The sequence below is a fragment of the Rhamphochromis longiceps genome, linkage group LG7, assembly GCF_057381845.1.
Source record: "Rhamphochromis longiceps isolate RC_006_pf linkage group LG7, R_longiceps_female_GT1.1, whole genome shotgun sequence".
Lineage (NCBI taxonomy): Eukaryota > Metazoa > Chordata > Actinopteri > Cichliformes > Cichlidae > Rhamphochromis > Rhamphochromis longiceps.
The window spans coordinates 56,786,142-56,911,698 of record NC_140563.1 but is presented as its reverse complement, the minus strand read 5'-3'; the positions used below and the strand labels follow the sequence as shown (position 1 = coordinate 56,911,698).

Below are 125,557 nucleotides of genomic sequence, written 5' to 3'. Positions count from 1 at the left end.
TTAAACTTAAATGTGTAAAGTCTCGGCAGGGAGATTTAGCCCTAAATAATTAACAATGCCGTATTATATTGCTATAAGAATAATTCTGCCTCAAAAATGCTGCATGTGTTTTATAACATTCATGCATCTTAAAAATAATTGAAGGGCCTGTGCGCTACTTAATATTTCATCCCCCTCTGCCTTTTTCCAAATTTTCACAGGCTGAACGATGGCTTTTGCACCCCCAAAAAAGGATATGAATTTTTCAGGCTTTTTAAATAATTAAGCTCAAAGTGTTTGGGGGGGCAGCAAAGCCCTGATAAACTAATCTGAGATGGAGGAGCAGGAATAAGGTCTGAGAGGGACATTAGAAATTTATTATTTTATCAGCAGCTATTTATTATTAACATAGAGAGATCCCATTAGCATTCATAGACAAAGGGACTCCTGGGAGGATGCCCTGTGGATTTCAAGGTGATACATTAAAAGAGAAAAGTTTAAGGAGGGGAAAGTGTCTGCTCCAGCCCCTGATCTGCATATTAGCCAACATCTTTCAGTCAGTGAAGTCAGCAGGATTTCTCTTGGTGGATTTTGTGAGTGGATGGCAGATTTAAGATGTGGAAATGAATCGTTCTGACTTCACAAAGTCAGCTACTGAATACCAGAGGTGTGGACTCGAGTCACATGACTTGGACTCGAGTCAGACTCGAGTCATCAATTTTATGACTTTAGACTTGACTTGAAAAAATGTTGTAAGACTTGTGACTTGACTTGGACTTTTACACCAATGACTTGGGACTTGAATTGGACTTGAACCGGTTTACTTGAAAAGACTTGATATTTTACCCCAAATATAAAATTTAACATGCATATTATATAGAGATTGAAAATGTGACGTCATTCACGGGTAGAACCGCAAAGGATTCTGGGAACTCGTGGCAAGAGGTACTAGCGCATGCAGGCTTTCAATTGAAATCAGTCACACAGCGATAAAAAGAAACACAAAAATGGCAAGAAGCTGTTGTATTATTAACTGCAATAGCCGGTCGCATGACAGCCACGGGAAGCCGACGGGTAAAGAGATCGGTTGTTATCGGATTACGTCGTTGAAGAGAAATTGTTCGAGCCATGTTTCCAAAGTAACAAAGACGCGATGGATGGTCTGGATTGCAGCCATCCAAAGATCAAATATAACGTCCCAGAACACTCCAGCTCACAGGTTAGTCTGCTCCAAGCATTTACACGAAGGTCAGTGTTTTTTAGTAGTTAATACGTCATTTTTCTTAACATAATTGGTGATATAGGTTACAAGCAAGTCTGGCGCTGAACAGAAATTGTCGCGCTATGCTCCTTTATTTATTGTGCATAAATAGTGAATTGTCCTGACACAATATTGCGTTTCGCTTCTGTTATTATGGTACATTGACAAAAACATATACTTTTATTCACAGGATAAAACAGGTTTTTTGTATCACTAATTGCCCAGTACGATTACAGCATACAATATTATTGTCACTGCTACATTTCTGTGATGCTACCAGAAATTATTTCCACTACTAATTAATTACCGTTGAGCTCAAAGGTCCTATTAATAAACGGTTAACGAATATGTATTTATGACGACAATTTGTGAGACTGGTAAACTTATGATACGTACGATGGTCTTTCGTTCTACACGGTGCATTTCAAGGTCCTGCACCCATCTGTCGGTAAACTGTACCTGGGCTTGTTGCAGTGACCTGAAGTTACTAAACTTCATGAGTGTATGCACTCACTCCAAGAACCGTATGATTATAAATATGCATATAAATATGCTAAGATGAGATAGCTGACTTCATCTAACTAGCAAATGTTTTCCAGGCTACGTTGGTGATTCAGTTTTTTTTAATGTGTATGATATTTTTGTCATGCGATTTTAAAGCCGGTCCTACAACCGCATCCAAGAATAACATGCAGCTTATCTCAGAACTGTCGGTGAAAATTATTCTTGGAGCTAGGTTTAATTGAGCTGCATTTTAAAGAGGTGCAATTTCACAATTTGTGTATATTTTCTAAGTTCACTATTTTGTCATGTGTTGAGAAAAACACAGATTTTAAAATTACATGGTCTAATATTTACATTTAGCATAACTGCAACATTATTTTTTCGTTGTTTTTTTTTAAAGACTCGAAAGGACTTGAAATTCAAAGTTTCAGACTTGTGACTTGACTCGGACTTTTACACCAGTGACTTGAGACTCGACTCTGACTTGCCTGACATTACTTGAGACTTGACTTGAGACTTGAGGATAAAGACTTGAGACTTACTTGAGACTTGCAAAACAATGACTTGGTCCCACCTCTGCTGAATACTTGATGGTAGAAACTCAGAAGAAGTAAAGAAACAGGGCACAGAGCCCTTTCAGATCACTGCCATCACAGTGTGTACAGATGTTTTTGTTACTATGATGATAAACCTTAAAGACTGTAGTGAATTTACACCACCACTACCAACAGGTCTCCATTTTTCTTGTTAACATTTTAGCATGTATGTATGCTAACGTTCAGAGTAGATCTAGAAGACACATTTCACCTTCTCTTAATCCTGTTACACCCAACATTGATTGCAGTTCAACTGGGGTTGCAATACAGGCCCTCAAGGTATGAATGGAGTCAAATGACTAAAATTATTATTTACACCTGCATCTTTCTTTGTCTTTTGCACATATATTATTAATAATATATGCAAATTTCTGATAAAATAACAATTATGTCCTTCAGTTTTTTTCTTACAGGGAAACTGATTTTGCGCATTGCATTAAGCATTTAAGACAGAACACACTAACATGATGGTTCAGATACAATAACTAGATGTTGGAAGCCTGATTGTTTATAATGTTTTGTACAGTCACTATGCATTGTACTTGTATGACTACGCATCTGACAAAAAAAGAACCTTGGATCTGATTAAATCAAAATACTCATTTTATTGAATACACCTGTTCAACTCCTGGTTAACACAAATATCTGTCAGCCAATCAATCAGCCAGGAAAGGTGATTTAAGTGACTTTGAATATGACGTGGTTGTTGGTGCAAGATGAGCTGGTTTGAGTGTGGGCCATTGTGGCTCAAGAGTTGGCAGTTCGCCTTGTAACCAGAAAGTTGCTGGTTCAAGCCCCGGCTCTGACAGTCTCGGTCGTTGTGTCTTTGGGCACTTCACCCGTTGCCTACTGGTGGTGGTCAGAGGGCCCGGTGGCGCTGGTGTCCAGCAGCCTTGCTTCTGTCAGTGCACCCCAGGGTAGCTGTGGCTGCAATGCTTGCCATCACCAGTGTGTGTGGATGACTGAATGTAAAATGTTTTGGGGCTATATAAATACAGGCCATTTACCATTGAAGAAACTACTACTACTGATCTAGGATCAAACCTTTAGGAAGGGCTCAGCCTTTAATCATAATATGCATATATTGTCTTGCTATTAATATTAATGGAATATGCTGCTTGCAAACACATTCAGTCCCTTTCACCTTTGCAAACCTAAATTCAACTGGGTACACATTAAAATGTTGCAAATATTCAAAAGCAATCTAATTAGTTGACCTACAGTAGTGTATAAGAATGTTTCAGAATAAATAATGACAGTTTTCAATATAGCATTAATTTATTAATTTAATTAAAAAATACACACACATACATTGCCACTCCATCTGGACAAAATGCAAACTAGTAATAGAATTTCTTTCACATTAAAGTTTTCTAACACACCTTTAATGTACAGAATTAACTCGGCATATCAGATATGCAGATATGGGGTGAAGAATAGATTTGTGGTCTGTCACTTCAACATAATGGAAACTATCCTGTTCAAGTCAATGTATAATGAAATGGATCCTGTTAAATGGTACCGTTCATATCAATTCATATGTTTGGTTTAGAGTGTGAAAATATTACATCTTTATAATTTTGTTGACTTTTATTCCACTCGTACCTGTTTCTTTTTGCTCTCTCTCCTTTTGCTGTCATCCAGCTCTCTTCTAACCTTTTCGATCCTCCTCTTTCAAGCTTTGTGCTGAAACCAAAAAGTAAATGTAACAGTGAAACAAAATTTACCACCCAATAAAAGGCTCATTTATAATCACTTCACTAAAAATATTCTTACTGAACTAGACTGCTGCTGGCCACTGACAGGTAACATCACTCTGACTTAATCTCTAGAGCTCTGCTGTAATATAAACAAAAACTGAAGCTCAATTCGAGCAGAACAGGAAGCTAACAAAGTACACCTGCTCCTTGGTTTGCAACTAGTGATATACCAACAGACTTATAACTTAGAAAGCTTAATTAGCTAATAATCTCTAACAATCTGGCCTACATTACATTTTTGGTGCTATTTATAGAATAAATATATATAACCAAGACTGGACTTATTTTCATTGTAACCTGTTTCCAGTGGACAAGTTGGGAAAAGATAATATTAGAAGACAATGTTATTTTTCAGGATGCTATATATCTAATTTTGGGATGATTGAGCACTCACCAATGTCCACTGGGATTTTTCCATACAGCCACCTCTATGGTTGACAGACAATGTTTGGTAAAAGAGGAAATATCCAGTAAGTTCTCTGGGATCTTGTTGATACCAGTCATTACAACCAAAGTATCCAGAACAGTATCTGTGAATGCACTACACATCAAAGCTTGACGCAGCAGAAGACTAAATCATCCGTTCTTAAACTTAGAATTTACAAAACGGATTCAATATGACTTGAGATGAGTGGCAGAGCTCATAAACTCAACAGGAAAATCTTTACAGGAGAGAGGTGAAGAAGAAAGCGCAGGAAGAGCGGAGTGGGTGGTGACGAGCGTCAGGGGTGACTTGTGAGATAAGGATAGCAGCAAGTGTGAAAGGGAAGGTTTACAAGATGGTAGTCAGACCTGTTATGATGTATGGTTCAGAGATGGTGGCAGTGACAAAAAGACAGGAGGTGGAGCTGAAGATGCTAAGATTTTTGTTTGTACTAATCAGAATGAACATGATTAGAGAGGAGTATATTAGTGGTACCGCTCAGTTCAAGCTGAAGAAGAAGGTGATAATATTGGCAGCGATGGCAAAAAGTACAATCTTCACTTACACAGAAATATATATACTGTGTGAAAAATACTCAAGTACTTATTCAGTGAATCAATTTCCTATTCCCGACATTCTAGTTGAATGGCTTTGCCTCCCTAAACATACAAATGAGCACAGTTAGGTGTTAAAATTGGATTTGTCAGATGGAATCCAAAGTTTAGCTGCAGTGGGTCAGGCAGGTAAAAAAAAACAAATAGAAATAACTCACAATCATTTCTATTTTGAGCTCCAGCAGCGTTTCTTTGTGTGCAGGTTGTCATCAGCTGACGTGTGCTGCTACCATTCTGAGATTTACTGCTCTTTTGTGGATTTAGCCAACTGAATTTAACAATCTATAAGCTGGCAATACATGAGCTATATCATGACTGCTTTCCAAACCCTAGTATAAAGCTAGTGCAAAGGTGGAATTCAGTGAGTGACTCTAACCAACATCATCAGCTTACATTCAAATTATATGTCTGCTACTCCTAATGTAAGCTAACATTGATTATGAATACCACATCTTCTCTGTACTAGACCAGCATAATGCAACCAAAGTACAAAGTACAATGCAGTCCAAACCAACCTGTTTGGCCTGCACTAAACTGCCTAGTATATTCATGCAACCTATGAATAACACAGAGTCCAAATACTTCGATTTGTTTTGCAAAACATTTCACAATATGAAAAAAAAAACCCCTTCAGCAACACATCATGTGTAGATATACGTTCAAAAACCTTTAAAATCAATTAGGACATGTAAGCTTTAAATTCCTAGTTTATCAAATGTTACTGAAGGGTGTTTACCTTTAAAAATAATTTCCTCTTTTCTTCTCCTCTTCTGTCTTTCTTTATATTTAGAAACCTCGGATTCTTTTTTCTCCCTGGGAAACAACAGCAGCCATAACTTTAGCTAGCAGACATGATGTGTGACAAACTGCACACATTGTGTTTGTGTAGTGTGTTTGCCGAAATTTGCTGATCAATTAGACATTTTGCATTTGAAATTACCTTTCAACTTTAAAAATGTTACTCCCTGTATGCTTGCACTTCTTCTGTAGTGCTATTTAAGTGCTTCTCTGACTATTAGACATAAACTACTGCAAGTATAAAAATACAATTATTTGCTAAGATGTCTACCTTAATAAAGTGGTATTAACAATTATCTCTTAATCAATGTTATGTTTACAGGGTTTTTCTGTTGTATTTTGTTTGTTTGGGGGGGGGGGGGGGGGGGTGATATTTGGCTGGCTTTGCAATAAATTTGCCACAATGTTAACTTTTAAACTTATATTTTCATTTTGTGAGCTACTGTGGTGGTATTTGGATACTGGAACTCATGGCTTCCTGGCTTCTATAGAATCCTACTAGAGCCCTGTGTGGTCAATTAAGCAAATTCACACTCGTAGAAAAGCCTCTGGCGTCTTGTCACAATGTGCAAAGACCAAGTAAAGTCAAGTATAACCAGACAGAGGGGTCTTTAAAAAAAATATACAAAATCTGTGTGTCTGCTTAATGTGTGTGAGAGAGAGATGGATGGAGAAGTCTTCCCATCCTTTTGAAAATCCTATAAGAGACCAGCTGAGAAAGAAATCCAGCTCAGCTTAAACCGGTCCACATATGCCAACACACACACACACACACACACACACACACACACACACACACACACACACACACACACACACACACACACGCACACACGCACCATACATATGGATGGCCTCTATGAAAATGTCCTACAGTCAATCAGGATCTGCAAATTTCATGAGCTGTAGCGGTCCTTCTCCTGAATATCTTAGCAGGTTGTCAAAACAATCAAAGAGCTCTGAGCTCTGAATCAGAAAATCAGCTATTCCAGACTGAAACCGTCTCGTCTCTTCTATCACCAAGCCAATCTGTTCTTATCTCACACCCTCACAGCTGCTGTCCTTATACTGTAACCTTGCTGTGTGCCCAGTCCGAAAAATCTCATTACACTTGAAATTTGAGGGGAAAATGTAGCACCATAGGATTACCTCTTATCATCTGCTACTTGGAGGGAAATCGAAAAAGAAGGGAAGAGAGAGAGAGAGAGTCTACAGCCATGCTAAGTTTTCTGCAAAACTCAAAACATACCTCTGTGCTGAATGCAAATGTTAGTATTAGTGGGGCTGGAATTAAAAATTACTACTATTATGAATTCAGTAACGCAAAACCGAATGCTGAAAAGCATTTAACTTTTGTTATAACCACTAAGCGAGACTCAGCTTATTCAAGGGGAAACTGCAAAGCTGAAAGATTAAACCAAGGCAGAAGTACTGTGAAAAGCTGCAGTTCCTCTGGGTGCCACTTGAGGCTGCTTCAAAAGTCAGTCAAACCCAGTAGAGCGTCATATTAAAATGCAGTCTATAGTTCAAAAACGGAAGCTCAAAATCCTGTGCGGGATGCTATAACGGCTATGTCTGTTTTTAGATAAAACACGGTGAGGAGGTCCAGCTCCTGGTCATTATTGACCAATTTAAAGAACACAAAGTGACTATCTGGAGAAACCACAGCCAGGCCTCAAACCACTGCCTATGCAACAGAGACACAAATTTTGTTATTTAAAAAAAAAAATAATAATAATAGCAGGTCATCTTGTAGATGCTGAGCAATCATTGAGCATGAGCTTAAAGGAAATGGTAACTATGACAACATATATGTCCTTCATTGGAGGAAAATATCCAGAACATTTTATAAAAATAAATAAATAATGAATTCTAATTCTGAGAAGATATCGAGAAACACTGAATGATTTTCTTAAGCTCTTCTGGGCCTGTTCCCAGAAAGACTTAATTTTCTGAATAATTATTTTCAAGGAAAAACAATCTGCAGATAGTAGCAGTGTTGAGTGACCTGGACCTGAAGGCAAGGAGAACTTAGCCTTCGGGGTTTTAAAAAATATTTTATATTTCAGTTTAGTTAGGGTTAGAAAATGACAACAGCTCAGGTTAAAAAAACAACAACTTTTTAACATAATTAATCACGTCTTACAGAACCTGTCTGATAGAAAGAATTTAAGGCAAACTTCTCCCATGTGCTGCCTGGAGTGGTGTAGCTCCTCTGTGACCAAATACTCATCTCCTCTTTCACCCCGAAAGAACCCATTAATATTCCAAATTAATGCAAATAACCTTAAATGATGAATAATTGCCCCCATATCAAAATTCAATTACTGTTAAACACTGACGAACTGCTGATTGAAAACTATGAATAATTTCTTTGACAGAGTAAGTCTCACACAAATGTGTCTCTCTTGTTAAGAAGGACGGAGTGGTAAAATGTGATAACGAAGGTGAGATTTCATAATAAAAGCACAGTGTAGGTCTTTCTTTTTAAAATACATTATCTTCAGCTGCTGCAAAAATGAAATGCGTTTGTTCCATTTCATTTGTTCATGCGTTTGAGAAATGCCTGGAAAATATGTGAAGTGTGTGGAAGCTGATTTATACAGAAAGCAGTCTGAAATTACAACTTAAAGGATGTTCATAGAATCAGTGGCATTAATAAGTGTTGACATGATCTTGATTAGAAATGTAAGCTCTTTGTATACTCACTATATAAGGTATACTTGTTCAGCTCCTTGTTAATGCAAATATTAATGACTCAATCATATGAAAGCAACACATTCAGGTATGCAACCATGGTCAAGTTCTAATCAAACAGCAGAATGAGGAAGAATGGTGATTTAAGTGACTCTGAACACAGCATGGCTGATCCACTGGCACAATCTGCAGCAAATGAGTGATGTTATCATGTCAACATGGACCAACATCAGATGGCCACCTCTAAAAATAAAAAGCGTATTAGAGTAAAAGAGTATTAGCAAGATGTGCCAAATAAAGTGTCAGTAATATTCAAGTGCTGTGGATACAAATTAGATGTTATTGCTATGAAATTAAATGAAAAATGCTATAAGGTGTTATAGGTGCATAAAGGCTAAAGTCGGTCGTTTTAACACCTCTGAAATATATCAAAGGGAAATCACAAGAATTCTTTTGCACATGTGAGTGTAACCTTTACCAATATAGTACTTCCACTATTAAGGTTTAGACTAAAAACCATTTACAGTATAATACAAAATACAATAAATGTTTTTTATATACTGAATAGGATTTTTGTTAGTGATTTAACAGAAATAAAATGATTTAAGCATATACCACTGAACTAAACTCAATAGTAAAAAATCTTGTGACAAAATAATACCACAAATGCTAAATACAGTCATATTACCAATACCTGTTAGTTTAATGTTTCAACACAGCTAAAAACTGAGTGCAAAAGATTAATTATAAATTTTTAGTATAAAAAGAAAAGTTAAACACTGTATTTAGAGTGTGTTATGCAAAATTCTCATGTTGCAATGAGGTAGAATCAGCTGTTTACACAATGCATAAAACCTGGCTTATTGCAACTGTTATTGTTTTTATGTCCTTCTGTCTAACAAAAAACTACTAAATAAATAAATCCAATATATGTAAATCTAGATTTCAGCAAATTAATTTAGCTCCATGATTATAAATATTGTATAATTTTGTATTGACGATATAAAGATAAAGATGTCCTTTTCAGATAAATTGTTTTACAAGAGGACATATTTCTGTGATTTTTAAGCTAACATTTACAGAATATTAAGATTGTGATTTATGTTCCTTTAAATATGATAGTCTAATTGTTTTAAAAGGTTTAATATAACGAGTTACCCAGTATCCTCCTGTTCTCTCCATTAGCATGGATGACACATTAGATAAACAAGGCTGTACTTGAGGACAGAGTGGCTGCTTCATGCCTCTGCACACCTCGCTGGACTGATTTCCTTTCACATACTTTTTGGCACAGTGATCATAAAAAACACAAGTTTCAGCTTTTACACTTCCCAACCATTAAATTCACCCAGTTTGCTGCAAACTGGCTGTTCTTTAGCTGCATGGTAAAATGTAGGGCGTTTTGCATGAACTTAAAAGTCAGTATCACTAAATGAATGTATTTCTCTTTTCCCCACATTTCCAACTCACTCCCCCTCTGGACTGAAATCTGACAACATGGTGGTATTATTCATCTCTCTGTGCGCTGCACTTTCATGGAAACACCCGATGTAAGTGTTCACTCTGTGGGTGTATGTCATGTTTTTGCATCAACAAGAAGAATGTCCTCTGGGGGACATTACTCACCAAGCAGAGTGGCTACAAGGCCAAAGGGTCAATCCACCACACACATGATGCAACAGCGCCATCTCCAGGCATGGCATCTGCAGAACATCACTATCAGTCCATTCGTGGAATTTAGCAACGGGTATAATAAACGTCTCCTTGCCAGTGTACTGTTTGTTCTCACCATGCATCTCAAAACGATTGTTTGACTGTTCATAACCAGGACAGCTCGGCAGTTGGTACTGTGGACTAAGTAAGAAGTAAGAAGGTTCTGGTTTGACTCCAGGAGCCAGCTGGGGCCTTCCTGTGTAGAGTTTGCATGTTCACCCTCTTCCCTGCATGCTTTCTCGAGCTTCCTCTTACAGTCCAAAGACGTGCACATAGGTGTTAATGGGACTGTGAATGGCTGTCTCCCTATGTCGGGGATAAGTTCACCTGGAGTTGGGTAAGTGGAAAAAGTAGATGGATGTTCATGTCCACTTGGTAGAGCCAAAGCAATATTTTTTTAGAGTGAATATGTAGACTGGTTAGTATCTGTATATATTTGTGGGTGGTTACATGATACAGATCATACTTTATTGGTCACTCCATCTTTGAAGTATTTCAAATTAGTGTATTAGTGTTACATGATATTATAATAAAAGTCTGTTTTTATTGCAGCCTTTTAATCAATAAATGTATAGTACAGATATAGATTCTGAATTTTGACAGTGTGTATAAAAGTGACACTTATCTTCAGATGTTTTACAGTAACCATCATACAACAATACATCAATGTGTTGCTTTTTTCTAATTAAAAAAATAGTAATTAATCTTTGTTATAAAAGGTGGTGGCCACGGCTTTTGCAGTTTGAAGCCAGAAATGAGGAGACACTTAAACAGAGAGAAGACATTTAAACAGGTGAATTTAGACATTATTGATTATGTGACACTAAGCGGACTTTACTAGGACACAACTAGAAAACACTCAACACTAAACTCAAAACACCAGAGTCTTCGGCTTTTCCCAAGGGAACTCCTTCCTGCCAAAATGACCGTAGCAGGCAGTGGCCTGGTAAATTGGCTTCTTCAGTCCCAGCTCTCTGTAAAAGCGAAGTGCTACACTGTTAATAAAAGAATCTCTTATCTTTATCAGTTGCAACTAGGACAAACTGCACATACTTCACAATCACTCCAGGCCTCAGATCAAAGTTCTTCTGTACGATCTGCAGCAGCTCGTCTTCGTCTCTGTTAGATGTGCCGTAGTGAAACACTGAGATGGAGAGTGGATGGCTCACACCAATAGCATAGGAGATCTTAAGAGCATGGCAGAGTGGACACCAATTATCACACGTTAGACACAAAAACAGTGATGCGAATAAAGAGTGAAATACTTTCTTTACACGTTGATCCCCTTAATGCCATTCGATTGTCACCTGAACGAGAGCTCGCCTGCATAGTCCAGCCTTGACAAGTGACTTGGCTACCCAACGTGCTGCATAAGCTCCAGACCGATCTACTTTGGAATAGTCCTTTCCAGAGAAAGCCCCTCCTCCGTGCCCACCCCATCCTCCGTAGGTATCCACTATGATTTTACGTCCTGTGAGTCCCGCATCTCCCTGTTGATGTATAAAAAATGTCAAAGGCATATCATTCATGCCCTCACATCGGATGAAAATCACAATTTACTACAGGCTTTAGTCATTCCTAACCTGTGGACCCCCAAAAAGGAATTTCCCACTCGGCAGCAGATGGTAGATGGTGTTATCATCCAGGTACTTGGCAGGAATGACAGCCTTCACCACCTTCTCCATTAGGTTGCATCTGATCTCCTCCAGGGTGATGTCAGGACTGTGCTGTACTGAGATCACCACAGTGTGGACACGCAGGGGCTCCATGGCTCCCATGTTGTCTCGATACTCCACGGTGACCTACAGAAGAGAAACCAAAAAGCAGAGAGGGTATAGTTTCATCCATAATATTAAAGGAAAAACACAAAAAAGATGAAGTGTGCAAGATTTTCCTTGTGAAAAAGCTTACCTGTGATTTGGAGTCTGGCTGTATCCAAGGACACTCTCCATTCCGCGACAGCTCCTTCATCCTGTAGTTTAGTTTATGAGCCAGAAGCAGGGTCAACGGCATGCACTCCTCAGTCTCATCCGTGGCATAGCCAAACATCAAGCCCTTAAGGGTGAAAGGCCAGTTACATAACGGTTTGTATTTAAATCTTTAATTGCAAATATTTACAAATTATGTCTCTGAAAAATATGAGGTGTTTTGCAAATAAGTTGTTGCTTGGTTTGCCACTTGAATATCTCAACAAATAAGCTTACACAGTCATTCCAAGTAAATGAAACCCTGTAGTGAAGGTAATGCCTTGACCCCCTTTTCCCATATTTTTTATTTAGTGCTAAAAATCAAGTTTTTCAAACAGTCCTTCGGTGAATACACCATTTAAAAATTCTAAAGGGAGGCGAGGGAGTAGCGCCAATCATCAGTTTATTCACGATTTCTGAAAAACTGGAAATTCCTTGTGGTTACATGATATACACACACACACACACACACACACACACACACACACACACACACACACACACACATTAATCTTTTATGAATATTATAGCAAAAAAATTTAAATAATAATTTACTTGGGAAGAAATAGTTCTACTTCATTAAAGAGATCAGAGACAGTAAGAGTTACACAAAAATATGTATGAAAGTTGTGACGTCGTTTCTTATGGGTAGTTTTCAGTATTTGAATGTCAAAAGAGTTACAATCAGAATTATGATTTTTTTCAATATTTTCATCTTTAAATTACAAAATTGTTGATTTATGAATTTCCTATGCCTTTGCTGCTGAACCAAAAACATAAAAAAAAGGATTAATGTGTTTATTATTGGCCTCCTAATCCTAGCCCCAACTCCAAAATACTTATTCAAACATGGTGGCTGAAAATCAAATACTGAACCTGGTCTCCTGCACCGATATCCTCCTGATCCCTGCCTTCGAACACACAGTCTGAGATCTCCGCACACTGCGGCTCCAGAGCCACTAGTACATTGCAGGTCTTGTAGTCAAAGCCTGCACATCACAGTTGAAAAAATATCAGCAACACTCTTTGACTCTGACTTTCTGTAAAACCACGTAATCAAAAGAATACCAATTTCATCCATAGTTTACCTTTTGAGGAGTCATCATAGCCAATCTTCTTAACGGTGTTTCGCACGACTGTCTGGAGGTCTACCGTGGCTTTGGATGTTACTTCTCCAACTAGTAAAATCATGCCAGTCTTTGCCACACATTCTGTAAAAAATTGAAACGAATACTGTGAGCGAGTCTCAGGAAGAGAGGAAGAAGATGGTTTGTTATCTGAAACTGCATTTATTTCGTCATCCAAGAGGAACCCAGAAGAAAAATGCTGACCTGAACTTTGATCTAAAAGGCAAACACTGTTTAATTATTAGTTACCAAATTAGCCTACCTTTGCAGCTACATTCAAAACTAATTGAACTTTATTCACTCTAAAGATCTGTTAGTACTATTAGTTCTGACACACCACGATCCATGCTCCATACTCCACCAACAACTCTCATCGTTCACATAACAATAACAGATGATTTGGAATTTCTGTGTTGAATTCCTGACGGAAATCTTACTAAGTAGTGAAAACGTTATCACGCCAATCTAATAAAGCTGGAAACTTACCACAGGCCACTTTAGAGTCAGGGTCTTGACTTAGGTACGCATCGAGCACAGCATCACTAATCTGATCACACATTTTATCTGTGAACACAAAATCAGTATGTAAAAAATTCTAATTGGGCAACAATAAAGTAAAGTGAAATAAAATAAATACATTCTGCAGATTTGTATTCAATTTGAATCCTGATATGTTGTAGAAGGATAATAATATATAAAATATGATAACAATGTTTATTTTTACTTTTTTTTTTATTTTTTTTATTTCGCCTGTCCCATTTGGTTCTTTAGCCATCAGAATTGTTGTCTGAAGACCAACAAGGATACCCAATGGATTTACTTTGCCAAATGGATCATCGTGGCATTGCCGTATTGGTCCATTTGGTCGATCTTTGTTTTTATTATTTATTATATTTTATTTTCAGATGTTACAGACGGGACAGACATGAGTGAGAGATAGGAAAGGGAGAAAGAAAGAGGAAGGAAAGGAAAAACAGAAGGGGAGAGGGACAGTGAGAAAGGGGGGGAGAAAAAAAATAAAAATCTCCTGGATCACCTGTTGAGAGAAGAATAGAAAACAAGCAAAAAAAGACAAAAAAAAAAAACCCAAAACAAAGCAACATACTAAACACAACACCATCACATTAATCTAGCTAAGTGTAAACAGCAGTAAATACTAAATATTCAATGTTGTTGTGCAGCACGCAGGACAGATGTGCTTCGAAGTAGCAGCCAAGAAAGGTGTAATTTGGGTCTACGAGCAGTGAACACCCGTGTGCATACAATGTTTATTTTTACTAAGCGATGTAATAAAGAAGTGTGGGTCAAAATTCCTCCACAATGATGAAAAATTAAGTCATAGATTATTTCAAGTCACTACTAATAAAGGCGATTCTACAAGCTACTTAGTTTGCATCATAATTGTATACTTAATCATACCAAGAAAACCACTTAACATATTTTCTAAAATGCTGAACTTTTCCAATAAATATTTTTCTCCTCCCACCTTTTGAGATTATCATGCTTTCTTTTCAAAGATGTTTAAAGTATGTTTAGTATTGAAGCTTCAATCTTGTTTAAATATTAAAACTACTTTAAATAAATTTTTATGTCACATTTTTGGCAATTTGCATATTTAATTTCAATTTTGGTTTAAATTATATTTCACGCTCTAGTGTTAGTTATAAAAAACATCTTAATTATTTAAGGTTCTCATTTTATTTATATTTAAAAAAAATTGAATTTAGGATATAACATTTAATTATTCTGCCGCAAAAATAAATTTTTGAATATTTTAACATTCATATTCTCATTTAACGGAAATAACTGAAGTGTTAATTGACCATCATTATTTGCCCCCAATATCAGTTTTGAGTAAAATGATCTTCCATACACTTGTGTAGTTTGCTAACATCACGGCTGTGGTGAGTTACAAGGACAGACAATGTATGTGTGCATGTCCAGACATGTCCAAGTGTCTCTGATACATCCATGTGTGAATGTCTAGCTGGACATTGTTCGTTACACTGTGAGACATGAGTACAGCACTAGCCTACCGGAGTGTCCTTCTCCAACAGACTCCGACGTGAACAGGAAAGTCTTCCCGCTGCGGGTTCCGCTACCTTGGTTCATCTTCTGCTCGTCGACAGTCGCTGCAGAAAAGTTGAATTCAGCGGGTCAAAATGAAGCAAAGGGCAATCGTACCGATGTAGGTTTGCTTTATAAAGTGAAAGCTGCCTGTGATGTTCGCCGGCGCCGATTATATAAAGCAATGATTAACTCTGAAGGTTGAAGATAACTGTGATTTAGAAACTCCAGAAAGCAACTGATGAAACCTTTCATCAGTAGTCGTGCAGGAAAACACGATACATCAGCACACCGTAGAAGTAATTTCCGTTTCAGGATCTGCAAACAGCTGTAATGGCTGAAGAAGGAATGTTTGCAAGCTCGGGCAGCCTCAAGATGGCACTGTTGGGATGCATTTTCTTTTTTATATTGAACTTGTCACTCCCACTCCATGTACAGTGGGGCAAAAAAGTATTTAGTCAGCCACCGATTGTGCAAGTTCCCCCACCTAAAATGATGACAGAGGTCAGTAATTTGCACCAGAGGTACACTTCAACTGTGAGAGACAGAATGTGAAAAAAAAAATCCATGAATCCACATGGTAGGATTTGTAAAGAATTTATTCGTAAATCAGGGTGGAAAATAAGTATTTGGTCAATAACAAAAATACAACTCAATACTTTGTAACATAACCTTTGTTGGCAATAACAGAGGTCAAACGTTTACTATAGGTCTTTACCAGGTTTGCACACACAGTAGCTGGTATTTTGGCCCATTCCTCCATGCAGATCTTCTCGAGAGCAGTGATGTTTTGGGGCTGTCGCCGAGCAACACGGACTTTCAACTCCCGCCACAGATTTTCTATGGGGTTAAGGTCTGGAGACTGGCTAGGCCACTCCAGGACTTTCAAATGCTTCTTACGGAGCCACTCCTTTGTTGCCCGGGCGGTGTGTTTTGGATCATTGTCATGTTGGAAGACCCAGCCTCGTTTCATCTTCAAAGTTCTCACTGATGGAAGGAGGTTTTGGCTCAAAATCTCACGATACATGGCCCCATTCATTCTGTCCTTAACACGGATCAGTCGTCCTGTCCCCTTGGCAGAAAAACAGCCCCATAGCATGATGTTTCCACCCCCATGCTTCACAGTAGGTATGGTGTTCTTGGGATGCAACTCAGTATTCTTCTTCCTCCAAACACGACGAGTTGAGTTTATACCAAAAAGTTCTACTTTGGTTTCATCTGACCACATGACATTCTCCCAATCCTCTGCTGTATCATCCATGTGCTCTCTGGCAAACTTCAGACGGGCCTGGACATGCACTGGCTTCAGCAGCGGAACACGTCTGGCACTGCGGGATTTGATTCCCTGCCGTTGTAGTGTGTTACTGATGGTGACCTTTGTTACTTTGGTCCCAGCTCTCTGCAGGTCATTCACCAGGTCCCCCCGTGTGGTTCTGGGATCTTTGCTCACCGTTCTCATGATCATTTTGACCCCACGGGATGAGATCTTGCGTGGAGCCCCAGATCGAGGGAGATTATCAGTGGTCTTGTATGTCTTCCATTTTCTGATGATTGCTCCCACAGTTGATTTTTTCACACCAAGCTGCTTGCCTGTTGTAGATTCACTCTTCCCAGTCTGGTGCAGGTCTACAATACTTTTCCTGGTGTCCTTCCAAAGCTCTTTGGTCTTGGCCATGGCGGAGTTTGGAGTCTGACTGTTTGAGGCTGTGGACAGGTGTCTTTTATACAGATGATGAGTTCAAACAGGTGCCATTCATACAGGTAACGAGTGGGGGACAGAAAAGCTTCTTACAGAAGACGTTACAGGTCTGTGAGAGCCAGAGATTTTCCTTGTTTGAGGTGACCAAATACTTATTTTCCACCCTGATTTACGAATAAATTCTTTACAAATCCTACCATGTGAATTCATGGATTTTTTTTTCACATTCTGTCTCTCACAGTTGAAGTGTACCTCTGGTGCAAATTACTGACCTCTGTCATCATTTTAAGTGGGGGAACTTGCACAATCGGTGGCTGACTAAATACTTTTTTGCCCCACTGTATCTCACAGCTTTGGGCTAACAAATGAAGACTTTTCTAGAAAACACATTCCCAGCTTCTAAAATTATATGGAATATATTTAGACTGAGCCACTTAACAGGGCAGGGGCGGATCTACAGGTGCCCACCAGCTGAACCCACCCCCCACTTACAGTTTTATGTCCTTAAAAGTTACTTTAAAAAACTAACTGTTTTAACTTACCTACCTAAAAAATCGGGTTTGTTTTCTTAGAAGAGATTATATTAGAATAAATCGTTTTAAAGTGTTTTTGTGGATATTTTGTTGACTCCACTTGCATAAAGGGGATTTTTACTACTTCACTGAAGAGACATGTGCGACACTGCCTAGACCTCTTTGCCCCCAATGTAAAGTTTTCTAGAGCCACGTTTTCTAGATTAATTGTTCATCATGTAATAATAAAACTACAGACAAAACACTGGTTCTATAAAAGCATGCGCTCCAAAGAGAAATACACAGAGGCAATTTACTCAAATCTCTTACTGTGTGTAACTCAACTAATTATGAATACTTGCTTGCATTGTGATTGTAGCTGGATAAGCCTATTTAAGACCATGGATACAACTTTTTTTAATGCTTCATATTAAAGAAAAGAAACATAATGTTTAGTGATGCAAAGACTTGTAATATTAGTTTCTTCTGTGATTTAGCTGTTCAGTATTCACTCTTTTAGCTTCTCCATCTGTCCACCAGATGCCATCAGACTTTGCTCCTCACCCAGTCACCTGATTCACTTATCTGCACTAACCCATGATCTGTAGCCACACCCATTCACACACCTGCTTCCCTTTACCCCTCAGTTTGCAGTCCTACCCATTACTTCATCTGGCAAGTAACCAACCTGTATCTGTCCTCTCCCTTTCAGCCTAAGGCTACCTTTTTTGTACCAGTGACTTCAAGCAAGCCAGCATTGATGCACACTTAAAGATTTGTCTTTATTATTTCCACTTCAGTAATCCACAGCTACTGTTAGTATTTGGCAAGCATTCTCCCTCTCAATGATCAGTTCCCACAACTCACACCCAGATCCTCTTTATTAGAGAAGTACATCCTGAGCTCAGTAAATAGAATTAATGGTTGAATGGCTTCAGTATTTATGTGTTACTAATGCTTTATTTTTCTTTGACTGCTACACAATCTTCAGTTATTCCTTGTCCTTTCAGCAGAAAAATGACACACAAATGAACACACATGCACACAAACACTACTGTGTTGCACTGTGGGGGAAGAAAGCTGAAACAGCAAAAAAAAAACAAACTGTAAATGAAGCACAATTTGGTGTGAAAACAAGACATACAAAACCTACACACATAACATATCCAGGCCCCGCAGGCTAACCCACTGTGTTAATCTAACGGTTATATTGTTAAAATAATATTCAACTTGTATCCCATATTGCAGCTTTATTTCTGAATCACCGAAGACGATTTAAAAAGGCAAAGGCCATGCAAAAATGACCAGAAATAGATATGATACATTGATGAGACAGCTTACAGACACTGGTAAATAGTGCGTCTTGTGACCTGTTTTATATAACATATTTTCAAAAGTTTTCTAGTAATTACATAAAAAGGGGCTAACCTGCACTAAACCGACGCTTGAATATGTTAGAATGAAGCATAATTTCACAACAGAACTTTGAAACTGTCATGTGTGGGCTGCTACACTGGTGAAATAACAAACTGCACAACACAGGATGAGGAAATGAAGTGGAGCAGCCGAGTGAATACACCCCTTTATTGCCTTGCAAATATCCCTCTGCCGCAAACACAGAGTACTTTGCCCAGACATATCAGTTCAACACTGGCCTGCATTTACCACTCTGACAGCTGATGGTATGTAAACCACACAGAACTAAAACCAGTAGACACTTATTTACCAGCTTAACTTCAATCTTCTTTGTCTGTAATAACTAAACAGGGTGGCTGTTTTTGCTCTTATGTAGTGATCATATAGCGGCCTAGTTCCTCAAAAGCAGGAAATGAAAGTACTGCATGTTCATGTTCGACTAAATTTAGTTCTCTCTGGTGATGGCGACTTGTTCTGGTAAAACAGTGAGACTTTGATTGCGGCAACTGTTAGTTAATAAGTAACTGTGAAGAGGTGCAACCTTCAGGAAACGTTTGTCCAGCTTTTGCTGTATGACCCGAAACACAGATCTCTATGTTTGTTTATTAAATTAGTTGGACTGAACTCGTCTGAAGATTTCCTTTTTTTGTTCGAAGCTGGATTTTGCTGTTTTGACCAGGAAACAGTGTTGCTATGGTAAGTCGATGTTATTTTTAGACTATTACTTCATTTTTGCCTAATATACTGCTCTTCTATTGATGACTGAGGGTGACTTGATGTCAATCTTGACATTATTGAACAATCCCGTATCAAAATTTTGAAAGTAAAATTTACTTTGTGACAATGGTGCTCATCTGGCAGTGACACAGGCCTTGGTAAACTTACTGACACTTGACAGCACTTTTTCCTGTTAGCACAGTTGCAGGAAGTAAGGTTTGGTTCTTAGAAATAACTTATACAGGGACTGTAGCACCGCCATTTGCCCGGCAGACCTGTAGTGGCATACACATGGTAGTAAATGTTTGGATAAGGGACCAACAGCACTAAAAGTGAATCAATTTCCACCATTTTTCACAGGCTGACCAACATTCTCAGCCAACTCCCGCTGTTCCGGCCTCTAAGCTTGACCAAGTGCAAGGTCAGGTAAATGAGGTTAAAGTTATTCTGACAGACAACATCAACAAAGTGCTGGAGAGAGGCGACAGATTAGATGATCTGATTGGGAAGACGGATGACCTGCAGGCGTCTGTAAGTATCCGATCGTGGGCCTTTTAGGAAGAAGCTTGAATCCATTTTATCTTTTATCATATATGAAGATATTATGTTTAGCTGTGCTACAAAGCATATTTATGCTTTTTGTTCATAAAGTAAAGCTTTCAGATACTTTGAGTGATTTCATGATTTCTGGGGATAGTATGGTATGTTTGTAACTAGACGGGTTGAGATTTAAAAAGAAAATCCTGCTCCTGATACATATAGTCATAATAAAATGCCTTATTTGACACTAAAGCAGTTTCCTAACCTTTACAGTTTGTTGTCTGATTAGGGAAACGTCCCTAGCAGTTTCCAGTTCCCCTATAAACCTTTGTTTTCTTTTGCTTTCATTTACAGACCAAATTTGTAAAATAACCCACACATTGCTACCTGTTTCAGCTATTCAACTACATTTCTTTTTTACCGCTCACCCACTTTTAAATGTTTTATTGTTACTTTTAGCTAGGATGTTTAAACAGTTATACACTACTGCGGTCACCCCTTTAGTTTAGTATCTATTTCATCTCAATTATTTATATATGTATGGTAACTTGTTCTCACTAGATACTTAATATTTCAGTATTTCATGCACATTTACATCTTTGCAATACATGTAACCATCCTTGGGAAACAAAAACTCAGTTTGTTCTTCTAGTATTTTAGGGTCCCTGTTTTAATTATCCATTCATCATTCTTCATCACTTTGTAATCACTCAATCAGAAACCTTCGTGTTCATCTCTAAAGCTTGCAAATGGTTGATGCTTTATAGGGCTTCTGGAGATTGCTTGTCTTTAAACGACGCATGTGCTTCCTCAAATATCAGGGTTTAATTTGGCAGTTTTTTTTCTTTTCAGGCTGACTCATTCCAGAGAACATCCACAAGGGTGGCCAGAAAATACTGGTGGAAAAATGTTAAAATGATGATCCTAATCGGTGTGATTGTGCTGATCATCATCATCCTCATCATCCTTGCTGCCACAAAAGTTATATAAATTCCACGTTTACCTACTCAAGGCTGAAAGCTACAAACATGGCGCTTACCGGCATTTGAATTACTCTTGCAAGTGATCACTTCAGCTTAAGCAAAGACATGTAAATTTAAAGGGCTAATGATTGTTGATTATGTTATTTTGTGACAACATAATGTGAAAAAGAAATTGAGAGCAGCAGAGATTGAAGTGATATGAAGTTAGCTGAAATACTTTAACACTCCAACAGTCTTACGTGTGTGACATAAAACCACTCTATTAATGGAACAGAAATTCAAATGTGTTTATTTTTATTTGTCGCATTTCTTCATGTCCAATACACTGTATATATATTGTATGTTTATGACTGTCAAACTCTGTAATAACATATTTAATATATGATTGATGAATATGATAAAGATAATGAATTGTAATAACACATTTTGTATCTTTGCTACCACATTACTGAATATGTGAGTGATTTGTTCCAACCAATGTTACATTTCAGTCATGGAATATATGAAGCAGTTCACAAGTTAGCATTTGGACATAAGTACAAAAAACGAAGGGATGAGGAAAGCAAACTGATCAAACATTGCAGCAATCCAAATAAATGCATAACAATGAAATACTCAGTAGGTATAGGAGAAAATGTACTGTAGGTCTCGGTGTTCTTCAATTACTGTCTTACAACTAGCTAAGTAATCTTTGCTGGATGCCATCATCTCTCTGGCCAACGCTCCAACAGCGCACGGTAGACTTTCATCACTCTGAAACCTATGAAAAACAAACAACAATAAATCAGCTATAGACAAACAAAGAGGGTAAGATTGCAAAACAATAGGAATCCCCTGTGTTTATAATGTCCAATGTAATAAAAAAAACTATAAGAAAAAAACCAAACTGATTATTTTAACATATTACATAAAAAGTTAGAAAGTTAAGCTAGAGATCTTGAAGTGCATTAAATTGAAGAAGTCAAAGCCAAAATACTAAATGGAAGAAATGTTCAGATTGGTCAAAAATACACATTAAAGAAAGCATTACATGCAAATTTTCTGGAGATGTAGTGACACTTTGATTCTTCTCATTTTACCAAAGGTTATAAGAGGAAAATTTGTTACAGGAAAATTAACAAAAGGAGGAGCCTTTTCCATCGCTGTGAGTAACACAAAACAGAACAATACATGTACACAAATTAAAGCACTTTATCCCCCAGCACAGTAGAGTCCAAATACGAACCAGGTTTTAGCTCATGGACTACTGGCTACAAGAGCTAAATAAAGAAACAAGCATTTTAATTAAGATTAGGGATGCATATATTAACATTAGGAACTGGAAAGTCCAGAGAAAGCTGTATGTATCCTTTAAAAAACAAAGTTATTTTTTCAGATTTATAATTATTACTTGTGGGGGAGTAAGGGCCTGTAAAAAATGACAATTACATATGTATATTTTACGTTTTACATTACAAACAATTGCAAAGAAATTAAAAAATTGAAAGAAAGATGACAAAGCTGGACGTGTCCCATATTGTTTAGTTTAGAAATGCTGATACAGGATGTTGGAAGACCATACCAAATGGCAGCATTCGAGAGCGTATGCTTCTCATACCCGGTCCGCATTGAGCGGGCCCTGAGAGTATCTGGGAGTCAGCTCATGGCCTGCAAGGAAGCTCCGCTGGCAGGTACAAACAAGGTATGTCAGAGTTAGGAGACAACATACTTCCTTCTGTTTCCTTGCACATCCTTAACTTTGGCATCCATTTACTGTAGTAGCAGTACATTACCTGTTAACTTTACAGTTTAAAAAAAAAAGAGAAGATGCAAAAGAGGCAGCAGAAGCCGGCTGTTAAAATAATCGCCACAAGAGCGTAGCCTCTATGTTACCACTACTGTAAAGCACTTCAGGGTGCTGAGAAAAAGAAATTTATGGAGGAAATTATGCATAATGTTACCAAACATCAAAGTAAATATAAAACTACTTTAAGTTTAAAAGCAAAAAAGTATATATGTACTATTACATACCTATTTCAAGAGGAGGGTTTCCCCTATTAATACGGCTTGTAACTGTTCGTGTGACCACCACGTCGTGGCGACTTGCCATAACCACCAGATTGATCTGCACATGTGAACAAAGTGGAAATTTCACACGTTTGTATTGTTTCAAAAGTAGAAAAAAAACTGGCCGTAAAACTATACTCACTGTTGTAGTCACCATAGCCATAATAGTTGTTGTAACCAGAGTAATCATAGCCACCATATCCTCCATAGCCTTGATTACCGTAACCATAGTTGCCATAATTTCCATAGCCTTGATTCCAGTAGTTGCCATAACCCTGGTTCCAATTTTGATTTGGGCCTGAAACAAAAAACAGACACCAAGTTGACATAAACTGACCTGTGTTTCAAACTAAAAATGAAACTGTCAAACCTCATCTTCTATTATTAAATCAGACTGTTAGATTGAGAGCAGACTTAACTGCTAATCTTGTGATTTACATCCCAGAAATGTAAAACAGTTAAGAATTTTGTATGTGTGTGTTTTTAGTTTGTTTGTTTTTTAATTACTGTTTTACCATCACATTTACATAACAAGCCTAGCAGAGGAGAAAGCTTTGTTATCTTTAAGAACAGAAAACACTTTTTTGCACAGTTTGTACAAGTAAGCTTTATAAATATCTTTACCTGCAAGAAGTTATGCAAAACAGTCTACACTCACCACCTCTTCCCCGAGACCTAGATGAATATCCTCCTCTGCCACCCCAATACTGCTGCTGTTGGTACTGCTCCTTAGACATCGCCACTTTTATTTCACACTATAAGAAATTACCAGATTAAGTCAAATTAAGGTCCCATAATTCACCACAAATTCACACAAGTCTTCCATGTTCGTACACATTTTATATGTATATATATATATATATATATATAAAAAAAAAAACACCCAGCACGCCCCTGCGGGCGGTTTATCCTTCAAGCTCGGGTCCTCTACCAGAGGCCTGGGAGCTTGAGGGTCCTGCGCAGTATCTTAGCTGTTCCCAGGACTGCGCTCTTCTGGACAGAGATCTCCGATGTTGTTCCTGGGATCTGCTGGAGCCACTCGCCTAGCTTGGGAGTCACCACACCTAGTGCTCCGAATGCCTTCTTGTTCCAGTAGCCCACTTTTCGTCAGGGTGCCCTGGTTCCTCAACACCTGACGCGGACCTTGTTGATCCGGGCGACGTCCGAGCCGGCATGCCTTCATATTTATCTGTCTCGCTCATGTCTGCGGTAGGCTTGCTTAGCATAGGGGGTCTAGCCTTAGGACCCTTACTGGATACAGACGCCCCAGGCAGGAATCGAACTTGCGATCCTCTGTTCCAAAGGCGTGTAGTCTAACCACTACGCTATCCAGCTCTATCTATCTATATATATATATATATATCTATATATATATATATATATATATATATATATATATATATATATATATATATATATATCTATCTATCTATCTCTCTTGCAGGTATGTATACACACACACACATTTCAATTTCAGTGTCTGTAGCTTTAAATTAAATTAGGATTGGTTGTGCATCCGCCCCTTTAAAGAAGGGTCTGTGAGTGACAGTTAGAAGCAGCCAATAGGAGCAGCCCAGCTCATTTACACTATACTGCTGTCAAACAGACCAGAATGAGACACACTGTAGCTTCCAACTTTCTCCCTGCACACCACTCTTACTTTAAAATACAGCCAAATTGTCTGCACGATCTTTGTTTTTTCACATATATAAATGCAAAGTTTGTCCAACAAAGTGCTGCAGTTACAAAAATCTAAATTTCATTGGTGGGGAGCTGCCTCTTGGTAAACAGCTTTCCGTTAGTAATGGACCACATTAAAGTCAATGTTTCAAAGCAGTTCTCTTGTCTTACAACAGAATCCAAAAAATATACCCATGAGTGCACAGTTATTGTAAATTTGAATGAGTACAGAGATTAGAAAAGAAGCAAACAGATGTAAATGCTAACAGAAAGCCAGATGAGTTTAAGTGCACTGAAGCATATAAAGTAACACCCACACAGTACTTTTTAAAAGGTTACTAATCTGTCTGTAATAATTCCACAAAGTCACTATCCTCAGCATTTCTTTTTCCCCAGAGCTTTGACACGCTTTGACTGTGTATACAGTCAAAGCTAACAATTATGTTAGCCACATTATCTACATTTGAAAAGAACAGGGCTGCTTTAGTTGCTGTCACGTCGCTGCTGTGTGGCTCTGGTGTTTAACACCTTAGTTTGATTCATAATTATCATGTTAAAACACCAAAGTCACATAAACGAACCTTTTGATGCAGCAGTAAAGCAACAGGTTGATCAGCTATAAAATTTATAAGTGGAGTCTGGCTGCTTTGATAAGACAATGAGAGTGGCCTCAGTTCAGGTAAACTAACGGGGTTTTTTAAAATTAATGTATTAATGTTTCATTTATTTATTTGTAATAGAGACAGAACGGTAGGGAGAGACTGAGTGAGAGAAGACATACAGCTTTTCAACATATGCATCGCAGACTTTTTTCTACATATAAAAAGGGGGGAAATTCTGAATAATAAAAACACATAATATAGGACCTAAAAGAAAAGGACTGTACCTTGCTTAATCCAATATTGTGGTACTTTTTTTCCATAATCTTCTTTACTGGCTCCTCCTCCTTGAATGTGATGAAACAGAAGCCTCTCCTTTTGTTTGTTTTGTTCTCCATGGGAAGCTCAACGGACTCCACCTGTTCACATTAAGACATAATTTAATGGGCAAATAGGAGCCCTGCAGAGCCACACAGAACAAGTGGGGAAAAAGATCAAACAAAATCTAATTTTCACAAGTCACTCACCTCTCCGAAGGCACCAAAATACTCTCTGACTTTCTCTTCAGGAGTGTCAGGAGAGAGACCACCAACAAAGATCTTCTTTACTGGCTCCTTGCTCTTCATGGCCTTGGCTTTTTTGGGGTCAATCACCTTCCCATTAAGTTTATGTTCTTTCTGTGAGGCAACCTGTAAAGCAATATAGACCATTGACAAAAATGTACATACGTGAATATTTCATCTTTCATTTTGATTTAGCGGAACGGATGTTTGATTGTTTGGGCATCATTGAGCTCAAACTTTATAGGTTGTATTCATAAACCGCGCAGTAGTATAGTTACATTCATTCTAATTTAAATCCAAATTGCCAAAAAAGGCCAAATATTAAAATTTTCTGCTAATCATTAAATAAAACTGAAAAAAAAAAAAAGCCACCCACACAGACATGAAACTGCACAATCACAGCAAGTTCATGTCTGTTAGAAAAGCAAATTTACTGGTAATTAAAAAAAAAAACCACACACATCCCCTTATGTGAACAGGATAATACCTTATCAACACTTTCAGGTTCTTTGAAGAGCACAAACCCAAAACCCCTTGACCGTCCAGTCATGGGGTCCAGCTTTAACGTGCAGTCTACCACTTCCCCAAACTTTGAAAAGTAATCTTTCAGGTCCTTCTTAGTCGTGTCCCAGCTGAGGCCTCCAACAAACATCTTCCTGTTGACAAATCACACAAAAATAAGCAGGTGGTGTCTATGTGTTGAGACTGCTTTATAAGATCTCTACAGTGGGGCAAAAAAGTATTTAGTCAGCCACCGATTGTGCAAGTTCCCCCACTTAAAATGATGACAGAGGTCAGTAATTTGCACCAGAGGTACACTTCAACTGTGAGAGACAGAATGTGAAAAAAAAAAAATCCATGAATCCACATGGTAGGATTTGTAAAGAATTTATTCGTAAATCAGGGTGGAAAATAAGTATTTGGTCAATAACAAAAATACAACTCAATACTTTGTAACATAACCTTTGTTGGCAATAACAGAGGTCAAACGTTTACTATAGGTCTTTACCAGGTTTGCACACACAGTAGCTGGTATTTTGGCCCATTCCTCCATGCAGATCTTCTCGAGAGCAGTGATGTTTTGGGGCTGTCGCCAAGCAACACAGACTTTCAACTCCCGCCACAGATTTTCTATGGGGTTGAGGTCTGGAGACTGGCTAGGCCACTCCAGGACTTTCAAATGCTTCTTACGGAGCCACTCCTTTGTTGCCCGGGCGGTGTGTTTTGGATCATTGTCATGTTGGAAGACCCAGCCTCATTTCATCTTCAAAGTTCTCACTGATGGAAGGAGGTTTTGGCTCAAAATCTCACGATACATGGCCCCATTCATTCTGTCCTTAACACGGATCAGTCGTCCTGTCCCCTTGGCAGAAAAACAGCCCCATAGCATGATGTTTCCACCCCCATGCTTCACAGTAGGTATGGTGTTCTTGGGATGCAACTCAGTATTCTTCTTCCTCCAAACACGACGAGTTGAGTTTATACCAAAAAGTTCTACTTTGGTTTCATCTGACCACATGACATTCTCCCAATCCTCTGCTGTATCATCCATGTGCTCTCTGGCAAACTTCAGACGGGCCTGGACATGCACTGGCTTCAGCAGCGGAACACGTCTGGCACTGCGGGATTTGATTCCCTGCCGTTGTAGTGTGTTACTGATGGTGACCTTTGTTACTTTGGTCCCAGCTCTCTGCAGGTCATTCACCAGGTCCCCCCGTGTGGTTCTGGGATCTTTGCTCACCGTTCTCATGATCATTTTGACCCCACGGGATGAGATCTTGCGTGGAGCCCCAGATCGAGGGAGATTATCAGTGGTCTTGTATGTCTTCCATTTTCTGATGATTGCTCCCACAGTTGATTTTTTCACACCAAGCTGCTTGCCTATTGTAGATTCACTCTTCCCAGTCTGGTGCAGGTCTACAATACTTTTCCTGGTGTCCTTCCAAAGCTCTTTGGTCTTGGCCATGGCGGAGTTTGGAGTCTGACTGTTTGAGGCTGTGGACAGGTGTCTTTTATACAGATGATGAGTTCAAACAGGTGCCATTCATACAGGTAACAAGTGGGGGACAGAAAAGCTTCTTACAGAAGACGTTACAGGTCTGTGAGAGCCAGAGATTTTCCTTGTTTGAGGTGACCAAATACTTATTTTCCACCCTAATTTACGAATAAATTCTTTACAAATCCTACCATGTGAATTCATGGATTTTTTTTCACATTCTGTCTCTCACAGTTGAAGTGTACCTCTGGTGCAAATTACTGACCTCTGTCATCATTTTAAGTGGGGGAACTTGCACAATCGGTGGCTGACTAAGTACTTTTTTGCCCCACTGTATGCAAGCTTCTTTAAACAGCTGGGCTGCTCAAAGGTCCCCTCATTTGCTACAAGTAATCTATGTAACTTGCTTAGTAAGTAATTTATCATCAATTTACATCCAGACAATACAATATCAAACACAGCAGATTCTCCATTCATTAGGTGACTAATGAGGACCTGATTTAATCTTTTATGTGCAATCAAAATGTGAACACATACAAGGGTTTTTCTTAGCTCAAAATGGGCCTTCACATATAAACATGTTTTGTCCATATTAAAATAGGGCAAAGAATCTGTTCCCTTTCTTAACAGAAGCCTGTTAACATCTTTCTGTTGTTTATGACCATTTGATAAAGAGAAATGTATTTATTCTTGAGTAAATTCAACTATAATCATGAAACGTGGGGTAATTGTTTTGTTATTTTAAAGTGATGGTGATTTTTAAATGGTGTAAGTCCAAAACCCCTTTCTATATCAGAATCAATCACTTTATTGCAAGGAAAACCATGCATATAAATCCACCAGTGAAGTACTGTAGACCTGCAACCAACCAGTGCAGTGTTATTATCAAGAAAGATGGTTTTGTTTACAACTGCAGTGATAAAATGTTAAGATATTCCCTAAATTGAACCTGTTCTAATTCTTTTTAATTAAGGGATTCAGTGACCAGGTTGATATAAAAGGACTGTGACTCACAGCTGATGGCGATATATATATTTTGTAAGTCTTGTGACTTTATTTTGGGTTTTATTTCCCACCTTTCCTAAAAAGGGAAACAAAAATCCTGCACTGTAATGTATGCTCTTCATACAATTTTGGAACCATTAGCTCCACTTTTGATTGATATTGCCAACACTTAAACATTTGCTAATTATTAGCCAATATCAATGATTGGTAATCTAATGCAATCTTCTTCTTTTTAGTGCTCCCATTGGACGTCGCTAAAACGGATAATTTGCCTATACTTCACCCTATTCTTTGCATCATTTTCTGTCACACCACAGGACAATAACAAACCAATACTCTGTATATGCATCCATACTTTGTGAAGGTTCTCAGTCATCCAGGTCATCGTAGTCAAAGGAGCTTGCAAAGAAAAGCGTCTGGACTTCTTTAAGTTACTTGAAGACGTTTCACCTCTCATCCGAGAAGCTTCTTCAGTTCTAAGGTCAAATGGTGGAGAGTCCCAGATATAAACCTAGTGGGAGTAACCCCCCACAGAGGGACAAAAGGACCCCCTGATGATCCTCTAATCGCCTGAGCCAAGGTGTGAAACTGGGTGTGGGTCCCAATCAGCCAGAGTTTCGGGTGAGTTCATTGTGAAACCTGGCCCCACCTTATGCGAGGTCTGGGCATTCCTCGCTGCACTGTACAGCGGTTGTTGTTGCGTCTGTCTGAACATTGTCATCCCCTATGTAGCCGGTGTATCAGAAAAACTCAGGAGAGTTTTCTCCAAGCATGACATCCCGGTGCATTTCAGACCCAGCAACACGCTCAGACAGAAACTGGTTCACCCGAAAGACAAAACGCCAAAACACAAACTTAACAATGTGGTGTATGCTGTACAGTGCAGCGAGGAATGCCCAGACCTCTACATTGGAGAGACCAAACAGCCACTTCACAAGCGCATGGCACAACACAGAAGAGCCACCTCCACAGGACAAGACTCAGCAGTCCATCTGCATCTTAAGGATAAAGGACATTCTTTCGAGGATGCCAATGTTCACATTTTGGACAGAGAGGACAGATGGTTTGAAAGAGGAGTGAAAGAAGCCATCTATGTCCACTGTGAGCGACCATCTTTGAACAGAGGCGGGGGTTTACGACACCAACTCTCTGCCATCTATAATCCAGTTTTGAGATCCCTTCCCAGACGCCTTAACGCCCACTCACATCCTGGGCCATCTGATCTCAGGAATTCGCATAAGGTGGGGCCAGGTTTCACAATGAACTCACCCGAAACTCTGGCTGATTGGGACCCACACCCAGTTTCACACCTTGGCTCAGGCGATTAGAGGATCATCAGGGGGTCCTTTTGTCCCTCTGTGGGGGGTTACTCCCACTAGATTTATATCTGGGACTCTCCACCATTTGACCTTAGAACTGAAGAAGCTTCACGGATGAGAGGTGAAACGTCTTCAAGCAACTTAAAGAAGTCAAGAAGCTTTTCTTTGCAAGCTCCTTTGACATCCATACTTTGATTTTCTGAACAACAGGCAAAGCTGTTTTTCTAAACAGAAAACTGAAAATAATAACAAACATTCAAAAGTAAATGATATTTGAAAATATCACTTACTTTAGTCTAACATTTCCTTTTAAAACCCAAACTTTTAAAATAGCAAACCGGTAACACTCAAACACCTCGGAAATCGTTCTAGTGTAATGTTTAGTTTATGAATGCTTGTTAAAATAATCACCCCTCCTAATGAATAAAGTAGTACCCGACAATAACAATGCCAGGTCCTGCAAAAATCCGGTCCTGCAGCTACAGCATCTTTTCGATTATCAACAGTGAACCTGAGTCTATCCACCCTTCACCATCACCATACCCTTCATCCTCCTCGTTTTTACTGGCGTCGATCCTTGATCCTTCGGCCTCGCCCCCCATAAGGCCACAGTCCCCCGCTGCTGACATCGGGTCGTCACTGTTCGCCTCTCCATCCTCCTCCATTCTCATCATGTTCGGGTCGTCGCTTAATTCATAATCATCCGACATGTTTCGGGTTTTTCTGGAACAAGACTTAAACTAAAGCTTCACCCCTAAAGGGCTCTGAACTCAAAGCTACGTCAGATATCTCTGCTGGAGCTAAGCTAACTGTCTGGCTTCTGTCAGCTAACTGATGACAGGCTAGTCGCTGGCTAATATTTTGATATCATATGCTGTTAAATAAAATGTCCGTCGCTAGTTAGAACAAGCTAACTGGTTGGGTTACATGAATCCAATGTGGGGTTAGTATGAATTTGGAGAAAACAACGCTCGGTATGAAAAAAAAATTAGGTTGAAGTTACGATAATATTGAGAGGTGACTTATGAGCGTCGCTTTGTTTTCGTCGCCGTCATCTTCTTCTTCGTCGGTTAAAAACGGCTGTCAAACCGACGTGAAAGCTAGACCGCGCCCCCTTCTTTATGTAACAAATAGTACATTTTGGGCTTAATTCCCTCTTTTTTTGTAGAGCCGTTTGCAAAAATACAGATGAAAAAAAGGAAATAATTGAGGCAAAAAGTAAGGAACAGAGCAAACCAAAAAGCAGAATTATGTAAAAGACATTTTTCAGTTAGTAATTTATACTCTGAACAAATTTTTGGTCAATAATACACCAAAGACAAAAAGTAGATTCATCATGATTGATGAATCAAATAACCAACCCACCCATCAGCATGTTAAAGAATATCATAAGATGCAGAATCTAACAGTCCTAAAATTGATTAATTAATTAATGTCATGACTGCAGTACTGTGCAAAAGTCTCACCCCTCATTTATTTATATTTTTCTTCCAAGGAGCCAGACTTTTGTCATTCTTTAAGTAATCTTGAGCAAAACTTGAAGGTTTTCTGAAGACGCATGTTTCTGCTGCTTGTTAAAATCACTTACCTATTGGGACAAACCAGTGTTATGTTGACACAAGCTACTTATCAAAGCACCAATTTTAAATTGCACCTTTAAGGGTTTTTTGTTTTCCTTTCTTTTTTGTGGTTTAGCCATTTGTAATCCTTACTGTTCAATTTGGAAGCACTTTTTAAAAACAGTTTGGACTGAAGAAGAAGTAGTCAGGCTTCTGGGGGAGACAAGGCATTTATTAGAAGTCCATTTCCTGAATAATACCAACAATGTTTCACACAAAGTCTGGCAATGTTTCAGTATTCTCACTTCCCAAGATCAACATTACAAATGAACAACAAGTATGGCACATTTAAATAGACACCATCACCTGTGAGGGGGATTAATTAAGACATTCAAACAAAGTTTCAAATGAAGACTCTCATTCTGCTGAGTGCATCTATACTGTAATTATACTTTCTAAAACGAGACAGTTCACTCACTGCACAGGACTTCATACGTCTGCGACATATTTGTTTGGGTAGAGAGGAAGGAAAATGGTACATGAACATTTACAAAATGGTTAAGAAATACAGTTCACGCATATACATTTGGAGAGTGGCAGTCAAATACAGTTCATCTAAAAGGTAAAAAGCTAGTCTCACATGTCATGTGCAGTTTCCTTCAGGCTTGTAAATGTAAAGCAACAGCTTCCCATTCAATCAAATGGTCCAATGACATTGAAGTCCCATTTGTGTTCCTATAATGCTTGGTGCATCCGTTTCTATTGATGAGAAAAGCATCCTGAAAGAACTGGATAGTGAGCCACCTTTAAAGACTGGAATTTCATAATCAGCCCCATTGATTGCCAGCAGTCCCAGCAGCATCGCCAGTCCCTCGTCACCCATCAATGTGGAAGAAAAACCCCCCCAAAACAATAAAACACTAGAATTGCAAAAAAGGTGGGGGCAAAATAAGAGGAGAGGTCATCACGAAGTCATCTGTCTACGCACTTTGTTAAGCATGTCCTGTAAGCTGAAGTTGGCTAAAGGAGGTAATGAGGTTATAATGGCCCCTCTCCTCATCTGTCAGCTCCATGTTTCCAGGCCTGACCACCACCACAACATTAATGCCGGCTTCTTCTGCAGCTTTGGCCTCTGCAATGACAAATGCAGTCACGTTAAAAAAAAAAGTACACAGTTTTTTGCCCTTAACAGAATATTATTATCAAGACGTGACAATAAACAGAAGTGGCCAATAGGAGTCTCTTTGAAGACGGGTGTCAGACGGATTCAAAACCTCAACACAAAACGACTACTTTGAACATTTCAGTGTTTCACAAAGCCTCACTTTGCCGATCACTGCCTTCGTCCCACCGATCTATTCATCCTGGTAGTCTTTATGTTATCTTACTAGCAGACAAACACCAGACCAAACGGAGAATATTATCATTGCTAACATACTTACCCCGGGTGACGTCTGTCAGGAATGTGATTTCCTCAGGCTGACAGCCAATCCTCTCTGCAATTCTCTCATAGCTCTTTGCGTCCACTTTAGCCCCTATACTGGTGTCAAAGTGACCGTCAAATAACTGAAAAGAAAAAAAAAATCAAACCATCAGATTAGACAATATCAATAACAAAAACAACAAGAGCTTACAATTTGTTTTAGCCATTAACAGCTCCTCCAATACAAAAATGTTACCTTCTTATAAAAAAATAATAAACAAAATTAAATAAAATAAAAATAGAAACTATGTGTAAGCAAAGGTTGTGTTTGCACTAAAGTAGGAAAGGGGAACAAACTTCTAGAAGATCTCCTTCAACAGAGTATCCAAATAGAAGTTTCTGTGCCTCCACGCTTCCAGAAGAGTAGATGTAGACTTTCAGGCCACGTGCTCTCCATGTTCTGATAGATGGAACTACATCCTGATAGACCCTGATTTTAAAAAGGGATGGGGGAAAAAAAAGCAGCTTATTATTATGTTTTTGTGGGGTGGCGGTGGCGGGTTATCTCTACTTCTGACAAACAAACCAAATTATGACCCAAACCCGAGTAAAAGCGTATATGAATTTCAAAAGTGAGGAAAATGATCAGTGTACTTACTCGCCTTTGATTCTCCCAGATGCATAAGCTGACCTCCACATGTGACCCTGAAACTGTTTGAGCGCTGTGGACTTCCTGTCTGCTGCCATCTGCCACAGAACATTTTCTACTACTTCCCTAATGGCCTTCTCCTCATCTGTGTGAACTGTCTGGTCCACAGTGTGCACAGGACACGCCCGGTTCTGTTTCATGTCCTCTTCAATCTGCCGTGACAGTCAGCCTTTTTGTTAAAAGAGCACTAAGGGATGTTCCCTGGTTTACTTGGTGGATTAAAACAGGTATGTCAATATTCATTAAAAAAAAAAAAAAAAAAAAAAAAAAGGCAAGCAATTCAGAAAATAAAGGATAGAAGCTGAATATGTAAGAATTCTTCAGTACCCAAATAAAGGTTTTCCCTCCTTTGTTCACTAGCTGCTGATAAATAACAAACTGCATTCCTGCCAGGCTGAGTAACAGCCTGGATTTCATTCTTCCAGTAGGGAATCACACTTAAAAACATGTTTGCTAGCTACCTGTTTCTTTAGTAGATGAACATCTTGTTTGCACTCGTCTTCTTCCCAGTGAGTGGACAGGTAATCCTCAAGATGCTCTTTGATGTACGGAAAAAGGATATCCTAGAAATGAAAATATGGACACGTGACAGCAAAAATAAATAAATAAAACATAAAACCCACACTAGAGCCTGAGTGATTTGTCAGCAGATCGAGATCACCTATCTGCCAATCCGTATTTATAGCAGCGAATAAATTTTAATTTTAATAACAGAAACTACAGAAGAGATGGGAGAAACATCCTTCAACCAGAGTTGATGTCCATAGTTTGTCCACCAGGGGGCCTTACAAAGACTTACAAACAAACAACAACCAGCTGATCCGAGCAGTCAGGCAGCATACATGAGTAAATAAATAACAACATACAACAAACGTTAGAGAAATGTGATTGTTTCCCGTGTTGGAAAGCCGATGAACTTGAAAATGGGATTGTTAAATCACCATGTTGTTCTTAGAGATCTTATGCTTAGGCTCTAATTCAGTCTCTCTAGTTGGAAAATACCAACAGAACAATGTTTATTGATTCCTGTTTTAAAAGCCTTTTCCTTCATTTATGGTACAGCTGTTGTGTCTGTTTGCACAGACATTTGCCTACCCAGAGAAGAGTTTTTTTTAACCTACGCAAATGTGGTTCAATGTAGCTCTTGAAAAACCCAACAGTGTGTAGCTCAATGTTGATGAGCATTGTGAATGGTGACTTCACATGTCCATTTCTAACGCACTTCCGTATTCTAAGACACAAAGCAAAGAGGCTTCCATGAAAGTAAAAACATTACATGAAACTGCTAATTACAACACTTCTTGTGTGACATGAACGCAGCGTTAGGTGTGTTCGTTGTCAAACGGTATTTCTGGTTATATAAAGCAAATATAGACATTTGTAGAAGCAAATCAATAAAATTGCATTATATTCAGGAGATAGAGAGACCCTGTGAAGTTTTGTTGGTTTAGATGTGTGCTACTGGTGACAGGCAGCTGTTAGCATAGCCGCACAACCGTGCAGACTTCGTTTGCATTTCACGCTGCTTACCTTCACAAATGTAATCGGTGTGGTGGTGCCTTCAATGTCGAGCAGCAGGGCACTACTGCAGGCAGGAATAGAAACAGTGGCCATTTTTACTGGGTGAGTCTGCAACGGCTCTTGTTAGCTGACGTTAGCTTACTAATTAGCAGCACCGCGGCGGAAGAACCAGGCTGGACCCGGTCCTCGCTGTTTTTACAAGACTAACAGATCAAGCAGACTACAGATTATGCACGCGCTAACAAATATATCTGGTGGTAAGCCACTAACTAGCAATCACTTCACAGCTAACAAACAGGGCAGTAATATGCACACATGGCCAGCTCCGTCAGTTTAGACTCCACGCCAGTAGGCGGCGGTACCTTAATAATGAACAACAAGTAAAACAACAATAAGAATTTGTTTATTTGTTTAAAACGTTATTTAAAATCGATATTCCAACACTCAGTTTACTTGTCTGTGCCATTTTATTAAATGAAAGCATGTTTTGCATTTGGTATTATTTATTGGTTAACATTTATGTCAGTATAAAGAAATGTGCGAAGACAACAGGGGACTATTTTATATGAAAGTGTTTTATTTGTCCTACAACAGCAATACTGAAACTATGCCAGAGCAACACTGTAATGCAGAGGTAGTAGTATAAGGTACACCTGTTAACTGATCATTAACACAAATATCTAATTAGCCAAGTAAGTAAACTAAAATTTTATTTGTATAGCCCCTTTCAAGATAAAAAATTACAGGGCTATAAAAGGGCTATCTTAAATAAACCAAACATGAGTGAACAAAGGTGAATAAGTCTGCACAGAGCTGATGAGCTGATTTTAAGTCTCTATGAAACTTTTCAACTCATATACACTTTCACCAGTCTTATAACTAAATACTGTGATGGTGGTCTTGAGTTTGACATGTAATGAATCAGCTATTATTGTAATGTTTTAATGTAGTTAGTACTGTAAAACTAAAATAGGACTTGTTGTACATTTTCTATTTTATAGCCACAAGTTTGGTTAATATGTTATTACAACACATCTCTTTTTTGAAAAGCATCTCCAAACTTAAAGGCTGGACAGGAACAATTCAATTTATTGGTGACACTTACATAGTGCAAGTAAAATTCCATCACCATTAAATGTTTAGAAGTATTCATCTTCAAGATCATGATGAAGGGTCAGAGTGTATCTTTACACTTTCTGTGAGGATATTTTAAGTAATAAGTAATATATGATGTAGTGTCTTTTTGTTTTGTTTCAATTTCACTAACATGAATGTGGAAGTGTAAAGAGTGTGACTAGAGATGGCACGATACCACTTTTTTATGTCCGATACCGATACCGATATCATAAATTTGGATATCTGCCGATACCGATATGAATCCGATATAGTGTTTTTTAATCAACAAAACTGTTTTTTAAATATCTTGCTGCATTTTGTATAAGTTCATACTCAAGTTTAAAACAACAACTACACTAAAGCTATTCTGTTATACCTGTATGCAAAAAAAAATATTTCATAGTTCAGCAATACTGATCAATCTAATAAACTTAAACCTACACCATCCTCCCTATTCTGGTATTTTAAAGAGTACTTAGCATATATATTAAGCAACCTAACTAATAGAGTTCCAACTCCCAGCAACAATAAAAATAAATAAATAAAAAATAGGGAACCACCCCTCACGCTCCACCTCATGATGCTTAATCGACGTAATCAACCTTAATTTGATGCAGTGTGAAAAAAAATGCACAGAAATCAATTATTTTTCAAGAAATATTAAATAGATTCAACATCTTTCTTCAACAAAATTGCAGACTGCACAGATGGTACCTTCCCAAAGGAAAAAGTACTATAGCTTACTAGGGTATATACACTCAACAAAAATATAAACGCAACACCTTTGTTACTGCTCCCATTCCCCATGGGATGGACGTAGAGACCTAAAATTCATTCCAGATACACAATATAACCATCCCTCCCAAACAGTGGTCACAAATCAGTCCAAATGTGTGGTAGTGGGCACATCTGCCATATTGAGATAATCCATCCCACCTCACAGGTGTGCCACATCAGGATGCTGATCTGACAGCATGAGTAGTGCACAGGTGTACCTCAGACTGCCCACAACAAAAGGCCACCCTGGAATGTGCAGTTTTGTCTCACAGCAAAATGCCACAGATGCCACAAGCAATGAGGCAGCGTGCAATTGGCATGCTGACAGCAGGAATGTCAACCAGATCTGTCGCCCGTGCATTGAATGTTCATTTCTCAACCATAAGCCGTCTCCACAGGCGTTTCAGAGAATATGGGAGCACATCCAACCGGCCTCACAACCGCAGACCTCGTGTAACCACACCAGCCCAGGACCTCCACATCCAGCAGGTTCACCTCCAAGATCGTCTGAGACCAGCCACCCAGACAGCTGCTGGAACAATTGGTTTGCACAACCAAACAATTTCTGCACAAACTGTCAGAAACCGTCTCAGGGACGCTCAACTGCATGCCCGTCGTCCTCATCGGGGTCTTGACCTGACTCCAGCTCGTCGCCGTAACAGACTTGTGTGGGCAAATGCTCACATTCGATGGCGTCTGGCACGTTGGAGAGGTGTGCGCTTCACGGATGAATCATGGTTCACATTGTTCAGGGCAGATGGCAGCTGAGAATGTCCCAGTTCTTGCATGGCCAGCATACTCACCGGACATGTCACCCATTGAGCATGTTCGGGATGTGCTTGACCGGCGTATACGACAGCGTGTACCAGTTCTCACGAATATCCAACAACCTCGCACAGCCATTGAAGTGGAGTGGACCAACATTCCACAGGCCACAATTGACAATCTGATAGACTCCATGCGACGATGTGTTGCACTGCATGAGGCAAATGGTGGTCACACCAGATACTGACCGGTTCTGGGTCCCCAGACCCCCAATAGCGCAAAAAACTGCACATTCCAGAGTGGCCTTTTGTTGTGGGCAGTCTGAGGTACACCTGTGCACTACTCATGATGTCAGATCAGCATCCTGATGTGGCACACCTGTGAGGTGGGATGGATTATCTCAATATGGCAGATGTGCCCACTACCACACATTTGGACTGATTTGTGACCACTGTTTGGGAGGGATGGTTATATTGTGTATCTGGACTGAATTTTAGGTCTCTACGTCCATCCCATGGGGAATGGGAGCAGTAACAAAGGTGTTACGTTTATATTTTTGTTGAGTGTATATTAGACTTAATAGTTACTATATACAGTAATTGACTTCTATTCATTTTACATCAAATTAAAACTTTGGGTGTCAGATAATTATTTATTAAAAGCTAGACATGTCTTTGTGCCCCCTTTTCCCTGTTCATGCCCTATCGGCCCCCCTGGCTAAACTTTGCTAGATCCGCCCCTGCACAGTTGCCAGCGTCAGCTACGTAGAAAAAGATCCTGGAGTAGAAAGTAATATTAAATACATTCTAACAATAGCTGATCAAGCTTAAACGTGCTGCTGTTGTTCAGCCGCTGGTTTCCTCTTTCTGGTGCAAAGTGGGCCAAAAGCAAACTAGAGTCACGGACTCGCGACAGAAAAGCCGATCAGCTGATCGTTAAGCAGTTTCATGATTGAAGTAGCAGCAAGAAGAGGCAGTCGTTTGTTAAGCTTAACGCAGGAATGCTTTACAAACATTCAGAGATGGACTTACACACTTGCTTTACTTCTCTCGGGATAACTTTATCGGAGATGAAATGCCGGGTTGCTAGCGAAGCTCCACATGCTATCCAGACCACCGACAGGTCCCGCATGCCACAGCCGCTCTATCACGTGATGCCTACTGCTCCAACGTGCTAACGTTCTGAGGTGAGTTACGGCGTGTTGCAAGTTTTGTGAGGTGCTTTCGTGATATTTAATGGATCGGATTACATTTTTTATTTTTCTCCGATATCCGATCCAGTAATTTAGGTCAGTATCGGACCGATACCGATACGTAATATCGGATCGGTCCATCTCTACAAGAGACTACAAGATCTCAGTTATTGAAGCACTGCAGGTTAAACCGCGGCCACTTTGGCCACAGACACCCTTATCCATGCACATGTTTAAACTTTCCATGCACCTTTAAAGCTTGAAATGCACTCCAAAGTTACCTATGTAGATCACATGTTGATCAGACATTGCAGAGATCAGTAGATTCCTGGCAGGGTGATTAAAGACAAGCTTTTCATTGCTGATTTCAAAAGAAGGTGGCCAGCTCTCTTTTCTGAGCGTGAGATATTGTTATCATTATATTGTCTTGATTACTCCATTAAAAAAATAAATAAATAAAAAATTGTAAAGTGTTCAAATTTTTCATGAATATTCACCCAGAGCTGGAAATTGCAATTTTCAAATTGGATCTGCAGTTAAGAAAGCGCACCACTCCCACTTCTGATTATTTCACATTGTTTTAACTAAAATGAATCAGAAAATAAAAATGCATTTCATGGATTTCATTGTTGTTATTATTTTCCTACATCATATTGTTGTGGTCCACCAAATACTTTTTTCACATTTTACTGTAATTCTTAAATGTTTGCAGGTGGAAGCAGAGTTTGCCTGCATCACCACTGTCCTACATCCAAATTCATGCAGCAGCTAGAATTCTGTGCGGGTTATTTTTGGGTGCTATAACTTTTGGTGTTTCTTCCTGTTATTCTTTTTATAATAACCTTTTCTCACAAGATTTTGTTTACAAAGTAAGTAGATTTGGAAAAATCTCCCTAAACCTAAGATTTAAACTGTTTAAAGTGATACTTTCAGCTGCAGAAACTATTAAAAGTTTTGGGTATTGTGGACTTTTCAGTGATTACTTTTTGTGTTTCTTACTGTAGTTGTTTTTTTTACTAGTGTTGTTTACTGCATAATACAACAATAATCTTACACATCGCCCTCTTCTTTGCGGCAGTAAGATGCCATTTAAACTAAAAGAGCTTGTGTACTGAAGGTGCTAATTGTTTATCTCAGTGACGACCCAGAAACCTTCATAAAGGAGAACATGATAAGTTTAGTGGCCTCTGCTTTCCACAAATTTGCTTTGTGGAAGCAAAGAGAATGTTTTTGCAGGTTTGTGTTCTGGCTAAAGATTAATTTCTTTTTATTTTGAGAACAACCATTAGGGAATGCACCAGGTCCAGAACCCACAGACAAACTTGAAAATGTTGGGCTAATCATTGAAAGTGTTGAAGTGCTCCATGACCTTGGTAACATTGCAATTCCAGTTGCCATTTTGTTTGGCCTCATTTACTCACTGGTCTTGAGCTACAGTTGAGCTACTTGAGTTCAGACAAGAAATTGCAAGAAAACAGAGGAGCACTGAAAGACTGTTAAGTGTAACTTTGAAATGGAACTGCAGAACACTTGGAACAAGGGTTTTTGTCCGCAACCATCAACAGAACTGGAATGTTTTTGATCCAGACATTGAGCTACTAATGGTCTTTGGAAACTATGTCTGAATATGTTTTAGCAGCTTTCAAATTGTTCATATGAGGTTTTTGTTTTATGTCAGTCAGGGAAGGGGGAAAAATAAAAATGGCGTCATGTCTGGGTGAGTTGCAGTGCTTCTCCAGCAGCTCTAGGTATCCTCCCCCATGTGGAGCCATATTAGCCCAACTATTCTCCACACCTGTTGGCAATTCAGCTGACGGTATTTAAGACCAGCGCTCTCAGTGAGTCTTCACCAGAATGTCTGCTAACATTAGCTAGTGCTGGGCCTTCAATTTGTGTACTTGTCGTTATTCATTCTTGTTGCGTTAACTTATCGTTTCTTGTGTCAAAGTACCTCTCAGACCATTCACTCATCTGTGCAGTTCCTCACCTACCTTTTCATTGCTGGTCACTCCGTCATTCAGATAACCTGCTCCACCTGCCTGCCCCCCCTGCTGTCACCTCTGGTCTTGGAACACTGTGGAACTCTGAACTCTCTGGATCACAGCCAAACGGACACTCACCCCGAACCCGCTGGCAGTTTCCCCCCCACGCTTCCTCCGACCTGCTCACAAGTAAGGCAGAAACTTGTTTCCACCTGTTTACTTGTCTTACCTCCTCCTAAATACAGTTAAATAACTTAATAGAACTAAATTCATGTTTTTATGCATTAATTAACACATTTAAGCATTTTTTTTTAGGAGGGGGTACTTTAATTAGGTCATTGCAGAGTGTACAGCCTGTAAGGGTTTTATAAAGAATGAGTTCTGCTGTGGGCCTCTCATTGCCTGTTTGTGGAAATAACAAATGATGAACTAAAGCCATGTCTTGACATTTTAAATTCTTAATTTATCTGATTATGTCATGATTAACATGGATGACATTTTTATTTCTCATAGCTGAGCTGGTGAGTCCAGTCAGTCTACGTCAGATGGTCGTCACAAATTTGAGGAACCAGCCTTTTGGAGAACTTATTTTCTCAAGACTCTTTAAGTTTTAAGACTTTGGCATTGATTCCATCAACTGCGTTGGACATATGGCAGGGCTGTGACTGGATGTTGAACCAGGGACATCTATTGTAGAGCCAACTGTAAATCGGTGCAAAATGAAGTAAGGATCCATAAAGACAGTGCCAAGTGGATCGGCAAGAATCAAGAAAGTGGTGAGGAATAAGTAATGTTTAATGTTGTCTCTAAAATGTCCCAAAATGTTAGAAAACATCTTTAAATTTTAACTTTTATTGTTGCTTTTCCGCTTTTTGCTTTTAAAAGTCAGAAGGGGAAAAAAGAGAAACCACACAAAAGAATTTCTCTCATTAAATTACACTGATTTTTTTTTTTATATTTTTTTTTTATTAAAGATGCCAGCTTTTCATTTTTCATTTCCGGTTCTGGTCTCTTCACTGTGCTGTGCTCCACCACTCCTGCAACCTAGAACTGGTCTAGTAACTTGTGTCTTACAGTAACATAAGTGCTACATAGGGGCTTTAGCTGTCTAGCTCAAATTTCTCTCTACGATGTAGGGTTTGGATTTTCTCTCCTAAACTGATCGTCTGGCAGTCTCCGCCGGTCGATCTGCCTGAGTGTATGTTTTTCTGTTTTGTTTTGGCTCCCCTGCCTTCTCCTGTATGTGTGTTTTCCAGTGTGCCAGTTTATGGGCGTCATCAGGCCAGAAGGTCTTTCCCACGCTGAAGCCAGCCACACCTGTCTTCCATCTAGATTCCAGGTGCTGCTGATCACTTTCGCAAAGTGGTTACTAAACTGTTTGACTGAGCTTGAGTCAACGCTGGATCGTTCAGTTATCGAGTTAGTTATTTGGGTCCTGTTCTCACCACGCACCTTGACATAAATAATAAACACTTTGGTTTAGAAACTGCATTTTGTGTTTAGTTGTGTTATCATTGTCTAATATTTAAATTTGTTCAATGATCTGAAACACTTTTTTACACCAATGTATGGACGTAGAAGTTCTGTTCAAAAACCATCAACAGAATCATTCCAACAATGTGAACCTGAAGCTGTCACTGCAACTCTACTAATGCCCAGTTTGTAACAACAGACATGATGCCTCATGCTACAAAACAGCCCTAAGAGATGCAGTTAAATGTGGCCTCAAAGTCCAAAAAACCGCACACATATCATACAGTTGGGCAAACTTGTCGACACTGTTCTTCAGAGGATAAAGTGCTGGTGCCGTGTTCCACCACCAGACTTCCAAACTATGTTGCAGAGATGTGCAAACCAGGAAAGCACAAGAGCCTTAAGGCCATTTTCAGAACTTTTTTTAAATTGTAATTCTAAGAATCGTTTGGCACATGGTGTTTTGGAAATGTAAATAATGATCAAATGATAACTACAACAGCGGCATTAATAATAATGTTACTAAGAGTTATAGACCTTCATTTCTTCTAAATCTGTGTGTAGAACACCAACAGATTCATTAAAATATACATGAATCACTGACTTGTGAGACTGTTTCAGTTTCTTTAGTTATATCTCCTCCTGTTTTCTTGCTTTAATGATGCAGGCTTACACTATCATCACTTTCTCCACTTCACCTTGAGGTAAACTTGCTTCTTTGCAAAGAGTAGTAGAAGCATGGCACTATATGGATGATTCAGAGTCTCTAACAAACACAGTGGCATGAACAAAATTTGCACAGGTTTTCTGTAATTCTGTGTGCGCTTGTGTTTTTTGCTCAGGATAACAACGTTTCCATACACATACTGAACGAGGCCCAATGTTTGTTTGGTTTTTTTGGGGGGGTTTTTGTGTTTTTTTCACAGAAAAACTGGATCTACGTAGTTCTGCCTGTATTTTCTTCACATGGCTACACTGCTACAATTACACAATTTTAATGGTTTAACCAGCTATAGTGGGAATAGTGCCATCCACCTTGGAAGATGATGGCCAATTCAAAGTTTTTATATTTTGTGTTTATTGGTTGTTGGAATGTTCAGAGAATCCCCTGACCACATTATTGAGGCTTACAGATACAGTGACATCTGTATGTACACAGCTGTGCTACAGTGCAGTTATGTGGAGCCTCAGCAAAGATGAATACTGTCAGAAACATCAGTTTTATTACTTCACTGAATTTTTTTATTTATGTATTTCATATAACTGAAAATGAATAGGAAACCTATAAAAGATGATAAAACACATTAACACACAGAGTGCATAATAACACAAATAATCATACTGGCAATGATTGCTAGTACCAAGTCAATTAAAATCCACCAAGAATGCAGTGTTTAAGGTTTTGTTTTGTTCATTACACTCTCAGGTGACGTGCTTTTCAAACATTACCTTTAAACTGTTTAATGTAGTGGCCATTCCATCCACTCACCTTTTATCTTCAATATTTTTGAGATGTTGGTGTTTGAGACATTGCAGATTTCTGGCATTTTGTGTAAATTTAAGCATTTCACAATTTGATTACAGTATTTCTAATAAACAAAAAGAGTGTGAAACTGAAGTTAGACTTGTGTGTGGAAATGAACCACCTCATGTTGCGTAGCTCTCTGGATTTTACACTTACTGGACTGCATACTTATTTAGTATATACAGTACAATAAATCAAAATTTGCATGTTTTTTACATAACTGAAACGTTTAATTTAAAGAAAATATGTATATTTATATGAAACGTGTGTACTTACTGCATTTGATGTATTACACCCATATATAATGCGTATTACAGAATGTAACGTGTAATTTTGCCACCCCATTTGATTTCACCCTCATGCCACCCTAAGAAAATTTCTCTAGATCCGCCCCTGAAAGAGAGCTGTAACTGAGTAATAAGTATGTACTTGTAAATGCAACATCAGACCTTATACATTAGCCTGTGTACAGCTCACTGAGCAGCTACATAGGCCCTTCAGAGGTTTCTGAGTGATGGAAGGGATACCCTGGTCTGTCTGTGCACAGAATACTGAAGCTGCTGTGACGAAACTCGATGGCAAAAGTGCTGATGAAGATGAGCAACATCATGACGAGTGCCCACTGGCATTGACTTGCATGCATATGAAGGCGTTGAGACATCAGGGAGAAGTCTGTGTCGATGGAGTTAAGGGTTCAGAGAGTGAAGGTGTGAGCACATGAAAAATGAACATCACATTATATTGTTACAGTTCTCTACCAGAATTATGTGCTATTCATCTGCTGAGCTGGGTAGAAAATAAACTCCATCCAAACTAAGAGCAGAGAGACGGTCTGAAAGTATTTTTATAGCTCCTTATTAGGTAGAGAATCAGATAAAGAGATCAGATAAAGAGATCAGTAATAGATCATAATCATAATCAGATCATAATCAGATCAATTTGATAAAAAAACATAAAAGGTTTAAAGACCAAAGCCAAGAGAAAATACAAAATCTATCAAATTAAAACATTAAATTTTAGAATATATGTAGCCTATATCAGGAAATTCTAAAGATGAAGCATTAACGATACAAACCCAAATAAACTGTCATTTCAAATAAACAGAGTGCCCCCCCTTCTTATTTTTTTGCATATGTGTCACACTTACATGTTTCCGGGCATCAAACAAATATCAGATAAAGTATGTATTATATATTATGGTGATATCACTTCTCTTTAGTCTGGAGAGCGCAGTGTCCATGAGACTCAAATTTCGATTCCCCTGACCACAGAACAGTGGACAGGGCCTCAGTCCATTTTAAAGTCTGCAGGGTTTCCGGATCATTCTCACTTATGGCTTCTTCTTTGCACGACAGAGCTTTTACCTGCATTTATGGATGGCATGGCTTTGTCCACAGACAATAACAAACTTCCTGAAAGTGTTTCTGAGGCCATGCATGCGATTATCAATGCAGAATCATGGCTGTTTTTTATGCAGTGCTGCTTAAAGGCATAAAGAGCATGGGTATCCAGTACTGAATTTCAGCCTTTCCTCTTATGCACAGACATTTCTCTATTTTCTTCAAATCTTTAAATAATACATATGTTGATGATGAGATCAAAGTCTTTGCAACTTTGTGTTTAGATATATTATTCTGAAAATACTCCACAACTTTAGACAGTTTTTTCCACAGACTGCTGAACCTCTGCCAGTTTTTACTTCCAAGAATCTCTGCCTCTTACAGTATACCCAGTCATGTTACTGACCTGTTGCCAGTTCACTGTATTAGTTGCAAAAGTTCCTGGAGCTGCTTCTTTTTAGTACCTCTTACTTTTCCAGCCTCTTGTTGCCCTTTTTTTGGGACCTGTCGCTGCCATTAAATGTCAAAATGAGCTTAAACACTTGTTATGTTTCTGTGTTCTTCTGTAAATAGAATATGGGTTTCTGAGATTTGCAAATCATTGCATACTGTTTTCATTTACCTTTTACACAAAAGGTGCAAAACTCTGTGGGACCTGGAGTTGTAATTCGTTCTTGAATGCCAGTAAGGGAGCGTTTTTGCTCTTTTGCATTTCATGTGAAAAATGGGCATCTCACTCAAATGAGTGTATTCTTCTCTTTATACCAAGTAAAAGGATACAAAGTATCATGCAAAGAGTGATGGATCCAGACAACAGGAATCGAGCGATGGCAGCCATCTTCCCCTCATTCTTCAGGTTAACTCTCAGGGTGATATAGGACTGCAGCCAGCAGAACAAGGTTCCAAGTCCAAACACCAATACGGTGCCAACATTGTGAATGTTTGTCTCAGTGAATACCTAACACAAAAACCAGTCAGTCAGTAAACCCAGACTTCAGTTATTAAGTTGGAAAATTAACCACCAGATGACGTGGTGTATGTATGAGCATGTGTATGTTTGTGTGTAACTACCTGAAAATTCCCTACAATGGTCATTCCAAAGGAGCTAATAGAAAAAACCACCAAACTAGAAATGTTCAGCCAAGGTTTGTCAATTTTGCCCTTCAGCTGCAGGTATCTGAAAACAGCAATAAAAAACCCTGAAAACAGGAGAAGAACCATTACGGATCTAAAAACAAACCTCTCAGCACACAGCGAGTAGTTTAAAAACAAGATTTATTTTTCTTTCTTTTTTTTTAAATGAGCTGAAAGATGTTCTGAATCAATGAAAACAGCAAACTAATGTACTGTCTATGTATCCAAAGCTTGATATACGTTTTTTCTTATGAGCTCCATCGCTGTCTTTTAATGAAAGCTCTAGAGCAATGTTTCCATTACCTACAAATGCTGCTATGTTCATGACTTCACTGAAGACACAGCTGGCTGGAGGAAAGTTGCCTGCAATACTGAGACAAGAAGCAGGAGAAAAATCATATTTGCTATTCTTAAATTAAACGTTTTTTATTGTTAATATGATATGAAACGGAGAGCACAGCACACACCTCATGTAGGGGGGATAAAGGGAGCCATTTCTTCTCCTAAAACAAATGAACAGCATGAATCCACAGATACATCAAAAGAAATACCTGCAGTATATAAAATATATGAATTCAAACCTGTATTGTGAACCCAGCGGCGTTATGTTCTTATTGTAAACAGCTATGAAGTACCTGTTTAAAGGCAGCAACACAGAAAGAAACATAATGAATAAAACATTCTGTAGCAAAAGTGGAAGCAATACTGAGGTGTGTGTGTTTGTTTGTTTTTTTAACTACTCTGGTTTGAAATATTTCGATCATGAACTGCTCGTCTACATACATACTTTCATGTAACGCCAGCGTTCATAGTCTCTTATCATCTGGTTTTCATCTTCATTTCCCATTTTTGTTCCCTTTCTTGTAGTCTTTCACTGGTAACCTACTGGTAAACATAACCCACCCTCCCTAGCAGGTTGGGTGTGCACACGTGTGTCATTCTGTCTGGGAACATGATCGCTCAAAACGTTTTGAATGAATCCTGATAAAACTTTGTAGGTGTAGGGTGGGGTGATGGTAACAATCCAATGAAATTTGACTTACATCCACCGAGAATTATTGGTTGGAAAGTGACAAAAAGCCTTATAACTTCAAAACTATGACTCTTATACGTGTGGTGTCTATTGTCAACATATAGAAAATTTGCCTTTCGTTCAAGTTGAAACCAAAATGCATTTTTATTGCACTACAAACTTCTTCAAGTCCATTTAAAAAGAACAAAGAAAACCAAAATACAAAGCGGTTCTGTTAAAAGTAAATACTCCTCAGAGAGTGAGCTGCCTTGGTGCAGGTTTGGGCTGTCGGAGTGCTTCTTGTTAGTTTCTGATTTGTGTGTCACATGTTTTTCTTATCATTTTTAATCTCTCTTTGGTTAATCTTATTCGTCCCTAATATTTGACTTCCTGTTGCTCATTTTACACATTTCTTTCTAGTCGTTATGTCTCTGTGTTGATATTGTGTTTTTTTTAGTTGCTTATCAGACATAGATATTTGTGTCAGTGCTGTTTTGTGTTGCAAGTGATCCTTTTTGGTGTCTTCATGGTTTTCTTTTATTGGGTATCTGTATAGTATAAGTGCCTTGAGGCGACTGTTGTTGTGATTTGGCGCTATATAAATAAAATTGAATTTCATTGAATTGAATAGTACAGAGTGTACACAGATAATAACCAGTTAATCTGGTTATCTTTGTTGCTTTTTTGGCTCTTTTTAACTGTTCATATACCTCTCTGAGTGTATATATGAGGTTAATGTGTTCCTAAAAAGAACAAAACTTACACCATCAACAGTCCAGCAGCAGTACAAACAGAGTAGATGGGAGGCAGAAGAGCCCACAGGCTGAAATTCACCATCTTGCCCTCTCTCAATCCACAGATGAAGATGCTGTGTTAGTCTGCATGATAACATGTATTTGTTTAATATATTTGAAGTGTAAAGGAGATGGAGATTAATAGACAAATCGTTCAGGGGGAGACAATAGCAGGGTCCAGAAGGGATACAGCAGAAAATACTTTCAAGAACTACTTCTGAGTTACCTCTTGCATTAATTTTGCGTTTTCTTACTTTAGCTTGTATTACCTGAAAGCGGAAGAAGCAGCTAAATTACAGATCCAGCCTGGCTACACAATGCTTTTGTATTAGATTTCCTGAAATGACTTTTTTTGCTAACTCCATTAAGAATCTACAGCTGGACCCATGTGACCTACCGACCGGAGGTATGTTTATTATTATGTTATGATGGGGTGACACAGGAGGGACAAGGAAAACCGTTAACAGGACGCGTGGGAAATCATGATATGCTGTCATAAATACATATAGCTGTTAAGCTTTTGTGCACTACAAATGCACCCTTTAAAGCGACATATTAGCAAATTTAGCTCCAAACAACATTTAAAAAAATGCGATGTTATATTTTTCACAGCATTTACAAATGTTTAACATCAAAATAAATCTTAAATTTACATAGTAGATCTAAACCTTAAATGTGTGTGACATGTGAGCGAGCGCTGGAAGGAGCACAGTTAGATTTCACGAATCCCTGACCCATCCACACACGACTGTTGGGGGGGGGTTAGGTCATCTTTTTTTGGAAAATCTTATGAGGACAATAACAAGTTATTTGGAATCAGACTTTCAGACACAGTACCGTAACTTAAGTCCGTAGGATCTCATTTTAATTTCCTTGTAGCAAATGTGCAACTTGTGACCAGGGTTGTTTGAGACATGTAAAGTATACTTTTATATTCACGAGGAAGGCGATGAAGAAGTCATTTTAACTATTTCTAAATTCTTAAATCTCCCTTTTCCTTGCGACGTGTCTCTCAGTGGGAAGACAGAAGAAGAAACACTGTATACGTATTTTAGGACCATCAGGAAGCGAGTTGTGTAGTACTGTCAGATAGAGTTAGGACATCTGCACACAAACATTACAAGCAGATAGCAGGCTGTTCTGATCGGTTAGCCCATATCAAACTGTGGAGCATACCTGTCTCTGTGGCGGATAATCCCCGAAACAGCGCACCGAGGAGCGGACTTGAAGGTCCCGCAGGTATATCGTGTTCACAGTCCGCTGGCAGTCCCGGGACTGTCCGCCCGCGGTGCTGTCTGTGTGCCCGCAGAGCGCCCTGCTGTCGCATGGGGGCAGTGTGCAAAGTATGTGGTACAACCGGTCTGTGGGCGTCTGTGCTGTCGTCAGTGAGCCACAAGAGCCGCGAAGAAGGGCGTTACCTAGGCAAGCACAGACTGGTTGTACCACATCCACCGCCCTCTGGTGGATAGGAGTGCACATCAGCTGCATCTTTCTGCCATTATTAGTTTGTTTCATCATGTTGATTTTGGTCCAAGCGCTCACTTTATTTATTTTTTTGATAAGTTTAAATTGAATTACTAACTTCATGCTGTTTGGCACGGACTCCCGAATACTCACCAACCTCGAGAGCTTTCTGTCTGTCTGCATCACGGTCCAGGTTAGTCTATTATTTGGCTTCCATCTGTAGACTAACAGGCAGACTAAATGAACTGGGCAATCAACCTCCTCTGTTCTCTCGAAGGTGAGAGTTCTGTCGCTGTCTATGCATCTGGAAGGCCCCTTGGACCACCCTCCTCAGGACAAAGGACCTTGCTGATGTTGAATTTTCCCAATTCTTTGAATCTTTGGGCTGAAGGAAGGACAATACTCGGTGTATAAATGCTCAATCAACAATCATTTATTTCCATACAATTCAACAATAAGAGCATTACAACGTCCGGACGGGAGAGATGCTACCAGAGGGTCAGGCACATGTCTCAAAATGGTGACGGGTTGCTCAGCTTTTTATAGTCTCTAGTGGCCCCCAGCTAGTCGTAAAAGCCAAAACATCACATTTTTCTCTGTTACAGCGCCTAAGTTATGACCTCGGCAGTTGTTTCTCTGCTTTCTGTAAGGTGGGGGTGTGGAATGTGGTCTGTCTATCTCCCCTGTCTTTAGACACAGAGTCTCCTGCTTACAACCTTCTCTTCATGATTCAACAATTAAGCATGTCAAGAAAACAGTGTAACACATTCCCAGCAGATCAAGGATACAGAGTGATGCACATTTATCTAATGAACTAATATGTGAATATGTTCTGTTAACTCAAAAGTATAATGAGAACTAAACTACATACAGCTCACACACTCTATATTAAAGGGTATAATGTGATCTACAGCAGTATTCTAATTCAACTACTTTGATTACATATATAAGGTAACATATAATAACAGAATAATCTAATAATTCCCCCTTTTGATCTCTGAAAGAGATCACTTACAACATGCACTCCAGGGTCGCAAGGTCCAGTTCTTCTTGGTCCTGAGGCCCTCTGTCCCCCTTTAACGGGTGGACCATATGTGGGATGACCTCTGTGTTCACGCAGTTCAGATGCAAGCAAAGTTAGATTTACAACCATAACAGCAGTTACAGATGACTCTCCCATCACTCCCCAATTCTCCCACAGCTTTATTTTGGTGCTCCAGTTTTCCACTCCCATTTTAATGCCCCCTTATACCTTTCAAATGTACTTAGACTAGAACCTCTGTCTAAGGAGCTTTTAACCTTTATTTTTATTGCTGCAGCTACCAGTGTCTTCCAGTTGGGTGATTCTCAGCTTCTTTCTTCGACCTCCGGGGTTAGACCACCCTTTAGTCATTGCACAGTTCTGGGGATTATTCTGCCCCGATTTCAAACAAAGATCTGTGTATTTTGGGGTCACCGGCGTGTCCCCCTTTTTGCCAAGAGCCTCTTGAACCTCGTTGGTCTGGTGTTCCTGGTTTTCGCCAACCCCTTCATGGTTATTGCTGTGTTTGTGGGATCCATCTTCTCCAGGAGCCCAAACGTCATGACACTTGACCCCAGTTGCTGTCTCGGCTGTCCCTACATCTGTCTCTGCTGTGAAGGGTCCCCACATCTCCGTGTCCCCGTCTGGTGTCTCTTCCTTTCTCTGCAAGAGACAGAAAACCAAAACACCTCTCTCCCTAGCCTTGATAATCTAATATTGTTATCCATTGTTGTTCTAATGATTCAAATTTGGTTTAAAATATTATGTTCAGGACCTATTCTAATCATAATCTATGTGTGTGTAAAAGAAATCAAAAATTAGTGAACCCTTTCTAAGTCTAACGCATTATAAGCTTAAGTTTTACCATAGCTAATTTATTAAACACAAAAATAAACTCATAGAAATTTTCATATCACCATTGTTTGATGTTCAAACTCAACTCAATATCTCAGAAAGTATCAGAAATTCTTCTCTCGAGTACCGTTGCTCCAGCCTTGTCATCCCTGAGGATCTTCGATCCCGAAAATGTCCCTTCTCCTCATGTAATAAAGTCTGTCATCCTTCCATGCCCAGGTAACTGGTCCATCCAGAGCTGTAACATTTTGAAATGTACATACAACAAGCCAAACCACACCTTGGTCACACCAACCCTTTTCTGCCCCGAAGATGTCCAATGCCATCCTAGTATGGACTGTCAAAAGTGGCTTTAACGCTGACTATCCTGACCATCCATTTTATAACGTTTCCTGGTCAGATTTGCCAATCTCTGCACCAGGGTTTTAAACTTTTCGCCATTTCCATTAGTTGTTATTTTTATTTAGTTTCGACTCCAGATTTTCAATTTTTACCAGTTGTAATCAGTTTTTACCAATTGTTTGCTAGTTTAGTGTAGTTTTTATTTTCTGAAAATCCTTAGTTTCAATTTAGTTTTATTTGTGTTTTGCAAGAATTAAGTGTAACAAAATCCCAGTTCCATCATATCAGTCATGCTCTTCTGGTTATCCTTGGGTGTTGAGACTAATAACTATTAACTCTTGCCGCACCGTGTGGTCCTAATTTTGGTTGAAGTGAATTGATAACCTTTTGAAGGCGATTGTTTCACACCTTTATTTAGATGTCCCAGTCCTGTTGTCTCGGGATACATCACGCTGCCTTATCTGGGGTTAGCTGTTTTCTGGGGATGCGGGTTGAGTGAGTGAGCTCTTCAAGGAGGGGGAGTGTGCTCCCCCTGATGAGGTCTTCTAGGTAAGCTAGGTTAACCTTCTTGTGTGGGCTTTTCAAGTGCACTTTAAGGTTAGTGGGACTTTTAGTTTTATAAATGTCCCTCATGACCCCCTGATGACCCAGTATTTCATTTTTGCACACTGTAGTACACATTTTAGTTTTTGCTTGTAGCTCGCATACTCTACTTGCCACTCCTCTAATTCCTGATGTTTCTTAGAGAGGGCAACAGTACCTTTAAAATTATATCACATGTGTGGGGGTGTGGCCTTGCCAATTGTTTTGCCCACCTTTTCAAAATGGCTGGCGTGCCCACAAGCACATTTCATGGAAAAAGAAAGGTAATCTTGATATTTACATTTAAAATGTTTTGTTAAACTCAGATTTTTATTTTATTCTTTTTGCAAGTACCCCTCCTCGGTGGCGAGAAACTGTTGGTGTGGTCAAGTGGGTGCTCTAGAAACAAACGCTCAGGACAGAACAGTTATCAGTCATGTACTTCCTACAAATTTTGCATATGTTTTATTTCATATTGATCCTCTGAGTGTAATGGTACATTTTAATTTGAATTTATCCAAACTAAACACAATATTTTCTTTATTTACTTTGCTCTTGTTCTTTTTCAGTACCACATCCTATCAAATGTCCCTGTCGATTATATTCTACATTTAATAACTTACTATTTCAAGTGAGAACCTAAATCACGTGGACCAATGTTTATTATTGCATATCTCTATTCTGAATGTGGCCAGTCATTCATAGGTATTGTTCAATTTTGGCGATTTTCCTCTATAAAATTTAATTGACTTTTTACAGTGGCCTGCTGTGGTTAATAGTAACATATTCCAGTCATGAGTGGTATCAAAAGTCTTCTCCACTGTAGCATTTGGCATTCCCAATAATATAACATGATACCTTAATCAAAACACAGTTAATATAGCACAGTTTTCTTGATGCAAACATCAGTAACTCAAAATCAGCAACCACAGTGTTAAGTCTGCAGTTCATACTTATGTGAAGCTAGAGTCTCCTCCTCCAGTCTCTCTTATCCTCCTGCTCCTGAAAAAACAAAACAAAGCGAAGCATCCACCCTTCTCTTGTCGGCTGGGTGAATTGTTTATGAATTGTTTATTGGCATTTACTAATCCTAAAGTGGGTGCAGTCATTGTCTCAGTATCAAGTCAGTCAAAACTTTTAGTCGTCAGTCCATCACAGTCCATTCACATGCATACCTCCATACACATTCATACCAGATGTTGCTGATAATGGAGTCTCCCGCGCAACCTATTCGAGCCTCCATCACCAGCAAGATGACGTCATCATTTTAAAGGAAAACAATTCCTTGTTGTTTTTTGGGCCGGATTGACTCGGTGCAATCCTTTTAGATCAGTGTTCCCTATAAGTGAATTTCTCCCAAGCCAATTACAATCATGGAGAAGCACACTTTGCAACTGTTTACAGTAATAATATTTTATAGCGCTTTAAATTTCAATCTTTCAGGCCTTGTTTAAAGAGCTGATTGTTAAATCATGAACTCACAAAATATCAACATATCACCACCGGTGGATCACACCTCTCAGATGTTTTTTCTCCAGTGCACTGTAACAAAAACGAAAACAGACATAACCAACAAAATACTACTAAAATAACACAAACTAGGGCCCGTTGCAGACATGTCCAAGCATAAAACTATCCCTCTCTCGCTTACGAGAAAGAACACAAGCCAAAGCTCACTGATAAAATCAAGCTAGCGCTAAACAAAACCAAACAATCAACCAGAAATTCACAGGAACATTTTGCTTCCTGCCGGGACAATATTGTGTGGGAATGAGAACCTCAGGTGCCGTAACACCTTTTGTTCCTCCTTGAATTAAAACTCAATCACAGAAAATGCCGTACTCCGACCTAAAACTTACACTATTAATTCATCATTTTTCACTCTGTGCCACTGTTCCTCATCAGGGCTGTGTGAAGCACAGCAAAGAATTCAGTCAAGGCCTTGAGCCATAAACAGACATCACGCACAGACATTGTTTTCATAACCAAACCATTTTAGAGCTTATTCCTAAAATCTACATAAATGCCTTCTAGGTGACATATAACACATTCTAAGTATTGAATGGTAATCAATGGCTCCTCATAAAAATTATGCATTGGGATGTTTGTGTGCAGCATTTTGCATATCAGCATAAGCAAAGCATTCTTCATTGCATCAGCGTGTATGTGTGTGTGCGTGTGGATCACTCTTCATTGCACAAGCGTGTGCATGTGTATGTGTGTGCATCACTTCTCAGTGAATCAACATTCCCGTGTGTGTGTGTGTGTGTGTGTGTGTGTGTGTGTCATTTCTCACTCACTCAACGAGTGCACGTGTTCATGTGTGTATTTCACTTCATTCTGAATCTGTGTGTTTGGAGACATGTGTGTGTGTGTGTGTGTGTGTGTGTGTGTGTGTGTGTGTGTGTGTGTGTGTGTGTGTGTGTGTGTGTGTGTTCATCACTTTCCTGTTCTGGTGTTCTGGGTAAACCACGGCCTGAAGCATGCCCTGGGGTCCTGCCCCCCCTCCTTTTCAGTTTGTTTGCGACCATTGCTGCTGCTGCTGCTCAAAATTCAGTCCGTCCTGGTTCTGACCCCAATTGGGGCAGTCCTTTCTCCAGTGTCGATGTTCACCGCAGGTGAAACCTGCATCTTCTTCTGTGTTTTTGTCCATTCTGAGGTGCCTTCTGACCTCAGTTACTCCTCTTGTCTCGGTCACGCCCTTTTTCGCCACCCGATCATCCGTGTTGGTCCATCACTGTCCTGCACAGTGTGAATGCAAAGTTATCAAGGTCAGCATTCTTTCGCTCGGCCTTACTTTTCATTCGGGCTTGGCGGGCGTCTCGTCACAGCTCTGTCAGCTGACGCAGTCTGGGAATTTTCCCCCGTGTAGTGAAACGGGCCTTAGGTTTAGTGCTCTCCGTCTCGGCTGCATGAGATCACATTCCTGCAGGTCTGTTGACATTCTCAGGTCGTTGTTGTGGGTCCAGCTGTTGCAGCATTTGGTCAGTGTCACGTATGGGGGAGAGCAGGAGTCCAGTCAGCCTCGGCTTTCAGGGCCGGCAAAGCAGCCTGTAATTAAATATGTATAGAAAAAACAAAAACAAAACAAAACAAAAAACAAAAACAAACGAACAGGAAAATGTTGTTGTGTTGGCTGTGTTATTCAGAGGGGAGACAACGGGGCCAGGCCCTGTGTCAGCCTTCTCTCCCCTTTTTTTTGTTTTTTGTCTCCCGATATAATCAACTCCTAACCCACCAAGTTGACAGGACAACACCGGTATATGTTAAAATTCTTAAGATCATGTTTAAAAGCCCAAAAAGGAACTTTCTTTCATTCAGTAATCACTTTTATTAATCAATCAACAGAAAACATGTCACAATTTGAATCTTTTAACCACTAAATTTGTTGTGTCTTGCCTGGTTGGTTAGACCAGTGTTCCTTTTTTTTTTTTTTTAGTTAAATTGTTGTCCTGCAACCCAGAGGGTTTCTTTGTCAGTAATGTATAGACTTCATCATTTAAGTATGTTAATTTTTCTTTAACCTTGCTGGAAAATCTTCACGTGTTCATGAGTGTAAGCTGTTTCTTCATTGCGTGTATGTGCATTTGTATAAAAGCAGGTTAATTTTATCTTTTCTCAAACTAGGCGTTACCTTAAAAGGAGCCTTTCTCTCAGATTTCTCTGCTTGTGTGTGTTTTTGTTTCACCTTTTTGTTGTGATGCTCCGGACGCCTTCCCAACCTCCACAAGTCCGTTGGCCCCAATTTTATGTGTTAAAACTTCTCTTAATTTCTCCTCTAATTCTCTCCTCGCTGCTGTCTTTTTCACAGCTGCTGATTCGTGCTGGGTGTGGTTCCCATTACCTATAATTTTGTTTCGGCCGCTGTGCTTGTGGGGGCAGTTGGTCCAGGTCCGCAGCTTCCTGTATTAACACACTAAGAGATTTATTTAATTTCATTTTCATCACTGTTAAACAGATAAGCAGGCAACACGCCTACCTTGACAGCGTAAACTGTACGCCAGTCTCCCAACACATTCCTCTCTGTACTCCTCCATAATTCTCCACTGCACACCTCTTACTATCTCTCCTTTTTATTTTTATTACACCACAGAGTAATACACCCAATTATGCCCGTCTATCTCTATGTGGCTCCAAATTCCCTCTTTATTTTAATTTCACACTCGTCAGGGGACAGGCACACAACAATTTCAACCACTGAAACGAGGAATTCAACCTTTTTATTTCTTTACTAATCTAGACTCAACGTTTGTTCGCAAAATGTGTCTTGTTCTAGTCCGGAAATAAATGTGAACCCGTGATTACACGGCCGTTCCAGTGTTATATCCGTAGCTATGCGGGGGCCCTCACCTCCCCAAGTCACCACCTCGGCACCCGGACGCCGCCGGTCCTGGCCACGCGTCCACGGACAGGAGGGTCGCCACTCCTAGGGCAAATGTTCCACAGGTACACTAGGCATCAACCTTTGATCCTAAAATGTGTATTTGCTCTAATGTCCTCCTAATCAAACACATCAACCGTCACTGTCACTGTGTTCACGCTTCACACTCCACACAGAAAACACACTCAGAGCGCGCCTCACTCACACTCTCACTCAGTGCGCGCTTTACCCACAAGACAGCACCCAGAGCGCGCCTCGCAGCTTCACACACACTCTCTCACCCAGAGCGCGCTTTCACACTCACCCACAACACTTTTCCTCAGCGGGAATTTTACACAGAAACCTCTGAGCTCAACTATTAGATTTTCTTAAAGCACACTGCACCATAGACCAAAATACCCCTTTCTCTGCGCTTATGACCGCCACAACGGGGCAAAGTCGCATCATAAAAGTGATGCTTGCATCCCCGAAGTTATACCCGACATCATAAACCAGGTTTTGCTCTATGTACTTCTTGGCAAGTAAAATTTTACTTTGTTTTATGACCGCAGCCCTTAAAAAAAAACTCGACTGACGCCACAAACCACCGTCAAACCTCTGTTCAATGTACTAAAATTAGCACCAACCACTACTGCACTTCACGGCCGCACCACCGGAACACGGCCATATCATAAACCAAACCTACGGACGTGTTTCGCTCTCGCGTTGCCAGCGTTCAACCGCACCGTGAAGCCAGCATCTGCTTTTCCTTAAATCAACTTCTATTTCATGGCCGGCAAGAGCCAGGACGTAACCGACACCATAAACAAACTTCAAACCTCGACTTCAATGTACTGAACTAATGGCCGCGTCTTCAGAAGAAATTCTAACGTATTATTGCTACAGAAGCCAGTATTAGACAAAATTAAATGTGGAAGGTAAAGTGGCTGCAACTAGCTCAACGTAGTATCTTATTAGTTTCTCGGTAGAAGCAGTTTACTGCAACTAGCTCAACGTAGTGTCTTATTAGTTTCTCGGTAGAAGCAGTTTATTTAACACACTGGAATTCAGCCTCAACTTATGTTGTTAGTATCTTGCGCCAAAAACCAGACACCGACAAATTTACTGTGAAAATACATGTGACTCAGTGAACAGATTAATTTGGAAAGCCCAATATGCACATTTGGTATTTATAATACAACAGGCTGTGCTTACCTTTTTATTTTTGGACCGGTCCTCTGTTCACCTCGCCTCACGATCTCACCAAAGGTCAAATCTGCACCTCCTCAGCACACCAAAGATCCAGGTCACGGCACCAAGTTGTTGAATTTTCCCAATTCTTTGAATCTTTGGGCTGAAGGAAGGACAATACTCGGTGTATAAATGCTCAATCAACAATCATTTATTTCCATACAATTCAACAATAAGAGCATTACAACGTCCGGACGGGAGAGATGCTACCAGAGGGTCAGGCACATGTCTCAAAATGGTGACGGGTTGCTCAGCTTTTTATAGTCTCTAGTGGCCCCCAGCTAGTCGTAAAAGCCAAAACATCACATTTTTCTCTGTTACAGCGCCTAAGTTATGACCTCGGCAGTTGTTTCTCTGCTTTCTGTAAGGTGGGGGTGTGGAATGTGGTCTGTCTATCTCCCCTGTCTTTAGACACAGAGTCTCCTGCTTACAACCTTCTCTTCATGATTCAACAATTAAGCATGTCAAGAAAACAGTGTAACACATTCCCAGCAGATCAAGGATACAGAGTGATGCACATTTATCTAATGAACTAATATGTGAATATGTTCTGTTAACTCAAAAGTATAATGAGAACTAAACTACATACAGCTCACACACTCTATATTAAAGGGTATAATGTGATCTACAGCAGTATTCTAATTCAACTACTTTGATTACATATATAAGGTAACATATAATAACAGAATAATCTAATACTGACCATCATCAGACTCTAGCTCCCAGCTTCTTGGTAAAAAAAAATGCTCCAGTTAAGAGGGGGATACTGTCGTGGTCCTGCAGTCTCTGTGCTGCTCACTCTGTCCCTGCCTCCTCTTCATTTTCCTTCCAGCTTCCCCTGTGTGTGTGTGTGTGTGTGTGGTTAACCACACTTTCTGTTGCAGAGGTGGGTCCTTGCTCCGTTTCCTGCTTCTGCTGTCAGCACACCTGGCGATGACAAACTTACCTGTTGGAAATGATCTGAGCTACTTGCTATTTAAGCTGATGGAATTCCCTCATTCAACGCCTAATCGTTTATCATTTAAGTATTGCATGCTCTGGCTTTAAATGAATGTAAACAGTGTGTGAACAATAACGTGTTCTTTAGTACCCTGTTGGAGAGACGAGAGTTTTCTTATTGATTGTAATTGTGTCAGTTTGTACAGCTAAAATTTCACTCAGCAGTGTTTTTTTTATTTTTTTTATTTGAGCTCTTATTGTTTTTTTTGGACTGGATAAGCCTTTGATGAATAAATAAATAAAGTTTGGTGTATTATCATGAAAGTCTTTTGTACATTGTATGGAGGACATTTAAGAATGACCTGTGTTCTGCAGCTTGTCTTAAACTGTTTGAGATGATTTGAGCTTTGTGACGTGGCACCGGCAGTATAATGTAAAGATCAGTACACTGTGGGCATAAAGAAATGAATATTGTTAGTAACAATACTCAGCTAGGCTGTGATGTTTAAAAGATAGTCAGTTGGTAATAAGGGGCCCGAAGTGTTCCAAAAAACAACTGCATTAACAATAAGTTGCATGTGTAACAGTGCATTATATTTTAAACTCTGATTGTGTTATAAACACAAACACATATAAATGACCAGAATTTCTGCAGCCGTTTCACTAATGATCTTTCATTTCACAAACAAAATAAAAAACAATGCAAACTGTAAATAAATACTATTTATTGAAAATATTGCATGTCGTCAATCAAAAACAAAGACTTGTTTTCGTTTTATCAACAACATAAACGTGAGCTTGACCACTCAGACTTCAGCCCTCGTCAAAATTGGAATGAAAATCAAGTACAAGTCTCCTTCCAGTTTCGTTTGAGGTCTGATTAATTAGCAGATAATTAATTCCAATGTCAGGGAAGGCGATTGCTAGCATTTGTTTACGCATGCATACTTAAAAACTCAATAAAAGCACAGCCTGTTTTTGAAAGGTCCATTGCACTCTGCTGAGCTTTATTATTACACTGAAAAACAAACAAACAAAAGAAGTAAAACATCAATGTCCTCAACACCTGGGATTACACTGCTCTGCACTGAAATATCCCACACACTTACTGTATCTTGGTCCAATGTGTTGTATGTAGTAACACTCGTGGTGAAAGTGAGTCAGTGAAAGCAGAAAAAAGGGTTTAAAGTTTAAACAAAAGTCATAGTAGATGCATTAAAAATAACTGGCATTTGATACATACTGATTTTACTCCAAATACATGTGGCACGTAGTATTGCTTTAACCCTAACTGTCACTATAATGCCATGTTTTTAACAAATTCATGTTCTATCTGGTAAAATGAGTGATTATATCTGCAATCTTATTTGCAGGTCAACTGCAAAATGCATGCAAGTAATGATGCATTTGTATGTACAACTAAAGTGTTACTTTGTAGTTTTGAGAAAAATTTAGATATATTTATGAATTAAAGGTATATATGCATTAGTGTAGTGCACAAAAGTTCAAAGACTTTAAAGATGAACAGGCCGATACAGCTGCATAAATTTTGAGCCAACAGCATGCATCAGGAGTCTGCCACGATTCGCTGATTATCAACAGACAGGAATGCCCTTAAAATTCATTATCTTTATTTTGCTTTATCCACTTTTTATTCCTGATTCATATCTTTCACATTTGTGTATTAATTGTTGACTGATTTAAAAATAAATGCTTAGTGTCTGCTTGTCAGCCAGTCGATAGGTAGCCCCTTAACTGGCTCAGAATTTACTTTCACCACTGAGTGCAACTGACAGCATGGCTTCTGTTTGAGAAACGTGAATGGCACAAAGAAGAATTTAACAGTATTTTCATACATAATTCTTCATTGCTTGCATTGAACAAGCTTCCCGTTAAACTATTTTTTTAATACTCAGATCGACCCATGTCCGGCCTCTCTCCACCTGTGGTCCAGCACTCAAATGAGCTGCTGGCACTTTCAGCCTCATCAGATACCGAGTTTGTTGGCTTGCGTCAGCACCACCTTGAGTACAGGCATGAACGCTGAAGTCTCGCTGAAGTTGCTGTTGCTCACTATGTGGGTGTGGATGTTGAGGCCCTCTGTGTAGGATCGGGACTCTATGCTCCTGGCTATGTTGTGCAGTCCTCCTACAATGGCAGGGGAGAGCTGCACAGAGGAACAGCAGAGTTACATCAGTAGAATGGCCAACTGTAGCAAATCAATGCAAAACACCAATTGGGAAACAGTCATTATAAGGCAGTTGATGGCATGAATTTTTGACTGAGACTACATTTTATAATATGTTTATTTCTTTATACATGAAACACCTCTTTTTAGAAGGAGCTTCTCATGTGAAAATCTGTTGAGTTGTTTAAACTCCGGAGGTCAAATTTCTTCATGTTTTGACTATTGGGCAAAACATCAGAATTTACTTTCACCACTAAGTGGTTCTCATTATCTTTCTAGTCTGCTTAGAGACAATGTGCACATTGTAAATTCACAGCATATCAAGGCACTTGCAGATGTGTGCATGGAGTATCACACTAACCTTATGATGACTAAATTTAAATACAGAAAATGATTTTAGGCTGTGAGAAATTTTTCACTATTTTCTTTACATTTTACAGATCAAACAACCATTTCACACTCTTGTTAAAGGCAAGATTCACTGTTGACCTCTGCAGTGGTGTGCTGGATACTCACTGTCTGCTCTCTGAGTTTGTCATAGAGTGCCTCCAAACGTTTGTTCGCGTCATCAAGCTTCCTCTTAGTTTGCTGTGAAAAGATCAAAGAACACTCAGTTACTCATCTAAGGGCTCACTTTGTTGAACTGCACTGTTAATTTCATTACATAGACTCACAGGGTCAGTAGCTACAGCCAAGCATTTCTGGATCAGCCCCTCGAATGTAGTCTTTAGGACGAGGTGCTCGTCAGGTATGGGTTTCTTCATGATCTTCTCAGCAGGGATGGACTGCAGAGGCTGAAGGGTAAAGTAAGAGGCGTGTCAACTAGTATTTACCAAAAATATAAAAATGTGAATCATTCATCATTAAAAGAATAAATTTCAAAAACTTATTCACAAAAATGATTTAATATGAAGGCAACAGGCAGAGTGTTACAGGCATCGCCCTAAAGAATGTAGCCTCATGGGCAGTGTAGTCCATGCTGCAGGGAGAATGGACTGCCATACCCGTTATGTGTCTGTGAGCGCGAGGAGGGAGAAAAAGAGTCGAAAAGTAAGAGATGTCACCCACCAGAAACGGGAGATAGAAGCATGTAAATATATAATATATGTATAGAAAGTTGACCCAGACAAGAAAGTAAAGCTAGTTTTCGGCTACGAGCCCGACACGGAGCCCGACGTATTAGCCAGAGGTCCCTTTACCTGTCTTATATACGCGCGGAAGATCGCTGAAAAAAGTGCAGCCTTACCTAATGTCCACCCTACTGTTACTCATTTTATATTAAGATTTAAAAATCTAGTTGCTATTGGTATGGCGAGTAACCTTCAGTAAAAGTAATAATTCACACAACAATAGTACATTCATGTAGTTGTAAAAAGCATGATAATATATTAAGTAATCCAAAGTATTCAGAATACGTTACTCTCATTGAGTAACGTAACGGAATACGTTACAAAATACATTTTGGGGCATGTATAATGTAATACAGTTGATTCTAAGGTATGTCTATTGGGGCAATGAAAATCTGGTAAGAAGCAGCAGTGCTAGACAATTAAAAACAAACACACAGATATATCATTTTCTCCAGACAACCATCTGCAGTATATCATATACAATCTATGGTTTAACATTTAGTTAAACCTGAGAGTTATTTACTTGGATCACATCTCCAGTGGGTGCTCCTGGTGCACCCTCCATGCTGGTCTTTGGCATTGCAGGGTTCATAGGTGGAGGGGAGAGCTGCTGCTGCTGCATGCCTGAGTAGGGGACCTGGACACCGGGTTGGCCCTGCATCATGGCCGAAGGAGCCCCAGAGGACATTGGCTGTGCCTGAGGGTCAGTGCCCAGCGGGGTCATTATGGGAGCAGTGATGGGGATAGGAGGGTTGTAGCTCTGTGGAACCTGCTGAATAGAAGTAAGCACAGTTTGTTTAAACTCTGTCATGGCTGTCTGTCTGTAACTTAAACACAGACATAGATGTAAACTTTACAGATGTGGAATTCCTTACTGTCCAGAAATCCATCTTCAATTCTCAAACTGTTCCAGTAGTTAGCTAGCCAAATGTTGTACCCACGCCATGTTTAAAGTATAATTATTTTGCAGTTGTTGCAGTTTTATAATTAGAACTGACAGCATCGGACATATTTTCATACTTTCACTGTTCTACTTGTGTAAATGCAAATACAGATCAGCACGTGTGAGCTTGTTCATCAGCAACTAATGCTGCCTAAATGATATAAAAACTCTGCCTGTCTTATTTTGTTTTGGACAAAGCAAATTCAGCACACCAAAACATCAGTTTGTACTATTATCCATAATGAACTCTAAAGAAGCTTGGCATAAGCCAGAAAAGAGGGAGTTCAAAGGAAAAGTTGCCTCTTTTGAAATGTGTTGGCTTCATTCAAATGATTTCTTTGACAAAGACTCCTTTTCTGTTACTGACTTTACTTCAGTACTGGGTCTGTTGTCATAACAATAATTCTCCGTACAAGGCCAGTCGTCATAGGTAAAATAAATAATGAATCTTATTATGTATTAACAGAAAATATAGAGCCAAACAATACAATGATAGCACATACTTCAAAATAGCTAATTGTCAAAGATCTTTTATGTGTTAAAACATATATACACACACACACACACACACACACACACACACACACACACACACACACACACACACACACACACACATATATATATATACATAACTTGAGTTACCTCAAAATGTTTCATATTACCATAAAAACTAAAACTGCCTCAGTTTTCAGCTTGCATTGCGTTTTTTCAATTTTCACTCTATATTTCAGATAATGGTACCTTTGTCCAGAGGAACAACGACAGGCAAAATGTTCACATTATTTAGGCAGAATCAGGTATAAACAGACCACAAAACGGCATTTCTCATCCAACAATTTCAATAACTACAAATAAATCAATTTACCTCCTCAAACTGCCTGTCGAACAGCAGCAACAGAGTAATATAAATGTGTCTTAATTCTAAAATGTGTCACTCAAACTCTGATTAATGAAACCTACCTTCTTTTTAGGGGCTCGGGTCAGGGCTGGAGGATCATTCCAGCCGTTCTGAGGCCCTATAATGGAAAACAAATCTGTCTCATGTTTTGAATTTTTATTACAAGTCCCCCTATTAGCATTTATAAGAAGTTTAAAAAATATAACCACATTAATTGGTTATTGATAACAGACTATGATATATCTCTAAGGAGCTATAAACATTTTTTTAGTTCTTTATTAATGCGCAGTATTTATCATTAATTCTTTTTTTCAGCAATGAAAACAATCACTTATCACTGCTTTACGGTGCCATTCCTTAAATGTTTAAACAGCTGCCACCTATTATGACATTGTTCAATAAAATTTAACTTTTATCATTTAAAAGTGACATTATTTTGTGTTACATACCATGAATTAAACTGCTTATAAATGCTAAACAGGTGCAAAAACACACTGTTAACCAAACTTTGATTTGTATAATCATTAGATTCTGTTATGTTTAAAAGAGTGAGTATTCACTGTGGTTTTCATTAATTATTGTGAATGTTAAAGATGATTGCATCGTATCAAAAAAAATGTTGTGCAAATTTCTTCCAGAATAGATGGATTTTATTACACGTGTGATTGTAAGCAGGTCACAATTATACCCGTGATTTTCTCATACTCTGTGGAGCCATGCAAACTGTAAAAAGTATGATTACCTGGCTGTGTCCATAACAACTCTGTCATCTGAGCATTTAGCATTTCTCTCAGCTTCAGTTGGAAATGTTTTCAGCCATAGGACAACACTGATTTTTACACAGTTTAAACTGTATGATTACTATTATCTATGGGGAAAAAAAGTAGTCTGGTTTGTTTACGTGTTCATAGTTGGTGAATTCTCCCAACAAATCAGAAAAGGACAGTCTCGATTATCACTGTCTTGTAGAAAAACCTGTGACATTGTTGCTTTTTGCAGTCTTTTAGAGCAGGACACTATTGATTCACACTTGAACTGCTGTCTGAATAAAATATCATCTGGTTGTGCTATGTCACCGGAATAAGTATAGGCGTAATATTAGCTTAATGCAGAAAGCATATTCAATTTCCATTGTAGTACTATTTAATTGATTTTTGTGCATACCTTCCTGCCATATATACTAAGATGACACAGGTAAATAGAAGCAAATTGAAAATCATTGCTAAATATGAAACCTACCCATAATTGTATGGGACATGTAAGTATTGTAAGATTTACATTTACAACATAAACATCTGCCATTTAGGGTTTAAAGTTACTGTCTATGTGGATAATACATTCTGAGTGCTTTTATTGTGAGAAATGACCTTCAGACACCCAATATGTTCCCTTTTTGTAAACAGTAACAGAAAACATATTTACTATTGTATAACCAGTGCACCATTTAAATGCAAATTGCTTTGATAATTAAGATTTAATTTAATAGTGACCAGAAAAAGTCTGTTATTATTCACATTATAGCAGGTAAGATGTAATAACCTGCACTGCAGGTTAACACTAATGAAATGAATTCATTTAGTAACTAGATATGATATTAACTGTTAGTGTAGGTAAACAAAGGAAACTGGAATCCTACTAGTTTTAAAGGCTGAGAGAATTTGTAAGGAGCACAGTGACAGTGAGGGTGATTAGAGGCATGCAGACCTGTTCTCTGAGAGGCGGGGATCAGCTTGTTGTCTATCTTTGTACCTGAGACTCCACTCGGTGGAGGAGGCATGTACGACACAGGAGATCCTGGCCCGCCATGCTGGAAAGAAACTCCAGAGGACGGAGGAGTGGAGTAGGAAGAAGAGCTAGGAAAGAAAAGAGGCTGGGAAGGAGGAGAGGAGGACAGGCACTGGTTGATGGGAGGCTGTCCAGGATAGACTGAAGATATTGGCTGAGACTGGACGGGCTGTGTGTACTCAGAAAGAAAGCCAGGGGGCTGAGGAGGGGAGGATGGCTCTACTGAAGGAGGTGGATGAGGAGGAACAGAGGAGTACTGAAGAGGCTGAAAGAGAGGCATGCCACCAGCTCCATGCTGGTACTGGTTGACCTGGGGGTAAGCTGGGAGTCACACAGAGGATGTTCTGTTAGTGAAAAAACTGTTGCATGTTAAACCAAGTGCACCATGCAACAGGATGGTTACAGTGCAGAGCATGCTGAAGTACTCAATGTTTTGACAAAGAGATATACAAACTGAACATTCTCACTTCCTGTTAGTAACTAAGATTAAGTATGACAGCACAGAAGAGATCCGACATTAGCGTTAAACAGCAAAATACTTGTTAGTGTTTCAAAGAATACACAAATAGATTAACTGGTGGAATCCTGTCTCCTTTATACAACATTTAGATACTGTTGATTCATTTCCCCATACATCACTGCAGCCTGAAGGAGGAGCGCATGCTCCACCTAACCTCGTTCACAAGTACAGTGCTTCAACACCAGTTTTTTTTTCTTGTAAGTGCAGCTTTAAAATATGCCAAAAATGATCAAACCTGCACAGCTCAAACTTGTGTGTTCATTATGTTGGTCTGATTTGGTTCAATGAAATTAGCTCAGTGTGCATCATCAATGAATAATAGCTTCTGTAGCCAGAAATCACAGAAAGGAGACAATAAAAGCAACTTTTATATAATCATCACGTTTTGAAGTTTTCCTCATGGTTTCAGTAACCCAGAGATAACTGTCTGTACACTGATGATTACACTGCAGGCCGGAACTGCAGATAGATGACTCGGGGCTTATAAAGATAAATAGTAATTAGATTTCTAGTATCTGTAGTTGAAAACGGGTATTACATTGAGCCCATTTGATGAACTTTTATCAACAAATATAATTTCGTAGCCCATGATCATCTAACTGGATCATATTGTAGGAATATTCCTGTTTGTTAGGTCAAAAAAAAAAAACTTGAATAAAACTGTATCAAATGTGTTTGAAATGTGCAAGCTGGTAAACTGTTTCTTACTGAAACCACCAAATGAAGCACAAACTGTGCATTGTATTGTCAAGGGTATGTGTGTGTATTAATGTAGTAATACAGAAAAAAATATATATATACATATTGATAAATTTGGGCCTAATGTGCAAGACAAGGTTGTTCTACTAAAATGAAATCTATTTTTTTCGTAAGCCAATGCCCCTCATGATAGACAGCTAAGTTCTGGAAGTGAAAACACTTACGCTGGTACTGATGAGAATACATGTAGGCAGGAGGGGAGGAGACTGGAGGAGCTGCAGCCGTGCCTGAGGCTGGAATCCCGTACATCGGGTTTGAAGGCTCCACCTGAAAAAGCAGGGACAACAAATCTGAACTCTTCCTCCTCTGTCCACTGAGAATCAACACTGTGCTCTACAAAAGCAAGTTATGTAGTGATTATAATAAAGCTTAGTTTTGCTAGAGGGCAGAATAGTCTTATGTTAAAAGAACTTTCACAGATAAAAGTGATGCAATAACCGCACTTCAGTGAAGCTTAATTTGTGCAGAAGGGCATGCATTTTGTTTTAAACCATGAAGAGTAAGCTATAAATCATGCAGTGATTCACATTAATTATGAGGCGGCAGCAGAAACAGATTGAATGAAGCTTTTGAATGCACTGTAGCCACGGAAGTACTAACATACTAACAGGAAGTTCAGTGATGGTAGCTGTAGCTAGCAATGAGGGTTGGAAGCCATGGGAAGGTTTGGGATGTGGACCTTTGGCCTGCTCAGTGAAGCTTTTTAAATTGCAAAAAGAAGTGTGTGTCAAGGTTGAATGGGCGGTAATGCTCAGTATACCTTCTGGTCAGAGGCGCTGCCTACTTGAAGAGGAGGAGGGACATTGGGGAGGGCTGTGGGAGTTTGGTTACTCCAGGAGGTGACAGTGGAGGCTGCCCTCATCTGAAGCACACAGAAACACACGGCACATACCAATGATGGCCGCAGCATGGGAGGGGAGCACACACCAAACAACGCCACAATGCACAAACATTGGACGGGTGGACATAAGAGAGGACTTTATACGAGCCAAGGTTCAAATTACAAGAACACAACATCCTGAAAGAAAGTTTAGACACAGTAACAAAATTGCCCAGATGCTGATAAAAGTACCCACAGCTTGTCATTTAAACCCTGGCAAGAATGGACTGGCAAATGATGAAATGACTACAACACATCAGGAAATTAAAATGAGCACTTTGTCAGGTAGTTAGTAAGTGTGGAGATGTCAAATTTAGAGGAAGAACAGGAAATAGACCAGTCTGCCCTCAGGTCTGATATAAACTTAAAGCAAGATTCAACATGAACACATCAAAGAACAGATTAATCCACACACATGAACTGGAATTGTAAATTAAGGCTAAGAGAGAGAGATCTTCTCATTTCCTAGATTTAAAGACAGACATTGTTGAATAAACAAAACTCCCAAGAAAAGAAACTATGTTAACTATATTCTATGAAATTGTATTATATTGTATGAAAATGGTTATACATCTGTTTTCATTAATGTGGGAAAATGTGGCGATCACTTACTTGCAGTATCTCTTTTTTAAATCCAATTTTTTATTACAGTGTAGTTAAGACTGTGTATGTTTATGCTGGATTTCAGAATCTTATTCTTGGGTAGTTTATACATTTGTATAAAAAATTTGTCAATAAAATCATAACAAATGCAAATCAGAGTAAATGATAGAGAGATAAGAACCAAGAAAATCAGATCTGTGTGTAAACACTGTTATGAGATGTAGTGGCAGCTCTGCGGAACATACTGGCTGGTAATACTGTGGCTGTGCTGGGGCGGAGGCGGATGTAGGCATGGGGACTGGTGCTGCTGGGGTGGGCTGAGGCACCATGGTGGGATGGACCTGGGTGTAAGGATGCCGAAGCTGAGCCCGAGGGGCAGGCAGCTGAGATGGAGCTCTCTGGGTTTGCACTGAAGCTCCAGGAGCCGACCCCTGCTGCCCAAGAGCCCGAGTGAGACGGTCACGAAGCTGCTGAATGGCAACCTGAATGGAGCAAAAGACCTGGTTAGAGCCTGTCATTCTTGATCAGGAAAGCTACATTGCATATTAAATGATAATAAATGATTTCAAAAAACACCAGTAACAGCAATACTTCTCAACTGATCACTTCATTTTTTTTTCCTTCTGTAGTTTCCAATAACTGAGCACAATAAAAAGTGTGCATGCCATCAAAAAAATACTGGAATAAAATGGTTTTTACTGTTTGTATGTTTGGTACCTCTGTTATTATTTAAGAAAAAAAAATAAGATGGCCTGTATGTATATAGCGCTTTACTAGTCCCTAAGGACCCCAAAGCGCTTTACATATCCAGTCATTCACCCATTCACACACTGGTGATGGCAAGCTACGTTGTAGCCACAGCCACCCTGGGCCCTCTGACCACCACCAGTAGGCAACAGGTGAAGTGTCTCATCCAAGGACACAACGACCGAGACTGTCCAAGCTGGGGCTCGAACCGGCAACCTTCCGATTACAAGGCGAACTCCCAACTCTTGAGCCACGATCGCCCCATGCGGTTAGATTAAGAATTATGAAACTAAACAGACTGAAAAACATTATACATTTTTATTGCTTTGCACACAGACAAATTAAATAACTCCATTTGTTATTTAAGTAAAAAAGAAATGAGCTTAGTAAGGTTTTTCGCTTAAGTCCCTCTATTTGACCATGTCTGTCTGGGGTCTGATGGTCCAAACCTGTGATGTCAAACTCATTTCACATTGTGGGTCTCATAGAGCCCCCTTTAACCTTAAATGAACCAAACCTGTCAATGTAAAGAGGTTTAACAACACATTGAATCCCTCAGATGTCTTAATATAAGAACTGACAAAAAAAATATATAAACTGACTATATAAAAATCTAAATTTCTATTGTTGAACGTGAAAAAGGTCATTTACTGTCATTTAAATGTCTGGATGTTTGCATGGAGAAGAACTTTATTAATGTAAAACTGTTAGAGTCCTGTTAACAGCAACACTAACAAGCTTGGTGAGCAAGCAGCATTTCAACCTGTACAGGTGCACTGCACAGACAGACATGTAATCCTAAGTAAGAACAGCACTAAAATGGTGGAGCAGTCCAGTTCAGTGATGCTTCGTTTAAACTGATGCTTTTAATTAATACCATAGACTCTGTTCATGGTCATGAAAACAAACTTATAACCAGTAACAATGAAAAACAGCAGGGATGATTAGGCCGAGTGTATTCATGGAAATTTATATCTCATTAAGGACAAATACTCCCAAATATTAAAATATTAAAAAAACACACACACACACTTTTCAGAGAGCAGGTGCAACAAACAGCAGCTGTGTACATACCTGGTTGCTGTTGTCAGGCAGATAGGTGATGGCAGTGGCCAAACTGCCCTGGGAGGCCAGCAGGTTGGCATACTGGCTCATCTTCTCAGCTAGCAGGATGCCGATAGCAGCGGGGCCAGAGCGCTGGGTCTGCTCTACTGCACGCCGCAGCACCACCACTTTCTCCACCAGGTCCTGAGGCACAGAGGCACAATATATGAGCACGACAACGTCATTAATTAAATATGTCAATGGTCACTTCGAGAAATATTGGCTTATTGCCAACTATAAACAGTTCATAATCCACAAGCTCCCTGTTTACTTAACCAGCAACTTTATCTACTTTAATTTGGCTTCATGTTTAGGACGTGCTTTCTATTTTTGTCTCCAGAAAACTGTCTCTTTAGCTGCTAAACACTTCACAGTCTTCACCAGCCAGTTGCTACTTGTGTCTGTGTGCTCTTTGGTGCTGGAATGGTAGCATATAGTTTTGTCCTGGAATGGAAATGCAGGGACACTGCAGGGTTAGGTGAAGATTTTCCTCAGAATTTCTTTGCAATGACTTATCACTTGAGCCATTACTAATACAAAAAATATTGGTTAACACAGATTTAAAGTAAAATTAATATTTTTGTTCATAATATAACGCAAAATGACGAAATGAAAGGTAGTGACTGTCCTAAGCTCAAAATAGGATTGTTTTGGTTCATTCCCACTGTAAAAGCTCTAATAAGCCACTGTTTAATTCCTGCTAATCAACAAAGAGTAGAAAGACACAGCTGGAGAGAGCTAGTGAACATAGAGGAGTGTTTAGCAGCTAAAAAGCCAGACATATTCCTGGAAGAAACAAAACTGAAAGATAAAAGACAAATTTGTTCAATCAAAGGAAAAGCATTAATAAGCTTGTTTCTGCCACCTACAAAGCAGCTAAACATGTGCCACTACACATTTAAAAAACAAAACATGAGCAGCAGAGCTTCTATACCTGCAGTGAGAGAGGAAAGTGTCCGTTCTGCACTCTGGTCCAGCAAGAGACAAGTTTCTCCACATTGCCAGCACAGATGTAGCACAAACAGGCTTGGGATTGTAGGTTAGCATCTTCTGATGCCTCCAGTCTGTCCCCGAGAAGGTCTTAAAAAATTGAAAATCAGGATGGACTGAATGTAAGTAAAGAAAATAGATTTATTTATATAGAATTTACAAAATGCCTGGATAGAGAAGAAAATCTAAATACTAAATTCAAACAGTAAGTCTTCACCTTAAAAAAGGTGATCGACCCCCTGATATCCAACAACAAAATACATGTGAACTAACCGCAGAGGGAAGAGAACTCCTCAGGCTGAGCGTAGGTCATGACGGCTGCCAGAGCCTCCTTCCAGTTCTGAAGGTCACACGTCTTCAGGATGTCGTGCCAGTCTTTCATTACCACTGCATTGATCAGCTGCAGGACAAATACACAATTACAACACCAGTAACACGTTCTTAATCAAAAAACACTCAAGGAAGTTTCCCCCAGTTGTCACCTTGGTTATCTTGCTGTGTGATTTTGTAAAATACTTCTTCTGGGTTTTTTCTAAAAGTTCTGGCCCTCCAGCAATGGCCAATATGATGCTGTCCGCCAATCGGTTGTCATGGAGACAAAGCTCCACAGCTCCCTCAAAGTCTCCAGTCAGCAGAGCTTGTGTGATGAGCCCATCCACATCTGGCAAGAAATAAAAAACCCCATTATGTTTAGGAAAAAACCCAGTGGCAGGTGTGAGCTTCATAAGTGTGACATCTTCATGTCCAACAAACAAAGCCCTCCTCGAATGGCTTCTGTCTTTACTGGTGTGAGACCTTCAACCAATTTATAATCATATAACAGCTGTCTGCTTTAAAAGTATGTCTGAGCTTTTCTTTTATAAAGAGCTGCTTTTTCTTCCTCTACTGAAAGAAAAGTAAATCCTCAAAAGCAGCAGACTTAGCTGTTAAAAGTTCAGACATCTCTAACTAGATTCATTTAATACTGAAGAAAATACTAGCAATAATGAGTCAGAAGAGTATAAGTTTCCACTTAAATCCACCTCCTAGTGGATTTCTTTTTCAACTCTCTGGTGCCTTGCTGCCTGCCACATATCCATACCCGTTACAATTTGATGATGGTTAAAATCCCAGGGCAAACAACAAATTACTGAGTTAATGTGTTGAAACACTGATAGTGCTGTTACCTTGACTAATGCTGAGATTGACCCCTCCTGCTGGTGTTGGAGCTGGAGCTCGGACCTCAATAGGGGCTAATGTCTCAGCAGGAATGGGCTCCTCATCAACTGATGCTGTCATCTCCTGTAACAACAGAAACATGTAATGATGCTTCAATCTTTTCTCCAGCCTTCAAGTGTTCCAGGATACTAAAGATTTTCTAACATAATGAAAGGCCCTGAGGCTAAACTTAGTAACAGTACAGTTTCATAATCATAATTTAGCAGGTTACCATGCCAACACTTGCTCACTAGCATTATAAAGTGCAGCTGAGACTCACTGAAATGTCCTTAGTTTTGTAAATTTCAGAAATGTAAGATTATGCAAAGTCATGGGATCAACAACTTCATGACAGGCCACCCCAAAGATGCTGAGATATTTCATTTAAAACAACAACTGCCAGTCTCATGATAACTTTAGTGAGCCCTCCACCTTCCTGGCACAGTGGATACCTGTGCCAAATTTTTGCTATTTCAATCAAGTAAATGTTGCCATAGCAACAAGGGTATACGTACCAAACTTTATAACAATTCATAGTTTTTTCTGAGATATTTCAGTTTGGACTAACCCCTTGAGCATGCCTAAAACCAACCCAGAATCCATCTATTCCTGCATGAAGAGTCAAACAGTGTTAGTAATCAGATTACATGGTTCATTAATTATAAAAAAAATATACACACCCAGACAGGTGTTTTCAGCTTTCCGTAGTGTTCAATCAGTTTCCAATAGGTTGTTTTAATATTTGGTGACAGCTCCACATTACAGCCAAAATGATTTTGGAGTATTTTTTGTTCATTGAGTTTTCTCTATTATAAATTTAAACAATGTATTATCTTAATCACATTTTATTACTAATTCATGGACAGCTGTGGAAATAATGCTGTATTGATTCTCCTCAAATTATCTGAAGTTCATTACTGAAAACAGCTAAAAAATTTGCACTCCTGTAACTTTGCTGCTCAGCTCTTTTTAATGGGGAAACAAAGGTGTACCTGATCTAAGGGGATCTCTTCCTCCTCTTCCTCCTCATTCTCATTCTCATCCACCTCCAACTCTGGGAGAACCTGATCCAAATTTGCATATGGCTCACTGCGAAGAGCATCTTCTGGATCTGCCGCTGGTGCTGCTGTATCCTCATCCTCTGCTTCAGGAGTGGAATTGAGATCAAGCATGGCTGCAGGCTGAAGGTTTACAGCAGCAATCATGTCAAATGCTGCCTCTGGAGTGTCAGCAGGCGGCATGAAGCTGAGGTCTGCTAATGGCTGCAGCGTGGCTGGAGCGGGCACATCCACCTGAACAGAAGAGGCGGAGATGGATTCAGAGTCAACTGCATAATATGATCTGCCACATCAGGCTGAGGCTGGGATGTGTGCATCACCAGAAACAGTATGGATTCAGCTTACTGGGGCAGTCAGGTCAGGCATATATTATTTAATTGGTTTCAGCTAAAAAAAAAAAAAAAAAAGTGGATTTAAATCAACATTTAGGGAAATGTGAATTTCAAACTGGGATCAGAACCTAAGTCAGACAATATTATTTTCCATATGTCAGAGAATGAAGACAAAAGCAAAATCACTAGATTTAGCACTGGAGTAAAGCTCCTATTTGAGGTCACTGGTGGAAGCAGATGCATAAACACTGCAATACATTTATACAGAAAGTGAGCAGTGCATACAAGCGCGTGTGACAGAGTGCTTTCCTAAAGTGTGCGGCACTGCAGACTCAAGAATTTCCACTTTTTTGCTGTGATTGTGACTTTCAAATGTCGAGCTTCCTCTGAGTAAAGTCAAAAAGCGAAGTTGAGTTTATAGCATTGAAACACGACTTTGTTGCTTACAACACTTCCCATATTGCAAAACATAAGACAGAGACAAACACTTTACATCTTTTCCGCCGTGAACTGAGGCTTTGACAAGCTGTAATTACTGCCAGCAGCAATCAGTCAGACTTTTTTATTCTTCTGTCAGTGAACAAATGCGAACAGATCAGAACAGGCTGAGTTGAATGGAGACCAATGTGGGGTGAAATATGGACTGCATAGCATAGCAGTGTCGTGAAAATACACGTGAGGAGCAAATAAAAAGTTTACATCAATGTAAAACTTTGCTCATTTAAGAAATGGTCTTGGAATGGAAAGACAAACATTTCAAGACCATAGGAAGTTTTTTAGAAGGTAACAGCTACATCCTTTTAAAGAGGCAGGCTGACCCTTGTAGCAGCTTTTCATTATGTTTAATGTTGCATGTAGTGTTGCATTTGTGTGCACCTGATAAATGTGAGCGTGATGGGATACGGTCTTTCAGTTCAGTTTTTGGAGTCCAACAAAACCTGAAGGAAATGTTACATTATTGAGCTGCTAAGTCTTCCTGCTATGAAAGTGGTGACACTGTGTGTGTAGTCCTTGTCTGGAAACCTGAACAGCGGTTTAGTGATACATTTTCCAGTATAAAACTGCTACTATTCATCATTAGACTGCAAACATTATGTTTAATGATTTTTTTACAAATTGTTATTAACTTCACCGATTTGAGATATAATTTTGCTGCTTTACCCACAGAATGAAATGTCAGATGAGCCAGAATCATGTCAATAATGTTTTGATATCCATATTTCTTTCTTGCTACTAGGAAAAGCCTGGAAAGGTTTCATTCCAAAGTTGAAAAAGCAGGAGTTCTTGTTGGATTAGGGTTCGACTTTTTTGAGTTGCTTTTGTTTGTGAGGATTGAGGGGAAAAAATATCTTTCAGTTTAACTTTTTGGTGATTTCCTGCCTATTTGGAGCAAACAGATGAGATATAATTGTAAAGGCCAGGATGTCCTATTTCAAGCACACTGGGACTTAAGTCAAAAGATATAGACCAAAAACAAATGTCCATTACAGAGGACATAAATGAATAGGCTGAGTCTCAGGAGAGACTTAAAAATTACAAATCTCCATGACGCTTGTTTAAATAAGAAAATCTGATGTGGCAAGCCAATAGTCCTTTTCCAGCAATTTTACACCAAAGGAAAACTTCAAACCTGGACTGCTCAGAAAGCACAGCTCAGAAAGCACAGACATAAAAATATCTGAAGGAGGATGCTAGCTGACTAGTTAGTGTGTTTCCCACTACTTTCCTGTGCATGCAGTACTGTGCAAAAGTCTCTCATTGGCTCTCCAATGAGTGGCCTTGAGAAGTACTTCTCCCGGCTTCTCTATGTCTTTGGACATTGGCTGCTTTTTCACACATTATCAGTCCTTGTACCAGAAAAACTTTTTGCTTCCTTTTCATTCAGGGTGTTGTCTACATGCATATGCACTTTGTTACTAGCAGCCCATCACAAAAACATATCATTTGTTCCCATTTCATATTTAAGTTAAATCTATGAAAAATGTCAAAGATATTACAGTTTGACAAGAATAAAACAGTATTTTTTACACAGGTTGTGTGTAGTGTATCCTTTAAAAGACTGAGGAAACTGAAGAGTGGAGGACAAAAGAAGAAGATCTAAAAAAACTAATAAGAATTAGAAATAAATCCAGCAAAGACCTGATACAGGTCCTGAGAGACACATCTGGCCCTTCAGTTAATCCGTCTACTGTTTGACAAAGCTTCATCAGAAAGGCGGGGAAACAGGGAGAAAAGGCTGAGGTATGCCAAATTACACAAGAACTGAATTTAAAATCTTTGGCTCACATCATTATCAATTTGTACAGAGGAGGTTAGGAGAGAGTGTCTACAGCCCTTTGTAAAACATGGAGGAGGATATGTTATGGTTTAGACCTGCATTTCACTGAGTGGTGCTGGGGATTTTGTCAAAACTGATGGAATTATGAACACAGAAAAGTACTATCAGATTCTGATTCACAATGCAATACCACCTGGAAAGCATCTGATTTGCACCAGCTTTATTTTTCACCATAACAATGATCCCAAACACACTGCCAGTGCAGTAAAAGCAAACCTGGATAGAAAAACACTATCAGTATCAGTGTTGTTTGGCATTCCTAGAACCTAGATCTCAACATTATTGGCGGAGTGTGGGATCATCTTAACTAAGAACAGAAAAAAACTACTAAGAGCAGTTAAAGAAATGACAAGAAAGCTTGCTAACAAACTTCAGGCTATGTTAAAGGATAAAGGTGATCACACTAAGTATTGACTGTCACATTCATCTTTATTCACTTTTAAAGGACACACATCAGAGTGGCATCCTTTATCTCTGATACCCCATAAAGAGATTTAATGCTGAGATACTCCTTTAAAATTCACAATATAAGATTAGCTGCTTTGACAAGCTTACCTTCAGGGGATTGGCAGACTGCTCCTCTAGTGCTGCTGAAATCTGACAACAAATGGATAAATTAATCACAAGTTCAACTGAAAAACATGCGTAGCATCATATTTCACATGCAGATGAACAGATAACATGTCGCACCTTTAAAGCCAGCTCCTCTTTGTTGTACCCCAGAAGTTCCAGGTACTTGCTACGGATGTCACTTTCAAAATTAACCTTAAAACACATAACATCCACATTAGCATTATCCACACAAATTTCAGCAAAAACATTATTGATTAAAAATTGTGTTTTTTAATGCTTCCTCATACCTTAAGGAAAGACCAAACAGTTTTTTCAAACTCATTTTCAGCCACGTCGATCTTTTCCTGGCAGAAGTCCACGAAGTTACCTGAACTCAGAGTGGCCTGCAGCTGGTCGGAGCGCTTCAGAAAAGCTGTTTCTGTAACAACCTGGCTCATGTGCACAACGTGAGAAGTGGGCTGCTGAGGCTGCTGGGGGTTTGGTTTTGTATTCTCCAAAGATATCAGCTTCCCACCAAACTAAAAGGAAACAAATCAAAAAAGATTTCAAGTGTGCTTAAAAAAAGAAAAGCAGTCTCACCGTACTTTTGATCAAAGCTTAAAGAAACAGGACTCACTGCAAACGAGGCTCCCACAGGTCGGCGAATCCACTTGGGTGGCTTCTTCAGGGGGTTGACTGCAGCTGGAGTAGCTGGAGTCTGAGGCAGCTGCAGGGGAGGCAATGTTTGCCCTGTCCCAAATGGATCCATGTTCCCAAACGAGTTGCTAATCTGTAAGAAACACACAGAGTCGAGGTAGACAAATTAATATGAACAAAAATAAATAATTCACAGCTCTGAAAAAAGAGAGAAAGGATAAGTGTGGTTAATTTCAAGCTGACATTAAACTGAAAGTTTGCTCTGGACTATTTAAAATCCCCCTGGTGGTGTACAAAGGCAAAGCTGCTATAAAAAACTGTGTCATTTTCCAAATATTCAGGGACCCAACTGTAAGTCTAATATAAATGATGCTACTCTTATAGTTGTTTTAAATGTTTAAATGTTGTTTTTAAAACAATACTTTAACAGTCGTCGGTTTAGCTCAGTCTGGGAGCTTTTGAGTCTGACTTGCAGCCTTTTGCTGCGTGTCTTCCCCACTCTCCCTCCCTCTCCGCTTCCCTGTCTATCTTCACTATTCACTCCCAGCCCACTGTCCTTTCAGTGGGCTGGTTTCAGTCATTATTCAAATGTACTGTTTATAAGATTGGGGAAACCTGCAGTCAGCTGAGACTGAAGAAGTCACTTGGATGAGTGACGAAACGTTTCTCCCACTGAAAACGCTACGTCCAGATGAACAGAATCAACTTTTGGAGATATCTTCACTACTGCTATCCAATAAAGGCGAAATGCCAAAAAAACCCCAAACAATACTTTTATTTCAGGAGACTTAATCTTACCTGGTCAGCGTGCCTCTGGCTCTGTGCCTGGCTGCTCCCTCCCATGATGGAGTAGATGTCGATGTGTCCGTCGAAGCCCGCGGCTGACAACACAGCGGGGTTTCTGGGACACCACTGGATGTCAAAACACCACTGGCTGCTGGTGGGCAACTCGTACAGAACCTGAGGATTCAAGAAAATGACTTTCCAACCTCAGTGGCAATCATGAAATGATAACTGTCAGTTCACAAACATACACACACACACACACACAGAATTTTCACCTCTGCTGTGTTTGGATTCCAGCACAAAATCCTGCTATCCTTCCCACAGCTCAGAAGCAGCTCAGGATCTGCTAAGCTCCAGGCAATGGCCAGGATACCCCTGTCAAATGAACCGTCAGATGAAAAAGAGCACAGTTACAATCTTTTATTCCACATTATCAACACTATTTAAAGGTCTAATGGTTCTAATGGTACAGCTGAGCACTGCAGGTTTTCGCAAACATAGCTCAGACAGGAGGAAACTGTATTTTATGGACTAGTCGGCAGCAGTTTAACAATGATGCTACATTGAGTATTCCAGCAGCAAGAAAGAGTAAGTGGGCTCAAGTGTTTGCTATATCTTAGAATTATATTAGCTTATGGATCAAAGGAATATGATATATCGGGCTCTGGATACGCAGATAAAGCTTGTTATAAAGATACATTTAGTCTGCTTTGGTCTTTAGGGAGACTTGTTATCAGTAAGAAAAAGTATAAAACAGATTAGATTTAGACTGATTTATCAGTGCTTACCTTGAGTGATGCTCTAGAATCTTGAGAGGAGAGGTAGCAAATCGTAAGTCCCACATCTGGATGACGGGCATCCTGTCGTCCTCCGAAGCCAAGACCAGCTGAGTGGCCACCTCTGGGTTCCAAGCCAAGCCAGAACAATGCATCTGGAAAGAAACACGCAACAGTGATCTTAGACTGTTTAAGTTGAGTAGACAGAGCCAAAGGACTGGGAGAAAATGCAGCATGTTGAGGGTTTCTCTGACAACGTACTCTGTTGCTGTGGTCGCTAACTTTGATAATGAGGTCATTTTTGCGGAGGTCCCACACTGAAGCTCGACCCCCCGGGCTGGCTGAGGCCAAGATGTGTTGGACCTGTTTGTTCCAAGCCACACAGCTGATATCTTCCATTGGCTTTAAGAGAAAAACATAAACCATTCATATGGACTGTTCATTCATTAGTGTCATATACAAATGTTAATTAGATACATGAATTGAGAAAAACTGTGCCCAACATAAAACTGACACTTAAAATATTTGAAAGATGATGATATAATAGCAGAGTAATACCAAAAAAGCACTAAATGGTACATTTAAGTATACGAAATGTACAAATGACAGTGGAAAGGTACTGTGTAGTCCTTACAACAAAAAAGCATCCAAATTAATGCTGATTCTAGTTATGGATTTATCACTAACTGTAGTAATTCTCCCAAAATGTTCAGCCTCACATTTAGTATAGTGAAAATTAACCATGGCATGTTGTAAACAAACTGACATTTAAAGAGTTAAAGTTCTGAAAAGGAAAACATTTTAGTCATATTTGATCATTAGAAGACCGACATTGGTTAAAAATGCAACTGGGTGAAAATGGAAAATGCTATTAGTAGATATTTATTTTGTTGTTATGTAATGGCCCTTTTCCACTAATACTTACTCGGCTCAACTCAGTTTTGGTTGTTTTCTAAAACCACTGAGCACCACGGTGTTGGTTTTTGTGTAGCCATTTCCCTTGTTAGAAGGTTTTAAAAAATGGCAGTTTTGATTGTTGTGAAGGAGTCATTCTTATGACTCATCGAGTGATGCCCCTGACTGGCCAATCAGTGGCGTGCAATCTGTTGACGTTACACTTTCGGACTGATTCAGATCGCTTCAGACCCCGGCCGAGTAGGTGCTAAAAAAGCACTTAGTAAGAGATACTACCACCTATCAAAAAACCCTAAAAACCAAGTTCAGCTGAGCCGAGTCAAGCTGAGTAAGTTCTAGACTAAAAGGGCTAAAATTCTTCATACTTGTGTTTTAGGTCCTGGTGTCATTGGAGAGCCAAAGTTATTCATGTCCCAGATATAGATTTCAGACTCATTTCCACCTGATGCAACAAGGTTTGTCTGCAGGAAAAAAGGACACAAAACACCAAATGAGTCACTGCCTTGAGTTTAAACCCAGCTTCAAGCTGAAATCCTTTGCACAAGGTGAAAAGCACCATACTTGGAAAGGGTTGACATCCAGAGCTCTCACTGGCCCTGTATGCTTGTCGCTCTCAACGATGATGGCGTCGCTCTCTCCGCTCATTATCTTTGCAGTGTCGTACAGGATAACATTGCCATTCTCCCCACCTGCGATGAGAACACCAGAGGGATGACCCTGGGAGTCCATACCATATGGACCCCACGCCAACTTGTGGTATCTGTGAGGAGGAAGAAGAAGAAGAAGCCCTGATTAACAGCAGGACGAAAAATAGAAAATCAGTAATATTACTGTGGAGAGTTCTTTATTCTACCTGTGACTGGAGGAGAGGCTGCCACATGATTTCATATCCAGAGATGGCTCAGCCAAATCCAGCTCAAAAAACTCCAAGGAGGCATTGGTACTGAAGGAGGCATCCAGCTGCTGAGCTGATGTTCCTGCAGGAATACAGGTATCAAACATCAACAATTAATAAAGCAACAGAAACTCTATATGCAGCTATGTTTATAGATTAAGCCATTTTTCCAACGCATAATCCAAACAATTTACAATCTTTGGTTTGCTGTAAAAATCTGCATTTTTTCTTGTCCTACATTGAAATTAGAAGAATATCACATAAAAATAAAAACAATAAAGCCTTTAAGTCCCATTTTTTATTAAAAATTGTTATGGATATTTGTCACTGCTTTCTGATCTTCAACAATAGCTGCACCACTGGATGAATATATCCACTATCACTCAATATTTGTGAAGGGGATTGTTATTGTGATCATTTAGCATTCTTCCTCTTTTTACTTCCCTAATAATGAACTCACAAAGCACAGAACTGAACAAGCCTGTTGGATGAGAGATGAAACATCTTCACAAAACTTTAAGTGCAGTTGTCTTGTTTTTTCAAACTCTTATACTATGTAGAAAGGTTTTTTGCAGTAGTGAGGAAATCTCCATTCCTGTGTCTCATAGCTTTCTGAGAACCCATGCTTAGGTAAGCAAGTTAGCTTTTCACTTGTTTTTTATTTTTTTGTTTTCTTGTTTATTTTTCGACCGTTCATTTTCATCTGTAGGGGAATATTCTAACAAATGGATTCTAAAGTCAAAATGTATGTAAGAAATTAGATGTGAAAGGTAACAGAAACTATGCTTGTTCAGCATGTAGATAAAATTCAGCCTAACTGTAACACTAATACTAAGTGGTTTACCAGAGACGTGCTGGCTTTTACCAGATTTATTTGTAGCGATTGAGGCGTTCCTAATCTCACTGTGTACTTAAGGTCACTAAACAAGCCGATTCCTTGCCATCTGAATCAGACTTTCAGAAGTGGACTTTGTGGTATGTTTTCGAAAATTGTCCTGCTGCATAACCCGGTTGATAAGGGCCAGGTAGGTTTGGATAATGTTTTTGTATCATTTAAAAACTGCATTTTGTATTTACTTGAGTTATCTTTATCTAATATTAAAACCTGTTTGATGATCTGAAACATCATCAAGTGTGAAAAATAATATGCAAACAAGGAAACAAAACAAGCTGTTAAGATAAATGCTCTATTTATATCATCAGTCCAGAGCATTTTATCCCTCATACAACTGATTCTTGGGGATGTGCAGCATCATTTATTTGGCAAATTTTGCCTTTCTAGTATCCATCCATTCTTAAACTGTGATATTACATATCTGCATGGTACTGCTCATTATTTGAGGAAAAAAAACCTTCCAGCTATTTCTGCAAAAATAAGTTAAATAAATTCTTTTAAAAGTGTATTTTACTAATAAGAATAGCTCATATGATCAATTACTATCTAATACATTTACTATATCATGTCAAATATGTAAAACAGGGATTAAACAACAGTATGATGGCTAAAATTGAAACAGAAGAAAACCCAGCTGAAATGGGACAGAACATTTTCTGTTGGTGTACATTCAAAAAAAACCTGACGAGAGCTGCGGAGCATTTTAAAGACTATGGAAATGGATGGTGAGAGACTGTATTAGTTCATGTGCCTTACAGTCCTGACAACAGAAAATGTGGTAGCATCACATTAAGTGTAAATTACAGATAAAATACTCTATTCATTAACACCAACTACAGTTTGTACAGTCACACCATAACAACTCTGTCTCCAGAGGTGCGGAGTTGATTTATCATTCATTCTTATTTAGTGAATATGGGTTAAAAGTTCACTGATAGCACCCACTTTTACAAATATTTGCCCTGGCCTCCTGCTATTTTCATAATAAGGACAACTTCATAGAGAATTCTGAAGCCTGCATCGTCTTCACATGATTAAATGTCCCACATGCTTGCAGCCCTAAATATACAACACTAAACATGTCATTTTCCACTTAAAGAGGCTGTGAAAATGGCTGAAGTAACTGACATAAATGATGTAATTTCATGTCAAAGTGACAGACGGCAGCAGATGCACGCCTGTACTGATGCTCTCTGCATGCTCATACCTGTTGCCAGGTAGATGGGGTGGTGCTGTGCAGGACTCCAGCTCTGGATGGCTGTGCGGTTGATCACTTTAAGTTTCATCCTTGAGAAATAAGGGCATAGTTTGAACGACTGTGCAGTGATTATTACAATTTATTTATGACACTTTTCTCTCACTTTAGCGTTCAGAATAACCAGATATTGAATCCTTTCATGTAGTTTCGTTTCTATGACAATAAAAAAGAGCTTAAACGATCAGTTTCAAATGAAGTGGCTAAATACAATGCTTTTTAATGGTAGCTTTATAAAGGTTAACATGTGCAGTTTTTTCTTAGCGTTTCCCCAAGGTATGATCACTTTAGAGGTTCCAGCTTTAGAGGTTCCAGCTGAATCTTACTGAATTGTTTATTTGAGTTATAGCATCGTTTACCACATTGTAAACACTGTTAAGTGTTCATTAGACACTTATGACAGGCTGGATATATAAGCAGAAATCTGCTGTGGAAACAAAAATCAATATTGATAACTTTTTATGTGTTGACTTTTCTATCAGTTCAACCACAACACAACATCTTCATGGAGTTGCATTTATTGCAGGACTGCTATGGATTATTTTCCGTTAGGTGTGCTAACAATATCAAAGAATTTTAATACCATATTAATAACGACTTTCAAAAGTGTGAATCTGTCTCTTTTACATCGAGGGGAGCGGACCGCTTAATAAACAAGTAGTTACAGTTTTACACACGCTTTCCCATTCATCTTGCTGCTGTAATAAATACACTAGTTACAGAGTAACAAAGGCCTGCTCTGACTGGCACTAATTATCACACGCTTTGTGTAGCTCGGGGCTGTGTCGGGAAAGGACATCAGAAATGCTACATTTAGCTTTAAAAGAAGTTTTGCAGTCGTTTGGTTAAAATTACAAAATAAAAGTCCTTGCTAGCAGCAAGCTAACAGCTGGTGGACCAATTAAAAGCCACACAGCCGTGTCGTTTATGAGCCTCGAATAATACGAGAAATGCGCGTAAATTTATTGTCACTTCTTGTACATGTTTACTACGACATGGTTCAGCTTGGACTAATGCAGCTGCAATGAGATATTGTGTTTAGAAGCCTGCTAGCTACCTGCAGGGACATATGAGAGAAGAAACAGTTACACACTCACACAAACCCGCACACAGATCTTATTACTTCACTAAAGCAGCTTACCTTCTCTTCTTCTCTTCTTTTCACATGAACGCACACATTAAAAAAAGAGTAGGCAAACACTAACTGTCTCCGCCCGTACAGGTTCCCCTTTCGATTCTGCTCAGGGATTTACAGCTGTAGAAACAGAAGAAGAGGCTACCGGGTCCCGGCTGCGGACTCAAGACAGATTTCCACGTCCCCACTGGTCTCCATCAACGTGGCACTAAGCAACAGCCTCCTCCTGCCACGAAGAAGAACGACTTCCGGGGGAGCTTCTCCCTGTTTGCTAACTTATGCTAATGTTAAGATTTTTATAATAAACGCTAAAAATATTAGTAATAACTATTTTATGTGAGCATTTATCATTTTAAAGTGTTTCTTTATTAAGGAGTAGGAATAGTAACGAACCGGTCTTTATATCATTTAAAGTATTTCAGCATTTCATTTACAGTAATATGCAAAAATCTTTAGCCACCCCTCATTCATTTATATTTTGCTCCCAGTGACTCGAGCTGTAGTTTTCTCGGCATTCTTGCTGTTCTTTTAGGGTTTTATTTTTTCAGTCACATTCAGTTCTTGTACGGCACCATTTTGAAAGGAGTGATTCCTTTTTGTTTGTTTAAGCCACTTGACACTCATAAAAAGGGCACCTAAGCGATAGGAATAAATAACAGGTGTATCTTTTGGTGCTTTATACATAAAAACTACATGGAATTTAATTTTTTGCACATAACATAAAACACATTTTAAATTCTATCTTTAGAAACTTGGTTACTAACAGAGTGACTATTAAGAAAAAGGTCCAGATTTGCTGAGTCTACAAAAGAAGTCTCACAGGCCAAAAATAACATTTTATAAAATATTTTTGCCTGTTTTGACTCAAATTGTCATTAAATCTTGTTCAGTTACCTACTTAACAACTGTTCAAATATCTTGGGGAGGGATTAATCCAATTTTTTAAAACAAATTAGCACCAAATAGCGATAAAGCAGTAGGACAAAATCATAACTATAGAACCAGAGTAACTATAGTTTATCTACAACATTAGCCGTCTGACTCTATCAATGCTAACAGTAAAGAGAATCAGAGGCAATGTATTTTTCTGCATTGTTTTAATATATGTACTAAAAAAGTAGCAACAGCCAATGAATGTCACAAAACAAAACTTTCTTGACAAGTTGATTTTATTTGACAACAAATTTAAAGTAACATGAAGGCAAAGCAGTCAGGTCATTATGCATCTATATCAATACATCACCTGAACTCGGGGAAACATTTCAGCAGTTGAACCCTGTAAAAACAATCGGAGTAATAAAATAAACTGTTAAATTTAACAGTAGAGGTGCACTTTAGTTAAGAAAATATAAGATAACACCCTCATTTGAAAGCGTGTGTATAATCTTCCCCAGACATATGAATGGGTCAGATGGGTAGTGATTGGTATAATCATTGGGAATGATATTTATTTCACAATATGTTGTTGGGCATGAAGACATACATACATGCAAGTCACATCCACACGTGGCTCACTTCAAGGGAACTTTTCTGCAGCTAACCTGTGAAAACAAAATCAATTAGTTTCTATATAAACCAGCACACGAATCAGAACATAAGTTGCCTGCAAAATACGATTATCGTACAGTTGTATTTTGCAAAAAAAAAAAATTGAATTACAATTATGGGATGTGCGCCGATTTTTTTTTACGCGTTTACTCCAATTTCAGAAAATGTTGGCTTATTTTGCTGGCGGCGACTCTTGATCAACATTTTACTTTTTCACCAAACCAGCAAAGTTTGCAACCTAGTCTCTCTCCACACGTGCAGAGGGGTTAGTTGGGCTAACGTTCAATGGCACACCTCGTTTCAAATCACGTTCAGAAGTGAGCTAACTCCCCAAACCGTCTACACATTTAACCTAGAGGAATGGTGTAGCTAATGCAATTTAAGGTACATATAACAATTCGCATTTCAGAAACTAATTTTCTCTGAGAGCCTTATTTTCCCAGCCATGATACTGACCGCCAACACCAACACTCATGGTTCTCCTTCGGCTTCTTTTTCTTCTTTGCGTGTCTTCTTCTTGCTGTTCTTCTTCTTCGACGGTCAAACAACGAAGTGGTGGATTGCCACCACCAATGACTGTCGCCACCAAGTGGTACAGAAAATCAACATAAAGAGATACAACTTGATAACCCCCGTTGCTTTATATTTGTAATAGACCCAGTTAAAATCTACTCAACCTTCTTTCTTTCTGCCTCACACATCCGACACGTTGCACTGTTTTATCTCAGTAATCGCACCTGCATGTACCATGTCTACCTAATAATAAGACTTTTAGCTTTAATTCAGTGACTTGTAAAACAATTTTCTGCTAACTTTTTAGGAATTACAAATATTTCTATGCAAAGTTGCCTATTTTTACATGTTCAAAGGTTATTGGACAAATTGACATCATTTCAAATTTAAGGACTCTTTAGTTGCATGAAGATCTTTTGCAGTCAACAACTGCCTGAAGTCTAGAAGTAATTGACATTTCTTTTCTTTTTCTTAAAAAACACAGCACACAGTAACGTCTCTCTGCCTTCCCCTTTTTCTTCAGTAACCTGTATGATCAGACGACTGACCTATCCTTTGAAGGACAGCCCATTTCTTTGCAAAGAAATTATCCATTTACACTGTGAAACTCCATCCGGTCAGTTTTGGCTGAGTCTGAGCAGAGAGTGAGGAATTCTTCTATCTGCAGTCACATAATCAATATACACCAGTGACTTAGTTCCAATGGCAGGTATACAGAGTTGCCATAGCAATGCTTCCACCTCCAGCATGTTTGGCAGATGCTGTAGCATGCTTTGGTTAATGAGCCTTCTTCAGCAGACTGAAGTGATTACTTGAATGTATGCTGACAGATATATCATGTCTGTATATGAGTGTGTACATGAGAGAACTAATGAAAAATAATAGAACTAGCAGGTCTGTAATGGTGCTCAAAGGCAGAACAAGAAAGAGAAAACAATATAAGAGAAATATGATCTCTTTTCCTGTTAGCATACTTGATATAGTGTTTTGGATCAGCTGAATGCTTTTTAAATGGGTTTTACAACACTTGTTTCTCAGAGTGTCCTGTATTTTAATTGATTTGTGTCATCTAGCTTCATTGACAGTACTGGGACAGTGCTCCCGTGGAACTCCGTGAATAACTTTTCTGTTTGAAGTTTATAACCTAAATAGAAAAAAAAACAAACAAACATAAAAAGAAGCTTTGCCCACATTTGTTTACTTAAAAGCACAACAAGCAGCTCTTCCAGCCCTTGTTCACAAGTCTCAGCTTTATAGCTTAGGCCAGACTAAAACTGAGACAGAGGGTCTAAAGGTACACAGGTGTGGACAGGGCTGGAAAACACTAACACTCAGGCTATCGTGTCCAGATATCTGAAAGAACACTAAACAAGTCACGTGGGTGTAATTGGTCTTTAATGTACAGTAAGCATGTAACTAAGAAAACAAAACAGCACCAGGAAAAATGTGAACCTCTGTCAGTGTAACCAAGTTACAACTATTCTGTACTGTGTGTGTGTGTGTGTGTGTGTGTGTGTGTGTGTGTATCTTACATTTGGATTTAGGATAAAACCAAAGATTGCATCTACTTATTTCTCATTAAAACAATTTAGCCTAGCCTTGGTTAATAATTAACATGTTGTAGCATTTGAAGCCACACAATATTAGCGCTGACAATGATTACAAATACCTGTGAAAATAAATATCAAAAGATACATATTCTTTTTTTGTCTACTGAAAGCACAAATATACGGATTACATAAAATTACAGGCATTTTTTTAAACCTCAAAACAAACCTAAAAAACCCCAGAGTGAAATGGAAGAGCAAATGTGAAGGAAACATTTGATAGAGGTTTGGAAGGGAAATTTGGGGGGGGGGGGGAAGAAAAAAAAAAGAAAATCAAGTGAAAGAACATTTGTATTCCTGTTCAGTCATTTGTGTGCATCACACTCAGGTGGACAAGTATGGTAACGTCTTCAAAGTCAGTCCATTTCTCCTTCTGTTAGCATAGGTGAACAGTGCAAACAACTGCTCCATGTTTTTTATTATTCCAGCTGGCCTCAGCTTGGCTAAGGCAGGGGGGTGGGGGTGGGATCTGCCTGCCTTCAGTTCATTGTTCTGCCTTTTGATGAAGGAGACAACCTGTTTCCCTGCAGGCCAGAAACCCTGGGGTCTAGGACAGAGTGCAAAAAGTAATCCATTCTCTTAGCCTCCACAGCTGGTAGGAGGGTTAAGGGTGGAGAGCCTTTACAGGCCTCGGCCTAGCAGTTGATGGAGGCACAGTCTGATTTGGCTTTCCCTGCCGAGCTGATTATCCTCATGAGGCAGTGTCCAAACTCCTCCAGAATCATCCTCTCTGCCTCAACTTGAGGCTGGTGAGTCTGTTCTGCTTTTTTGGCCTGCTCCAGCAGACACTCGCATGTTGCTTCAAGCACTTCCTTTGTTACAAACGTATACGGGAGCCTGGGGGAAAAGCAAAATAAAAGTCTGAGTATTGACAACAAAGCCATCATTATCTGGTCTCAGCAGTAGTAAGCAGATGGATCGTGGAGACTCCATGTCAATCAGACACAAGTGAGTTTTAATGACCCCCTCCATAGCTTCATATAGATGTGCTGACAACTCCTGCAGCTTGTACAGGAAACACACACATTTTGCACCGTTTCTGAAAGCGCGTACGACTCTACTTAAAGTTTTAAAGTTTAGGTAGTTTAGGTCAAATTTGATGTTGCATTGCAGATGACAGAGATTCTGAGTGTCTTCTTCTATACAGCTTATTAATTTAACACTGGTATTGGTTTGGTGCCCAGGGTGCATGCCTAGACATTAGTTGGTCCTTGCAAGAAAAGAAGACTTCCTTACAATGTATCTGGGATGTAGCCATTATTGTTGAAATAAAATAAAAGATAAGTGCTTTATTCACTCATCTCTCCTGAGTATCAGGATCCAGATTCACCCAAACCTCCCTCTTCCTGGACACCTCTTTCAGGGTGACATAAAGGCCTTCTTAAGCCATCAAAAGATGCAACTCCAGTCCCTCCCAAATGACTGAGCTCCTCACCCTCTCTCTAAAGGAGTGTCCAGCCACCCTTCACTGGAAGATCATTTCTAATTCTTGCGGTACTGTGTCCGCATCACTGCAGATGCTGTATCAATCTGTCAGTCAATCTCCTGCAGCCCTTACTTGTGCAACACTTTAGCTAAAGCTAAAGATTCTACAAAAGTACATATCATATGCTTACTGTAAAAGAAGCTCTTTGCAGATTTGATTTTATGTTGAAAAATGTGTGAACTGTGTTTCAGGTACCTGCCACTTCCACTTGAAATCACAGGCGTCGTCCGCATGAGCAAATCTGAGATCTGTGAGGATAGTTTGGTCTTGGCTGCCGTTTGCTGCTGAACTCTCACTTCTGCTGCATCTGCCAAATGCATTAGCGTCTTCCTCTCCGGGCTCTCCTCAAAGTTTTTGCAGCCGATGCATTTACAAATGGACGAACACATGATCTTTGCCTGTGAAGAGAAACAAAAATGAAGGAAATAAATGCCAATAAGAGACGAATGAATGGAGGTGACGCCATCTGTAAAAAAAGAAAACTGGAGAGCTTACCTCGTAGCACTCGCAGTAGTTCTTCAGGCAGCCTGAGCGTTTGCAGTTGCAGCCCTTGCTGTGTCGACGGTCCGACTCTCCCTCCTTGCCTTTACCAATTTTAGGTTTAAAGGCCTCTGGGTTTCGGTCCAGACAAGTCTGTGAAAACATGTTTGTGCAGCAATTTATGAGTCAAACAGGATGCAGTTCAGCCCAAAAACAGAATTCAGAAAGTGGACTTCTGCCTCACCTTTATAGCTTTGAGACGTTCAGTTTCATGTTCCAGGTTATTGAAGCAGTTATTGCAGTTACAGTTATTGCAGAACTCTCCATTTGCAAAACAGTCACAGTAGCTATAGGAAGGCAAACAAAAAAACCCACCATTTAATAAAACCATGTCAACTGTAATTTGATTCAGCAACATTAAGTCTCTCAGTGCTTCCTAAACTCTGATAAAAAGGAAAAATGGTTTCCACCGCAAAATAATACTGTATTAGGATTTTTTTTAAACTAGCCATTACCAGCTAAGCAGGTCAGCTAATTGGAAGTTTGTTTGTTAAATCTCTTGCTGCTCCAGTCTGCATGCCAAAGTATCCTTAGGCAAGATACTGAACCCCAAGTTATGCTCCAAGTGTTAATAAGAAACACATCAGAGAGCACTTAGGTGTAGAAAGAAGTGCTTGTGTGAAAGGGTGAATTAGGCATGTTGTATAAAGCACTTATAAAAACCATAAATACCAGTCCATTTATCATTTACCATGGCGATTTCATAGCAAAGTTGTTCTTTGACCTCCTGGAAATAAAGGTCATGAATTTAGAGTTTTACCCAGGCATTTGTATGAGATTAATATGACTGCAAGCTGCTAGATTAGTGCAAACATAATAATACTGATTACTGTTATCTATATTATTAACAATGATTATTCCTTAAAGTAAACATAATAAAGTCACTGAACTGAGATTTTATTGAACTTTAAATACAATGAGGGTTAAAAACACCATGGGGTGTTTATGACCATAAATCTCATTTTGCAAGGGCACACGTGATTCCCTGCCAGCCTTTGGCCTCCACTGTAAGACGGCTGTGGGTGCAGGTAAGGACACAGCTAGCCGCAAGTGGCAGTGGGCTTGTGAGCCTCAGGAGACCTACACAGCAGCTGGAAGCAGACAAGAGAGAGCCAACGCAGAAAGCCAACTGTCACAAATACTGAAAGCATACCAGGTTAGAGAACCTGAGCAATCTGGAGACAAAGGCAGCTGCAGGCAACTGATAATCCTTCTACAGGTTCATTAATAAAAACCCAGCCCTACTTTGACCAACAAATCAAATTAAGCTCAAGTCCACTGAACTTTTGTCTTAATGTTTTTTAAGAAAGAGACTTGTCCCTCTGCCAGATGAGCAAAAAAATATTTACAATATTAAAAATATGCATCAATATTTATGGAGCGTAAACAGGAACTTGGTTTCTTCTTTCTGACTCAGAGACAAAAAGCTAAAATATAATGTCACAGATGACTTTACAAAATATTCAGCTGAAATTACAAACATATAGTTTGTATACAAACATGTATTAATTATTGAGCTACACCTGGACAGATTTATCCAATGGATAAACATTATCAGTGACCGTTACACTTACAGTTTGAGGCACTGTGACTTGGTACAGTTACATGGTTTTCTTGGTCTTGAGGTTGTTTCTGCTGCTGACAAACTGAACCAATGAACATTAATTAGATTAAACTATAGACAGTCACGAGAACAAATGAAGAAAATCACTTTAATATTTTGGTAAACATCTTTTTAAATAGAACAGATATCATTTAGTTGGTCTTTCAATGCAATATATATAAAAACAAAAGTCATAGTAAGATGGCTTCTACCATTTCTTACCCATTAAGAGGCAATCTGGCCTGAGTCTGGATACCAGTGGATGCAGAAAAACTAGAGCTGCTGGCAAGTGTCACAAATGGTGGCTGCTGGATCTATGAGAAAAGCAGAAACACGATATTGAAACTCACTCAGGAAAAGGAAATCAATCTTTTAAAAACAAAAAACAAAAAAACAAAACCCAAAACAAAACAAAAAAACCCTTCAAACCAGGGCGTACAATGGATGAAGGTACATGGGATTCTATATTGTCGAACAATGGATTATACATTAGGGAAGCCAGGGGGAAATTTATTCAATACAAAATTCTTAACAGATACTATTATACTCCTTCAAGGCTGTATAGAATGGGGATTGGTAGAGATGACTTGTGTTGGAAATGCCAACAAGCCAAAGGTACTCTGATACATGTACTCTGGGAATGCCCGCTGGTTTTTCCAGTTTGGAACACTGTACTGAATTATTTGCAGGGGTGGACACTTTGTAACCTACCCAGATCACCTAAATTATGTTTACTAGGAGACAAAGGAGAGGTGCTGCAATTAAATAAACACCAGTTTATTTAAGTACTGCATTGGTAACATGTACCCGTGTCATTTTGGAACACTGGAAGGACTCCCATACTCCAACGCTTAAAATGTGGAAAGACAGAATGATTGGGAATGTTGCATGCGAAAAGATGCTGGGAAAAATACATCATGTGACGGAAGCTGCGCTGGAACAGTGGGACAATTTTTGCACCTACATGTCTACCTGACTTGGACATTTGAGCTTAATACAACATATGTTAAAACCTCACTTGTTTTGTTTTGTTGTGGGGGTTTTTTGTTTTTATTTATTTATTTTAAAAAAAAATTGTTTGTTTGTTTTTGTTTGTTTGCTTCTTGCTTTTGGTTGCTGCATCTCTGTATTTGCTGTTATAAAATGCAAAATCTAATAAATACTTGAATTATAAAAAACAAAAAAATAAAAAAAAACCCGTCAAACCAAAAAGCACACAAAGATAATTCGCTAACCTGTGTGACATATTGTGCTGGCACAACCGCGTAACCCACATTCCCTCCTCCTGGAGCTGGTGTCAGGACGGTGCCTGGAGGGAGGTTGGTGAAGTTGGGCTGGATTTGGGGTAGTGGAGTCGCAGGCATGATCAAACGTTGCTGAGTCTGAGTGGTGGTTACTACTTGTGGTCCTGATGTTAAGGGCTTAGGTGCCACCTACGGGGAATAAAAACCATGAATGCAGCTCAAGGGACATTTCAGAGAAAGTTCTCTTTGAATGAACTTGGATACCCAGGTTACCTGTTTCATGGTCTGTGCTGGGACAACTGGGACAGACATCCTGACCGCTGCTGTACTGACCACCATAGGTTTAGCTGTGGGATAAGCACCATCACGAGTTGGTACAGCGCAATTACTAAGTGCTGCCTGTATTTGTTAGCAGAGGAAACAAAACAAGTTCATAGGTCACCTGTCTGTATAGAGCTGGTACTGGGACCACTGGGCTGTCCTGTGCTGCTCGCTGTCGTTGCTGTGACGAGGCGAACGTAGTGGAACCTGCTGCCAGGCACCTGGATCTGCTGCACGTTGGGCTGGGTGGCCAGGGGTATGATTGTTTTAAACTGGGAACCTCCCACTCCTCCAACAGCCACAGGTTTAATGTTCTGAAAACATTCACATCAAACGGAGAAACAGACTGAAGCCAGTAATAGAAGAGAAAATTTAAAAACAAAACAAAACAAACAACAACAACAACAAAACCTAAAGAACCTCATCCTGAAAACAGTTTGTTAAGAGCTGCCCGTTTTACTGGCAATACAATCTTCAAAGTGCACTTCAGTTTCTTTTTTGCAGGCCAGGATTAAGCTCCCCAAATGCTGATCTATTGTTATACATGTAAAATGCATAAAAACAATCTTATATCATAGTTGGGGCAGGTGGTCACATGAAAACATTTAATTGTTTTGAGTATTAATTATCTTTCTATCTGCTTGGAAACAATCTTACACAACCATTTTATTTCTGGCAAAAATGTATATTGCTATGGAGGTAAAATTTACATGCGAAGTAAGTCATCATCATTGGTGCCCCACATAGTGCACTGAGATAAACATGACACGGTCTGTCCTGCCTTTTCTGCATCAGATGGCCATGGCTTTAGCAATGCAGACAGTTGAACAAAAACAACTGCACAACTTATTGTTTTATATACAAAGAAGAAAATTCAGTTTCTCTAGAAATTGCAGTGGGAAAAACCGGACTCCAATGTACAGGCGCTCGCCCTCGGGCACCCTCCTCAGTTTCACTCATAGGGGTTTTTGAATTGCCCGTTGTCTGGTCCCTCACCCAGGACCAATTTGCCTTGGGAGATCCTGCCAGGGGGCGAAAGACCACCCAATAACATAGCTGCTGGGATCCCTGGGCCACGCGAATCCTCTACCACACCGGTTCCCAACCCCCGGGCCTCGGACAGGTACCGGTCCGTGAGTCGTTTGGTACCGGGCCGCGAGAGTTGAGGCTCAGGTGTGAAATGTATGGTTTTCAGGGTTTTTAATCAGTTTTCAGCGTTATTTTGTTATCGTTTTTATCGTTAACTCGGTTTTCCTGGGTCTTTTCACATGTGTTATGAATAAATCTTTTTTTCGGTACCGGTACTAGTTCTATTTTGTTGTATTTATCCGCGACACCTTAAAGGCCGGTCAGTGAAAATATTGTCGGTCATAAACCGGTCCGTGGCGCAAAAAAGGTTGGGGACCGCTGCTCTACCACGATAAGGTGGAGATTCACAGATGGAACTTTATTACCAGAAAAAGTGAAATATTTCCATAATGGTACAAATTTGAGAGAAATATTTTTTTTTTTTTTTTAAATCAAAGCATGCAGTGCACAACTGAGCCAGTCATTTTGAGTAATGAGCAGTCTGTTTACTACAAACTGTGTCAGACTATAAACAACAATCCCACCAACTGCAGATGTATCAATCTGATATTTGGAACGGATTTCCTCCATTTTGACCCAAAAAGGTTGGATCGGATATAAGTGATTAAATCTATTCACTTCCTTTCTGTGTTCACTACACAGCAGCAATTATTATTTCAAGAGCTAACATAGCACAGAAGAAGCCATTTCACTCTATTTTTATCTTTCCACAGCTTTTAACTGCATGTTTGCTCCATGTTTGTTTTCATTCATCAGTGTAATGCTTATTTGGAAGTTTGGGAGGTTTTGTTCTGTTTTTGTAAAACTGCACTTGCAGTAACAGTGAGTTGTCTCCGTCTTCACCTGCTTCCTGTCAGCTCAATCCTAAATGCGGCCTGTTTGTGTGTAGCAGTAAAATGAGGTGCACTCAAGAGCAAGAAAGAAGAAAGGAGGAAAATAGCATGACTGCACATCACAGCAGTATGCTGCAACTCCTTGACTCTCATACGGAGCTGAAATGACACTTATGCACAAACAAGGTGAATACGTTTTTGTTTTGTTTTTTAATTCCTTTTCTCCCCTCAGATCAAATGGTATCAACTACAACTGACTGTTCTGTGCTTTCATGTTACCTGCGTTGTTGATTGGCTAGTGGCCACCTTGACTGGAGATACAGATGTTGACTGCTGGACTGTCAGGATCTGCTGGCCAAGTGCTACATTCACAGGCAGTGCTACAGACTTCTGAGAAGCACCGGAGGTCGGGGAAGCCACAGACACCACAGTCACCTGGCAGGAACAGACAAGCGGCATGAGCTGTGAAAATTTCACCTGATTAAACAAAGACCCGAGTTGGATGGCAATATAGCTGCCATTACGTATGGTAACAGGAATGTCACATAAACCAACATTCTATAACAAGTCAATTGCAAACACTATGTATACATATTCATTAATTAGTAGGAGTGAAAGAAATATCTAATATAATTAGTGCTGTCAGTGTTAATCTCATGAATCGCTCTGTGCGTGGGGCTACACAGCATCAACGCGTGAGCACGGTTAGCTCGTTAACGCCGTCCAGCCCCACGCACAGGGCGATTCGCGATAACTCGTCATTTTAACGAGATTAACACTGACAGCACTAAATATAATATAATATAATATAATATAATATAATATAATACAATATAATACAATATAAACTCCTGTCTGCAAATACGATGATGATTACTAGTGCCAGAGGCTGATGTTTATGTACTGTGACACATCAATCCGTTGTGGGCTGTCTAAATATTCAAAGAGTGTGAATACATCTACTGCATTTTTAATAACTACATTTCCAAAAAACAAAGACAATCAAATTGTTATTTTAAACAACAGTATCGGCCCAACCACCAACGCTACCTCTCAGCTTCCTAGCAGACACACCTATGGGATCAATTTCAAAATTCTACGTAATTTTATTCTCCAGTTTACGCAGTCACAAGATTTTCATAAAACTTCACCTTTGACCTTAAGGTCAAAGTCACTGAGATTTGAACTCTTCTGAGATTTTTAGTACATACACCTATAGTATTAACTTGAAGTGTCTACGTTATCCCATTCACAAATGTAGGTGTCCATGCCACCCCCCTGCCCAGTAGGGTGACGATAATACCCCAGGGCTCTAGACTAACTTTTCGCCATGGTTGCATTGGTGCGCCTGTGCATCAGCACAAAAGTTAGGTTCACAAAAACTGGGCGCACGTGACATCATTACTGTATGTGGAGTTGACGTTCAAGCCATTTTTCTTGTGAAGAATTATTTCGGACTTCAACTTAGAGAATGGAAATTCTTCTTTGCAATATTGTAGGCACTGTTAAACTTAATCATCATTTGGCCTCCTCTGATGACCTGTTTGCTGCTGCCTGCCGCTGAAAGGCAGTGGAGAGAGGGGACACTTGGGCAGTGCATTTATATTGTGTCATATAATGTGTTTTCTAGATACACTGTGCTTTTTCAGCGTTTCAATTCGAAATGTATTTGCACCAGTCACAAATGCAGTATTGCCGGGCATGGTCTTTCTACACGCACGACAGTAAATGCAGTGCATAATGTTGGCAGCTTTACTGTATCTTAGCCAGGAAAACTGGTCAAGCCACTCTCTTCGAAATGTATGCACTTTCCCCCTTTTACTTTCAGTGTGCTCTGGCTCAGAGGTCGATGCCGTCTCTGGACCAGTGTTAGACGTAACCTGAGAGGTTGTCAGAGCACTGGCTATGAATTTCAACAGATTAGGCCTTAACTTAACAAAAAAGTTATCTTTTTATCTTTTCTCATTACCCACAGCTACATCCACTATCAGGCCCCTCCCTCCCTCTCCCTCTCCCTCTCTCTCTCTCTCTCTCTCTCTCTCTCCACTTTCAAACGTAGGCCTACAGGAATATCTGGACCACGGCCAATCAGAGAGGTCCCGCCTCTAACTGAGTATCTCTCTCTCTAATTGGTTTAGACCACGATATGGGCATAACATGTCTGTTGTTGACCACACGAAGGCTTTCAGAGTTGCAAAGACTCCCCCCCCCTATGATTTTTTTTTAAGTTGCACCATTGAGAAATTAGGTCACATGTGCAACCAAATTGGATGGAGGCCACTGACAGGCAGTTACTCTGCCTCTGTGCTCTCTGCCTGGCATCATGAAGCCCGACTGCCATAGAATACCAGAATTGGCAGGTCCAGCACTGGCATCCTGTGCTTTTCACAGGTGAGAACACCCTGAGCTCATGTGACAGATGTGAAAGGGTCTGGAGAAGCCATGGAGAACATTGTGCTGCCAATAACATCATTCAGCATAGTTTGGTAGTGGCCCAGTGATGGTCTGAGAAGGAATGGAGGGACGCACAAACCTCTACAGGCTAGGCATCACACCCTGAGTGTGACTACATACTGGGAGAAAATCCCCAGACCCACTGTCAGACAATACCCTGATACCATTAACTAGACCCCATCCTCGCCTGAAATCAACAGAGCATCTCTGGGACATCACGTTTCTGTCCATCCGATGTTGCCTCCTTTCCAGGAGCTCAGTGATGCACTGGTTCACATCTAAGATGATATCAACCAGTATACCATCTATCGTCTCATTATGGTTAATTCCTCAATGTTGTCAGTCATGAATGCAAGCATGTAGGGGCCCATACAAAATACTCTCTACCTGGTCTGACAGTGGGTCTTCAGCATGATTTTTTTTCCAGTTAAGATCTGATGTGTTTTCAAAGTGTTATTAAATGTTTTAATATTTTGAAAAGTGTTTTACACTAAGGTCTTTGGTTCTCAATTGAACTGAGGGTAAACAGATAAGCCCTTAAAGAAGAATGGCTAGCAAACATCCTTCTCTGATCAAAGTACCATTATTATATCATTGTGATTCCAAACATTTTTGAGTAAACATTGCAGGGGGTTTCGAGGTGATTTATTACACTCGTGCTTTACCTGCAGTAACAGGTTGTAATTATGTGACAATTAAACTATAGACTTATTAGTTTTAGTCTCTAGCCACTTGATCATATTCAGTTAAAGTAAATATAGAAAAATATAATATCACCTTGCTGGGAGTCTTGAGAGGGGAAATGGCAATCTTTTTGCCAGGGATACTTTGTAAATTAGTGTTGTGGGGCTCAGAGAGAGTAATGGTCCTCGGGGGCATCACTGGTGAACTCTGGGTCAGAACCCGTCCTATGAACAGACAGTGCAAGGTTTAATGACAAAGCTAATTACAACATAATTAGAAAACAAACAGCAATAAACTATGTGGTTTGATAATTATTTAAAAACTGAAACAACAAAATAGTCTCAAAAAGTTATTACTTAGACTTACCTGTGATCACAGGAGGCATTGATGTCTGGGCACTTATACCTTTGCTGTTAACAGTTTTTGTGATGATAAACTTGATCGGTGCAGCTGAGGATGCTGGTGTCTTCTTGGCAATCTGAAAAGACAATTAGCCAGAAATGTTTAAACGTATTCATTCAATATCCAAACATTGCCTCTTTCTGCAGATGACGACTACTGGCGTGTCCTAGCTTGGTCAGTTCTGTTGCATTTTCATTTACTGATACTGATGTTGATACCTGAGCTCTAGTTGTACAACTTAATTGATACTGGATTTATGAGGGTGATAACTGAATTTATATTCGTAGGGAAAAAGGTCATCAGTGATATTGTAAGATTACATACTGAGCTGGTCAATGTGCAGTATTAAGACAATTCTTTGTCAGTGCTCTGATATAGCAACTGTGAAATTATGACACTTTTTTTTTTCCAATGTACACACAATGTCAGCACTTCTGCAACATGACTTTATGCAGCCAGACAGGCCAGCTGAGGTATTCATTTCACAGCAACATCGGTGGCTTTTTTAAAAAAAAAAACATATTTAAATCTGAATATCTTACTGGGGGTAAATTATTGCAATCATTCTCCTACATGTAGGATAAAAAGAGGATATACATTTCCTTCTCTTCTGAACTATGATTTTAGACAAAAATATTATTTTTATGCTTGTTAAGATGATCTGACTTCAGTTCTTAAATAAATAGCGCACTAATAATGTTCATCTAAACCCTGAGTGTGAGTGTGCTTGTTTCCCTACAAATTTTTTAATTATTTAAGAGGATAAAAACTCCCAAACAAACATGCCCGAGTGTATATGCTTGCTCTACCCCTTATACACAGAGTGAAACAGTCACTCGTAACAATTTTTAATCCAAATATGAGAACTGCTCATTTAAACAACGTCCAGACAGGCGAAGAACAGTTGAATGGGGAGATTTACCAATTTGTTTGTAACCTGTAATGTAAACCTGTTACGTCTGTACTTTATGAGTCAGACAACTCCCACCCCCTGCCAAGAGGTTTTAACCAGATCCTAACAAAAAATACCCTGAAATTACAAATCTAAACACCAAGGAATCTTTACATTCCACATTCAAACTACATGGATGAACCTCTTAATCTTCACCAAAGTGGTTCTCTCTCTATGCTCCTTTTTTTTTTTTTTTTTTTTTTTTTTTAAATCTTCTCTTCCCTTCATCTCCCAACCAGTCAAAGCCCATATTAGGCTTTCCATGAGCCTGGTTCTACCAGCAGGTTCTTTCTATTCAGAAAAAGACTTTCTACTTTACCATTGTCATGTGCTAAGTGATCATCATGTCATCAGGATTCTCTCACTAATGCTGTAGAAGCCTTTAACTTGCAATAGAAAGTCCCTTGAGGTGACTGGAATTGTATAAATAACATTTAATTGAGCTCTGCGCGTTATAGTTCCACACTAGATTCCTAGTGGTTCTAGTGGTTACTGAGACACAGTCCCACTCCATCTTCTCTGAAACACCAAACTGTACTTAGTCAGTACACTGTTGTTAGCTTACATTTACTGGCAGCCTAGATCAAGGTCAAAGCAGATCTTATCTAATAACTTGAAAAACTTTGTACACAGTATGTTCAATTAATATTGAGGCAATCATTTACAGTAGTAATTATGTTTAATTTAACAGTAACATGTGGAACATGACAAGCAATATTTTTGTAAAAATTTATTAATAATACAAAAGGTTATTGTTACCTGGACAGTCTTCAGCTGCTGGGTCTGTAATGTGGTCACCTGGTTGCCCACCACTGGCTTCAGGTCTGACCTCCCACCTATAGTCACCACTTTAAACTGCGGCGCTTGAGACTTGGTGTCTCCGGCAGTCTGTGAAATGCCAGGCTTGCTGCCTGTGTGGGGTAACTGAAGCACTATAGGCTGCCCCGATTTTCCTATAGCTGTAACCAAAAGTTTCTGTCCATCCTGCTTGATGACCTGGGGTGGATTACCTGCAGACTTTGCTGCTTCTGAGGCTTGAGAAGCCACCTTATTGAGAATAATCTGGCGATTTGCAGGAGAGATTGTAAATGGAGTTGTGAGCTTCTGTAATCCACTTGTAGTCACACTAGTTCCAGTAACACTGTCTGTGGTTTTGGTTGTGGTTGTCGAAGTAGCCAAGGCTGGTTTGATGGTAAGAAGAGGAGACGATGTGCTGGAATTTGAGACAGGAGGCGGACTTCTGGGGCTGGCACTAAGCATGGAGTCTGTGGCCGTGGAGGTGGTCATAGCCTTAGTGGGTTCGGTTAAAACGGCATCTGAACAGAGGCTCACGTTCTCTGAAGCCACGGGTGTATCAGTTTCCATTGGGACCGATGCATCATCACTGGGCTCTGAGTGGACTGCAGTGGTGCCAGGTTGAGAGTGAGGAACATCCTCTATATCCTCAGTATCCATGATCTCATCTGGGAGGAGGCTGTTGAGCTCTGGTGACACTACATCCATGCTTGCAAACTCTCAGCTTTCTGTTAATCCTGAAAAACCAATACAATTTAATTGTCATTGCAAAATACATCACAAACACTAGTAAGCCACTACATTAACACCACTGTCAGTTTAACTTATAATACAGGCACACATGTTCAAACTCCAGCAGGTCAAATCTGTTTTTCTGGCTATTATATTAGGCAGGAGGGTTTTCTGTTGTATTTGATCACTTTTATATTATTTGAAAGACCTAGAAGCTTACATTTACTGCACTAGATACACCATGAACAGGGAGAGACAGACAAAGATAATACAATTTTAAAATTCTGAGGATATACATTCATCGTTTTAGAGAGCTGTTGCATTTAATTGCAGTCAGTGTTTGCAATTCATTAAAAAAATGTATTCCTCTACTCATTTATACAATATACATAACTGGATTATAATACAGACAGACAGCTAAAAGCTGTGCTGAGAATATAGAGCAAGATAGTTCAAGCTAGCGAGCTAGCCATGTAGGTGCAGTAGAAGTGCCAGATTGTCATAACTTTACCTGTAAATGACTTCAGTAATTACGTGAGATGTAATAAATAAGGAGGTGGGAATGAGTAACGTTTGACTTGTGCTGATTTTGACTGAAGCAGACAGCTGATGCTAGGCCGCAACGATCATCTCTGCCGTATCTTTGTCCTGCTGCACTCTACTCAACATTAAGCCACCGAAACGCACATATGAACCCTACCCACTCCATACCACATTCACACGCAGAGCTGACTGAGCTGAATCTCTTCACGTCCCCAGGTGAAAGCCATCAAAAGAAAACTGTGCTGAGTTGCACTCGTTTATTTTAAAAATGCCCAGAAGTGGTCCTGACTGGGGCAAAGAGCGAGAAAAAAAAAAAGCGACAAGCTGTTTTGCTGGCTGCGTTACTATTTCAGGCCGGGGTTGGATTTCGAAAGATCCGCCATTTTTACCTCGTCATCAGCTTAGTTAGCTGCCCGGCTAACGCTAAGCTATGCTGAGGGGAAGCGTTTATAAATATTGGTAACAAGCAGAGACACTTACACTGACAGTTCACTGCAAAACAAGCATAACTAAACAATCAAGATAAGACTTGATGTTAACAGGGTGCTGCTAGCGAATAAAAAAAAAACAACCCACAAATAACAACAACAAAACTCTGCAGACTCTGACAACGTAAACAATGCTTGCTTTCAATAATTTCTCCTGTCACTTGACATAGGAGGAAATACATCATTTTAATTCCACAATGCAATTATTGCGATTGCTATTATAGATCTCCTTAACAGCATTTACAGTCTGTGTTTTAGGGCTGGAGTTAGCGTGGCCTAACCAGTTCAAAGTGATGTTTTAGTTTAACCTCAAGAAAGTCATATTTTGACTGAGTTATAGTACCAGAAAAGCGTAAATTCCAAGAATGTTACGGGGTCAACAGCTAAAGTAATATGAAACCAACAAACAGCAAATGCAACTGCTGACTTATGCCTTCTAATATTTTACATACATATAAAAATATCTATGATCCTTTAGACGTTTCGCCAGTATGTCAAAACAACTCGATGTGCAGCTAACTTAGCTTTTACTTTTCATTTGCCGTTGCAGTAAGTAAACTTAGCGGCCGGCTCACATGATATTTACACCATGTTATTAAAGTCCCAGTTTTGTGCACGAGAAACTTTCCTTCAGCGCTGAAAATACTCTGCCAAACCAAATCCTGGGAATATTATGCTGCTTTTTCACCAGAGTGTATCCTTAAATATCGTTATCATCAAAGACAGCAACAGCAGTCTCATCTAGACAGCCCAGCGGGCAGAACAACTGTACTAGCAAACTTGCAGAGCTTGCTAACCCGAGCTAGCTAGCACAACATTATATCTCAACATTGAATACATTCTTTAATGTGAGTCTTTATGTTGAATATGGTGTGTTAAATCCTAGAAAGGGCCATTGCATAGTCATGCTTACCCCAATTTTTTAAGCTAAGCAGCGTTTCCAGATAAAAGGGAGGAAAGGAAAAGACGATTGTTCAAAATACCGCGCCGAGCGCCATTCCTCCCTGACATTTCACAGGCCGGCCACGCCCTCCATGCGATACGAAACACTGACGTAACACTTAAAGCTACAGCACAATTGCATTATCAAAGTTATGACTGTTTCTACAAAACTATTTAATGCTTTTTTTTCTTCTTCTTCTTTTTTTACAAAATATTTTTTTGAAAATAAAAACTATTATTAGTTAATAAAAAAACAAACAACACAGTCAGCCTTGGAGCTCGTGTGCTGGATATTTACCGAAATCTGACAGAGCACTACCCAGTAGCCTCACTAAGTGCCCAGTCTCACGTACCACTGTCAGGTAGTCAATAAATAATAAGATGGTGGACATGTTTACTTACATGTCCTGTAGTTTCTCTTACTATAAGAGTGGTAAAACACATGAAATGCACTTCAGAAAAACAGACAAGATAGACTTCAACCTGCAGTTTTTACTGCCAAGATGGGAGTAAAATGTCTTCACCAGGGAGAGTACTGCATGATTCAATCCCAGATTTGAGCTGCTTGCATACTACAGAGTGTCAAGAGATGTTTTCGCCTAAGGTCTTAGGTAGGCCAGCGTAGTCTCTCCAGTACATTCATCATAAGGGACATGAGGTCAAATTGATAGTCATTGAGCTCTTAAGGTGCTAACTTTTTCTTGTACAAAAGTCGATACATCAGACATTTCTTTATGTATTTTGCATATACTTATATACTTTTTGACTGATGTTGAATATAGATATTTAGTTTTTAACTGATACCACTTGTATATAACTTGGCCTCTGGTGTTGTATCTATTTTATTACTATTACTATTATTCAACATTATTTAGTTAGGCTATATATTTTAGTTATATTTTACTTAAACTTTACACATACTTTTGACTGGTTTGATAAAAATGTCAGCTCAATTCAATTTTATTTACATAGCATTTAAAAAGTAATAAAAAGAAAACCCAGACAGTCAAATTAATCCCTAAGAACAAACACTTGGAAACAGTGGAAAGGAAAAACTCCTTTTTAACAGGAAGAACGTGCCAGAGGGTACAGGGGCAGCCATCCACTACAACTGGTTTGGAGTGTGTTGAAAGAGAAGAGAGCAGAGAGAGAGACAAGGCAAAAGGCATGCTGTGGAAGTCCACCAGAGATTGGCTGTAACTAATGATTATATGTAAAGTGGTGTATAAATACACAGAAAGTAAGAAGAAGTAAGTGATAAGGAAATGCTATTCATAAAAGTAGAGAGGGTGTCTGTCTCCTGAATGCAATCTGGTAGCTGGTTTCTCAGAAGAGGGGCCTGAAAGCTGAAGGCTCTGCTTTCCATTTTACTTATAAATGCTCTAGGAAACACAAGTAAGCCAGCAACTCGTGCGAGAAATTCTTTGTTAGGGTGATATGGTATTATGAGGTCTTTAAGATAAGATAGGGCTTGATTATTCAATACCTTGTATGTGAGGTGTAGAATTTAAATGGGATTCTGGATTTAACAGGAAGCCAGTGAAGGAGAAAAGGCCTTTCTAGTCCCCGTCACTACTGTTACTGTAGCATTCTGTATCAATTGAAGGCTTTTCGGGGAGCTTTTAGAACAACCTGATAATAATGCTTTACAACAGCCCAGCCTAGATGCATTAAATACAGAATCTAGTTGTTCAACATGTCTGTGAGACAGGATATTTTATTGCGCAAAAACAAGAAAGCCCTTCATATTTCAGATGATACTAGTGTTAACAATAGATTGACCCTTTTTTTAGGTTAATTACAAAATTAGCAGAAAAAAATGCAACCAAATATAGCTATGATTGTTTTCAGGAAAGGGATGGATAGTTTATAATACTCACCAAGTTTTGTTTAAAAACATATATTAATACATAAAATTAAAACAATACAATAGTTCAACATTTAAGCCTGGCCTAAAATAATTATAATCATTCTTTTCCCTCTTCCGCTCCCATCGCTGGCTGCGTCACTTCCTGGCCGAGCTCTGCGCTCTGACTGCAGACGGAAGGCTCTCCCCTGTCTCGGCAGATGAAACCGGTGTTGACACTTCGACGCAGGCTACAATGGCGACCGAAGTGAGGCAGGAGCTTACACAACTGATGAACTCAAGTGGATCTCATAAAGATCTTGCTGCCAAGTATGTAACGTTAGTTACGGAGAACATCACTCGTTAAAAACTGCAACAGAAACTGCTAGCTAGCAGCTGGTCTGCACAAAGCTAAGCTAATGTTAGCTGCATTAGCCAAACATTCAGATAGAAATGCAATCAGTCTGTCAATGTTTGCTTTTAGGTTTTATCCAAAGTGCAAGGAACATAAAAGGAGTGACTACCCACATTAATTGTTGGTAAAATAATTATGAGAACTGTATATTTTATCACCAAAGCTAACTAGCTAACTTGCTGCTCTTTAGCTACATATTTGGTGCAGAGCACAACATAGCTTTAATACAGTTTGAACAAAGTGATACTTGACTAGAAAACTGCCAGGACACCCTTTGCGTACGTTCTTACCATCCTATAAACAACCATTTTATTAGGAACACCTGTGCATTTTATTAAGTACAACTGTACTGTAAAGTCTACTTTTGCAATTTCAGTTTTCGTCAGCATTGTCCAAAAGGTGATAAATCTATTTAAAAATCTTTTAGGTCCTGTTATATACGTGTTTGTATAAGAAGAAATTGTTTACTGTATCCACAGTATATGCTGATAGTTAATTAAAGTGAAAATATTTAAATACCTGTTTAATAAAGGGAGGTTTAATTCACTCAAGCTTAAATACACTTGTTTTTCACAGAAGTCACAATCAAATGCATCAACTTCTCTTAAGTAAGGGACCACAGACTGATTGCTGTAATTATATGTGAACTGGTGTGTGCATAGTTCTGTTATGTTCACAGCACTTTAGTGACATGTTGATTACAGATTTATTTATGAAATGATATTTACTGAATGGATTGGGTACTTTTCCCTCAATTTTGGTACTTTTTTTGGTACTCATTTCAAAATAATAAATTCAAAATTTCCTCTCACAGAATAAGTCCATACTTCTCAGTTTGTACATTTTGTTATTTATTTACAACATTTTAGTTGTGTCACAGTGTCATCATAGTGTCTGTGATGTTCTGTCATAGTGTTCTACAATATTAAATATTAATTGTAGACTCTTATAGGTTGTGACACAACATCTGTTAGATGGTGCAGTTGACAAATGACTGTTCAGTCTTTTACAACCAAGCAGTCAGGGTTTTTTTTTTTAAACTATTTTTTTAATTCATAATAATATATGATGTTTGTTATATCATAAGGGAATACAGTATACATGGGATTATGTAATTTCTCCCACAGATTTACAATCTGTTTCTGGTGAGGGAGGGTTTTAGATGTGCTTTAACAATAAATAATTGATGAATATAAATATTATTGGCTGCTTCATCAGTGAGTCTCTTATACTGCAAATGACTTTTAGTTATGTCATCCTGGAGATTATTTGGGTGTCAGCGGGCCTTGTTCTGCTCTGTAGCCTTAGTGAGCTCATTGTAGCATCACATGGGCAGCCATTAATATACCTTGCCCAAGTAAAGTTAATCTGTGGGAAAACACTGGGTTTCATCCAATAAGCTAAAATGTATTTGTGTTTCATATTTAAGTTTTAATCCTTCGGTTTTCTATGTAAACATTTTAAACTTACCAGCAAAGTTGGAAGGTTTCTGACCGGTGAAATCTTTTGCAGATATCGACAAATTCTGGAAAAGGCCATTCAGTTTACAGATGCTGATCAACTGGAATCCTTGAAGGCCTTTGTAGAAGCAAGTATGGTGTGCCTGTATTCTTCTGTAATATCTGCTTATTCTACGTCCTTGGTTCATTTTTCAGGAGCATGTCTTACTATTATATTTTACATTCTTGCAGTGGTCAATGAAAATGTCAGTCTCGTCATTTCAAGACAGCTGCTCACTGATTTCTGCACACATCTGCCCAACCTGCCTGACGCCACAGCAAAAGCAGTGTATCACTTCACCTTGGAAAAGATCCAGCCGAGGGTCATTTCCTTCGAGGAACAGGTAAATTTGCTCCAGCTCTCTGACGCAGTGTAAATGGAGGTAACCATTCAGGCAGTTAAGCTTGAGTATTGTCACTGCAGCGCTTAACTGAGTAATGTTCCTCCATCGCCTTAGGTAGCCTCAATCAGACAGCACTTAGCGACCATTTATGAAAAGGAGGGAGACTGGAGAAATGCTGCCCAAGTTTTAGTTGGCATTCCCCTCGAAACAGGACAGAAGTAAGTAAACCATTGTCACACGCAAGTCTTGATGGTAATTGTGTCTTTAAATCCCTGTTTCTTTTGTTTGTTTTTTAAAATATCCCCTTCAGGCAATATAATGTTGACTATAAGTTGGATACATATCTGAAAATTGCCCGACTTTACTTAGAAGATGATGATCCGGTTCAGGCAGAGGCCTACATCAACAGAGCCTCATTGCTTCAGAATGAGTCCTCTAATGAACAGCTACAGATACACTATAAGGTACATGATCTCTTAGTGATTTCATAGTTACATAGTCTTATCTGTTGTTTCAGTGAAGCTGTGTGGATAAGTGCTTCTGCTGCTCTCATTAGGTGTGCTATGCCAGAGTACTAGACTTCAGAAGGAAGTTTATTGAAGCTGCACAAAGATACAACGAGCTGTCTTATAAGTCAATTGTTCATGAAAGTGAACGCCTGGAGGCACTGAAGCATGCTCTGAACTGCACTATATTGGCCTCTGCAGGTATAAGCAGGTGTTACATTTTCAGAAATAATGTAATGAGAACTAATGGAAAAACATATAAAGGCATACTACTGATTTGCGGTTTTCACACTCTTAACCAAAAATAGTGCAATATTTTTTAGGACAGCAACGTTCCCGTATGTTGGCTACTCTCTTTAAGGATGAGCGCTGTCAGCAGCTGGCTGCTTATGGTATCCTGGAGAAGATGTACCTGGACCGCATCATTAGAGGTAACCAACTACAGGAGTTTGCTGCCATGCTGATGCCTCACCAGAAAGCCACCACAGCAGATGGTAAGCTGAGATACTGGGTTTTACACAGTGAGAGAAATCCTTATTTTCTCCACCCTCATTGAATCAGCTGGTGAACCAGCTGATATTCTTTCTGGTTTTGTGCTCCCTTCGTACTGTGAAACATATTTCTAGACACACTCTTAACTGCAGCTATAATGCCAATGCTATAGTTGACTTGGTCATTGCTCATGATAACTGAGGTCAGCACAGGGCTGTAACCATTTATGCTGGTGCTTGAGGGGCACTCTACACTTAGGTGTTGCAACACAACACCTATACTTTCTTAACTTTGATCTGTTTCAGGCTCCAGCATCCTTGACAGAGCTGTGATTGAACACAACCTCCTATCTGCCAGTAAACTCTACAACAACATCACTTTTGAAGAGCTAGGAGCATTGCTGGAAATCCCCCCTGCAAAGGTGAGATATGAATTGGATTAATGCTAAACTTGTATAAGAGCCACAGTTTTAGTTTTATGCTTCATTGGGAAGTTATAGAACTACTGTTGATAATAAGTTCCTGTTTTCCATAGTGGTACACACAAACTCTAGTTTCTTCTTTGTATCTGTAGGCTGAAAAGATTGCTTCTCAGATGATCACTGAGGGACGTATGAATGGTTTCATTGACCAGATTGATGGCATTGTACATTTTGAAAGTAAGTGATGAAATTGTTTATTTGTATGTTTTACAAATTTTATATAGGTTTATATAGGTATAAGGATTTGACCATGAGATTTTTAGGAACCAAAACACTTGATAAAAGTAATTTAAAGTTGAAATGTATAATTATTTATATATTAACTCATTGTTTATTCATTGTAAATAAAAAATTACAGATTAGCAGATTTTATAAACAGAAGATATGGATAAAATTGCTGTAAAATTATTCCAGAACAATTTGTGTCAGTCTGTGTGTTTTTTACAATTGAAAGCTAATCCTTAGCCACAGTAGAGCAGGCTTTCATGTAATACCAATATCTACCTCAGGATGGTATGGTGAGTCAATGTACTGCCCAACATCAGAGGAAGAAGTGGAAGCAATCAGTTTGTTGTTTTTTGTTTTGTTCTTTTTGCTATGTGCCAACTGTCTAACATTGCTTATTGTGGAGAGCTGTGGCCGGAAAAGGTGTTGCTGTGGCAGGAGGATGGTGCACTTAATTAATGTAGCACTAGCTACATTAATCCCTGTGACATTATTTTGCAGCATTTACAGAATAAGAACACTGGTTTAGGTCGCTGCCCCACAGCTCTGTGCAGACACAATGGGTTAGAGAGGAAGAGATTCTAACTCTAGCCAAAATGAACTGAATCACTGTTATCTGTATTCACAAACAATAAATGACTTGGATATAATAAACTGCGCACATAAGTGGACAGAAATTAGTGTACGTTTTAAGTAAAGGTAAGTAAAACACTTTAAGTATGTTTCTGGTGAATTAATTACTACTTATTTAAACAGGAGGAATAAAACACAGATTAGTTGGCTAGTCTAAACCTAAGGGCACACAGTGGGAGTGGTTAAAATTGAGCTCACTAACATTAAATACACAGACACATTTTAAGAACAAGGATAATGTGCAGAGGTGTAGCAACCATAGAGACATAAAGTTAAAGAGCCATATCATGAAGCTATGGGAAAGAGTTTCTGAAGCAAGGTTAAGGAGTGGGGTGACGATCAGTGAGCAGCAGTATTGCTTCATGTTCAGAAATGGCATTATAGAAGCTTTGACAGTGTTGATTGAGAAGTATAGAGAACGAGTTGCACTGTATTTGTGTGGCTCTAGAAAAGTCTGTGACGGGATTCAAGGGAGGAACAGTGGTATAAGGAACTCAGGAGTGGCAGAGCAGTACATGAGGGTGATGCTAGACATGTGTGGGGACAGCGAGACAGTGGTGAGGTAGTAGGAGTGGGAGTTACAGATGGGTTCAGATAGTGAAGATGGATGAGTTTAAATACCTTGGGTCAATTATTCAGAGCAATGGACAGTGCCGAAGAGAGTGTAGGCTGATGGGTGTGAGGAATGAATCTTTACAAGATGGTAGTGAGACACTGCCATGATATGTTGTATGTTGGAATAGCAGTTTAACGGCAGCTGAGAGGAAGAGGTTGGATGAGGTTGGTGGGAGACAGAAGGACTCTAGCCAAAATAACATCTCTGATGGAGTCTCCCACCCCATGCATGTAAGTGTTGCTGAACTGCAGAGCTCCTTCAGTGGCAGACTGCTGGATCCTAGATGGATGAAGGAGCGTTTCCGCAGGTCCTTCCTCCCTGCAGCTGTCAGACTGTACAATCAAAACTGCTCCCAACAAACATAGATATTTACATCAGTGCTGTAATTTGCACTAATCGACCAAACAACTGTTATAACTTGCACATTACTTTTCTCAGTTTATATATAAAAAACCTATACTTTAATCTTAATAACTGTACAGTACTCTGTTTTTGTAACTATTGTCCATGATGTAAATATTTTTTTCTGTAAAAATTTTGTGTGTTTCTGTTCTGTGTCCTGTTCGGTTTGAATATGTGCTTTTATTCTGCTGCTTTTACAACCAAATTTCCCCTTTTTGGACAATTAAAGGATTATTCTATTCTATTGTATTCTCTGTAGGGGTTTGTGACAGTGGCACTAACAAAAAGATAGTTGGCCTGTGGCCAAAGGGGAACACGTATTGTGGTTTTCACCATGGTTCACATGCAAATAGTCTTTGTTTTGAAAGGAAAATGCACCTTCTAATTTTTTTCTTCTGTCTCTGGCAGCCCGTGAACCCCTTCCTACCTGGGATAAACAGATCCAGTCTTTATGTTTCCAAGTCAACAACCTGCTAGAGAAGATCCGTCAGGCTGCTCCAGAGTGGGCCGCTCAGGCTATGGAAACCCAGATGACCCAGTAGTATTCCTAATAGGATCCGTCAGCCCACCCTGAAAGTTTTGTCTTGCTTCTCCCCAAAAAGACATTAAAAAACACCTGCAGTTTAAGTAGTAAAAGCACTGTGGAGATCCTTCTGGTACCAGCATGACTTGTTTGAGATGTGGCATCCATGTATTTATAGGGCTGTACTGTACATTCAGGTGTAATTTCATGTTGTTTACATGTTAAAAATTTGGATATTATATTCAGGTTGTTGACATGTTATAGGGTCAAAAATAAGATGCGCACAACAAACGCATTCTGTTTTTATCTTGATAATACAGCTATATCTGTCAAGTACTTCTTGATTTATCACTTGGCCCACACTGAATGAATTTCAACAGAGTATTAAACTTGGAGCTGAAAGAAACTGCTCAGGATCATCGTTTGATTCAAGGTCGCTGTCTGCCTCAGTGGATTTTCCTTTTTGTCATTGACAGTTTAAATATGAAGACCAAATTGATGAAATGCTATTTGAGTTCACTTTTCAGCATCTGTACCAATTTTCTACTCAGGATACATGTTCTGGAAGCATTTTAACAAAAGTTTAGGAGTAGATATCGCTATACTGAATGATACAGACAGTTTTTGAGACAAAAATGTTTTATGGAGATTCAGTGGTATAGTGGTTACCACATTTGAAAGATCGCTGGTTCAACAGGAGGAGATATAAATCCAGCTTGTGGGAGAAATGCGGTAGTGTACTCATGCTGGCCCCAAGCAGCATGGGGCCACCGCCTCTGTTCAAAGATGGTCGTTCACAGTGGACATAGATGGCTTCTTTCACTCCTCTTTGACGCCATCTGTCCTCTCTTTCTAAAATGTGAACATTCGCATTCTGGAAAGAATGACAAAGGTGGTGAACAGAGGCGGTGGCTTACGACACCGACCGTCTGCCATCTATAATCCAGTTTTGAGATCCATTAACGCCCACTCGCATCTTGGGCCATTTGACCTCAGTAAATTACACGATAGGGTGGGGCTAGATTTCACAATAGGTTAACCCGAAACCCTGGGTGATCGTGACCTACACCCGTTTTCAAACCTTGGCTCGTGTGATTAGGTAGGGATCAATAGGGGGTCCCTGACCCTCTTAGGGTTTAAAATCTGGGACTCCTAACCTATTGCTCTTAGAACTGAAGAAGCTTCTCAGATGAGAAGTGAAACATCTTCAAGAAACCTAAAGAAGTCCAGACAGTTTTCTTTCCTAGCTCCTTAGACTACGTTGACCTGGACGACTGAGAACCTTCAGACATATTTTCAAGATGCTACTGACGATAAATCGACTTTGGGAAGTCGTATTTTTAAAGCACAAGTCTTGGTTTTTAAATCTAGCCATTACAAAGAGTCAGATGATACTGTACACCCATATGGTAGGCCTGTCCTAAAGCTTACTCTGCTTTATTGTTTTTTTCCCCCCGACACAGTGCCGTTAAAAAAATATCACTTTGCAGATTACTGACATCATAGACAAAATAAGTCATTTTCTATAGGGATTTTACCCCCTAGAAAATTGCTAGTTTCACCTTTTATAAACTTCATAAAGCAGATCAAATATTGTAGACATTGTTGTGTTAGTATAATATTTAAATTTTTTGTGGAAACTGTCCTAGGTCTGAGCCACAAGAAACAAAATTTACAACAGGTTTGAAAATACTGTAAAGAAAGGTCTTATTTCATTATTCATTATGATTGGGGATATTAATTATGATTTCCTTTGGTATGGGATGATGTCAAAGAGTCTGATCTCAAACAGTCCTGATAAAACAGAATCCATCCAGTTATTTTCTTCTGGTTATCCGTGGCTGGGCCACAGGCCCAGCAGCCTAAGCAGAAAAGCTCAGACCACCCTCTCTCTAGCCATCTCCTCTAGCTTATCTGGGGGAGCACCAAGTTCTTCCCAGGCCAGCCGAGATATAATCTTTCCAGCGTGTCCTGGTGTGGCCTCAGATGAACTACAAAATGGCTTATTATACCGTGTCATTGTTAATTTAACAAAAATTAAGCTAAAATGCAGAAGCAGTGTGTGGTGAAAACCTTAGTGCACTCTCACTGTTTTCATAGGGTAAGTAGCAGCCAGGTTCTGCTTAACAAATGTATCTGATAAACTGATCATCACTCAGTTTGACCACCTGTATAAAAGCAGAAGCTTGCTGGTTTGGTACATTAAGGTGTGTATTCTTTGTGTGTATTCTATATCTCGGTCTCCATAGGCACATTGAATGCTAAAGTTCATGACAGTACTATTAAACAAAAAGACTGAATACATATGACGTGTTTGGGAGTGTTGTCAGGAGAAAGACTCTTCCATCTAAAAAGAACATGACTGCAAAATTACTTGCTGACTTCTTGAACAATGTTTTTTGGACAGAGGAGAAAAAAGTAGAAATGTTTGACCATAACGCATAGCACCATGTTTGGTAAAAACCAAACACAGCATATCAGCACAAACACTTCAAACCAACTGTCAAGCACAGTGGTGGAGAGATGATGATGATGATTTGGGCTTGTTTTACAGCCAAAGGACCCGGGAACCTTGCAATCAGTAATCTGATCATGAACTCTTAAATGCAAACATATTCTAGAATCAAATGTGAGGCCATCTGTCCAACAGCTAAAGCTTGGATGAAGTTAGGTCATGTAACACGTAACACTACAATGATTCCAAGCACAGCAGTGAATCTACAACACAGTGCCTAAAACAAAAAATGCAATGTGTTGCAATGTGCCAATGAAAGTTCACATCTCAACCTAATTAAAATAGCAGCTGTGGTAGAACCTTAAGAGAGCAACGCTCAATGAAGTGAAGCAACACTGAACACACTGAACACAGAATTCAAGTTACTGCTGTTAAAAGTGTTTCTATTAGCTACTGAATTATGGGGTGTACTTGAATACATGTACTTCTGCTTTACTATGAATGTATGTGAATATTTGAGTGAATATATGACGGAAATTACTTGAAACAGCAACATTTTGTTTGACATCTTTCTAAATGATCAAGATCTGCTTAACCAGATACAGCTAGTATAACAAGTCTTAACTGTTTGATTCGTGATTCATTGTCTTTCTGCTTTGTTGAACTTGTTGTCTGGAACAGGCTCCACTAACAGCAGACTTAATCGAATAGAAATGAAACTGGATATGAAGTGTACAAATACATTCATACAAATAGATGGAAAAAAGAAAACAAAACAGCACCGTTCAAAATGTAAACAATTTCATTAAAACAGTACAAATTCTGAAGGAACAGTAGTGATAAAAGAAATGCTGTGCTGCAGCTGACTAATGATTAACTGACTAGAAGAGGTTCATGTGATTTTCCCTGTGACTGGGGCAGCTGATACACAGGAGGGTAATCATTTTACAACAAACAGCACTGAGGTGTGCACCATACTTTTCAAAGTATTTAACATTTTTATTGGAAAGGGATGGGTTAATGCTTCACCAGCACTTTATCTGGAGTATATAGAGATAACAGTAGCTTTTCCATCAGAACATCAATGCCATTAATATTTTGTAAAATACATTTTAGAGAGTTTACAAGACTGTTACTCTTTCAGAAAATGCCCTGCTCCTTGCGCCGGTTGATATCTCTCTTCAGCTGGCAGGTGGTGCAGACGGGGCAGCACATGGCCATCATAAAATCGTTACACATGGAGCCCTGGAAACACACGCAGTAACTCTTAGAAGGTGCAGCCTCAACCTCAGTGAAGGGAAGGGAATTAGGCTAATGACACGACCAGAATTTATTTATATGAAAAACCAGGGTTGGATTACAGACTTGATCAAAATGTAAGTGTACACATGCTATCATGCTGTGTTTGCATCAAGCAGAAAGTTGAATAAGTATACAAGCAATGGAAAATTGATCAATGCACTAAATTATATGACATTCCTGCTTCAGAGCCTATATCAGAAGCATCAAACTCAAGACCCAGGGGCCAAAATTGAAACAGCAAAGACTCCAATCTGGCAAAATTTTTGGACTTTTAACTGTGTTTTCATAACTTTTCCTGCTAATAAAGATCTCCCACATGGCAATTTATACAACACCAAAGGGTTAGAGTTAACCCTAAACATCCTATTTTCACTGCTATGCGCTACTAGAAATTTCTGTGCTTATTCCAGTGTTGTTGTTTTTTAATCAGGACATTTTCTATTACAGTATTAAGATAAATGTGAGCTGTCTGTGGCCCACAATGTACAGTGAGTTTGACATCCATGACCTAAATGAATCTACGTTGCAATACTATGGCTTAAACAGGGAAGGAAAAAAAAACATAATTGGACAGAACCACATTATTGTTTTTAACCTTTGTTTCTCTTAATCTTCGAATATATTTTGATTAATCTTGGGTAACATGTTAAAAGTACAAGTACTTTTAACATGATCATTTTCAGACATTTAGTAATGACAGCATTTTCAGTTTTTCTCTTTTTATAATATAGGAGGAACATATTTGACTTACAACATGATGGTAACAACTTAATTATTAGTTACATACAGCAGGAAATAGGCTGTTTTCACTCACAGTGAAACAGGTAACTAAAAGACCACTTCTTTGGTTCTAAAAAGGCCTCAAATAGACTTAAATTGGCGAATCCTGCAGAAAGCTTGGCTACTGTTCCTGTTGTCCACTGAAAACTTACCTTGATGTTGTATTTGGTCCTGTAGACGCTACGGATGGGCATGCCCAGACCACACAGGCAACACTCGCCCATGTCACTGGCAATGGTACAGCCGAGGCAGCAGTAGCACCAATAGCCAAAGCAGCCTAAGGCAGGGAGAAAGTGTGTTAAAGGAAGCACTTACAACTTAAATCCATTATTATTGTTATTGTTATTGTTATTATTATAAGTATAGCCGCTCTTCATACATTCCATTAAAATATCCATTCCCAGTTAATTTTTAATATAACTGATAAGGGAAAAAGATCCACAGTCCTTATTTTACATGAGAAAATGCATTCAAGTTTCACCAAGTTTCAGTGGTTTGGTATCCATTTCTTGTCAGTTCCTTAACAGCCCTGAAACCTACATTCATACATTCAGATAGACATTTGAACATAATATATTTACTTAAAATAAGGACTGAGGGTTTGTTTCCACCACACGAACATGTAGATGGAGCATTACAAAGGCCAGTATGAACAGAAAGAAAACCTGCTTTAACTGTTCTTTTCTTAGGTTTGAAAAAAAAGTGTATCCAATTATATCTTGCTGCAAATGCTGTCTCAACTTTGTGCATATTTTGAGCTACAGAACCAGTAAAGAAGGTTACTCACAAATTCCAATGTCATCACAGCAATCTAACACGCCTGTCTGGAATTCAGAAGTTTCATATTTGCCTGGTTGGTTGACCACAGCCATGATCACGTTAAAATCTTCTTTCTGTGGGATGAAAAGGGGTTATAGTTATTGTTTGAATATTGTATGTGAGGAAGAGGAACACTACACAGTAGTGTTCCTACTGGTTCATATTTCTCTTTATTATTCTCGGTGCTTCCATATATGTTTTGGCTTTACTACTTCCACATACTTCACATACACATACTTCAAACAGCATTCAAACTATAAAATGCTCTCAAATTATTGGGATATTACTATAATTTAGCTTTTTCATCTTGACCATTTTGATAAAATCCCTGTTTAACTTTTATCGCATTATGATGATTCTTTTAGAAAATACATGTGCTGCTATGCAATTAAGCTACAGTGTACCACTCTAGCCTTTTGAATCTGTTCCTCATGTAAATGGCCTGTATTTGTATAGCGCTTTACTTAGTCCCTAAGGACCCCAAAGCGCTACATTCAGTCATCCACCCATTCACACACTGGTGATGGCAAGCTACATTGTAAATGGTAAATGGCCTGTAGTTGTACAGCGCTTTTATTAGTAACTCCTAGGGACCCCAAAGCGCTTTACACACCCAGTCATCCACCCATTCACACACACATTCACACACTGGTGGAGGCAAGCTACAGTTGTAGCCACAGCTGCCGAATGTAGCTACTACAATTGTAGCTACATTGTAGCTACAAGACACTGGCGCCACCGGGCCCTCTGACCACCACCAGTAGGCAACGGGTGAAGTGTCTTGCCCAAGGACACAACGACCGAGACTGTCCAAGCCGGGGCTCGAACTAGCAACCTTCCGATTACAAGACGAACTGCCAACTCTTGAGCCACGATTGCCCACCTGGTCTGAACAGATTCTTCTTACTGGCTCGATTTTCAGTCTTCCCACACATATTATATATCAAAACAATGGATTTTGTATTTGGATTCAGAAAATGTGACAGAAGCCTACAGACAGAAGCATCGGGTTAGCACGTTGTTAAAGCAGGCCATACAAAAGGCGTCATACGTTTTGTAACATGGCTTCTGAGTTACAAAATGTTTGAGAGCAAGTCAAGGCAGTTTTCCTTTCTCAGCTATTTAGTTGCCGTACTTCACAGGTCATATATCTTTAATAATTCATTTTTTAATTATACACTGTCAACACTCAGAGTCCCTTCTCTGTTCTGATCAAAATTAAATAGCCTGAGAAAGCATACACAGGCTGCCTCTGATGGTAGATTAAAACTGAACAGATTTAGCCCAATGACTGTACAGAAGGCACAGACTGTGACTGCTGCAGAAACACAGAGGCCACGCTCTCACAATCGCTGTTCACTCCATGCTGTGTGAGTGTGTGTCCAAATTTGTAAAAATTGTTAGGTATGCACTTTTTACCTTAGTTTTGTGCTGCTTTAGTTTGTCTACAGGCTGTTCTTTCTTGCTTTTCTAAATTTTCTGCCAATTTTTCACACTTGGACAACAAGTAGTTTTGACATAACTTCAGCTTGTTCAGCTGTTTTCAGCTGGCAGTTTTGCTCTTCCAATATTTTTGCTAAATTAGTTTCTGCTAAGTTATTACAATTCAGCAAATTTTCTAATATTGACTTTAGCTTCTCCAGCTGAATATTTTAGCTACACAGCATTCACACTGCATTTTTGCAGGAAATGCAAATTTTTCTAGTTACTTTTTTCATTCCTCATGGATTTGTTTTAAGGAGATTAATCTTACCAGCTGGTTGGACAGTTGAAGGATTCTGACCAAGAAGGATTGTCCAGACCATGAAGCAGCTTGAGCCTTTATAACATATAAGAGCAGGTGACTCAATCACCTTTGCTGCTGTGACGAGATAACAACAGCCACAAATCAGCCCTATATCTTTATGTTATGGTAATAAAACTTAACTGCACTGCGTGGTTAAGTCAAAGTCATAGACAAGTGGGATGTCCCACGTGGATCATATAATAAATTTAAAATGTAATCTTTTTTATAGTTTGCTTTTTTTTAATTTCAGGATGAACATTTAGAAAATTTCATGTAATAAAAAATCATTCAGAACAATATATTTACAGGCTCTGAAACTGTATTATTAATATTATCTTTTGAATAATTTGTGAATGAAAATATGTTTTAAGGGCTTTATTTTTATCATCTTTTCTCCAGTAGCCTTTTAACGAGTAGCCATATCTTTGGCCGGATAACAGTTACTGTAAGCATGAAGATATTTAGTGCACGGAATAAAGACTTATCTCACCTGACCTTGTTTCTGTGTTAACAATACATCATATCAGTGTTGTTAAGCTCAATTATATCGTTACCACCAACTAAAGAGTAAACAACATATAGTAGTGCCTATTTCCTGTACTTTGCTTTGGTACAATTCTGTAGAATTATATTTGTACTCTTCCAGAGTATTAAAACCATATGCTACTTTATACTTTCATTGTTCTTTTGTTTAGCAGCCATATTTTTTTCTTTTCAGGTTTCAAAAGCCAATAATGAAAACATTTGTAATTTTCTTGCATGTAAAAAATATGTTGGCTCCCACCAAAGAGGTTTTCGGCTTTCAGTCAAGAGACTGTGATATATATATATTTTTAAAGGGAGGTTTGTTGTATTCATAACATACACTTTTGTTTCTCAAATAGACAGAAGGAAAAAGGAAAATCTCCAGAGCTACTCTTAAATTAGGCTACACAGTTGCCACGTATTTGTTTTCAATTTAGAAAGTATAAGTCTGTGTAAAGGATTTAAAGGAATATTGTTGTATTTTCTTTTACAGTACTTATATTGTATATGCAGTCAGTAATATTACTGTTTAGTCTGTTTATTATCATTGTTACGGCTGTTAATGGTGGAAAAAATCTAATGAAACAAAACAGAACTCTTCTATGCATTATTTTTAATACTCATACTAGCTGAACAAATAGGGAGATCTATGCAATGTATGCTGCCATCTCCCAGCCTCACAAAGCACTGCATACATATAAGCAAAGAAAATCCTGTGTGTGCTTCCAACACACATCATTGCAGATACATGCATGTCAGTGTCAGAAAAGTTCACCAAGAATTAAGTAGATTCATAAGCATCTATGAGCCTAAATGTTTTAGTTGTCTTTTAAAATCATGTTATTATATTTACTAGGCAAATTTTATGCCCACTGCAAAACAGAAATGGTGTCAGCAGAAACCTCTAAGAAGTTCTCAAAGGAGCTTGCAAAGAAAAGTGTCTGGACTTCTTTAAGTTGCTTGAAGACGTTTCACCTCTCATCCGAGAAGCTTCTTCAGTTCTAAGGTCAAATGGTGGAGAGTCCCAGATATAAACCTAGTAGGAGTGACCCCCCACAGAGGGACAAAAGGACCCCCTGATGATCCTCTAATCGCCTGAGCCAAGGTGTGTAACTGGGCGTGGGTCCCAATCAGCCAGAGTTTCGGGTGTGTTCATTGTGAAACCTGGCCCCACCTTATCATGCGAATTCCTGAGGTCAGATGGCCCAGGATGTGAGTGGGCATTAAGGCGTCTGGGAAGGGATCTCAAAACTGGATTATAGATGGCAGAGAGTTGGTGTCGTAAACCCCCGCCTCTGTTCAAAGATGGTCGCTCACAGTGGACATAGATGGCTTCTTTCACTCCTCTTTCAAACCATCTGTCCTCTCTGTCCAAAATGTGAACATTGGCATCCTCGAAAGAGTGTCCTTTATCCTTAAGATGCAGATGGACTGCTGAGTCTTGTCCTGTGGAGGTGGCTCTTCTGTGTTGTGCCATGCGCTTGTGAAGTGGCTGTTTGGTCTCTCCAATGTAGAGGTCTGGGCATTCCTCGCTGCACTGTACAGCATACACCACATTGTTAAGTTTGTGTTTTGGCGTTTTGTCTTTCGGGTGAACCAGAAGAAGAAGAAGTTCACTTCTCCCTAGTGAGTAATTTTTTAGGAGGCAGAGGAATATCTTATACTTGTCCATTTAACTGTTTAATTTGGCTAACTTGGTTGAGGTTAACTTACTGTTTGACCAACTCAAAAAAGGAGCCAAACTCACACCAAAAGTTTAAAACTTAAAAGAGAGACAGATTTTTATTTTATTTATTTATTTATTTAAAAAAAAAAAAAGCTTTTTAAAAATAAAAGTAATTAAATACTAGTAAAGAAGACCTTTTACACCCCCGCCCATGCAAATGCTAATTTCCTCTTTAAATTCGCCCAGATTTCTTGGGGTACTTATGAATTTTTCGTTGTTTCATATAACGCTACAATTATATTTTATTGATATTTAACAAAAATTTGTTATACATAAACAATATTAAGGAAAATATATTGCTAAGTGTTCGAGTATTAGCTAACCATTACTAGCTAACCACTGTTAGCTAACAGCCTACTAGCACCGATAGCTAATACTGTAACTAATGTATAACAAAATACAACGTTTTTACAAGCAAATCAACTTATATAGAAGTAAAAATGATTTATACAGGCCTTTTGTTGAGCTAAAGTAAGATCTTTTCTGGAAAAATGATCTTCTGCCCCTTGCTGCTTCCAGCAAATGTTTGAAAAAAAAACAACAGTAAAAAGTTCAAAGAAGCTCTTTTCCTATTTGTCAGTTTTTTTGCGGTTGGGATCAGGGGCCTGCATGTAATGGTTTACTCAAAGTCTCTGGTTGGGACGAATGCTCTAAATGACTATGAAGTCCCTTGCTTTTTACTTTAACCTAATGCAAATAGATCTTTCTATAAAATGCTGTACAGACTTAAATCAGTCAAACACTACCATATCATGTTTGCTCCCTCCTTCTTTCCCCATAAACTGCTAAGACCAGACTATACTTGTTATTATTATTATTATTTAAGTTTTGCTGATTGTAGCTGTTTTTATTAGCTTATTTTTCTATTTTTAAGGAAGTTGCTTTTCTGTCTCTTCACAGCAAAATCTCCAGTGTTAAATTAACACTAGAGAGTGTGTTTATAGACATGTCTATATGGGTCCACACCTCTGAGTGTTAAATACAACACTGTTGAGTGTTAAATTAACACTTTTGACAGTATTATATGTTTAAAAGTAACCTAGTCAGTTTTGAAGATTAACAATGGCTAACACTGAGCAGTGCTGATTTTCTAACACTGGAAAATAACTAAATATTCCAGTCTGACTAGGTTACTTTTAAACATATAACACTGTCAAAAGTGTTAATTTAACACTCAACAGTGTTGTATTTAACACTCAGAGGTGTGGACCCATATAGACACTCTCTAGTGTTAATTTAACACTGGAGATTTTGCTGTGTTGGTGAACAAACCTTAGTAATGGCATACTCACATTTGGACTGTGTCAACAGGCTTTGGATACAACTTTTTTGTGGATAAGTTTAAATTTTGTCCAGGAAATAAATGTTTTTTAAAATGTTCTTGTTCAATGTTACTACATTCAAAAATAAGTGATTATTTGGGAAAAAAAATATAGGGTGGAGAAAATTATTTTAGATGTGGTCTCTCAGGTGTTTAGCCATATTTTAATTTCCATCCATTTCCGGTAATGCTTTTCAAGTTCGAGGTAATGAGGGATTGGTGGTGTGACTAAAGCCTATCTCATTTATCATGGGGGGAAAAGGTAGGGTGCAACCTGGGCAGGGTAGTAGTTTATGGTGGGCAGGAACTGATTATTAATGCAGAAAAAGAATGTTTTTCATTACTTAACAACACTGAGCAAAGGTCAGTAGTGGTCATGACATTTTTATTGGACAGTAGGTAACATTCATGAAACACCCAAATAACTAGAAAAGGGCTGAAATCAATTAACATTTGAAGCTTATTAATCTCCTAGGACAAGAACAGCTGTAAGTAAAGATACACAATACATTTTCTTTTTATTACTATGAAGATAAAAATGTTTTGCCAGACTCCAAGTGAACAAAAAGCCAGCACTTGAGCATGTCTGATAAGATCCAGAGACACGAAGACATGTACATGGGTTAAAAAGTTGCCTTATAAAATAAAATAAAATAAATAAAAATAGAAAGTGTTTACCTCACCTTTCAGAAAGAAAGAGCTGCCTAACCTTAACAGACTGCTGGAAATGATGAGGTTTATAATAAGTGTAATAAATCTTTGGACAGAGTGACAAATAGTATTCAGTAGCTTGAGTGCCACAGCCAGTGTATGTATATACAAAACAAAGTAGATCTTGAACTATTGGACTATCAAGCTGGTGGCAAGGGTTTTTGTTTTTGTTTTTTTCTATAATGCATTATATATATTAAAAATTAACTTACTTGATTTAGTTGTTTGAGCTTTAGTGTGCCACAAAAACACTGGTCTCAAATAAGAGTAGAGGCCTTGCAACAGATTTAGCTACTAGCTCATTTTCACTTGCAGTCCCTGGGCAGGTATGCACACAATATTAAATAAACTGGAAACTGGAAATAAACTACAAGATACAGATGAAGTAGCAGAATCAAATATAAATGCAAAGCCAAAGAAAAGCCCTTCAGCCCTACCCACAAAACACATTGCAAACCCTTTCTGAGTATATGCTTTTGCCATTCAATAACCAGTCGTTTCAAATGTGTAACCATACAAATATGACTAATAAAGCATAAAAAAAATATGCTGGATTAGGTCAAGTTGATGTTATTGTTTCCTGTTTTTTTCCTCCCAATGATGAGAAAAGAAATTCAAAGCAAGTGTCAGAATCAGAAAGAAAAGTGATTTAAAGGTGACTTTGCATGTGGCATGTAATTTGAGACAGACTGGCTGGTCTAGCTCAGAAACTGCTGATCTAGTATGGTTTTCTTCATAGCCATATCTTGGGTTTATGGAGCATGTTACGGAAATGTGCAAATATCCAGTGAGCTGCAGTTCTGTGAGTGAAAATGTCGTTCTGATGTCAGCAATCAGAGGAGCAGTGGCCAGACTGCTTCAAGCTGATAGGAAGGCAACAGTAATTCAAATAAACATTTGTTACAACAAAGGTATGCAGAAGGGCATCTCTGAACACACAACATGTTGAACATGTTGGGCTACTGCAGCAGATGACCACACCAGGTCCTGTCAGCTAAGATAAGGCTGAGGCTGCAATTTGCATGGTCTGAGACAATGCAAGATTAGAAAAAGGTTACCTGGTATGATAAGTCTTTATTTGTACATTAGGACGGTTGGGCCAGAATTTGGTGTAAACAATGTAAAAACATGGATCCATCCAAACTTCTACTAGATCATACTTGTGGTGAAGTGAAGTTGTGAGGGAAATTTTCTTAGTAGACTTGTTGATACCAAGGATGGTTTTAACCCCACAGCCTACCTGAGTAGTGTTGCTGACCATGCCCATCCTTTTATGACCACAGTGTACCCATCTTTCAACAGCTGCTTCCAACACTGTAATATACCATGTCACAAAGCTCAGATCATCTCAAAATGGTTTCTTGACCGTGACAATGACTGTTGTTGAATGTCCTCCACAAGCATCAGACCTCAGTCCAATGAAGCACCTTTTGGATGTGGTGAAACCAAAGATTTGAATCATGGATGGACAAATCTACAGCAACTGTGTGATGATATTATGTCAGTGTGGCGCAAAAGGTCTGAGGAATGTTTCCATTGCTCACAAGCTTGTTGAATCTGTGCCTTGAAGAATTAAGGCAATTCTGAATATTAAAAAAGAGTTCAATTGAACTGTACCTAACTAAGTATCCAGTGCATCTAAGTGGCAGCTGGCAATACAATAAAGTGTAGTAGAAAAGGGAAACTTACTGTCAAGGTGAACTGATTTTATAATTTCCATCTTTTCTCTTGAAAAATATAGGCGCAAGCTTTAAAACTTCAGGGAGAAAAATCCCTGTGAAGACTGCCAAGTCAAAGAAAATTATAACATTTTAAGTGGACTCATATAGTTTTTAACCAGATTCCTAAAATAAAAAATAAAAACATAAAAACAGCTGACTCTATAACAAGTGTAGTGTAAGTGTGGAAATAAAACAACAATGGCTGGGCCATGTCTCACTGCATTCTCTGCAAATGTGTAATACTTTAATAAATACACTCAACAAAAATATAAACGCAACACCTTTGTTACTGCTCCCATTCCCCATGGGATGGACGTAGAGACCTAAAATTCATTCCAGATACACAATATAACCATCCCTCCCAAACAGTGGTCACAAATCAGTCCAAATGTGTGGTAGTGGGCACATCTGCTATATTGAGATAATCCATCCCACCTCACAGGTGTGCCACATCAGGATGCTGATCTGACATCATGAGTAGTGCACAGGTGTACCTCAGACTGCCCACAACAAAAGGCCACCCTGGAATGTGTAGTTTTTTGCGCTATTGGGGGTCTGGGGACCCAGAACCGGTCAGTATCTGGTGTGACCACC

The 125,557-nt window shown here is 39.1% G+C and overlaps 9 protein-coding genes and 1 long non-coding RNA gene across 20 annotated transcripts; 3 read left to right on the top strand and 7 right to left on the bottom strand.

Annotated features, from left to right (window-relative positions):
• Window positions 1-10,886: 10,886 nt before the first annotated feature.
• Window positions 10,887-15,855, bottom strand: mat2al (methionine adenosyltransferase II, alpha-like). Its single transcript, XM_085414487.1, has 9 exons — window positions 15,477-15,855; window positions 13,927-14,004; window positions 13,402-13,524; window positions 13,190-13,302; window positions 12,258-12,401; window positions 11,930-12,148; window positions 11,654-11,836; window positions 11,400-11,533; window positions 10,887-11,320 (listed from the first exon to the last, which is right to left on the bottom strand). The coding sequence occupies exons 1-9, from the start codon at window positions 15,550-15,552 to the stop codon at window positions 11,218-11,220; spliced, it is 1,173 nt and encodes a 390-aa protein (XP_085270613.1). The 5' UTR covers window positions 15,553-15,855; the 3' UTR covers window positions 10,887-11,217.
• A 3,461-nt stretch (window positions 15,856-19,316) lies between these two features.
• On the top strand, window positions 19,317-21,677 carry LOC146666453 (vesicle-associated membrane protein 8). 3 transcript variants are annotated; one of them, XM_085414490.1, is made up of 4 exons: window positions 19,317-19,400; window positions 19,791-19,830; window positions 20,212-20,382; window positions 21,244-21,677. In XM_085414490.1, the coding sequence occupies exons 2-4, from the start codon at window positions 19,828-19,830 to the stop codon at window positions 21,379-21,381; spliced, it is 312 nt and encodes a 103-aa protein (XP_085270616.1). In that variant the 5' UTR covers window positions 19,317-19,400; window positions 19,791-19,827; the 3' UTR covers window positions 21,382-21,677. The 3 variants fall into 3 exon arrangements, with proteins under 3 accessions (XP_085270616.1, XP_085270618.1, XP_085270617.1); XM_085414492.1 differs by having other exon boundaries at window positions 19,321-19,400; window positions 19,749-19,830; XM_085414491.1 differs by lacking the exon at window positions 19,317-19,400 and having other exon boundaries at window positions 19,419-19,830.
• A 196-nt stretch (window positions 21,678-21,873) lies between these two features.
• hnrnpd (heterogeneous nuclear ribonucleoprotein D) lies at window positions 21,874-31,645 on the bottom strand. 3 transcript variants are annotated; one of them, XR_014912773.1, is made up of 9 exons: window positions 31,126-31,645; window positions 26,750-26,918; window positions 26,227-26,388; window positions 25,987-26,118; window positions 24,079-24,175; window positions 23,563-23,718; window positions 23,385-23,478; window positions 22,936-23,037; window positions 21,874-22,134 (listed from the first exon to the last, which is right to left on the bottom strand). XR_014912773.1 is itself a non-coding variant. In XM_085414488.1 (8 exons), exons 1-7 carry the CDS (start codon window positions 31,290-31,292, stop codon window positions 23,411-23,413), a joined length of 951 nt encoding a protein of 316 aa, XP_085270614.1. In that variant the 5' UTR covers window positions 31,293-31,645; the 3' UTR covers window positions 21,874-22,134; window positions 23,385-23,410. The 3 variants fall into 3 exon arrangements, 2 of the variants coding, with proteins under 2 accessions (XP_085270614.1, XP_085270615.1); XM_085414488.1 differs by lacking the exon at window positions 22,936-23,037; XM_085414489.1 differs by lacking the exon at window positions 21,874-22,134 and having other exon boundaries at window positions 22,684-23,037.
• Window positions 31,646-32,358: 713 nt separating this feature from the next.
• On the bottom strand, window positions 32,359-36,150 carry enoph1 (enolase-phosphatase 1). Its single transcript, XM_085414485.1, has 6 exons — window positions 35,804-36,150; window positions 34,735-34,836; window positions 34,223-34,425; window positions 33,922-34,054; window positions 33,584-33,707; window positions 32,359-33,273 (listed from the first exon to the last, which is right to left on the bottom strand). Exons 1-6 carry the CDS (start codon window positions 35,885-35,887, stop codon window positions 33,134-33,136), a joined length of 786 nt encoding a protein of 261 aa, XP_085270611.1. The 5' UTR covers window positions 35,888-36,150; the 3' UTR covers window positions 32,359-33,133.
• A 1,639-nt stretch (window positions 36,151-37,789) lies between these two features.
• On the top strand, window positions 37,790-43,664 carry LOC146666450 (uncharacterized). The gene is made up of 3 exons (XR_014912772.1): window positions 37,790-39,638; window positions 41,666-41,815; window positions 42,140-43,664. It is a non-coding gene; the product is annotated as an uncharacterized LOC146666450 (long non-coding RNA).
• Window positions 43,665-44,534: 870 nt separating this feature from the next.
• tmem150c (transmembrane protein 150C) lies at window positions 44,535-50,235 on the bottom strand. The gene is made up of 8 exons (XM_085414484.1): window positions 50,081-50,235; window positions 48,874-48,988; window positions 47,680-47,733; window positions 47,566-47,601; window positions 47,402-47,469; window positions 47,036-47,163; window positions 46,745-46,922; window positions 44,535-45,296 (listed from the first exon to the last, which is right to left on the bottom strand). Exons 2-8 carry the CDS (start codon window positions 48,945-48,947, stop codon window positions 45,109-45,111), a joined length of 726 nt encoding a protein of 241 aa, XP_085270610.1. The 5' UTR covers window positions 48,948-48,988; window positions 50,081-50,235; the 3' UTR covers window positions 44,535-45,108.
• Window positions 50,236-60,423: 10,188 nt separating this feature from the next.
• sec31a (SEC31 homolog A, COPII coat complex component) lies at window positions 60,424-85,301 on the bottom strand. 6 transcript variants are annotated; one of them, XM_085414479.1, is made up of 28 exons: window positions 85,066-85,301; window positions 83,877-83,956; window positions 81,733-81,856; window positions 81,441-81,639; window positions 81,245-81,340; window positions 80,226-80,366; window positions 79,977-80,119; window positions 79,464-79,563; window positions 79,201-79,362; window positions 78,383-78,535; window positions 78,054-78,284; window positions 77,884-77,958; window positions 77,749-77,790; window positions 74,458-74,757; window positions 73,435-73,549; window positions 72,751-72,929; window positions 72,542-72,668; window positions 72,213-72,358; window positions 71,249-71,422; window positions 69,673-69,909; window positions 68,705-68,806; window positions 68,109-68,211; window positions 66,630-66,986; window positions 64,943-64,998; window positions 63,560-63,805; window positions 62,581-62,700; window positions 62,423-62,494; window positions 60,424-61,885 (listed from the first exon to the last, which is right to left on the bottom strand). In XM_085414479.1, exons 2-28 carry the CDS (start codon window positions 83,953-83,955, stop codon window positions 61,706-61,708), a joined length of 4,059 nt encoding a protein of 1,352 aa, XP_085270605.1. In that variant the 5' UTR covers window position 83,956; window positions 85,066-85,301; the 3' UTR covers window positions 60,424-61,705. The 6 variants fall into 6 exon arrangements, with proteins under 6 accessions (XP_085270605.1, XP_085270603.1, XP_085270606.1 ...); XM_085414477.1 differs by having other exon boundaries at window positions 63,560-63,808; window positions 85,066-85,300; XM_085414480.1 differs by lacking the exon at window positions 68,705-68,806 and having other exon boundaries at window positions 63,560-63,808; window positions 85,066-85,300.
• A 3,814-nt stretch (window positions 85,302-89,115) lies between these two features.
• Window positions 89,116-103,927, bottom strand: lin54 (lin-54 DREAM MuvB core complex component). Of its 2 annotated transcripts, none has more exons than XM_085414475.1 (14): window positions 103,807-103,927; window positions 101,095-101,867; window positions 99,348-99,459; window positions 99,075-99,205; window positions 96,123-96,278; window positions 94,043-94,235; window positions 93,874-93,947; window positions 93,592-93,789; window positions 92,579-92,670; window positions 92,328-92,399; window positions 90,938-91,040; window positions 90,709-90,846; window positions 90,409-90,611; window positions 89,116-89,564 (listed from the first exon to the last, which is right to left on the bottom strand). In XM_085414475.1, exons 2-14 carry the CDS (start codon window positions 101,836-101,838, stop codon window positions 89,363-89,365), a joined length of 2,418 nt encoding a protein of 805 aa, XP_085270601.1. In that variant the 5' UTR covers window positions 101,839-101,867; window positions 103,807-103,927; the 3' UTR covers window positions 89,116-89,362. The 2 variants fall into 2 exon arrangements, with proteins under 2 accessions (XP_085270601.1, XP_085270602.1); XM_085414476.1 differs by lacking the exon at window positions 103,807-103,927 and adding an exon at window positions 102,374-103,795.
• A 1,923-nt stretch (window positions 103,928-105,850) lies between these two features.
• On the top strand, window positions 105,851-112,223 carry cops4 (COP9 constitutive photomorphogenic homolog subunit 4 (Arabidopsis)). The gene is made up of 10 exons (XM_085414474.1): window positions 105,851-106,011; window positions 107,609-107,688; window positions 107,788-107,939; window positions 108,054-108,157; window positions 108,250-108,403; window positions 108,496-108,646; window positions 108,769-108,939; window positions 109,243-109,358; window positions 109,511-109,595; window positions 111,703-112,223. Exons 1-10 carry the CDS (start codon window positions 105,938-105,940, stop codon window positions 111,834-111,836), a joined length of 1,221 nt encoding a protein of 406 aa, XP_085270600.1. The 5' UTR covers window positions 105,851-105,937; the 3' UTR covers window positions 111,837-112,223.
• A 2,911-nt stretch (window positions 112,224-115,134) lies between these two features.
• On the bottom strand, window positions 115,135-117,368 carry plac8.2 (placenta associated 8, tandem duplicate 2). Its single transcript, XM_085411367.1, has 3 exons — window positions 117,142-117,368; window positions 116,507-116,631; window positions 115,135-115,517 (listed from the first exon to the last, which is right to left on the bottom strand). Exons 1-3 carry the CDS (start codon window positions 117,224-117,226, stop codon window positions 115,413-115,415), a joined length of 315 nt encoding a protein of 104 aa, XP_085267493.1. The 5' UTR covers window positions 117,227-117,368; the 3' UTR covers window positions 115,135-115,412.
• Window positions 117,369-125,557: the final 8,189 nt, after the last annotated feature.

Bases quoted from the DNA above. Each gene is read 5' to 3' on its own strand.
- sec31a (XM_085414477.1), bottom strand. From the start codon at position 83,955: ATGAAACTTAAAGTGATCAACCGCACAGCCATCCAGAGCTGGAGTCCT. The intron at 81,857-83,876 runs GTATGAGCATGC...GTATTCCTGCAG, and splicing joins CCCCATCTACCTGGCAACAG to GAACATCAGCTCAGCAGCTG. The intron at 68,212-68,704 runs GTATACTGAGCA...CTGCTTTTTCAG, and splicing joins GCAGCGCCTCTGACCAGAAG to GTGGAGCCTTCAAACCCGAT.
- tmem150c (XM_085414484.1), bottom strand. From the start codon at position 48,947: ATGGTGAATTTCAGCCTGTGGGCTCTTCTGCCTCCCATCTACTCTGTT. The intron at 47,164-47,401 runs GTAATGGAAACA...TCCTGTTTTCAG, and splicing joins GAACATAGCAGCATTTGTAG to GGTTTTTTATTGCTGTTTTC. The intron at 45,297-46,744 runs GTATCCTTTTAC...CCATCGACACAG, and splicing joins CACTCTTTGCATGATACTTT to ACTTCTCCCTGATGTCTCAA.
- cops4 (XM_085414474.1), top strand. From the start codon at position 105,938: ATGGCGACCGAAGTGAGGCAGGAGCTTACACAACTGATGAACTCAAGT. The intron at 108,940-109,242 runs GTAAGCTGAGAT...GATCTGTTTCAG, and splicing joins GAAAGCCACCACAGCAGATG to GCTCCAGCATCCTTGACAGA. The intron at 109,596-111,702 runs GTAAGTGATGAA...TGTCTCTGGCAG, and splicing joins TGGCATTGTACATTTTGAAA to CCCGTGAACCCCTTCCTACC.
- enoph1 (XM_085414485.1), bottom strand. From the start codon at position 35,887: ATGGCCACTGTTTCTATTCCTGCCTGCAGTAGTGCCCTGCTGCTCGAC. The intron at 34,055-34,222 runs GTAAGTACACTG...TTTTAAAATCAG, and splicing joins TCTGGGAGAATCAAAGGCGA to GGTCTATCAGGATGTAGTTC. The intron at 33,274-33,583 runs GTAAGTATGTTA...TTGTCATTGCAG, and splicing joins CCTGACAGACGTCACCCGGG to AGGCCAAAGCTGCAGAAGAA.
- plac8.2 (XM_085411367.1), bottom strand. From the start codon at position 117,226: ATGGCTGTGGTCAACCAACCAGGCAAATATGAAACTTCTGAATTCCAG. The intron at 116,632-117,141 runs GTGAGTAACCTT...TCCCTGCCTTAG, and splicing joins CTGTGATGACATTGGAATTT to GCTGCTTTGGCTATTGGTGC. The intron at 115,518-116,506 runs GTAAGTTTTCAG...GTGTGTTTCCAG, and splicing joins GGACCAAATACAACATCAAG to GGCTCCATGTGTAACGATTT.
- LOC146666453 (XM_085414490.1), top strand. The intron at 20,383-21,243 runs GTAAGTATCCGA...TTTTCTTTTCAG, and splicing joins CGGATGACCTGCAGGCGTCT to GCTGACTCATTCCAGAGAAC.
- lin54 (XM_085414475.1), bottom strand. From the start codon at position 101,838: ATGGATGTAGTGTCACCAGAGCTCAACAGCCTCCTCCCAGATGAGATC. The intron at 96,279-99,074 runs GTGATATTATAT...TGTTCCTGCCAG, and splicing joins CTCTCAAGACTCCCAGCAAG to GTGACTGTGGTGTCTGTGGC. The intron at 91,041-92,327 runs GTAAGTGTAACG...GCCTTCCTATAG, and splicing joins AAGTCACAGTGCCTCAAACT to CTACTGTGACTGTTTTGCAA.
- hnrnpd (XM_085414488.1), bottom strand. From the start codon at position 31,292: ATGTCGGATGATTATGAATTAAGCGACGACCCGAACATGATGAGAATG. The intron at 26,389-26,749 runs GTATTATCCTGT...ATTGCTTTACAG, and splicing joins AACCTGAAAGTGTTGATAAG to GTTGCCTCACAGAAAGAACA. The intron at 23,479-23,562 runs GTGAGTATAGTT...TCACATGTGCAG, and splicing joins TGGCTATGGTGACTACAACA to ATCAATCTGGTGGTTATGGC.
- mat2al (XM_085414487.1), bottom strand. From the start codon at position 15,552: ATGAACCAAGGTAGCGGAACCCGCAGCGGGAAGACTTTCCTGTTCACG. The intron at 11,837-11,929 runs GTTAGGAATGAC...ATACATCAACAG, and splicing joins TCCTTTTTGGGGGTCCACAG to GGAGATGCGGGACTCACAGG. The intron at 11,321-11,399 runs GTATGTGCAGTT...TCGCTTTTACAG, and splicing joins AGGCCTGGAGTGATTGTGAA to AGAGCTGGGACTGAAGAAGC.